Below are 110,090 nucleotides of genomic sequence, written 5' to 3'. Positions count from 1 at the left end.
CTCTGGCATCATACCTTTTGCCTTTTCATACTGTCCATGAGGTTCTCCAGGCAAGAGTAGTGGAGTAGGTTGCCATTTTCTTCTCCAGTGAACCACACTTTGTCAGAACTCTTCACTGTGACCTGTCCATCTTGAGTGACCCTGCACAGCAATAGCTCATAGCTTCACTGAGTTATGTAAGCCCCCTCCCCGTGACAAGGCTGTGCTCCATGAAGGGGATGAGAAGGTGGCACTGAAGCAAAACCATCAGAGAAGTAAGGGAGTGAGCCTATGGCTGTCAGGGACAGGGGTGGCATTCCAGAGCAAGGACCCCGAGGAAGAGGTCTGGCATTTTCCAGCATCTATGGTAGATGGAGAAGCTTAGTGGAAGGGGGAGGGTACCCGGGGACTTAATCATCGGTGCGGGTTTTGCACTGTAGCCCAGCCTCAACATCATGGTGGTGAAAAGTGCCAAAGCACTGATTCCAGTCTCAAATGAGGTTGCACTCGTGTACTGCTTGTATACAGTGTACGAACCCAACCCTGGGCCAGCCTCCTGAAGTTCTGTTCACTGTGGGAAGGTGAGGGTTGTTCAGGAACACTGAAAGCCTGAGTTTAAGCAGCTCTACAAGAACTTCCCCAGGAGGAAACTACATGGTAAAACACAAATAACCAGGGAACAAAATACTGCCAGGAGCCCAAGTCTTTCCTCCGAGCAACATCCCTTTTCCTTTTCTACCTAGCACCTGTGTTCTCTACGTCCACCTCACCCTCAGAAAAAATACATATTTGTAAGCACTTTTCACTTTGAATTAATCAAGCTTACTTTTGCAAAAATAGTACAAATCACTTTTTTCCTAAACAACTTGAAAATAATATGTCAATGGATGCCTCATGACCCTGGCATATATTGGTGTTTATTTTGTACAAACAAGGACATTCTGCTACATAACTTCAATTTGTTCAGTCATGTCCGATTTTTTGTGACCCCATGAACTGCAGGATGCCAGGCTTCCCTGTCCTTCACTATCTCCCAGAGTTTGCTCAAACTCATGTCCGTTGAGTCAGTGATGCCATCCAAGCATCTCATCCTCTGTCATCCCCTTCTCCTCCTGCCTTCAATCTTTCCCAGCATCAGGGTCTTTTCCAAAGAGTCGGCTCTTCTCATCAAGTGGCCAAAGTATTGGAGCTTCAGCTTCACCACTAGTCTTCTCAAGGAATATTCAGGACTGATTTCCTTCAAGATTGACTGATTTGATCTCCTTACAGTCCAAGGGACTCTCAAGAGTCTTCTCCCAACACCACAGTTCAAAAGCATCAATACTTTGGCACTCAACTTCTTTACGGTCCACCTCTCACATCCATATATGACTATTGGAAAAAAAAAAAACATGGCTTTGACCTTGACTTTATTCATCGATGGACTAGATCTGGTAACAACTTCAATATCACCATCAAAATTATGGAAATAACACTGATACTTATCTATATCTAATTCTTAGAACTGATTCAAATTTCATCAGTTATTGAATACTACTTCTGAAAGAACTGGGTGTTCTCTTCCTTCCCAGGTACTGCTCTGACCACCATTCTAGGCAGACACAATGCACAAAACAGATGAAGATCCGTGCACTTGTGGATCTTATATTCCAGTGGATGGAAAGAGAAACACATTAAAAAAAATAATAATAACTAACTTACAGAGTACATTAGATTTATACAGACAACTGCTATGCAGATAAAATTAGAAGAGAATAAAGGGATTTGGGGTACTAGGGAGAGAAGGTTGTGATTTAAGATAGGCTCTCAAGGAGCCCAACTGACACTTTTCTCCTCAGTCTCCAGAAGATGTGAGGGAAGCCAGGCATTTTGCCATGGATAGAGTGTTCTAGGTAAGTGCGAGCGAGGTACAATGAATGAAAGGTGAGCCGCAGGAGATGAGGTCAGAAAAGCAAAAGCCTTAGGTTTTTATGAGGACATTGTCTTTCATTAAGAGTGAAATTGGGTGAAATAAACAAGATGTGATGTGTGTGTGTGTGTATGTATACAAACACAATGGACTACTACTCAGCCATTCAAAAAAACCAAAATAATACTATTTGCAGCAACATGGATGGACCTAGAGATTATCATACTAAGTAAAGTCAGTCAAAGACAAACATCATGTGATATCATTTACATGCAGAATCTAAAATACGATATAAATGAACTCATTTACGAAACAGAAACAGACTCACAGACCCAGAAAACATATTTTTGGTTACCAAAGGGCAAAGGGAGGGTAGGATAAATTAGGAGTTTGGTATTAGCAGACACAAACTATTATATATAAAATAGATAAGTAACCAAGTCCCTATCCTATAGCACCTATAGGGAACTATATTCAATATCTTATAATAAACCATAATGGGAAAGAATATGAAAAATAACATATAAATATGTATAACCGAATCATTCTACACATGGAACTAACATGACATTGTAAGTCAAGTATCAAAGTATCACTTCAATAAAGAATAAATAGAAGAGTGAAATCAGGAGCCATTGCAGAATTTTCAACCGAAGAGTGACAGGAATGGACAGTCAGAATTACTGGCTGCAGTGTTGAGAAACAAACTATAGAGCAAGCTATGCTAAGTGCAAGTGGACTATTTAAAGGCAATTACAGTAATCTAGGTAAGAGATTCTTGCCTGGAAAATCCCATGGATGGAGGAGCCTGGTGGGCTGCAGTCCATGGGGTTGCGAAGAGTCAGACACAACTGAGCGACTTCACATTCACTTTTCGCTTTCATGCTTTGGAGAAGGAAATGGCAACCCACTCCAGTGTTCTTGCCTGGAGAATCCCAGGGACGGGGGAGCCTGGGGGGCTGCTGTCTATGGGGTTGCACAGAGTCAGACATGACTGAAGTGACTTAGCAGCAACAGCAGGTAAGAGATTACAGTGGCGTGTCAATGGCAGAGCCAGTGGGTAGGGGAAAAATAATTCGACTTTGAGTATTTTCAAGATGTAAGAAAGAAAAGGTGCTTGTCCTCTTCAAGCACCCCTCCAAAGGAGGGATGAGTGGTGAGCGATGGAGAGACCTTTAAGGTGGTAGCAGGCAAAAGGCAATCCAGACGAACCAAGGAGGGTCAGGGCCACCATATGAGTGACCTCGATGGACACAAAGTGTGTGCAGCCTAGTGCAGCAGAACTCCAGGGAGCTGTGGCACAGAAACCAGACCCATGCAGCCTTTGAGAATCTTAGTAAGTGTCTATTTGCTGAAATCAATGGCATAATTTGGCAGGTCCGCTGGGATGCTTTTTGTCCTGAATTCTGTATCAAAACTATTGATTAGCTTCCCCAGTGAGAAAACCTCACCACCTCCTTGTGCTCACTGTGGCATTTCGCCTTTTCCACTTTCAGTCCACAACTGTAAAAGTATAAAGAAAAATGAAAGGCCAAAACAAATCACAGACCAGAAATGGAAAACTTCATAACACACATCAGTCCCATGAAGAGTGCTCTTTGCCGCAGCTCAGCTTCCAGCTTCCATTCTGGAGCTTCTTTCTTTTCCTTTTAAAAGATTCAGAAGCATTATTGACTTAAGGTTGTAATATGTTGGGATCTCCCCTCAGATACACTTGGCAGGTTTGTGTTTGGGGAAATCTTTTGACCTAATACCCACCTTATTAATACGGTGAGACTGTAAGCTCCATGAAGTAATGTGGACATGGGTATTAACACAAAGATCTCCTGAGGCCACGTCCTCCCCATGACACAATTTTCCACTGACTTGTCCTCCACCCAACCAGAGTGGTAGACTCAGGACCTGTGTCTCCAAGGCATGTGCTCATGTACTCAGTCGCATCCCATTCTTTGAGACCCCATGGGCTGTTGCCCTCCAGGCTCCTCTGTCCATGGGATTTTCCAGACAAGAATATTGGAGTGGGGTTGCCATTTCCTCCTCCAGGAGATCTTCCTGACCCAGGGATCGAACACGCATCTCTTTCATCTCATGCATTATCAGGCTAATTCTTTACTACTGAGCAAGCTGAGAAGCCCATGTGTCTACAAACATCTACCATTTAATGAAGGAGGAACAAACAAGGAGCTAGAGAAGAAGGGTAGATACCACATTTGCCGACTCTGATTTTTCCATTCCCCAAGAAATATTCTAAAAAGCCTCTTTGGGTATATGAACATCTTAAGAGTATCCTCAAATTTTTGATAACTTTTGTTAAAATGAGATAAATTACATGTAAAGGGGGGAAAGCGATGGCTAAGCTGATTTATTTCCATTATCAGAATTTTTAGCATTTTTCAACTAGAAACTTGTTCTCCATTTTTTTCCTCCCTCCATATCCATTCAGTCATGCAGTCCTGGGTTAACATTTCTGTTAACAGTATCCCTGGAATTCCTTTTCCGTTACTAGTTTCTATTTCAACTATTTCTATTAGTTTTTATTTCTATTTCTTTTACCTTCCCTTTACTCTCAGATAACAGCAGTGGTCCTAGACCTGAATTTCTACATGTATTCTTTCCCCTTTGCCCTGGCCTCTAAATTAATCTTCCTAACACACTTTTATCAGGTCACTCCCCTGCTCTGAAGTGAAAGTGTTACTCTCTCAGTAGTGTCTGACTCTTTGCAACCCCATGGACTGTAACCCACCAGGTTCCTCTGTCCATGGGATTTCCCAGGCAAGAGTACTCCAGTGGGGTTGCCATTTCCTCCTCCAGGGAATCTTCCCCACCCAGGGATTGAACCTGGGTCTCCTGCATTGCAGGTGGGTTCTTTACCACTGAGCCACCAGGGAAGCTCCCCCTCCTCTGAAACCTTCCATAATACCCCAGTACCTACAAAATGATGCCCAAAAGCGATACAGAGCTGCCCCCTGGTGGCCACCTGGTGATTCATGGCACTAGATTCTAGACTCAACCTAGGCTTCAGAAAATAATAGTTTCTCATGGAAGATGGAACACCTTTTTATGTTCTAAAGGTCAATGGCAGGAAATGAAGAAGGTAGAAAGAATCCTTCTCTTTCACCTCTGTGGAAAAGAGCACCCATGAGGAATAACCTTATGCTCCCAAGGACATTAGTCGTCCCATATGACTCTTTTAGAAGCTTACCATGCTCCCTAGTCCCATTGCATTTGACTAGACTTATTTCTCAACTTAGACTCAGTGACCAGAGGGGCTTGGGTTACTGAAAGTGAGCAAAAAGTCATGAGCCTATTCTACATTTTATTCCAACTATACTAAAAATTAGAGCAGATTGTCTTCAAATTTCATTGTCTATGTTTGTAAATGGTAGATACTGGTCGTGGATGGGGACAGTTTTCATGTAATTCAAGAAAATTTTTCTGTGTCAAGAATTCCTTGTTCTCCTGTTGGAGCAAGAATCAAAGCTATGGTTTTTCCAGTAGTCATGTATGGATATGAGAGTTGAACCATAAAGAAGGCTGAGTGGCAAAGAATTGATGCTTCTGAACTGTGGTGTTGGAGAAGACCCTTGAGAGTCCCTTGGATTGCAAGGAGCTCACACCAGTCAATTTTAAAAGAAATCGACCCTGAATCTTCATTGGAAGGACTGATGCTGAAGCTCCAATACTTTGGCCACCTGATATGAACAGCCAACTCATTGGAAAAGACCCTGATGCTGAAGGAATAGAAGAAGGGGGTAGCAGAGGATGAGATGGTTAGATTGCATCACTGATTCAATGGATATGAATTTGAGAGGGTTCTGGGATCTGGTGGAGGACAAGGGGGCCTGGTGTGCTGCAGTCCCTGGAGTCTCAAAGAGTCAGACACGACTTAGTGACTGAACAACAACATTTCAAGAGCAAATGTTTTATGACTGCTGGATAAGTTATAATTCCAGGTATTTTATAACACAAGGATTCACATATTATAAAGACAAAACATTCTGGTCCATTAAAAGAAAATTATTTTAATATATATCAATTATGACTCACACAGTGAATTTAACATTTGGAACTTTATGAAAAGTTGTGTTCTCTTTGTTTTTGAATAGCAGGGTTGTTTTTTTTTTTCCCCTGCATGTGTCTGAACACACAAGAATGAAATCTGCCTGATTTATCTGTACTCTAAGAACATTCTCCTTTAGTCTAGAAGTGTAAACCTCAGATATTGGATCATTGCCAGCTTAAGCTCACAGATCATTGTAGAACTAAGAGTGAATCTTGTCTTAATACTGTTATTAAAATATGAGTTATGGTAGATTTAACATCTCAACTGTAAGAAACCTCAGTCGCCATTAGGGCTGGAAGGTACCCATGTACTAATGATACTCAGAAAACCACAAGGAGGTCTGTGGCCACTCCCTTTGCCCCTGTGATTGGTCTAATATTTAGCAAGCATCTGCTGAGTGAGGGGATGTATAGGGTAGAGTAAGACAGAGGTGTGGATATTAACAAGAACTGTGTGAGGAAGTTTAGTTTTCACCCAATATCTGTCCTTCACCCTACCATATGAAGATATCAAATTAGTTTCATTCTACCTGTATTTGTTTATTTTCGGTTGTGCTGGGTCTTCATTGTTGCACAATCACAGTGAGCAGAGAGTGACTCTTCATTGTGGTACACGGGCTTCTCATAGCGGTGGCTTCTCTTGTTGTCTCCAGGGCCCGAGGGCTTCAGAACCAGGGATAGAACCCTCGACCCCTGTGTTGGCAGGTGGATTCTTGTCTACTGTACCACCGGCCAAGTCCCTCTACATGTATTTTAAAGGATAAATATGTACTTTCACATGTGAATACTTCTCTGTCTGGCATTTTTGGAGCACTTGTTTATCTACTAGATATTATCTGCAAGGGAAATGGATTGACACTTTTTTGAAACCATCCAAAGATACATGGTATGTTGATTCTGCTAGGCTGAGTATACAAGAAAATAAAAAAATCCAACTAAAATATAATTCAAACCAAAAGAAAAAAAAAAGTAGGAGATAAAGATAGGTAGATAAAATGTGATCTCATTATAAAGGTATTAATTTAGACTCTGGTCACCTAACCCTGCTAGAGTAACAAGGACTGCATTTACCCACCTGCCTTAATTTTCAAAAGAAAAAAAGCAGACAAAAATACATGAGACAACACTTTTTCAGACTACGGACAGCAGGTAGTATAAGACATCAAGCTTTGAGAGAAGATAAACAGGGTGAGTCACATAAGTGGCCCAGCTCACTCTTGCCTCAAGCCTCAAACAGGTTTTTGAACACAACTGTGGTGTTGGAGAAGACTCTTGAGAGTCCCTTGGACTGCAAGGAGATCCAACCAGTCCATTCTAAAGGAGATCAGCCCTGGGTGTTCTTTGGAAGGAATGATGCTAAAGCTGAAAATCCGGTACTTTGGCCACCTCATGCGAAGAGTTGACTCATTGGAAAAGACTCTGATGCTGGGAGGGATTGGGGGCAGGAGGAGAAGGGGACGACAGAGGATGAGATGGCTGGATGGTATCACTGACTCAATGGACATGAGTTTGAGTGAACTCTGGGAGTTGGTGATGGACAGGGAGGCCTAGCATGCTGCAAAGAGTTGGACACGACTGAGCAACTGAACTGAACTGAACTGAGGGACAAGAAAACCCAACAGAGTTTGATAGAATCTGGGGTTCCTCTGGTGGCTCAGCTGGTAAAGAATCCACCTGCAACGCTGGAGACCTGGGTTCGATCCCTGGGTTGGCAAGATCCCCTGGAGAAGGGAACAGCTACCATCTCCAGTATTCTGGCCTGGAGAATTCCATGGACTATTCCTGGGATTGCAAAGAGTTGGACATGACTGAGTGACTTTCAGTTGAGTAGAGGACACAGCTGAAAATGAGACCAGGCCAGCTAGAGTGAGCAGGGCAGAGACCTGTAGAGGAGAGAGGTGCAGAGAGAGGAAGAGCTCAGAAATCCACAGAGGTTTCCTGCTTGAGCCCTGAAGAGCAAGCACATAAGGAAACTACTGAGGCCAAAGAGCCACGTGAAAGAAGCAGGAGGAACAACCCTCAAGTTCCCCCAGGTTTAGGAAGAGCTCCCTTTTCCTGCCAACCAGAATGAAAAGACTTCATCCTACAAGGGGCAAGGAGGAGAGCCTTCAGAAGGGTATTACTTGTCCATGGGATTCTCCAGGCAAGAATACTGGAGTGGGTAGCCATTCCCTTCTCCAGCGGGTCTTCCCAACCCAGGGATCGAACCCAGGTCTCTGACACTGCAGGAGGATCCTTTACCATCTGAGCCTCCAGGGAAGCCCATATTACCTGAGCAGTGCTGCCAAATTAGACACAGACTACAGGCTACTCTGGACCTGCCTAAGGATGCTTAAAAGCAAGCCTCAAAAGGATCAAACTGATGCCAACCAACTAATTGCACCCCAGAGCAAAGCCCAGAAATATTTAAAGTGGTACCAAAAAAATAAATAAATCAGTATTCCACACCATAAAATTCACAATATTTGGCATTTAAGCAAAAGTCACTAGGCATGGAAAGAAGAAAATAGGACCTATGTGCAAAGGGAAAAAAATTAACACAAAGAATCTTAATCATTTGGGGTAGTTTGTATGTTTCCTGAAGGGAAGGGTATAGGGGTCCCAGGGTAAGAAATGTAGGATTTTAATGTAAAAAAAAAAGAAAGAAACTCAGTTGAAAGGCTTGGGTAAAAATGTAGATGTGAGATAATTTTCTTCTCAAGAGCCACTGCTCTTGAATAAGGAAGATAGGAGATCTGTTTTAAATGTGTGAACCATGGGGCTTGCATATGGCAAACCATGAAGGAAAGGGTGTTTAAAAGTGCCATTGTTTTTTTAATTAACGTAACTTGGGAAAGAATGTTATCATAAGCCAACAAAGGAACATTGGAAGATGATAAGATCAACCTTGGATGTGTTGAGTGTGATATCATTGTGGGTCACAACCCATTGAAGACCAGCCATAGGAGACAAAAAAAAAATAAAAGATGGAGAGGGCAGAGTGGATGCCGCCACCCTCTCCTCCTGCTTTCTGGGAGTCAGAAGCCCCAGGGCATTCAGTTTTGTTGCTACCCTATGCCTTGCTGAGTCCTCCAAGTTAAATCCAAAGAGGAAACCCCAGTCAACAGCACAAGGCTATGGAAAAGCTGTTTCTAAATAACCTGTAATTTGGCAGGGAATTCCCCTACAATAGGGCTCCTGGGAAAGCCTGAGAGCTGGTGACTTGCATCCTTTGCCTCAGCTTGTAGACCCAGGCTGGTGCTCACATGTCCTCTCAGGGCCCTGGTCCGAATCTCCAGGTCACTTAGCCCTTCTGGCCCATCTGTGCAGGTTCTCTGTAGACTAGCTCCAGGCACGTTCCATCCTGCTTGGGCCTGGTGGCTCCCGCCCTTTCAACCTGGGCAGAGTGAAATTATTTCCGGTGAGGCAATTTTCCTCCCAGGGTGCATACTTCATGCTCTAATCTAGGGCCCCAGTGCCTGGTCAAGTGAAAACTAAAAAGTGAAAGTGTTAGTCACTCAGTCATATCAGACTCTTTTGTGACCCCATGGACTGCAGCCCACTAGACTCCTCTGTCCATGGAATTCTCCAGGCAAGAATATTGGAGTGGGTTGCCATGCCCTCCTCCAAGGGATCTTCCCAACCCAGGGGTCGAATCCGGGTCTCCTGCATTGCAGGCAGAATCTTTACCATCTGAGCCACCAAGGAACCCACAGCTTGTCTAGGAGTCCACCAGACCAGTGATCTGTCATTTATTCTAGACTTCTGTTTTATTAACTCAGCTTCATCTCGTTGCTCAGTACTGAAGACTCTTTGGCATGCCTTTCCCCTAAACTTTCGCTGTAGTTCACTTTCATCACTTTTCAGTCCATATTGTGGAAATAAAAAGAGCCATGATCTCCAAAGCATAGCTTCTCCTTCACAAGACTTCCTGCAGATAATACGTATATCACCTCTCAGGGATTTATCAGTCTGGGATCAGAGGACTGTAGACCGTACCTATGAGTTTCCACAGGAATCTCAGGTATTTTGTTTTGTGCATATTTAAAACTATTATTCTGAGAAGGTAGCTATAGGTTTCATCCAACTTCCAAAAGCATCTGTGGCACAAGAAAGGAAAAGAAATCCAATAACATCAATTGTCTCATACAGAGCTCTCTCTTCATTCATATATTTGAAATAAGGACTAACTAGTGGACTTCCCTTGTGGCTCAGATGGTAAAGTGTCTGCCTACAATGCAGGAGACCCGGGTTTGATCCCTGGGTAGGGAAGGTCCTCTGGAGAAGGAAATGGCAATCCACTCCAGTACTCTTGCCTGGAAAATCACATGGATGGAGGAACATGGTAGGCTACAGTCCATGGGGTCGCAAAGAGTGGGACACAACTGAGCGACTTCACTTCACTTCAGTAAGGCATAGGGGCTTCCCAGTTGACATGGTGGTAAAGAATCCACCTGCCCATGCTGGAGATACAGAGACTCATATTCGATCCCTGGGCCAGGAAGATGCCTGGAGGAGGAAATGGCAACCCATTCCAGTATTCTTGCCAGGTTAATCTCATGGACAGAGGAACCTGGCAGGCTATAGTCCATGGGGTCACAAAGGGTCAAACACGACTAAATGACTGGGCACAGTAACGTATAAGGTGGGAAGAATGAAGAGTAATAGGATGCATAAGGCAGAGTCCTGGGCAGGTCCCATCACTCTGGAAGAATAAATAAACCATATACATGAAATCTACATGAAAGCTGGACAAAATCACAGTCTGTCATATCCCCCTATTCTCTTTTCTTCATATATCTAATAATAGCTGGTATCATCTCATCTGTTTCTACTTTCCTTGTCTGTTACTTATTGTCTATCTTTCCCACCAGAATATATCTTATTCTCTCAATTTCCAGACCTAGAACAGTGTCTAGCTCATAAAGGAAATTCAGTCAATATGTGATGGCCGTAGACATGAAGAAGTGAACAGAAAGACAAGAGCAACTCTAAGAATAAACTACATCCTGGCAGTACCACGAAAAAACAAAACAAAACAAAAACACTTGTTTTGCTCATTTCTAGGTATCCATTTCTTTCTCCCCCCCGGAAGCTCTCACTGAGAGAAGCCACTTATATTCTGTCCTACTCTCCTGTCCTATTCTCTGTCATCCAGGGGATTCCAGGGGATTCCCTTCACCCCATGCTGTGTTCTCTGTTTTCTTCCTTTGTCCTCTTGAAGCCGGTTCCCACTCTGCTCTCCATGAGTGACCACCCTTACCAGACAGCCCTCACCATGAGTGACTGCCCTCACCAGGCAGCCACTGGAAAGGTCATTCTTCCCTCAAGCAGCTGCAGCCCCCAGAATTTCTAGTGGACAAAAATCTCCTAGCCACACATACTTGAAAGGCTAAATTAATAACATAATGCCAACAAGCGCCTCTGACTTCAAAGGCGGGAAGGACCCGTGGGCCCTGGAGTTGTCAAGAAAAACTTCATGGCAAGAGTGTGACTTGAGCTGGTGCTTGAAGGATTAGGTTTCAAGGAGTTCAGACTGGTGGCCTGTCCCAGGGCAGGGCCTCATGCAGGACAGATCAGCATTTGTCGTGCTCACTGGGTGACGAGCCAGACTGCTGGAGAAGGGAATTGGAGCTACTATTTAAACAGGCCCAGAAGGATACTCAGCACTGTAGGTCCATTCACAGCTTGAGTTCAAATAAAACTGAACTTGAAATTCTCTGAGTAAACTTCATCACCTCTCAAACACTTATCCCTTCAGCACACGATGGCATATTCCTTGATTTATGAAATCTTTAGAAGGTGCTAAAGGGCCTGAAGGAAGATATTCAACTGCAAATTCCTCAGTGCCTCCCTCTCTGGGATTCTACTCTGGCAGGAACGCTAATTGTTGTTGCTCAGTCAGTCACTCGCGTCTGACTCTTGGTGACCCCATGAACTGCAGCACACCAGGCTTCCCTGTCCTTCACTGTCCCCTGGAGTTTGCTTAAACTCATGTCCATTGAGTCGGTGATGCCATCCATCCATCTCATCCTCTGTCGTCCCCTTCTCCTCCCGCCTTCAATCTTTCCCAGCATCAGGGTCTTTTCCAATGAGTCCGCTCTTCACATTAGGTGGCCAAAGTATGGAATGCTAGTAATGAACATTTGCCATGAAAGGTGCCCAGCAACTCTTCACACTTATTTTCTTATAATTCTCCATTAGAATTTTGCCTTTTAAAAATGCTTCGGGAAGGTTTTCTGTCCCTCTTTCATTTGCTCAGGTTCCAGTCCCCAAAATACCCACCTGCAGGACCTCATGATACCTGAGCCCACAACCACTGGAGTCACTCTTGCATTCCCAATGGGCAAAGACATTACCTGCGGCTTCCCAGGTGGTAAAGAACCCCCCTGCCAATGCAGGAGATGTAAGAGACACGGGTTCAATCCCTGGGTTGGGAAGATCCCCTGGAGGAGGGAATGGCATTCCATTCCAGTATTCTTTCCTGGTGAGTCCCATGGACAGAGGAGCCTGGCGGGCTATAGTCTAGAGGGTCTCAGGAGTCGGACATGACTGAAGCAACACAGCACAGACACACGGCATTGTTTGGAATGAGTGACATTGCAATGGCACGACTGACTCAATGGACATGAGTCTGAGCAAACTCAGGGAGATAGTGATGGACAGAGAAGCCTGGCCTGCTGCAGTTCACGGGGTCGCAAAGAGTCAGACATGACTTAGCGACTGAACAGCAACAATATCACAAACTGAGAGAGCCCTTTGTTAGACCCAGCCTGGTCTCCTTAGATGTAGAGAAGTTCCTAAAGAAAGTGAATAAGTGAAGATTGTGGGTAGAGTAGGACAAGAGAGGATGAAAATGTCACACCATGAGAAGGGGTGAATGTGAGATGACTGGGTAATGAGGGAGCTACATGAAGTTAGGGTCAGTGATGGAATAAATGACCAGAGAGAAAGAGCTTGCCCCCAAGCCCAAGCTGAGTTTATTCCAGGCAGCTGTACGTAGAACCAACCTAAGTGCTCCAAGCAACTGTTGGAGAAGTAATGAAACCAGAAGATGCCCTAGAACTCGTGATCTTAGTGATGTTAGAAAATATAAAAAGGGACTTTAGCTATGAACAAGAGAGAGAGAAAAATTAACCCTGCCTGATTTTTCTACCATCTCAACAAAGCTCTTCTACATATAGAGTAGAGAGTACAGCAGATTTCCATTCTTCCATAACCTTAGAAATCATTTCCAGGGATAATTCCCATAAGCATGCTCTCTCCAGTTTCCAAATCCTTCTTCCTTCCTCTTGGAAGCCTGTTGGCATCTCTCCTTTCAGACCTCAGCAGCTCAGACCAGCTTCTACCTTCTTCTGTGGTCTCAGCTTGGTCCCCCTGCCCCCATACCACCTTCAGCCCCAGCATAAATTCCCCAGAACTCCCTCCTCCCCATTCTGTTAAAGAACAACAGCTGGTTCCCAATATGAAGTCACTGGTCCCTTCTATCAACAACTCAGCTGGCGGCATAGAAATTCATCATTCTCCCAAAGATGTGAGTTTTAAAATGAATTTCAATTCCCCAAATCTACCTCTCAGATATAATCTGTACCTCTCTCATATTATCTGTGTCCTTCTCAATTTAGTAAGGTAAACAACACATTCTCTTCAAAGAACTACCTACGACTGATTCACATTGATATTTGGCAGAAAACAACAAAATTCTGTAAAGCAATTATCCTTCAGTTAGAAAATAAATTAAAAAAAAAGAGAAGAACAAAAAAGTTTTTTCTCAAATATGTTGGGTGTAACTCATGTTTTCTGATAAACGTTTTTGATCTTCCCTCTGTTAAAAATATTAAGTTGCTTTATGTATGGATATTTGCTGGTAGTTGGAGGCTTTTACTAGAAATTCTTTTGATCTGAATTTGAATCTCTCTGATAATTTTCAGTTTTAGAGGTCTAAAGTGAAGTGAAGTCGCTCAGTCGTGTCCGACTCTTAGCAACCCCACGGACTGCAGCCTACCAGGCTCCTCCATCCATGGGATTTTCCAGGAAAGAGTACTGGAGTGGGGTGCCATTGCCTTCTCCGTTTAGAGGTCTAAGCAGTTTTGAAATGGAACGTAAAGATTCAGACTCCAGAGTCATGAGGACCTAAGATGGATCCTACCTCAACCACTTCCTAAATCTGTAATTTAGCAAGATGCCTAGCTTCTCTGTTTCGTAGGTTACTCTGTGATTAATGAGAGTAAATAATCAATTTTTGTATATATGCATAGCAACTGGCACAACAAAAGTGACCAATAAATCTGAGCATTCTTATTTAAAAAAAAAAAAAAACTATTTGAAACTGATTATTTCCCTACCAAATTACACTCATTTTTACCTGTTTCTACTCTGAATAAAACAAATACCTTAAGTTCTATCTTTTCCTATCCACAATATGTACCCCAATTCTGAGCATCACCTTTTAAAAATAAAATATTAATCGTGGCTCTTCTCTCCAGACTTCTTTTTGACTGTATGCATTTCAAATTTTCATGAAAACCTAAACAAAAACTACAGCATCTTTACAAAGCTGAGTAGTTTCAGTTGAGTCACTTGCTTCAGACAGGGATCCCAGCATAATGAAACATGTGCTTGGCTCCTTGTCAAAAGAAATACTGCTTTCCTGTTCCTCTCATGGCCAGTCCCTCAGCCAAACATTGATCCCTGGGGATCTGTGAAGTTTCCACACCTCACTTATTTTAGAGCTTAAGAGAAGGAATTTTTCTAAAGTACCCAGGACTAAGTGATCGGTTTGGATAAAGTGCTGTTATTTCTTTATTAGAATCATTCTCTGGGACAGCATCATTGCTTTCTCCCAATCACCTTAATACGTTTTTGACTCTGATGCAAAGATTAATTGAATATAATAAATAGAATTAATAGAATATGATAAACTGTGAAATAAACTGTTTCCTTTCTTGTTCCACCAACAAATCTCCTTGTCCTCCCAAGTTATATTTTGTCACTAAAACTAAAGATTCTTGCCTTAGAAATCCATCAAATCAACTATGGCATGCTGCATAGGGAAGGCGCATTCAATTAAGTCAAAACACCTTGGTTCTGTTCCAGAACCTGCTTCTAATTCTGCAGGTCTAATTCCACTGGGTCCCAATTTCCTCGTTAGTAAAATGAGTAAGGCAAGCTATGATTACCACACTCTTTGCAAACTTCATTATTCATTCATTCAGTATTTAGGGAAAACCTGCAATGCCTTCAATGGAGATATAAAATGCCTCCAGGAGCCCACGAAGCAAATGAGATGGAGAAACAATATCAACAGAGGAAAAGGAACTTGGAAGATACATATGGAAGAAATGTTCCCTAAATGTTCCTGGAGTTGGGAGTGGGGCAGGGGAGTGCAAAAGAGAGGTCCAGTTAGACAGGGACTTGTGGAGTTAGAAGTGGTCTGGGAAACAGAAAGGACAGGATGAGGGGCTGAGGATGGGGACAATGCCAAACACAGAGAACAGACAAGACAATATACTGTTAGTTCTTTAGAATTTGTGAAAACATGACATAGGAGAAGGAATGACACTTGGGGAATGGTGGAGATGTCAGGGTTAGTTGGAACTCAGTGCTTGGTGAGGAAAGTCAATAGATGGTGAACCAGAAAGAGAAGCTGGGGCCACATTGCATAGGAGCCCTACATGTATCAGGGTTTCCACTTAACCCGGGCAATGGGATGCAGTGAAGGTGTTGAAGCCTGAGAGCATGGTGGCAGCTGGGTGGGGATAGACTGGTGATAGCAGGTCTGGCAGTGGCAAGATCAGTTGGGATACTCCTGCAGAACCTAACCAAGAGAAAAGGCAGACCCAAGATAAGGAAGTGGCAGTGAGGATGCAGAAGAGGGGCCATATATGACAGAGATTTCTGATCATTAAATATGGGTGGAGAGAAGAAACTGAGACCATTGGATGTTGGTCCCACTCATTAAGATGACATGTGAAGGTAGAGGAGCTGTTATGAAGGCAAGATGAGATGTTCAACTGGGGCTGTGTGGTGCCTAAAGTGTCTTGAGAGCGTGCAGATGGAGCTATCCATCAGGCAGTTATAGTCAGGTCTGGAGTTCAGGAAATGGGTCAAGACTTGGAGGTTAAAGACTTGTGATTGCCAAGGCGGAGGAGAGATGGGAGTGGGATGGAGTGGGAGTTTGGGGTTACCAGATGCAAACTAGCATATATAGGATGGATCAACACCAAGGTCCTACTATAGAGCACAGAGAGCTATATTCAATATTCTGTGATAAACCATAATGGGACAGAATATTTTGTGTATATATATGTGTATGTGTATATATGTGTGTGTATATATACACACACACACACACACACACACACACACACACACACACACATACAAGAAATCAGCAGAGGATGAGATGGTTGGATAGCATCACCAACTCAATGGTTGCTAACTTGGGCAAACTCCAGAGATGGTGAGGGACAGGGAGGCTTATTGTGCTGCAGTCTGTGGGGTCACAAAGAGTTGGACATGACAGTGACTGAACAACAAATATATGTGTGTGTTTGTGTATAACTGAATCATTTTGCTGTACAGCAGAAATTAACACAACATTGTAAATCAACTATACTTCAATTTAAAAGAAAACTGCCCAAAAAACAAAAAAAAGACTTAGAGGTTAACATGGACATCCATAATAGTATCTAGATGGTAGAGGTGTATTGACTTTGCTTCTTCTCCCTTTAACATTTTTCTTACATCCCCTGCACAGTGATGCTAGGATTAGAACCTCCAGAAATGCTTTTTAGGTTGACTGATTGCATGAGTGGTTGTGGTATTCCTACTTGTCAAAAAATCCATAGGATGGAAGGCAGCTTTCTCTTAAAATCTGAGGAAGGGACCTGGACTTACACACAGAGGGAATTCTTTTGGAAGGGAAGTAATTCCATCTTTTGGAATGAAAGTAAATCCTAAACAAAGTATCCCTGTCTAATATCACATCCCAAGACCATTTCCTAGAATCCTTAGAGCAAAATATCCATGAGTTATTGGAGTTAAGAGTTCAGTGAACTGAGAAAAATGACAGAGAAAAAATACAGGTAGGTAGAAGGTAAAAGGTAGGTAGATCTGAAAGAGTACACCAATGAATGTGTGATCTAAACATGGGGATTCATTCTCTCCATTTAAACATCAAACAGTGCATTTAAAATTGGTGTCATTCACAGATGGAGAGAAGAGACTCGTGGACACAACGGGGGAAGGAGAGGGCAGGTTGAATTGAGAAAGTAGCACTGACATATATACACTACATGTGCAAAACAGATAGCTAGTGGGAATCTGATATATAACACAGGGAGCCCAGCCTGGTGCTCTGTGATGACCTAGAGAGGTGAAATGGGAGGGGGAGGAAGGCTCAAGAGGGATGGGATATATGGCTGATTTGCATTGTTGTACAGCAGAAACCAACACACATTGTAAAGCAATTGTCCTCCAATTAAAAAGTAACTAAATAAAAGGTACTTGATAAATTTAATATAGTAAATAAAATTGGTGTCATTTACTACATGTGTGGGGCTTCCTTCAGCAGGCAAAGAATCTGACTGCAATGCAGGAGATGCAGGAGACACAGATTCTGTCCCTGGGTTGGGAAGATCCCCTGGAGGAGGAAATAGCAACCCACTCCAGTATTCTTGCCTAGAGAATTCCATGGATAGATTCCACGCCTAGAGGAGCCTGGTGGGCTACAGTCTATGGGACTGCAAAGATTCAGACATGACTAAACAACCGAGCATGCGTAAGTACTTACTGTATGTGCATGTGGGAAGTGCTGAGGAAGGTGCGGTGGTTTTCAGCCTCAGTGGGACAGATGTAAATGGTGAAAGGTGATGGATGGAGAGAAAATGGAAAGACAAGTTTCCAGCCATCTGTGCCTTTTTGGGGGGGAGTTTGAGGCTAAAGTTTAAGGTAGAGAGATAAAGGTAAGAAGGGACACAAACTTCATATCCCCTGCTCATGCTTCAGAGAAGGTAATGGCACCCCACTCCAGTACTCTTGCCTGGAAAGTCCCATGGACGGAGGAGCCTGGAAGGCTACGGTCCATGGGGTCGCTGACAGTCGAACACGACTGAGCGACTTCACTTTTGCTTTTCACTTTCATGCACTGGAGAAGGAAATGGCAACCCACTCCAGTGTTCTTGCCTGGAGAATCCCAGGGATGGCGAAGCCTGGTGGGCTGCCGTCTCTGGGGTCACACAGAGTCGGACACGACTGAAGTGACTTGGCGGCAGCAGCAGCTCATGCTTAGAAAAGGATGGCTTCTTTTTCTAAATACATTGAAAACATTCATATGGCCCATGATTTAGGTAATAAAATTTCTATCAGGGTTCTTCCAAGCAACCTACCTGCTGGTAGTTAAAGTTATGAAGCCATGAAAGTGTTTTCCAAAGAAATAGATGAGTGAGATGGAAAGAGGGTAAGGAGAGAACACTAAGATTGGCTCCTAAATCGTTTTAGTTAACAGACCATTTGAGAATCTGTTTATCTACAGATCTTCTCCCCTGGGGAAAAAATGTTAACAAATTTTAGCGTGGAATTTAATGGGGTTCACTGATTCCAGGATTCCAGGATACCAAGTCAAGAAGAGGAAGGAAGAAGACACACACAGAAACAATTTCCACCCTTCCATTTTGCTATTATAAACCAGTCTTTCCAAAAATGCTGATCGTCAGTAAAAGAGACCCTTGGGGGTTTTGTTTTGTTTTTCCTGCCATTGAGAAGCTACTACAGTGTTTCTATGCTGAAGAGAGAGACACTGAGAATTTGACACTGTTTGTACAAAACGTATATGTCAATTATATTCCAACGAAACAATGAGTATGCATTCTTGACATGAGATTCCATGCATACACAAAACATGGAAAACTACAAAGCAATCAAAATAAACTACTGATGCATGCTATACCATACATGTATACCATTATATTAAACATTATATTATGTCAAAGAAGGCACAGACAAAAGACCACACATTGTATGAATCCATTAATATAATGTCCACAAAAGGGAAATTTAAAGAAACATAAAGCAGATCAGTAATCGCCTAGGCTACTGGGAGTAGGAGCAGATCCCTCCTACAAACAGACACAAGGGAATTTAAGTCACTAAACTGAACACTTATGGGTGAAAATTCTTTGTACAATACACCTTGATAAAGCTACTTTTCAAAAGATGTCTCCAGAAACAAACCAGCACCTGAGGATTTTCAAATGGAGCATTGATGTTTGGTAGGCATTATTTCATGCTATTTGGAATTTACTTTATAAAATCCTCCTGTATTAAGTTGTGGACAATCAGATTGTTTCTTTTCAAGGAATCCTATTACATCAAGCCTCTGGACTGAAGTTACAATTGCAAAGGAGATTAGTCTAACAACTCTCTTCCATTAAGTACTCTAGAAATGGCCGCAGTAACGTCCTGTGGTCAGGAGGGAACGTGTGACCATGTGCAGCTCATGTTCCATGGGGATGACTCCTTTGTGCTACTATCCCATGGATAGTTGAAGTGGTTTGGCATAACATAAATAATCTTTTTGTCCTTGGTAAGAATTTGCTTAAGTAGAACCATCATTCTTATGCCATTAGGTTGAATTTTAGGACTTAGTCTTGTTTTGCTGGCTTTCAGTCCATTTATATTTGGCTTTCTTAGGAATTAACCACAAACCATTAGTGAAAACAATACAGAGGCCTGGAGAATCATACAGAAATTCTGGACAAAAGCAGTCAAGGAAGTCCCCAGCAAAATTTCTCAGAAACTTTTTTCCTTGAGTTCTCCAAGGACACAAATACCTCTATTTTAAAAAATCATTAAAAAGAAAAAAAACATCTGAAACTATTTCCACAGGAAATCTCTGACCTCTCCTCAGCTTCTCCCCTCCCCCACTCCCTGCTCCATGACACAACACCCCAACAGATGCATGTGGAAAAAGGCCAAGACTGTATTAATTTTGAAAAGAAAAACAAAATTGAGTCCTGTTGTCTATAAAGAGAGGAGGGCATGGCAACCCACTCCAGTATTCTTGCCTGGAGAATCCCAGGGACAGAGGAGCCTGGGGGGCTACAGTCTGCTGCTGCTGCTGCTGCTAAGTCGCTTCAGTTGTGTCCGACTTTGTGTGACCCCATAGACGGCAGCCCACCAGGCTCCCCCATCCCTGGGATTCTCCAGGCAAGAACACTGGAGTGGGTTGCCATTTCCTCCTCCAATGCATGAAAGTGGAAAGTGAAGCCGCTCAGTCGTGTCTGACTCTTAGCGACCCCATGGACTGCAGCCCACCAGGCTCCTCCGTCCATGGGATTTTCCAGGCAAGAGTACTGGAGTGGGGTGCCATTGCCTTCTCCGGGGCTACAGTCTATGGGGTCATAAAGAGTCAGACAAGACTGAAACGACTTACACACACACACACAGGTCTGTAAAGAAAGAGGAAAGATCTAGAAGTATCTTTTAAGTATGGCTGAAGATTCTACCTCCAAGATTCTGATGAATGCAGCAGGGAGGGATGTTGGAATATTTTGACAAAGGGGAAGACTGTCTTTAGAAGTGTCTGACATAACCCTCAGGTGGGAGAGACAGGATATGAGGATTCCAAGTGAGGGTGAAGGGCAGCACGTGTTCTCTGAAAAATCTACCTACGTTCGTTTGCCCACTGCTGTTTAGTTGCTCAGTCATGTCCAACTCTTTGCAACCTCATGGACTGCAGCCCGCCAGGTTCCTCCATCCATGGGATTCTCCAGGCAAGAATACTGGAGTGGGTTGCCATCTCCTTCTCCAGGGGACCTTCCTGATGTGGGGATCAAACCCACATCTCCTGCATCATGGGCAGATTCTTTACTGCTGAGCCACCTAGGAAGCCCTTGTTTTCTTATAGGAATTGGATATTTCCTCAATACTCCCACCATATCACTCTGAATATAGCTCCAAAGTATAAATGTTTTGGTGTTGGTCATAATGGATTGTTGTCCTTCTTCCTCTAGAGATACAACTGTGATCTAACATAGGGCTCTCTCCACAGTTCCTGGCACACTGCCTTTCAAAATGTGTGTTCTAATGTATCCAATAAAACTGTAGAAAGGCTCTTACAGAAGTTTTTATAAACAAAAGTAACTATGGAGTGAAATTAATTTATTGGAACAATTACATTGATTAACAACCCATTTTACCAGGAGGAAGAATATTATCATTCAGATTTTTCCAGCAGGGCTTCCCTGGTGGCTCAGTGGTAAAGAATCTGCCTTCCGAAGCAGGAGACACGGGTTCAATCCCTGATCTGAGAAGACCCCACGTGCTGCAGAGCAACTAGGCCCGAGCACCACAACTATTGAGCCTGCACTCTAGAGCCCGCAAGCTGCACTACTGAAGCCCTAGAGCCCTAGAGCCCATCCTCAACAGCAGAGAAGCCACTGCAGTGAGAAGCCTGAGCACTACGGTTAGAGTAGCCCCCACTTATCTCAACCAGAGAAAAGCCTATGCAGCAATGAAGACCTAACACACTGAAAAATAAATAAGTAAATAAATAAAATTTTTAAAAGACATTCCAGCAGGTTTTGTGCTCAATAGCCACAAACTTGTTTTTGCAAACCGGTTGCTTATATGAATGTGCACCATATATTTGCCTTTATCACTAGGCGTTTCTCTAATTAATGTCATGTCAAAGAAACGTTCAAGCATGCCTTCATAATGCTCATGTAAAATTTCTTCCTGACCATTACTTTTTGTCAAATCTAAATAAAGGATTTGCTGTATGTAGTGCACTTCATTCTTTGTATTGTGCCTTTTATCTACAGCTATTGCCACCTGTTTTGCAAACCAGCCAATCTGTTGTGGTGGTGTCAATATTTGAAGTTATATGATAGTTTCTCTTTATAGATGAAAGGCACCATACCAATATTAAAATACAGTTTGATCCTACAGAACACTTTATAATTAGATGCAACGTGCTTTTGGAAAAGCCCTATAAAATGTGCCCAATAGTGTGATAAACCATGCCTGTGAGGTCATCTCTCATTCTGCATAACTCTTCTCAACAGCATGATTTTCATAGGAAAATTGAACTCTAATGACAGAAGGTCACTAGTAAGAGAAGGAAGGGGAAAAGATGCAATCAGTTCCCAATACTTTTATAAAGCTGGTTTTCATTACACTCAAAGCATAGCAAGGGGAGGTATTGATTAAATAAGTTACCACTAGTTATTTCATCACATAGTTAAACAACAGGAAAGCTAGACCTAAAAGCAACTGATACAGATCTGCCCATGAACACATAGCAGGGGAAGCAGCCACATTCCAGTCTCTGCCATTTGGTGACACCTCATTGAAAAAGAGATAAGGAACAAGAGAAATGACTGTGAACTTTCTTTATCCCAGCTAGTTAAGAGGATGTTTACTTCCACTCACCTTAATGACTACGTATCATTAGTTTCTCCATATCTGATCTAAAGTAAACAGATCTTTTTATGATTTATTTCACTACAATTTCAGTTTTTTATGAAGACTCCACTGAGTCTGAAGCCTGGAAAGATGTGAATGGTCCTTAAGCAACAGGGGAGCTCAAATGCCCAAGCAGAAAGACAGCATGGTTCATTGTTCAAACACCTTTTTTCTTAAGTGATCCACAGTGATGGCAGGAGAGAAAACGATGTGTCTTAGACCTGGCTAAAGTTAAATGTGCTTTAATAAGGACGCTGGGAGAGGACTTCCCAGGTGGTCCGGTGTTGAGTCTGTCTTCCAATGCAAGGGAAGCAGCTTTGATCATTGGTAGGGAAACTAAGATCCACATGCCCGAAGGCAACTACTGAGGCTGTGTGCCACAACTAAGACAGGATGTGGCCATAAACAAATAAATAAACACGTACAGTTTTTTAAAGAGAGACTACAAGAGAGGAACTCAAAAGAATGCTTGAAAAGCTGTCTTGGAGAAACTCAACCAATTCTACTCATTTGTTAGGTATCTCAGAAGAGAAAAGTGGGGAAATCTACAATTGGAAGTCATTAAATCTTCTAAAATAAAATGGTTGACTATAACCCGAAGTGTTTAATTAAATGATTTTGTTTTTATTTTTTTAGTTTATTAAATAACTGCTTTTAAATCCATATTTCAAGGTATATATAATTTATATGCTTCTTTTCCTAAATGTACTTTTGGAGAACTATTTGATGCAAAGGGGATATGAGACACTTTTTACTAAATCTTGTGTTTTAACAGGTAAAGATAAACCTAAATTTATTCTAAACTCAGAATAAATTCAGCCTTCCCAGGTGGCTTTAGTAGTAAAGAACCAACCTGCCAATGCAGGAGACATGGGTTTGATCCCTGGGTTGGGAAGGTCCCCCGAAGGAGGGCATGGCAACCCACTCCAGCATTCTTGCCTGGGAAAATCCTATAGACAGAAGAGCCTGGTGGGCTACAGTCCATGGGATCGCAAAGAGTAAGACACTACTGAAGCAACTTGGCATGCATGCACGCACAGAATAAATTCAATTAAAACTGGATTTTGCTCATGGCCAAGTGATTTCCTCATCCCTTGAGTTGATATTTTAATTCCATAAAAGAGCTGTGAGGTTGTAAATTGCTGCAGCTCCTGCTGCTGCTAAGTCGCTTCAGTCGTGTCCGACTGTGTGTGACCCCATAGATGGCAGCCCACCAGGCTCCCCTGTCCCTGGGATTCTCCAAGCAAGAATACTGGAGTAGGTTGCCATTTCCTTCTCCAATGCGTGAAAGGAAGTCACTCAGTCGTGTCCGATTCTTTGCTACCCCATAGACTGCAGCCCACCAGGCTCCTCCACCCATGGGATTTTCCAGGCAAGAGTACTGGAGTGGGGTGCCATTGCCTTCTCCGTGTAAATTGCTAGGCTTCCATTTATCCAGTGTGCTGCTATTTTAGAATAACCTTTTCTCTCTCTACCCTAAAAATCAGCACTGTTGTATGAGGAGCAAGCTTGGAGTCTATTAAGCAGACCAGTATCGCTGGATCATATGGTAACTCTAGTTTTCTGAAGAACATCCATAATGTTTTCCATAGTGGCTGTGCCAATTTACATTCCCACCAATAATATATCTATTTCTTTTTCATATGTAAATGTTTATAATATCAATTCTACCATATTAATGTGTATTCAGTCACTTCAGTCATGTCCAACTTTTTGTGACCCCATGGACTGTAGCCCACCAGGCTCCTCTGCCCATGGGATTTTCCAGGCAAGAATACTGGAGCTTGTTGCCGTTTCCTTCTCCATGGGATCTTCCCGACCCAGGGATTGAACCTGGGTCTCCTGCATTGCAGGCAGATTCTTTACCATCTGAGCCACCAGGGAAGCCCCATATTAATAGTTTCTAGTAATTGATATTCTCTCTTTCTCCCATTTCCTAAGCTACCAAAGTCTAGCCCTTAAAATATGTACTTGGTCAAGCTTCTCCAAAAATCACTTCTTACAAAATGAAGTTTACTAGATATTCCAAAATAAGACTCAGTTGAAGGGATATGTGCTTAACTTCCTACCTTGCAGGGAGATGGTGGCAGTTGAGCTTGGACGGGTATCATTTTTTTAATAACAGCTTGAGATAGAATTCATATACAATAAACTTCACCCCTTCAGTGTATACAGTTCAATGATTTTTAGTATATTCAGAATTGAACCAGGTGCAACCATCACCATTATCTAATTTTCATATATTTCATCACCCCCAAAAGAATCCCTAAACCCATTAGCAAGGACTCCCCACCCCTCACCACCTCCAGCCGCTAGCAGCCACCAATCTACTTTTGGTCTTGGCACTCTTATCAAAGCACCATGTTCTTTAAACAACAAATCTGTACCAAGTAAGCTTCATTTTTATTCTCTTCTTTTTCACATATTTTAAATTTTCTTAACCATTTAAAATTTCTATGTTGCCCTGAATTTCTCCTTGCCTGTCCATCTTAGCGATACTCTTGTGCCAGGATTCTTCAATTCATCTATACACTCAATGTCTTTTTATTATTATTATTATTATTCTAACTCCAAAGCTCAGAGGCAACAGCCCTTTTATTACCAAAACAGGCTAAGTGAGGAAACTAGTTGGTGTTTAAGAGTCTGGGATTGGAAGAGAAAGGACAGGTACAATGAGAGTGTGCCTCGACTTCAATTTCACAAGCCACCCCCACCTGCAGCTCCGTCTGGTACCTTTCCAGTTCTCAGCATCTGAAACAATGCCTGGTGTCTGGCACCTCTGGCATAAATCATCGCTGAGTAAAGGAAGGAATACACATATTTCTTTATGACAGGTTTATAGATTTATCCCTCCCTTAGAGCTCCCCAGCTCCCCAGTCAGTATCCTTATTTTCCTTCAAAAATTACCTATTACATAGCATCCTGGTGCTATATGTAATGTACAGAGATATGTCAACTTGGAGTGTGTTTCCTAGATTGCAGCATTCAATGAATTCTCAGAATCCTTCTCTTTGGTGAACACCAAATTATGAGGAAGGCTTTCAATTAAATCCCCCCAAATAATGGCTTGCACACTTTTCCCCACTGCAGATGAAAATATAAATAGCTTCATTTACAAGCATCAGTTCTCTCATTCATGTTTCTTGGCATCTCTTTCCTAGCTCACGCTGAGATTGTCTCCTTCAGTGTGTGCAGAGGATTCCAACCTCTGTGATGTTCTTCCATGCAGACAGGTGAGGGGAAGGAATAGAGGTGTGGGGAAGGAGCCTGCAAGTCTCCACACAAACCTTCCTTTCAGTTCAAGCATGAAAATGGAGATAAAAAGCCAAACCTGCAGACACAGTGAACTCGGCAGGAGCCAAGAGTTACCTTTGAGATTGGCAGTTCCAAAAGGCATCAACAGGAATCCTTCTGGTAATTACCAGTTGGGAAATGTCATGCCATTGATTGTGACAGAGACAAAGCAGCTGCGCTTTGTTGAGGGTGAACAGGGGCCAGGCCTGAGCGGTAACAACAGCGGGCCAGCTGCAGCCTGTGCCCCACTTCCTCCCCACAAACCTCTCTCCCTCGGCGCTTGCCAAGCACGGCAGCGATTAATCACCCTGGAGAAGTGGATCTAACACGGCTGCAATTGCCTGTTGAAGATTAACTGAGTCTATCATATTTCCAGCCAGATTCAGGGGCTGGGGGTGGGGTGGAGGTGAAGAGTCTTTTTATCAGGGAAAGATTCTCAGTCAAATGAATTGCAAAGATCTCATTCCCATTCCGACTGAAATTTAAAGACTCTTCTAGCCAGAAATCCTGATTGTTGAGTGAGAGACACAGAAAGGACACACATATTTGCCTTGGTGAATTCCTGGTGTGGAATCAAAGGTGAACAGTGCAAGCTAATACAGGTGGCCCTGTAGCCTAAGTTGTTGTGCAAAGATCCATTTGTACATATTCTGCCTATTGTTTGTATAAACAGTTCTTCTGCACCAATGCCCTCGTTTCCTGGGTGAATTGCAGTCTAGGTCAGGGATCCTGGGCCACCAGCCTCACCCTCAGGGGAAAGCGGACCTCCCATTGAAGGGCTACCCTCCTCCCTCTGAGAAAGCCGCTGCCTCTGAAAGTCACAGGGTCTGGGCAGGGGAGCTGCTCAGGCCACACACTGCAAAACCAGCGGCTGCCAGGGAGATGCGTGGAACTCACTCACCCCATATGCCTGAGGCGGAAATTTTGCATGACCCCAGTTCTGGCTTCTGGGTGACAAGCAACAGGCATCGCCCTGGGTAGCTCTGGAATTCCCTTGCTTTTTTGTCTATGATCCAACAGATGTTGGCAATTTGATCTCTGGTTCCTCTGCCTTTTCTAAATCCAGCTTGTACATCTGGAAGTTGTCGGTTCACCTATTATTGAAGCCTAACTTAAAGGATTTTGAGCATTATCTTGCTAACGAAGGTTGAGCACCCAAGAATTGATGTTTTCGAACTGTAGTGCTGGAGAAGACTCTAAGAGAATCCCATGAACAGCAAGATCAAACCAATCAATCCTAATGGAAATCGACACAGAATATTCATTGAAAGGACTGATGCTAAAGCTCCAATACTTTGGCCACCTGATGCAAAGAGCTGACTCATAGGAAAAGACTCTGATGCTGGGAAAGACTGAGGGCAGGAGGAGAAGGGGACAACGGAGGATGAGATGGTTGGATGGCATCACTGCCTTGATGCACATGATTTTGAGCACGCTCCAGGGGATGGTGAAGGACAGGGAAGCCTGTCCATGGGGTTGCAAAGAGTTAGACACGACTGAGTGACTGAACAACAACAGGGTAGCTATGATATCAGGACCCTGAGTGGTGGGTACTGGGTAAACCCCAGGGTATCTTTATATCCATATGTAATCACTGTCCTTAAATACCCCAGCTTCAGGCCTCCAGGAAAATTTCCAGAGACTGTCATTTCACCGAGGGAAATAATCATGTCTCCTTACTAACTTCAGAATATCTCATTTGACTGTCTGCTCATTCCTTTAAAAGTGTCATCACGGCATCATCTGCAGGCAAGCTAACTTCTATTTTAATCTGTTCATTTATGTAACATTGACTCCTGCCAAACATACTGCTGTTTTTATTTTAAAAGCTATGTTTACATAAATACTTCTTAATAACATAAATATTTCTAAATAACATCTAAAGCATATATGACCACCCTTAAAATAGAAGGAATCTATAGGTTTTTACATGGGGAAAGAAACCCCCAATACTTTGGAACGCAAGAAAAGCAAAGACAGAATGTTTTGAATGAGCTCATTTCCTGAAAGATAGTCATACATAGAATATAATTTGAAAGAATATGCAAGTTGTTGACAGCAGCTGTTTCTAGGAGGAAAGATTATTGAGAACTTGTACTTCCTACATTTTTAATTCCTGTATATCTGAAATGTTTTTTAATAGATCCTAGTAGTTGGAAAAATAATTAAGATAAAAGTAAGTGCCAGGCAAAGCCAATCATTACTTGTAATTTGAGAACAGAAAATGCTTAAGGCTCTAGGTCCTTGTGGCCCCCAGGACACCAACAGCAGGTCACCTTGGTGCTTCTTAGAAATCCTGAATCTTAGGCCCTTTTCCATGTCTATATTCACAGTCACATTTAAGTGGAGAAAGCATGGTCTGCCCATATAACTATTACCTCCTTCACCTCATGCATTTGATTATTTGATTCCTTTTCATAATAATGAAAATAATTTTCAGAAGTTAGAAAAATATCCATAGCTATTTTATTTTATAACTTGTACTAAGGGACAAACATATTAGGAACAGATTTTTAACTATTCAATTGCAATGGTCCTGGCTCCCACTGAAAGGGAGGCACTCCTCTCTTTACTGAGACAGAAAGTCAAGACTGAATTCATGTTCTCCAGTGCACATAGTCAAGTAAAAGAGAGAGGAATAAGGAGACGGATGAACAATGTGTAAATATGGTACGTGGAAGTTTAGTTGTTCAGTCTGTGTCTGACTCATGCAACCCCATGGACTATACCTCACCAGGCTCCTCTGTCCATGGGATTTCCCAGGCAAGAACACTGGAGTGGGTTGCCATGTCCTTCTCCAGGGGAATCTTCCCAACCTAGGGCTCGAACCCAGGTCTCCTGCACTCAGGCGGGTCTCCTGCATTGCAGCCGGATTCTTTAGCAACTGAGCCACCAGGGAAGGCTAAAAATGGTATAAACACAAGAGGAAAAGTGATACAGAGCCACAACTAACCAAAAAGTCTATGTGCTGTTTTGCTGAATAAAGAATATTCAATAATGCCTTTGCTGATCTTGCTGACTTTTCACCACTCACAAGTGGAGGGAGGATACTGATTGGACTTAATTGTGACCATTGAGGAAGGATAAGCTGGTGATGTAAAAATAAAAAGAAATTTGGGGTGGAAAAGTAACAATGTCATCTTGAGTTTATCGTATTCAGTAAGTCCCCTCCATAGGAACTTTCAAGTTGTGAACTTTCAAAGATGCAAATGTGAGTTCCAGCGCCCATATGCCAGCTATTGTACTGTGCTACTATATTTTTCAAGGAACTCTTTTCAAGGAATTTTTTCAAAGTAAGAATAAAACTGTTTTCTTTATTTTTGTGTTAGTTTTTTATGTATCATTTGTGTGAAAAGTATTATAAACCTATAACAGTACAGTACTATATAACTGATTTTGCTAGTTGTTTATCTGGGCTAACTTCATTGGACTTACGAACTAATTGGATTTATGAACGTGCTCTCAGAAGAGAACTCATTTGTATATAGGAGACTTATGCTTACAACAAAAAAACAATGGGTATAGCTAGATTTTAGACACGTCACACTGATCTGAGCATCTAAGATGAATATAGTTCAATTAGAGGAAAATGTCCTAAAAATGAATCATTTGATCTATTCATCTGCCCATCGTCAAGGTTGGAGGAGGAATATTTATAAAGAGACCGGTTCTAACAAGAAGTGTCTGGAAATTTGTTAAGAAAATTTCAGAAGGTCACTTACAAACAATAAATCAGTGTGAAGATGACTGAGGTTTTTATGACACTCTCCTTTAACATATTTATACAGTATTTGATCCTAAGTCCAATTAATAGGAGCTTAGATGGGTGAGGTGAAGGTGTGAACTCTTAGGGAGAGATTGATCTGTGTACTCTCTTGGGAACTGGAGACTTGGAGACTGCCAATAAGAGAAAATGACACACTATGCTGGTCATTTTCTGAAGAAAGAATATAAAAGGCTGGATAAAAATAAGGTGCTTTGAAGTACCATTACATGCATGACTTTCGCGGACAGCCCTGGAGGCTGGGACAAGAGACGGTGCAGTGATCATTTAAGAGTCAGGGGCCGGCCGCGCCTATAAGGCTAGAGTCTACCACACATCTGGAACATTTCAATAGAGGCCGGGGAGATAAGATTGACAGCTTCATGTCATACACAATTAGAGGAACCAGGGTTTCAATCCCTGATACGTGAGATGAAAGTGAAGTGGGACAAAAGCAGAAATAATAGCAACTCTTTAGATAAAAGTGAATAGGTCAGAGATGTTTGTGAAATAAATAAGAGAGATCCACCCAAGTCATGCGCCTTTGAACCCAGCAATGTCTTGACAACCCTCACTGACATTCCAACACTTGAGCCAGAAGAAGTAGCTCAGCAGAATCGTCCATCCAGGATTCTAGTCCTTATTATTACATATCATTTCTAAAGAGCATTTTCAGAACTTGTTAGTTGATCTTTTTAATAGTTAAATGAAAATGTATGGAGATTGTATTTAAAATATGGTTCTCATACATAGCTCCTTTTCCCTCCACAAAAAGATAGAAAGAGCCTCTGTTTTAATGGATAAATGGGGCTGTTCATTAAATTATTTAATATATGGTTTATTCCTTTGGATATAACCCTCAACTTAAAAGTCCTCACATTTTTTGAAACTGGTGCTATCAGACTAAAACAGTGGAATTAAAGACATTGGTTTATATTGTTTCCTTGTTCAAGTAAAGATTTGAGGTGCCTTACAGAAAAAAAAAAAAAATGTATGATAAAATGAACAGAATAGAAATTTAAAGAAAAATTAGAACCCGAGAGAGAAAAGAAAAAACACAATGACTGTGTGCTTTATAGTTTCCAAGATTGTTGTGAATAAGTTGCAAACTCTGCCCTGGTCTTCCTGATAAAGAATAATTATTCTCATAGTCATGAAAAAATTATTAAACCTCTGCATAGGAGATGATGCAGAGAAAGCACATGTTGTTGGTTTTCTTTCTTTTGTTAATAAATGGACAAGGCAGGGTCAACATTAATCTCTGGCCTTTTTGAAATCCTATAGCATCGACTGTGCTATTCGAAGTGTGTTCTCAGGACCAATAGCAGCAACAGCATCACTGGGAGCTTGTTAGACACGCAGACTCTGTCCTCCCCCAGACCTGCCAGATCAGGAACTGCATCTTTTTTTAATATTTATAAAATGCATTTTATTTTGTTTTTATTTTTTATTGAAATGTAGTTGATTTACCATGTTGTGTTCATTTCACGTATACAGCAAAGTGATTCAGGTTATATACATTTTTTTCCTTCTTTAGATTCTTTTCCATTTTATTACAAGATATCCCCAAGTGATCCACATGCACATTAAAGCTTCAGAAACACAAATCAATGACATTAATGATCACATATTGTCTTGTTTTTACATAAAGGTTTAATATGTGTCCACCTAATGTTCTAGCAAACTATCAGCCATTAGGGCAGAAACTAGTTTATTTCTTTTTCTTCCATGACATCAAGCACATCAAGAACATTGTAGCATGAATAAAATAATTTTTAAATAAATAAATAATCCTAAGAGGAAAGAAATTAGACCAAGAAAACCAAATCAAGGTATACAAGGTAAAATTATGGTAAGGGTTATATGCTTTAATAGCTTGACAGTGTTTAAAATAACATTAATAACAGCTAAGTAGTAAACTAAGTAATAACAACTAACTAAATAATAAAAAATTATTACTTATTTGTGGCAGTGGAATAATAAAAATAAGCATTTTATTATCATCTTCACAGCACTATAAAGTAGTACTATTACTCTTATTTTATAAATGGGAAAATTGAGATAAAACAAATTGCTCTAATCAACCACTCGACAGTAGTAGAAATATAGTTTAAGCATAGGCTGTCTTATTACACAAGCCACAGTTTTAGCCACAATTATCTAAAGAGAACTGATGCCTGGGTTTCTGACTGATATGAAACAGCAAGACCGAGTATTGAGATCAGAAAGTAGGAAATCTCACATGGATCAAGTGATTAGCTCTGACGGAGGTTCATAAGTGACTAGCTCACATTTTTAAACAACTGTGGCATGCTTATATTTCTGTGACTCTGTAAACTCACAGGCCTGCTTGTACTAGTTTGAAAAGTATATTCTATCAGTGGAGATAGACGCAGGGAAAGGAACTGGGTAATAGGACATGGTGAGAAAGCTTATACATTACATCACTCCAAACTACAAAATAGTTAATAACTATTCAACCCTAGGGATGCTTCTAAGTATAAACCATTTCCCTAGACAACATTGCCAAAGATAACTTATCCTTTCTTGAGAAACTAAGGCTCCAACAGGTCAGCATGAATTAGAGGTTTCTTTGGTGACATGTGTGTTAAGTTACCCATATTTTTCATGATCCACTACATTTTCTCTCTCCTGTTGATGGCTATTGTAAAGAAAGAAGATAGCAGGTATGTGTGTCTATGTATATGGTAGGAAATATGCATGTAAGGAGTGCCATCACAGGTGAAGGTGAATGTGTAGACGGAAAGATCCGTGAAAGGTGAGAGTAGTGACCTGAAAGGAAGAAGATGATAACATTCCTTCAAAAGGCTGAGATTTTTCTTTATTTCTCATAACATCCCCAGTACCTAGCACTATATTTGGTATTTAGAAGGTATTTGATAAGTTTTATTGGATGAGTACCTACTATGTGCTTACTGAAGTACTCAAGAATTATCTGTTGAAATTTACAATAACATATCTAGTTTGGAGTACCAGTCTGACTAGTAATGTGATTGCAAGTTGTTTCACCCATCTACGCCTCAATTTCCTCATCTGTACAATGGGCACATAATGCTAACCTCATTAAATTATGATGATCGAGTGAAATAACATAGATATATTGCTTAGCATGGCCTATATCACATTATGTCAATAAATGTAGCTAGAAATACAAACCTTCCAGCCTCAGTTCTTACCCATGACATCTTAGTCCAGCTTATGATTTTTTGCAGATATGTAGACCAGACAGGGGAGAAGGCGATGGCACCCCACTCCAGTACACTTTACTACACTGCCTCTCATCAACATCATCAAAATGGTCACAGTCAGCATGACTGCAGAAACTCTGTCATCCTCAGGGCTTAATTCTTCCTTTATGACACACTGGATTCATTTCCTCTTGTTTTCATCATTCCTGAAACTATCCAGAACAAGGCTTCAGTTTCCAGATACTTTGTCTACCAGATATGTCCTCTTGGGGCCCAGATAAAGGAATATAAAACACCCAATGGGATAGGGTCGGAGAAGGCAATGGCACCCCACTCTAGTACTCTTGCCTGGAAAATCCCATGGATGGAGGAGCCTGGTAGGCTGCAGTCCATGGGGTCACTAAGAGTCAGACACGACTAAGCGACTTCACTTTCACTTTTCACTTTCATGCATTGGAGAAGGAAATGGCAACCCACTCCAGTGTTCTTGCCTGGAGAATCCCAGGGATGGGGGAGCCTGGTGGGCTGCCGTCTATGGGGTCGCACAGAGTCGGACATGACTGAAGCGACTTAGCAGCAGCAGCAGCAGCAGACCAGACAGGACCATGAACTGGCTGCCTTTGAGTGGTGGCAGAGCCAGGACCATGATAGACCTTTGATCAGGTCTAGTCCTCCTTGGCTATAGTCTATGGTGTCACAAAGAGTTGGACATGACTTAGCGACTGAGCACGAGTCCTCCTTAGTGACCATTCACAGGAGAAGGTCTTTCCTTAAGATACTGAATTGTGCGGGCATCTTTCTCCATAAGTCTGTACCCCAGGCTCTTACACAGCCCCAGTGAACAAATGGGTTTCCCATTTAAATGACAAGGAAGATCGTACAGTGAAGTTGCAGCCACAAAGGTCAAATTCGTCATCTTTGTTTACCAAGAGGAACCATATACACCACTTCCACTGCTGACGTAGGCTGCCCATGATTTTGTACCCCAGGAGGTCACTTAATCAGCTATCCCAAATCCATATTTCCTTGAAACCCTGTCCCATTTGCTAAGTCGCTTCAGTCGTGTCCGACTCTGTGTGACCCCATAGACGGCAGCCCACCAGGCTCCCCCGTCCCTGGGATTCTCCAGGCAAGAACACTGGAGTGGGTTGCCATTTCCTTCTCCAATGCATGAAAGTGAAAAGTGAAAGTGAAGTCACTCAGTCGTGTCCGACTCCCAGCAACCCCATGGACTGGAGCCTACCAGGCTCCTCCGTTCATGGGATTTTCCAGGCAAGAGTACTAGAGTGGGGTGCCATTGCCTTCTCCGACCCTATCCCATTGGGTGTTTTATATTCCTTTATCTGGGCCCCAAGAGGACATATCTGGTAGACAAAGTATCTGGAAACTGAAGCCTTGTTCTGGATAGTTTCAGGAATGATGAAAACAAGAGGAAATGAATCCAGTGTGTCATAAAGGAAGAATTAAGCCCTGAGGATGGCAGAGTTTCTGCGGTCATGCTGACTGTGACCATTATGATGATGTTGACGAGAGGCAGTATAGTAAAGCGGTTAGAACACTTTTAGTTATCATATGGTATCCTGAATGGAATCCTGGTATAGTAAAAGGACATTAGGTAAAAACTAAGAAAATCTAAATTATGGACTTCGCTTAACAATAACAATATTGTTTTATTATTTACAGCAAATGTATCATACTAATATAAGATATAGGGCTTCCCAGGTGGCGCTCATGGTAAACAACCCGCCAGCCAATGCTGGAGACATAAGAGACTCAGGTTTGATCCCTGGGTCAGGTAGATCCCAAGGAGGAGGGCATGGCAACCCACTCCAGTAGTCTTGCCTGGAAAATCCCATGGACAGAGGAGACTGGCAGGCTACAGTCCACAGGGTTGCAAAGAGTGGGACCCAACTGAAGCAACTTAGCACACACACAATATAATATGTTAATACTAGGAGAGGACTTCCCTGGTCATCCAGTGGTTGAGAATCTGCCTGCCAATACAGGTGACATGGGTTTGATCCCTGATCTGGGAAGATCCCACATGCTATGGAGCAACTAAGCCCGTGCACTGTAACTATTCAGTCCGTGCTCTAGAGCCCAGGAGCCACATGATTGAAGTCTATACACCCTAGAGCCTGTGCTCGGCAACAAAAGAAGCCACAGCAATGAGAAGCCTACACAGTGCAACTAGAGAGTGTCCCCCACTTGCTGCAACTAGAGGAAAACCTGTGCAGCAACAAAGACCCAGCACAGCCAAAAATAACCAAATAAATATAATTATTTTAAAAAATAAGAATGGGGGCAATTGGATGTGAGGTATATGGGAAATCCCCCACTCGCTCCAACTAGAGGAAAACCTCTGCAGCAGCAAAGACCCAGCACAGCCAAAAATAACCAAATAAATATAATTATTTTAAAAAATAAGAATAGGGGCAACTGGATGTGTGGTATATGGGAACCCTATAATATCATCTCAATTTTTCTGTAAATCTAGAATCGTTCTAAAAAGTAAACTTTTAAAACATGGGAAGAGGAAATTGATGAGGAAATAGATGAAACAGGATTTGACCCAGAAATAATAACTGTTGAAGCTGAGTCATGGGTACAGGGAGGTTCATTACACTCTTCCGTCTACTTACTATGCTTGAACTTCTCCACTGAAAAAGTTTTAACAACTTTCAATAAGAAAATGAGATTAAAAAATACTATTCTAGATGACATTTCCTCCACAGTTCTATTTAAACATCAGTAAACTTAGCATCTAGTAAAAAAAAATTTAGTAATATGGAGCTTGATTTTGACAACCCAACTCAATCTAAAGCACCATTTGCTTACTAAATAAAGTCCTCTCACAGGGTATTCATAGCTACCACAGACAGCAGACAGCTGTGCTCTCTATGGAACTAGAGCTCTATGTATCTATAAATTTCAGATGCTATACACCTATTTCTGGTTAAACTGACTCATATGAATATTTCCGAGTAGATTTACTCTCCAGCTTTAAGACAGTTGCTTCTTATTGCTTTGCTCTCTCCATCCACCAGGCTTGCACTTCCCTGGTGGCTCAGACAGTACGAATCTGCCTGCAATGTAGGAGAACTGGGTTCGACCCCTGGGTCAGGAAGATCCCCTGGAGAACGGAATGACAACCTACTCCAGTATTGTTGCCTGGAGAATTCCATGGACAGAAGAGCCTGGAGGGCTACAGTCGATGGGGTGCAAAGAGTCGGACACAACTGAGCAACTAACCACCCCCCCCCACAAACACACACCCACTAGGCTTGGGATGAAGACTGTGTAATAAACTGGGGAGTGTTTATAATTCAATAACCACCACAAGCAATCCCAGCTCCTATGTTTTACATGACTTATTACACAATTGATAATATGTAGCTTTTTTGTTAAAGTTGAGTAAATAGCAGAATAACAGTACTTGCTATGTTAAAAAAATCTTTCAAAATGACTGTGAAACAAGGAAAAATATACCCTCATATATTTTCTAAGATAGTTTACTTTTCAAAAAACTAGTCAAACAGCATAGTTAAAGGTGATAAAATAATAATTAGTGTAAGGGTACCATACAATAATGGTACAAGTAAGTATTTTATAAACAGGGACACTGCAGCAATGACAGATTAAAGCTGAACTCACAGAACCGGTGAGTGACAAAGCCAGCTATATAAACACAAGTCTGAACGAAGTTAAAGCCCATGATTTCTGAATTAGATCAGACACCTTTCTTCCAAAATATTCCATACAAAGACTCAAACTGAAAAAGCTAAATGCACCCTTAGCCTCCAGTCAGTGTCTTTCCTCTCCAGATAGAGACCAATGGGTCAACGCTAGCATTCTAGTAATCTTGCCATTAGGTTAAGAAGACACACATATAGCCTAGGTGTTGTCCTTCTCTCTCAATTCCCCTGTGCAACTCATTTTTCTTAATATTTATCAAGGTAACGCAATCATTCCTGTTGCTGTATCATTCAATCCCCAAACAACTGTTTTCACTGTTTTTGCCATTGCCAAGGTTATGGACATGTATAGGGTTATTGAGTTTCCACCTACAAAACAGGGAGTTTTGCTATTATTTATTAAATGTGCTGGACTGCTGGTGTGCAAAACGTTTGCTTGTGAAAACAACATTGACCCAATTTAAGAAACCGCCTGCAAGAAGAATTATGTGGGAGTTGCACAATCTAGACTTTGATATTAACAAAAGCAGTCTTGGGAACAGGACAACAGCCTCTAAACTTCAGTCATTTCAAGCCTCACCTCTTTAATTCATACGTCCAGCCATTTATTTATTCACAAGTATTTATGAGACATATTGCAGGCCGGATACCACACTGAGAGTGGCCAAGGGAGTAACTTACAAGCTACTTACAATGTCTCCCCTCCACTTTCCATGGTTCACTGGAGTACACAAGACGGAGCCCCAGAAAAGTAAGAAAGCACACAATCCCTTCTGCAAACTACTGTGTGTCCACGACTTTTCTGAAGGGATGTTAATATTTCACACCAGCTCCATAAAGAGCTTGATGAAAGAATGAATGAGATAATGCCTGTAAACCCTGGTCACTTTCTAAACTAAGGTTACCAAATACAGATTTAACCAGGTAACACTTTCACAAACTGCTTTATTCCTGTGTGCCACCAATGGGACTCCACTCTTTCACCCTGCCATTGTTAGTGGAGCTTCCAAGGGGCAAGGCCAGTTTCTTGCCAGGGGCCTCAGGAGCGTGTAGAATCCTCAGGCACACTGGATTCTAATACCCCTGTTAATCCTCAGCCATTTTTTTTAAACTCTGCATGCTTTGGCTTCACCTACAAAAGACCTAACAAAGATTTTCTACAGAACAAACATCAGCAGAGAGAATAATTGTAAGACTCCTTACAAAAACAACTGTGAGGAGTATTTAGAGAGAGCCAGCAACGAACAAACTTGTCCCCACTTGCTGAGGAACCCAGGGGCTGTTCTGTTGAACTAGCCTCACTCACACAGGAGACAAGCCTCCCAGCCTAGCTCATGATGGGTCTTGTCATAATTCAGCTGGAGCCGGTGGTATATATCCACCTGTCTATTACTCATTAATACAGAGAGACAGGATGTCAGCTGTTTCCGTGACTTGGAGAATCATAGGCTTTTACCACCTTCTGGCTTACTCTCAAAGTAATATTAGAGACAATAAGGAAGACAAAGAAAAAAAAAGACAGGAAGATGCAATGTCAAAAATAAAAATAAATCACCATTGTCTGATGGGTACAAAGATTACAGCCTTTATTTAACTTGCTTTACAGCTTTTCACAATTTTACTTTGACAGTTTGGTCATCTTCTTAGATGATGGAGAAAAATAAAAGTCTCCAGACTGGTTTACATATGGGAAATCTTATTCTGCTAAGGCTTATAGTCACTTTGATCTTTGGTAGTTATTAACCCAAATAACTGATGATTGTTTTATATATATAAAATATATATATATATAAAATATATATAATAAAATATATAAATATATATATTTATATATATAAATATATATAATAAATAAAATATATAATAAAAAGATATATATAAAATATATATAATGAAACATTTGCTGATGTTTCATTATATATATAACTGGTGCTGACGTCTACTTGGGCAGTAAATAATTTATGTTATATGTTACATAAAATGTTTAATGAAGATAGATTAGAGATCCTCTAATCCCTGGGTAGCTCAGTTGGTAAAGAATCTGTCTGCAATGCAGGAGACCTGGGTTCAACCCCTGAATCAGGAAGATCCCCTGGAGAAGGAAATGGCATCCCACTACAATATTCTTGCCTGGAAAAATCCCACGGACAGAGGAGACTGGTGGACTACAGTCCATGGGGTCAAAAAGAGTCAGAGGCGAGTTAACAACTAAACCACCACCATTTTGAATATTAAGCAGAATTACTTCCTGACTTCAATCTAAATATCAGGATATACTTCCTGTGCCAGTTACAACACCAGTGGTTGTAACAAATAAGTGTGAAAATAAGGGTTCAACCCAACACGAGTTGATTCCTCACTCATCAAGCAGTCTGGAGTAGGCATTTCAGGAAAGTAGCGAACTTTCCATCACATGAGGAGTCAAGGATCCAGGCTCTGCCCATGCAATGGGGTCCCCTCCACCCATTCCTTAGAACCCTGTGATCATCTGCATTCAGCGATGGGAGGGGACAGGGAGCATGAAGAAGACACAGCCCCGATCAGATACCTCGGCCTCAAAGTGACACACACCACACATGGCCAAGGAAACCAGGGGCAAGGGGACTGTTACATGCAGTCCTTACTGGGCAGCCACTTCCAAGGAGTCCACACCTTGGAAGGAAGGACACAAATTCTAAGGGACAGTGAGCCCCATCTGCTATGAGCACACACCTATAGGGATGAGATGCACAAAGCAAATGATTCCCAAGTGCCTTCCCAACTCACTGGGCAGTGCCCGAAGTTTTACAGTGTTTTGTTTAGGTTAGGACTGTGACTACCTGTTCTAAGGCAAATGTGCTTCCAACTGTTCAGTTACTTATATCGTGAACAGCTTTCCACTCCTTACTTTATAGAAGAAATTGGTAGAGTGAAAAGAGGCATGAGAAGATGAGAGCTTCAGGGTATGGAGGGGAGAAGAAGAACCAGGAGGAGGACTGTGGAACCCCTTCCTCTGAAACCTGTAGCCAGAGCCCTGGGACCCCCAGAGATGCTTTCATCGTCAGTGAAACGGCAGGCAAATTCTGACCTTGGCTATGAAAAATGAAGCCCCTGAACTCAGTGGCTCTGGAAACTCCCAGTCAGTCATACCCATAGCCCATCAGGCTCTGGTCCTATAACCAGGACGAGTGTTTGACCCTTGGCCAGCTGCTGTGACAGAGTCCTTGCCTTAAACAACTCCTGTAACTGTCTCTTTGCTTCCACGACTTAAGTTTGCATGGTAATACCTGCCGCCTCAGTCTTGTTCCCCTCCTCTTGCCACCTCACTGTTAATCAGTGGTGAAAGAACGGTCTCAGAACTATTTGTCTCAATCGGTCTTTAAAGTTTAATAACAAAAGACTGGTTAGTTGTAACAATGCAACATAAAACCTTCAGAAGTAAAGGAGAATGTTTTGTGGATCACTTGTTTTGTGCATGACTGTTTTAAGTTATTAGTGTTTTAAATCAGTATTTTTGGTTTGGTTTTGCTTCGTGTTTTTATTTGGGTGTTTGTTTTTTTTTTTTTTATTGGCATGTACTTGCTTTACAATATTGTGTTAGTTTCTGCTGTATAGCAAAGTGAATCAGCTATAGGTACACATGTATCCCCTCCCACTTGGCCCTCCCACCCTCCCCAGCTCCCCTCCACGTCCTCCCATCTAGGTCATAGCGGAGCCCGAGCTTAGCTTCCTGGGCTTTACAGCAGATTCCCACTGGCTGTGTCACACATGGTGTAGTATATATGTCCATCCCAATCTCCCAGTTGGCCCCACCCTCACATTCTCTTCCTGTCCACATCTACATCTCTGTTCTTGCCCTGAAAATAAGTTCATCTGTACCATTTTTCTAGATTCCACATATCATCTTTGCAGTAATTCAAGAGTAGCATGAGTATTATGATCCCATTTATAAAAATAAAGTAGAATCATAGGTAGGGTGAGCACTCATTCAATGAATGCAGCTATTACATGGAAGAGCCAAAACCTGAAATCAGACCTCTCATTCTCCATCCAGTATTCCTTCTACTAGGAAATACTATTCCACTGAATACACTTCTTCCTCCAGGCCTGCATTTGGGGCCATTTGCTGGCACAGTCCCCAGCCCTCTCTGGGTCTAGAGTTCTGTTCCTTTGATGCTTTTAACCTATAGATAGTTAATTATGGATCACAACTATCTACAAAGCCATGGTTTTTCCAGTAGTCAGGTATGAATGTGAAAGTTGGACCATAAAGAAGGCCGAGAGTCAAAGAATTTATGCTTTTGAACTGTGGTGCTGGAGAAGACTCTTGAGAGTCCCTTGGACTGCAAGGAGATCAAACTAGTCAATCCTAAAGGAAATCAACCCTGAATATTCATTGGGAGGACTGATGCTGAAGCTAAAGCTCCAATACTTTGGCCACCTGATAAGAAGGGCTGACACTTTGGAAAAGACTCTGGTGCTGGGAAAGATTGAAGGCAGGAGGAGAAGGGGACAACAGAGGATGAAGTGGTTGGATGGCATCACCTACTCAATGGACATGAGTTTGAGCAAGCTCCAGGAGATGGTGAAGGACAGGGAAGCCTGGCATGCTGCAGTCCACGGGGTCACAAAGAGTTGGACATGACTGAGCGACTGAACAACAACTACCTACCAAGCACTTGGTGACCAAACAAATAGGCTGTTTCCCCTTACAGAGATGAGTCTATTCACCAACAAATAAGGGTATACTTTCATGTACTATTAAGTACTGCAAAGGAAAAAAAAATGGTGAAATATAAGAAATGCAGGCGGCAGATGTAGAGACACAGGGAGAGGACACCTACTTGGACAGGGCTGTCAGGAAAGCCTCTCTAAGGGGTTATTTAAGCCAAGACCTGAGAAATGCTGGGTCCGCAGTGAGAAGTGGTGGTGTTGGTGAGTGGGAATCTCTGGACCAAGGACAGGATGCACAGGAATAAGGAAGGGGAAGGGAGCCCACAGGGCTACAGAAGGGTGGGGGAGAGGAACAAAGATGTGTTTGGAGAAGTAGCAAGTCCAATCATGGAAGATTTTAGATTCTATTTGATTTACAGTTGGGATCCACTGAAGGGTTTTTAAACAGGAAAGTGATGTGACCACATGTATTAAAAGATCTGTCTTCTCGTACTAAAGAGGGCTTCACTGGAGGTTCATCTGGTAAAGAACCTGCCTGCCAGTGCAGGAGATGCAAGAGATGCGGGTTCGATCCTTGGGTCAGGAAGATCCCCTAGAGGAGGAAATAGCAACCCACTCCAGTATTCTTGCCTGGGAAACCCCATGGACAGAGGAGCCTGGTGGGCTACGTCCACGGGGTCACAAAGAGTCACACACAACTAAGTGTGTGTTCAAAGAGAACAGAGAGGGAACAGATGAAGGCAGAGGCACTAAGGATGGGATGGTGGGGTCTTGGAATATGGTCACTGCAGACAGAGAGAGCTCAAAGCAGAGTAGAGTGTATTCTTCAAGGTTTGGGTTGGCCAAAAAGTTTGTTCAGGTTTTCCCATAAGATGGTGTAGAAAATCTGAATGAACTTCTGGGCCAAGCACCAGATTGACAGGACTTGCTGATGGACCGGCTTTGAGCACCAAAAGAAAGGGAGGAATTAATTTTCTCTTTTCAGGTCTTTGGCTTTTGCAACAAGTGTCTAAATGGGGACCTGTCTTCAAGTGCTCACTCATCATGATGGTCAAACCTGGCTGAGCTTTGGATTTGGGGCGAGAGCGGACTTGGTTCATTTTACAGTGACCAAAGATGCATTTTTTCCATATTTTAATGTTGCTGAAGTCAGGATGTGCCTTAACATCACTATCAAGGGAAAGCTCCAGAGCAGTAAACTGTGACAACATTGTTATCCCTTGTAAATTAGAAAACTTAGCCTAGGGTAGAAGTTACCTGCTCAGATTGTCAAGTCACCTAGGTTATTCACACTGATTGTGCAACAAACGATAGATTTTAACATGTCTTACTTAGCAAGTTTGCATAAAGATTACACCATAAATCAGCCTTGAAACAATAAAGCAGTGTAAAGAAGAATAAGAAATAAAATTTATTTTTGTGTCTTAGCTAAAAGACACAAATGTATCACAAATGAACCACATATTTGACTCTGGAAAACTAATCATATAAACATCAAACAATGAGCTAGTTTTTCTAGGCTCTAAAACCTGAAAAGAGATACAAGAAAGTAAACTTGGGCTGAGGTGGGTAGAGAGTGGCTAGAAGAGCTGTCATTGAGAAATGTATAAATGTATTGTCAGTCATGTAGCAGGTAATGTATTAAAGACAGTGTAAAATTGCTCAATCCATCCATTCTGTGATTTCATCATAGAATTTTCAGTGCTAGGAAAATTCGAGTTGTTCAAGTACTGAACATCTATCTGGCTAAAACATTCAGCTGACTTTCAAAGAAGCTACTTGAATTCCAGTGAGATGAAATTCGATTAACTGTAGGAAGATGATATGCCAGACATCTTACTTATACTTTGATTTTCTCTGCTTTAGCAAGTAAGAAAGGATCTTGAGTACATTGTTGTAGGGACATCTCCACCCAAGAAAGCTAAAGAGACATGAGGGGTCCAATGTCTGAACCCTGCCTAATATAAGCATGACAATGAGAGAAAGAACCAACTATTTGTGTTCAGCCTGATCTCTCTGTGGGTGATGAGAGAAGGTAAGGGGTAGCCAACCTGCATATACAGTTGTTCTGGGCTAGGGGAGAGTGGAGTCACCTGGCATTGAGAAGTGGCATCTTTGGTCAGAGATGGCATGGATGCAAGGACCAACTTTGACAAACCATGCTGACCCCTGCCAGGAGCTGTCTGTGGAAATACAGGAGTAGCAGGGATGGCCCCACATGCAATGTTCTTGGACACACCCATTCTCCTTAATTAAGGTAGCAAGGAATTAGATACATGCTTCACTGTAAGAAAAACAATGACGAAAATCCAAATTCAGAAATGGCATCAATGCTGTGACATTGATGAAAAGTACCAGCAGGCATCTACGGTGCAAATAATGCCTATGGGATCAAGGATTTCCTTGAGATAGGATCTATTCCTCTTTAACACTGTGTTTTGGTTGAGGACAACATCAATGAAAAATAATTTTGTTAATCTATTTCTTCTAATTCTTTGGTGATGCCCAGTAATTTGTCTGGGTTGGCCTCAAAGGTACCAATACTGCATTCATTGTTTGCCTAATCTGAGCAAGATGCAGTCATTATTACTCACTCTTCCTTAAATATTACAATTCTGTTACAACCACTGTGTTATCTCACAAAATATTTTCTGATAAATGCTAGAACCATCCCCACACAAGATATTATTCCCATTTCCTGGTACAGAAACTGAGGCTTAGAGAGGTTTTGAGACACAATCAAGATCACCCAGCTAATAAGCATGAGAGCCAGCTTCAAACAGTGTTGTCTCCTTCAGACTCTTCCTGTCCTCCGTTTCCATATGGCAATCTTTCTGAGAGGTGGAGATATTTTCATGGGACTCTTATCAGATATACCAGAACATATGGTTATTGGGCCTAAAGGTATACTCCAGAGGACTAGTTAGCCTCTAACTATCAATTTCAACTTAGAACTCTTTCCTGGAAACTGCTTTCAGACCCTGTTTACAAGCTGCAGATGATAATACGTCTCAAGCTTATAATCCTCTCTCATAAAGAGAAATAAGAAGCTGCCTCCTCCATGTGAGTTTAGGAACATGAAAAATGTCTTCATATCTTCCCCAGATAACTCTCACCTACTGGGTGAAGCCTGAAATCCCGCCCCCCCCCCACCCCCACCCCCATAAGCGCTTAATCCCTTTAATTTAAAAGTTTGATCCTGTGTTAAAATGGAAAGCCCTGCTAGAAGAGTAACAAAGGATCCAAACGTGAAGTGCCAAGCTGTATCATTCTCATTGTAATTATTCTAATTCTCTCTTATCCTATTGTGAATGCTCACTTATTCGTGTTTGTTTGTTTGTTTGTTTGTTTTTCTTCTCACTTTCACTCCTGCGTTTGAGAAACAAACTCATGCTGGAATGTTAATATCTGTGCTTTTAACTGATGTCTTATTTGCCCAAAGAAATTTGTATGTTAACAGCAACTGTCTGGAAATACATTCTTACTGGTAAAATTTTCAAGCCAATGTGCTATGCTTAGTCACTCAGTCATGTCTGACTCTGTAACCCCACGGACTGTAGGCCACCGGGGCTCCTCTGTCCACGGAATTCTCCAGGCCAGAATACTAGAGTGAGTTGCCATTCCCTTCTCCAGGGGATCTTCCCGACCCAGGGATCGAACCCAGGTCTTCCACATTGCAAGCAGATTCTTAACCGTCTGAGCCACCGGGGAAGTTTATTTTTTGCAGATGTATCATCCTATACTGATAATCAGTTTTCAATCTCTTAAATTCTGTTTCTTCTAATTAGAATATGGTTTTGGAGACTCAATCAGATTTCATATGGAAACTTGTTTTCCAGTTAAAACTACCTTGGAAAGTTCCATCTATCCCAAGTGTTTTCTACAAGAGGAAAAGTAGAGATACTTTGACTTTATTTAGCTTGAGAAGAAGTCTTTCAGAAAAATTACTGATGCTATTCATTTGCTATTCCTTTTAGCAACCATGCAGAATTATTTATTTTACTACCTATAACTGAAAAACCAAAAAAATCTTATTTCCAAACCACTGGATGGGGTTTTAGAATTTAGAATATGGATGTTTTTATCCCCTTACATGATCAAACAGAAAGTAATAAGCCTGACCTTTCAATTTAGTAGTGGGTAATAATGCTGTATACTAGTCAAATATCCCTACACTCTGTGAGGCCCAGAAATGCATACAGGTATGAACAGAAGAAACACAGCCATGTCTGTGTTTGTGAAACCAGGACCTCATACATCAAAACAGACCATATTACTTTCCCATGTTCTTGTTTCCTCAAGTTCCATTTAACATTGACTTCACATTTGCAAAAAATTATCGACAGAAAGACTTTTCATCAAAGAGCCACAATTTAAGTCACATATTTTGCTTACTCTTTTTCTAAGTCTTGACCAAGCGGCAGTGAAAACAAGTTATTCTCACACCCAGCCTGTGGTGATCCATGTTTGAACCAAAAGGAAAAAACAAATCCATAATCTTACCCCACTTAATATTTAACCTTGACTTTGTTCCTATCCAATTCTCCTAAGTAAGAATCTTCAGAGGAATTTTTTTCTCATTGGAAGGAATAAAGGAAAGATGGAGAAAGGGGGAAGAAAATAAAATCAGTATTCTAGACAGAGAGACACCTCCTTACACTAAAGCAAAACAATTAAAGGCAGACCCTCTTTGCTTTCCCACCCTGGAGCACACGGTTAAATAATTTGCAAAACGGTGGAGCAGAGAATTTTTGCTTTCTTCCTGCATTCTCTGCTCTTAATGGCTCAATACCTTCAGCAAGTTTTTTGGTTCATCAAACCCCCTCCTCATATTCTATGTAAATGACATTAACATTTGCCCACTGGGAATAGGACTGATATTATCAAGTTACTGAACAAAGGCTATGAAATTAGAAACAGACTGTGGGAAAATGTTGGCTCAATGGACAGCACTATATTTCTGTTTCTCTTTTCTGGGCCAGAATGTCAAAGAGATAAGTCTCTGAATTCACACAAGTCCCTTCCCTGCCCTGGCTGAACATTGCATGGCAGATGGCCGAGTGCGGACTAACGTTCTTCAGTAACTTAAGTGTGGGATGGAACCAAAGCCAAGTTATTATCTTCACCTTTTTTTCTCTTGATCAGAGAAACAGCTTCAAAACTCATGACCCCGTTCTTAAACAGTGAAATGTCTCCTTTAAAAAAAAACCTGGGTCATTTTAAGTAACAAACCAGGGAAAGACTATACTACATGCATTTATCTTGAAGTTAAAAGAACAAGAAGCTTTTAATAAACAGCTATTTTCCAGGCAATATCTTTCTGTCCTTGAAAAATGTTTTTATGAATATATCTCCCAAATAATATTAAAAAATTTTTTTTTATTTTACATAGAATATACATAGAGAAATTTGTTTGTTGTTGCTTAGTCATTAAGTCATATCTGGCTCTTTGTGACCCCATGGACTGTAGCCTGCCAAGCTCCTCTGTGCATGAGATTTCCCAGGCAAGAATACTGGAGTGAGTTGTCTCTTCCTTCTCCAGGGGATCTTCCAGACCCAGGGGTCGAACACGAGTCTCTTGCATTGGCAGGGGGTTTCTTTACTGCTGAGCCACCAGGGAAGCCCAATTTATAAAGAAATAGATGTTACCAATTTATTAGATCACTCCTGGGTACCCTCACCCCCAAACATCTCTCCCTTCCCTCCAAGGACAATAACCATCCTGAATGTATTGATCATTCCTTTCTTTTTATTGTTTTACTTTTTATATGTGGATCACTAAACAATTTGTTTAGTTTTGTTAGCTTTGGGCTTTAGTTAAATAAAATCATAAAGTATGCATGCTTACACAATTTGCTTCTCCCATATAATATTTTCTAAGATTATCTATGTTGACACTGTAGCTTTCATTCATTTATATACACTGTTATATATAGTATAAATACACCAGAATTTATTTATATATTCTGTAGTTAATGAACATTTAGGTGTTTTTTTTTTCTTTTCTGGTTCTTGACTCCTCAGAATCATGCTATTATGAACATTCTTGTACATATCTGATAATGTTCCCATGCAGGAATTCCTCCAGGAGATTTTTGTTTGGTTGATCGGTTTTGTTTGGGAGTGGGGGTTGTTTGTTTAGTTTAGTTTTGGGGTTTTTTTTTTAACTTATTTGGCTGTATCAGGTTTGTTTGATGCTGGGAAAGACTGAGGGCAGGAGGAGAGGATGAGATGGTTGGATGGCATCATCAACTCAATGCACATGAGTCTGAGCAAACATCGGGAGATGGTGAAGGACAGGGAAAGCTGGGCTGCTGCAGCCCACGGCGTCACAAAGAGCTGCACACGACTTAGCGACTGAACAGCAACTGGGTCTTAGTTGTGGCACTCAGGCTCTTTGTCATGGTGCATGGGCTCTGTAGTGCTTGCGCTTAGTAGCTGTGGCATTCAGGCTTAGTTGCCCAGAGGCATGTGGGATCTTAGCTCCCGAACCAGGGATCAAACCTGTGTCCCCTGCATTGGAAGGTAGATTCTTGACCACTGGACCACCAGGCAAGTCCCCCTTCCAGGAGTTTTATCTTTATTGTTGTTGGGTCACTAAATCGTGTCTCACTCTCTTTCCCAGCAGCAGGATCTTTTCCAATGAGTCAGCTCTTCACACCAGGTAGCCAAAGTATAGGAACTTCAGCTTGAGCAACACTCCTTCCAAAGAATATTCAAAGTTGAGTCCCTTTAGGATTGACTGGCTTGATCTCCTTATAGTCCAAGAGACTCTCAAGAGTCTTCTCTAGCCCCACAGTTCAAAAGGATCAATTCTTTGGCACTCAGCCTTCTTTATGGACCAACTCTCACATCTGTACATGACCACTGGAAAAAACATAGCTTTGACTCTACGGACCTTTGTCACCAAAGTGATGCCTCTGCTTTGTAATAGGCTGGAATTTTATCAAAGGTCCTCAAGGCAAATTCTACCTTTACTGGATAGAGCTAAACTCTTTTGCAAGAGCCTATACACGTTCACACTCCCACCAGCAGAGGGTGAGGTTTCCATTGATCCATATCCCTTTCAACACTTAGCACTGTCTAACTTTGAATTTTTGCCAGTTTGATAACTGGTGAGCGGTATTTCATTTGAGCTTTATGTTTCATTTTAATGATTACTAATAAAAGATAACATTTTCATACGTTTATCAGTCAGTCAAGTATCTTTTTCTATAGAAAGAAAGTGAAAGTGAAAGAAAGTACAGTCGCTCAGTCCTGACCCACTCTTTGAGACCCCACGGACTGTAGCCTACCAGCCTCCTCCGTCCATGGGATTTTCCAGGCAAGAGTACTGGAGTGGGTTGCCATTGCCTTCTCCAGGGGATCTTCCTGACCCAGGAATCGAACTTGAGTCTCCTGCATTTCAAGCAGACACTTTACCATCTGAGCTATCAGGGAAGCCCTTTTTCTATAGAAGACATGCCTATTCATGTCCTATCTACTTTACTATTGAGTAAATTTGTGTATTTCTCTCTTCTTCATTAGCAGGAACTCTTTGAATATTCACAATACCAATCCTTTGTAGTTTCGCAGTTTCATAATATCTTTGCCTAGCTTTTTGTTCATCTTTTCATTTTCTTTGTTGTTATCAAAAGTTGTTCATTTTGATGTGATCATTCATCAATTATTCTATTTATGGTTTGAATTTTTAGTGTCATAAGAAATCCTTTCTTGCACAAAGACTATAAAGTCATATGAAAGCAGTAATATTATCCATGTTTCCTTTCCAGGCCCCTTTCTCCCTCCCTCTTCTGTCTGCCACCTTGCTCCTAGCATAGGCTAGGGCCACTTTCTTGATTATAGCCCAGTTCAGACCTACTCCCTGCGAATCATTTTCTCTAACTCCTGGCTCTGGGCTCTTGGCTCTGCCCTCTGAGTCATCCTTCCTTTTCCATAAAAATAGCCCAAGGTTGCAGCGGAGTAGGATTCTAAGCTTGCTCCTGTTGGCAGAAAGTGGGAAATCCGAAGTCTTCTCTTCACTTTGCTGCCTCTGCCCTCTTCAGTCCAAGCTAGTATAAACAGATATTTAACTCACCAATATAAAATGCCAAGATAGAGAGCAACAAATTTAAAAAGTATACTCAATACTTCTATAAAGCGGCAATTAAGAAAATAAGCAGTTGCGGGCTGTGATGCCAGGCAGACTTTAGTCAAACACACAATCCACCACTTTCTAGCTCTGTAAACACGGGCTCATGTAAGTTCTCTTTATTTCAATCCTATTATCCTAAAATGTGGATAAGGAATGTAAATAAGTCAACGTTTAAAATACTTTCAGGACCTGCTACACGGTGAAAACTAAATACATTTTGGTTATTGTGAAATGGTTCTTATTCCTTGTCACACAGCATTTACTTTCAGATGAACAAGAAAAAATTGACAGTAACAATTGAGCCAAGAATAATCAAAAGTTATTTTAACCAACATTTTAAAAACATAATAAGTAGTGGTAGAATTATTTTTGCAGCTTTATATCATTTCTTTTTTTTTTTTTTTTTTTAGGTTAAAGCATCACCATTTAATGGAAAAAAGCACTGAACAGACGTTAGAAGTCTTGACTTTTCAGACTGGCTCCTCCTCTGACCAATAGCTACTTGACATGAGTAACTCGTAACCCTCTTAAGGCTTTAGTTTTTATATCTTCAGAAGAGGAATTCGATCCCCTGCTCTGTTCTGTCTCTGTGGTTATTGTCACCATCAAATGAGACAATGAAGCTGCCCAAAGGAGTCAGAACTATCACTGGGTACCCACTGTGGCCAGGTGCGGGGTGTACAGCATCCCATTCAGATCTCACAAATACCCTGGGAGGGATAAGGAATTTTGACAGCAACTTACATTAAGGAAACAGACTCAGAAAGTTTAAGTAACTTGTTTTGGGTTGCTTGCTAAATAGTAGAGCTGAGTTTGAATCGAGACGTGTCTCCAGCCCACACACTCCCTCATGACATTGCACTTAGAAAATGGTCATCCTTCTGTCATTGCATCCTGGATCATTTTAACCAGGATGAATGAGGTGGACTTGGGAAGACAGACCTGGAAGCAGATGTGATCACTGAGGTGGGGATGTGGAGTGAGGGGGGCAATGCCAGGGCTGGGAGATGAGTCAGGGAGCCAGAACCTAGGTGGGTGGCCACAGTGCCATCAGATAAATACAGGAAATCTAAATGGTGGGAATGAAACATCTGGATGGAATAGCATCCTTAAGACCAGAGGTGAGGAAGTTTGCAGCCAAGGCAGATAAATTAGCTTCAGCGTGAGGAAGCCAACAGCAGACAGGGGGACCTCTGAGTTAGAGATCATAGGATGGGAGAGATTTTTATCTGTTTTGCTCACTGCTGCACTCCCTATGGCTAGTATATAGTAAGTGTCAGTAAGTAATTATTGGATGAATTTGGGGGGGGGTCTAAGGAGAAGACAGAGTTCTAGAAAGTCACTGAGATAGTGAAGTTCAGCTAAAGATCATTTCCACCTCATCCGAAGGAATGACTTACTGCCGAGTCAAGAAAACCTGACCCACAAGGGCCTCCAATTGAAGTCAGAAATAAACCTTGAAGTTCATGTAAGGTTAGACTGCAGGTAGGAGTCAAATGACTTGACTACAGGGCAGGAGAAAGCACTAGGGCGAAGAAATCAAGCTCATCTCCTTCTCAGTCTCCCTTCACGTGGCTTCACAAAAATGCTACCTGTCCTAACTCCATGCCAGCTTCCACTTCCTCTCTGGATCAGTGAGTACTGGGCACCCTGGTGCATTTGTAACTGGGCTCTGAAAACATATTCTCCAGGTATTCTCATTCGAAGCTATCTTTAGAGGAAGAACTAGCTCTCAACTCCAGCTGGTCCCCCAGAATTCAGTCTGTGTTTCTGTGGGTTTCTGCGTTTCTGGTGACCCTTTCATTGATATGAAACCCAAGTTTATAACATAATTCTTTTTTATTTTTGGCTCAGAAGGTAAAGAATCTGCCTGCAATGCAGGAGACTCAAGTTTGATCCCTGGGTTGGGAAGATCCCCTGCGGAAGGGGATGGCAACCCACTCCAGTATTCTTCCCTGGAGAATCCCACGGACAGAGAAGCCTGGCAGGCTATAGCCTGTGGGGTATCAAAGAGTCAGACATCACTGAGCCAAGTAACACTTTTCTCTCTTTTTTAAAACTTTGTATTTTGCATTGGGCTATAGCCAGTTAATAATATTGTGGTAGGAGAAGGCAATGGCACCCCACTCCAATACTCTTGCCTGGAAAATCCCAAGGACGGAGGAGCCTGGTCGGCTGCAGTCCATGGGGTCGTGAAGAGTCGGACATGACTGAGAGACTTCACTTTCACTTTTCACTTTCCTGCACTGGAGAAGGAAATGGCAACCCACTCCAGTGTTCTTGCCTGGAGAATCCCAAGGATGGCGGAGCCTGGTGGGCTGCCGTCTATGGGGTCACACAGAGTTGGACACGACTGAAGCGACTTAGCAGCAGCAGCAGCAGGGGAACTTATGGATTCTCTTTTGATACAGAGAATTGCCAACCCTGAACAGGAACTATCAAAATGTCCATTCACTCTCTGAGGCAGATAAGAACTCTTATACTGACTCCTCCCAAGAACTGGACCCAAGTCTGTTCCTTGATGTGTGAACTTTATAAAAGACTGTGCCTCACTCATCCTCATGTTTCACTTTCTCCTCTCCACCCCCTCCCTGTCTGATCTCTCTTTCCTCACTCCACCCCCAGAGCTTAGCAGGAATTGCTATCTTCTTTCATGACTGAACTGACTTTCTGATATAGAAGTGGGATCTTTATCTTGCTGCTGCTGCTACTGCTGCTAAGTCACTTCAGTCGTGTCCAACTCTGTGCGACCCCAGAGACGGCAGCCCACCAGGCTCCCCCGTCCCTGGGATTCTCCAGGCAAGAACACTGGAGTGGGTTGCCATTTCCTTCTCCAATGTGTGAAAGTGAAAAGTGAAAGTGAAGTCGCTCAGTCTGTCTGACTCCTAGCGACCCCATGGACTGCAGCCGACCAGGCTCCTCCGTCCATGGGATTTTCCAGGCAAGAGTACTGGAGTTGGGTGCCATTGCCTTCTCCGCTTTATCTTGCTAACTGTCCCCAAATAAGAGGTCTGGAAAGCTGCTTTACTTTCAGAACTTCTTAACTCAGGATAAAGTATGGGTCCTATAAACCATTAGAAAGCTTTGGACTTTGGTTTAAGGAACTACTCATCATGGGTGCTAGTTATTGATAATAGAAGAACAAAGATCCCTGTGGTTTTTTAGAATACCTGTCTCCAAATATCAAGAAAATATTGTATCAGCCGAGTTGGACAAATGAGTTGGTTAACAGAGTTCTGAAAGGAGATAACACTTAACTGTCAGTCATCCTCTGTGCAGTAGAAAAAGTCATAATTAGTCCAGAGGATTTACATTTATTTTTCTGTTATGATCTGAGCTTAATCAAAATATCCAATGGCCATATTTATGTCTGTTGTTTCGTGGTCGCTAAGTTATGTCTGACTTTTTAGAGACCCCCATGGACTATAGCCTGCCAGGCTCCTCTGTCCATGTGATTTCCCAGGCAAGAATACTGGAATGGGTTGCCATTTCCTTCTCCAGGGAATATTCCCAACCTGGGGATTGAACCCACATCTCCGCATTGGCAGGCAGATTCTTTACCACTGAGCCACTAAAGAAGCCATATTTGTGTCTATCCAACACAAAATAATTGAGTAAAAGCAGGTATTATCTTTATTTTAACACCTGATACAGAAGGCAAATACTCCTAAAATGTTTACTGAAGCTTAAAAATCAAATTAATCAAAGCAATTTCCCATAGTAGCTCAGAACATAACAGAGCAAAGAACAGCAGAACATTTAATTATGTTGATAAAGGAAAACTCTAAAAAGGTTGATTTGGAAACAGCATAAAGGCAGATGTCATCAGTACAAATTATACTCTGAATTTTGCTTCACGTAGGGCAAAAAGAAAAAAAAATTTTTTTTCTTCCAACTATGTTTTTTCATAGAGGACACTGACATTATTTTTGTCCCTCAGAAAATTACTGAATTCAGGAATACAAATGCTAATGAAAAAACTCTTGGCTTCCTTTCAGTTCCTAACCCATACTCTAGAGTTCACGCTATGGTTATCAGGAGAAATCTATAGAAAATAAAGCTGCACAGAACTGTAGATGATCAACTGGCTTAACCTTGTCAAGCAGGAATGAGACCGAAGTGCAAGGTGACACTGACTGACAGAAATGAAAACCAATGGAAAAAACACACTGAGGAAAGGAAAGGCTTGTGAAAAAAGTTAAAGTCCTTACTCTACCATGGCCAAGATCAGAGAAAAGCAACGTACACATTATGTGTTCCAGCAAACAGGTAAGTACCAGCAGTCCCTTTAAACCTGTCCATGAAACCTTACTTATATCTTGATGATGGGCAATGAGGGTCATTTGGAGAGATAACATTTCTGGTTGTACAGATTATATTCCTATGTCCTATGTCCTAATACCAAGGTTGTGCTGTGCTGTGCTTAGTTGCTCTGTCGGATCTGACTCTTTGCAACCCCATGGATGGCGGCCCATGCCTTCCTAAAGGGAATCTTCTCAACCCAGGGATTGAACCCAGGTCTCCCACATTGCAGGCAGATTCTTTACTGTCTGAGCCACCAGGGAAGCCCAATACCAAAGCTATTACATCTCAAGAATCATGCAATGAACCACATAAGGTCATAAATTAGAGGGAAAAAAGATTTAGAGACCACAGTAATTTTTAATTTCCTAGGATTTATCATAGTTTTTTTGAAAATGGTGGTAAAATATAATATAACCTGTACCATTTTAGGCATTTTTAAATGTGCAGCTCAGTATTAAGCACACTCACACTGATGGACAACCAATCTCCAGAACTCTTAATCTTCAAAAAAAAAAAAAACTGAAACTCTACTTCTGTACCCACTAAACAACCCCCTCCACCCCCAGTCCCTGACAATCACCATCCTACTTTCAATCTATTAACCTGGCTTCTCTAGGTACTTCATATAAGTAGTATGATACAGTATTTGTCTTTTTGTGTCTGGTTTATTTCACCTAGCATAGGGTCCTCAGTGCTCATACATGCTGCATATGCACCAGAATTTCTTTTCTTTTTAAAGCTGAATAATATTAAGTTGTATATATGTATCACATTTATACATTCATCCATCACTGGGCACTTGGGCTACTTCCACCTTTTGGCTGTTTTAAACAATGCTGCTACAAACTAGTCTTTCAATTTTAATCCTATAAGTGTTCCTCAGACCTACATTCATGAAAAGCTACCATATCAAGTCACTCACATTCCTGCTGAGTACGAAGACTGACCACAAAAATGTGATGGCTCCTAGGGCTTCCCTGGTGGCTCAGCAATAAAGAGTCCACCTGTCAATGCAGGAAACAGGGTTTGATCCCTGGGTCGGGAAGATCCCCTGGAGAAGGAAATGGCAAGTCACTCCAGTAGTCTTATCTGGGAAATCACGTGGACAGAGGAGCCTGGAGGGCTACAGTTCATGGGGTCCCAAAGAGTCAGACATGACTTAATGACTGAACAAGAACTTCTGCTAAGATATTAAATTATATTAAAGAGAGGCAGTGTTCCCTGACATTCCATGCTCACAAACATCTTGTTCTATGCTGTTGAGCGGGTGAAATATCAAAATGGGTTCATAGTTGAATGTCCTCCGAGATTATTTGAACCTGTACAGTCATGTGTCATCCTTCTGCCCTTGTGATGTTTCTTTATAGACGTCTTTTTGTTTTATCGGCTGTAGACAGTATCTCTCTCTCTCTCTCTATTTATCACTGCACTGGGTCTTCCTTGCTGTGCTTGGGTTTTCTCTAGTTGTAGTGAGCAGGGGCTACTCTCTAGGTGTGGTGTGTGGTCTTCTCACTGTAGCGGTTTCTCTAGTTGCAGAGCATAAGCTCTAGGGCGTGCAGGCTTCAGCAGCTGCAACATGTGGGCTTAGCTGTCCCCACGACTTGTGGAATTTTCCCTGACCAGTGATTGAACCCATGTCGCCTGCACTGGCAGGCAGATTCTTAACCACTGAACCACAAGGGAAGTCCACCCTCCTGATGTTTTATCATGTACTTATAAGACACAAAATTTTAGGAAAGAGGGATAACATATAAACTTTGAAAAACTATATTCCACTCAGGGAGAAGAGGATACATCAGAATCTGGGGCAAGAGGCCAATATGTATGACTGAAAGTTTCTGAATATTATCCTAACACACATAACTTCTTGAGACCTACACCTTCTGACTTTAAGATTCTGACACCTGACTTTAAGATTCCACTGCCCAGTTAAATGTAAAAAACAAAAAATACATACATACATATATATATTCATTAAGGAAAAGCATTCAAAATTAAGTAGTTTTGAATTTAAGAAAATTCCTTAAATGTAAAAGATTTAACTCAATGAAAAAGTCACTTCTTTGCAAAAAGAAATAAAAACTATCTCAAGCACATCACACAGGAACCATTTCACCCATGTGGTCTATAAGATGCAATTAGCACCTCTCTAGTTACAAACCAAGTTTCCTCCCTTCCTGCCCCAAGACCTTCACCATGCCCAGAGTGAAAGGACAGGAGCCATTAGATCCATTTCAGGAGTTAGAAAACTCATGCCCTGGGTGGGTCAATGAGCTGCCACAGGCAACATGATTAGGAAATGACAGAATTGAATGTAGAACTCCAGACGGTTCTGTGAAACACAGGACTGCGAGTGTTTAGAAACTCTGTAACAATTTACAAAATTCATTCAATTTACAAAAAAAAAATCAATTAGGGTTTGTATTTTAGATCTTGAGAGTTTCAATTTCATTTCTCACAATTAATTTTACTGTATTCTAAAAAGCATCCATCCACAAAAATTTGAAAATGAAAAAACAAAACAAAACTACTCTTCTACTGCAAAAAGTTTGAGATATACTGTTGGACTCAAATTCCTCTCAAAAACAAATCAATCCTTATCTGTGTATGGGTGAAAATAAGCATGTATCAGGAATTCTATACACCATCTCAAAATGTAAGTAATGGTTGCTGCTGTTGCTGCTGCTGCTGCTAAGTCGCTTCAGTCGTGTCCGACTCTGTGCGACCCCACAGATGGCAGCCCACCAGGCTCCTCCGTCCCTGGGATTCTCCAGGCAAGAACACTGGAGTGGGTTGCCATTTCCTTCTCCAATGCATTAAAGTGGAAAGTGAAAGTGAAGTCGCTCAGTCTTGTCTGACTCTTAGCGACCCCATGGACTACAGCCTACCAGGCTTCTCTGTCCATGGATTTTCCAGGCAAAAGTACTGGAGTGGGGTGTCATTGCCTTCTCCAAAGTAATAGTTAAGAGATGCCAATATTCACAACATATGAGAATTTTGTAACCAATTTATAAAAAACAGCATACAATGCACAAAGAGGTAAAGACTGCACTTTAAAATAGCAGATGTCAAGGACCAAATCTGAAGGTGTAGGTTAAAGGTTACCTTCAAGGATACAGCATGGTTTGATAAGGCATAGTTCCTTCTTCATAGTTGCTTATTCATGGCACTTAGAAGAAACCACAGCTCTGCCCACCGAGGGCTAAGGAGTCAACCACTCCTTAGGTCACTGAACCTCCCTGCTGGAGAGGACATCCTGTGCTTTCCTGTCACCTAGGGTCACTTCACGGATCAGGAATAAATGGCAAAAAGGGTGTCTTTGGCAACCACCTGAATAACCATGTCATCTGCTTAATGCAACCCTGTAGAATTTTTTGTTTCTTTTATATAATAGTTACATTCAGGTACAACGCAATTTGGGGCTGCCCTGGCGGTTCAGCGGTTAGAAGAATCCGCCTGCCAGTGCAGACACAGGTTCGATCCCTGGGCTGGGAAGATCTCTTGGGGGAGGAAATGGCAACCCACTCCAGTACTCTTGTCTGGGAAATCCCGTGGACAGAGGAGCCTGGTGGGCTACAGTCCACAAGGTCTCAAGAGAGTCAGACATGACTGAGAGACTAAACAACAATACAATTTATAGCATTAAAACCAGATTCTCTTTTGAGTTAATAAACTATGTTCTACAGGTTCTATCTTTGGTAAAATTGGTTCTTGAAAGCCACAGAGTCCATAATAGAACTGTCATGAACTTTGTTGTAAATAGGAATTGTTTCATATTCAGGTTACTTTTCATTACCTTAATTATCAGGTAATTATACTTTTCCTTGTTCTATCCCAAGTAGCACTTTAGCTTCCCTGGTATTTATATATCCAAATAATTGCAGATAGTTATCAAGGCCTATCTTTGTTGTCTCTAAGCCAAGGTGAACCTATTTCATTTCCTTACCTGCCCTCCTGAGTCAGTGCCTCCAACCCCCTCAATCATTTTCCTGACTCTTTGTCTGAACATTTTCCAAGAAAACGTCTCTGTCTTTCCTGGTCTCAGACTCCCAGAACAAATGTGGTTTTCAGTGCCATTTCAGCAGGATCGCTTCCCTACCCCCGGGGTAAATCTCTTGAATTCTTCACATCCCTTTGGTCTTTTCCCGCCCTGCCTACATGCAGCCTGGGTCCAAAGTATTTCATTGCCCAAGGCAAAATGAGGCTTCTTTTCTTTTACAGCATGTAATTGGATTCATTTCAAAAAGGCTCACACTCTCTCCTCTCCCCTTCCCACTCCCCTTTGGCTCCTGAATTACAGATACACTGCTAAATTATCTGGCTGTAAGAATACTGGAGTAGCCATTCCCTTCTCCAGGAGATCTTCTCGACCCAGGGATTAAACCCAGGTCTCCTACATTGCAAGCAGATCCTTTACCATCTGAGCCACCAGGGAAGGCCATATGGCTGCAAGTGAAAGTGAAGTCGCTCAGTCGTGTCCGACTCTTAGCTACCCCCATGGACTACAGCCCACCAGGCCCTCCATCCACGGGATTTTCCAGGCAAGAGTACTGGAGTGGGGTGCCATTGCCTTCTCCGTTAACAGCGGTTTAGGCATATTATATTTACTTGGAGCTGGTATACTTGGTGACAGCCTTACTGCCCTTGGACACGGCGTGCTTGGCCAGCTCCCCAGGTAGCAGCAAGCGCACGGAGGTCTGGATCTCCCTGGACGTGATAGTCGAGTGCTTGTTGTAATGCGCCAGGCGCGATGCCTCACCAGCGATGTGCTCGAAAATGGCGTTGACGAAGGAGTTCATGATTCCCATGGCCTTGGACGAGATGCCGGTGTCCGGATGGACTTGCTTCAGCACCTTGTACATGTACACGTGGTAGCTCTCCTTGCAGCTGCACTTGCGCTTCTTGCTGTCCTTCTTCTGGGCCTTGATCACAGCTTTTTTAGAGCCCTTTTTAGGGGCAGGAGCAGACTTAGCTGGTTCAGGCATGTCTATAAGGACACACCCAACAACACAGAAAGATATGGCTGCAAGAGATCATAAATAAGTCCAAGGTCTTGTAGGATTTGGAAAGGTCAGAGCCTTTAGGAAGCACAAGTGTGGACTTGTGGAATAATTCACTTCATTTCTAAAAGCCTCTGTGCCCACATCTTTAAAACTGAACAATGACAAAAAATAAGGAAATGTATGTAAAAATAAGGAAGAGTACACAAAATTATTTGTAACAGCTAAGGAATGATATAAAGTAAGTCTTTGTTCTTTTTTTATAATAATTCAGGCTTTGTTAGAAATAATAAAGTCACAAAATGACTACATGTGGAAGAAGTGCTATCGGTAATTCAGACTTTATGATTTCTCTGCTAGAAGTCTTCAGAATCGTGAAGGGTCTCTCACTTAAATAAAATATGTAAGGACCATAAATATAATCCTACCTGGGAAGGGATCTTTTTTTTTTTTTTCAAACTTTATTTCCCAGGCAAGAATACTGGAGTGGGTTGCCATTTCCTCCTCCAGGGTGTCATCCCAACCCAGAGATTGAACTCGGAGTTTCCTGAATCTCCTGCACTGGCAGGTGGATTCTTGAGCACTGAGCCACTTGGGAAGCCCCTTTTATACTGCTGTGTGCTGTGCTTAGTGGCTCAGTCGTGTTCAACTCTTGGCAACCTCATGGACTGTAACCCACCAGGCTCCATGTGGGTTCTCCAGGCAAGAATACTGGAGTGGGTTGCCATGCCCTCCTCCAGGAGATCTTCCCAACCCAGGGATCGAACCCAGGTGTTCCACTCAGCCATACATACACATGTATCTATTCTCCCCTCTTCTCCGCCCACCCCCGCCATCCAGGCTGCCATATAACTGAGCAGAATTACCTGTGTTCTACGGTAGGTCCATTTTCAACACAGCAGTGTGTACATGTCCATCCCAAACTCTCTTGGGAGGGATTTCATATAGATGAACAGCTGACCTGCTGGCCATAAGGACCACCTCACTGGGGGAAGCACAGAAGCTGGCACAGGCAGCAGAGCAGCTGTCAGAACTCTCACCTATGCAGCGCTGGCCTGTGTACATGCAGGGAAGTAGGGCTGATGCAGCATAGCAGACATCTGGATGCATGATGGGACCAATAGATATTCGGGGGAAAGACAATAAACTCCTGAGAGTGATTGTGATTGATCACCAATTAAAGTGTAATTGTGCAAGTCGGGGGCCTCCTTAAGCTATATACAGACTCTCATCTTTCACAAGCAGAAGGCAAGAAAAATTTAGGATCCAATCCCGAACTTAATTTAAGAGCAGCAAAGCCCCAGGAGAGGCTGTATTCTCAACAGGTAGCCATTCAGTACTCCGAAGTCAGGGCTCTGATTCTGATTCTGATGGAATGGGAACGTAAGACAGGGGGTGGCGATATCTAAGTTAAAACATTAAAAATCTTAAATTCTAAGATTTTCCTGAGACATCTGGGCCTGACTAAGTGGTTCACTCCTCCCTGTTAAACGCTAGTGTCAAAGCAAATAGTCACTAAACAATCTATGATAAGGAATAGAAGAAAGTTTTATTTGAGCCAAGGACTCTAGCCCAGGAGACAGAGATTCAAGAAGCACTTAAATTGTGTTCCACTGGACTACAAAATGGAGGAGACTTACACAGGCAAAAACTGCAAAATTTCATAAACTGTTTGTCAAGAGCTGGCTAGAGTAAGGATGCTTGTTAAACAAGCACTGGTCACACAGTAATGAGGGGAGACCTCAAGACAGACCATAAGGTTGCAGCTGGCAGCAGATAATTGTTTTGAGAATGGCTGCTGGTGTCCTTGAATTTGAAACAGTTCAGAAAATTCAAGTTCTTACTGATGCAGAAACAAGTCTGAAACCATATCCATAATGGCCATATCTATCCATGGCTTTATTTTGGATGCCTGAGCTACAGTTTATCCGTTTGATTTTTAAATGACTTTAAATACATCATCAGTAGTGACAGACCTCCCTTTCTTAAAAATTATAAAGGAACTTCTGCCTTACAAGATCACATGCGCGCGCGCACACACACACACACACACACACAGCATTCTTGATCTATTCCAACCTCCTGCCCACCAGACAAGGACTAAGGACTAACTAGGACCAAGTCAAAACAAAATCCTAATGAAGTATAGGATCTTCTAACAAGCAAAGAGATAAAACCTTAATATTGCCGCAAGACCCCATGATGTACCAGCAGAAACTGGAGGAGTACAGTGGAATTCTGTGTACTGCATCAGCAGGAGCAGGACATACACCTGGACTAGAAAGAGTTTCTATGATGGCAGGAGCCTTCTGTGACAGAGCACTTCACCCCTGCCAAGACCTGCGGAGATAATACTAATCCATAGCTAGGCTGGCTCTGGGAAGAAAGTGACAGCCCTCACTGAATGAACGGAAACATCACAGCTCTCATGGTTAATAGTAAAGAACTGTCAAAAGACTCAGAGACATGAGCAAGCTAGAGTGGAATAAAAAAATGGTAAAAGTGAATGAATAAATGAATAAATATCTTCCCTTTCCTTGAAAAGATACATTTACATATGGATGCCAGAATTTTCTTTCTAAAATTCAAATCTGATCACATGACTCTTCCTTCTCACATACCAAATAAAATTCAATCTCATTGTTTTAAATGTATTATTTTTTTAATTACATGTGCCTGGCAGGTATTTGCCATATCAAAAAACATTTGTTACATAAATGAATGGACATAGTAGTCTCACAAGACTCAGTTCCTCCTACTACCCTCCCTTCTAAATACCTCTCATTTGAAAGGACAGACACAATGACTTTCTCACCATTCCCCAAATATGACAGCCATTCACAGTCTGTACCTTTGAATAAACTGATCACTCTGCCTCAAATGCTATCTCAACCTTCTTTCATCCATTCACTCAACAAATATTTATTGAGTGCTACACACAACGCTTCCTGCCAACTCCAATTCACTCTTTATGGCATCTTCTCTAAGAAGGGGTTCCAGTCTTCCCCAAGATAAATGGGGCCCTTTGAGCATGGCACCTTGAACCCTTCCCTCTAGACACCTCCTCTTCAAACTGCTATTTGTTGGTTTACATGTCTTTCCAGTTGACTGAGTGCAATCAGAGCAGGAAGACCACCCTGTAGATCAGACCCCAGTAAACAGGAAGCTGTGTTGCAGATACCATTTCTTTTGTTTGCCTAGCCTCATCTTCAACATTCTTGCAGCAACACTCCTGCTTCTTCAGGGAACGACTGCACAGGCTGTGAATGGCTGTCATATTTGGGGGATGGTGAGAAAGCCATCGTGTCTGTCCCTTCAACTAAGAGGTATTTAGAAGGGAATGTAGTGGGAGGAACTGAGTCTTGTGAGCTTAATAGGTCCATTCATTTATGTAACAAATATTTTTTGATATGGCAAATACCTGCCAGGCATATATAGTAAAAATAAATAAATAAATAAATCTATAAAAACATAAATAAATTCTCTCCCTGCTCCCCACTCTGTGTGGCTCCAGCTGCTAATCACAGTTCATTAGTCACATATATCACATACACCTTTAAGTCAAAGAAGTGGGCATGTAACCCAGCTCTGGCCAGCGATGAGTCTCCTTGGACACCATGCTTTGTCCAAGAATGGACATGTGACCCAACCCAGGCCAATAAGAGTTCTTCTCTGGGATACTGTATATGGCCGCTGGCATAGGGAGGTGCTCCCTCTTCCCATGGGGGTCACGAACCGAAGGCAGCCTGTGGCCTTGACCTCCTGCTGTCACCAAACAAAGGAAGCACATCTATAAGAGGGAGAATGTGGCCAACGAACAGAGACGAGCAGAGCGACAAGAGCAGACCCAACATTATTTTAGTCTCTGAAGTCCTTGAGGCCAGACGCACCCCTAGTCATTCAGGTTGTTTGTTGTTCAGTCATTCAGGTAAATCATCCCCCCAAAACTGTTGAATGAACACAAATGGAATTTTAAAAACTCCTTTCAAAACAGTATTCATTGTCAAAACTTCATTCAAACATACTAAGTCATTCCATAAATTATTATTCAGCCTCTCCTATGGGCTGGACATTCTTTTAGATGTTAGGTTGTCACAGCAAACACCTTGAAAGTGAAAGTTGCTCAGTCATGTCCGACTCTTTGTGACTCCATGGACTGAATTTTCCTGGCCAGCATACTGGAGTGGGTAGCCTTTTTCCCTTCTCCAGGGGCTCTTCCCAACCCAAGGATTGAACCCAGGTCTTCTGCTTGCAAGTGGATTCTTTACCAGCTGAGTCACCATTATACTGCTATTTGAAATTAGTGCTTATCTCAAAAAAATAAATAAATAAACAAGCCCTTAGAATTGTATTAAATGTTTGTATTTTAGAGTGATAAGCCCAACCTTCTTTTATTGTATTTATCATCATGGTTATCGGGATAATTTATACTCTAATGTGAAAACAGATAATATCCCTTCAAAATGGTATAGATAATGGATCAGTCATGCAAAAGTCAGCTAAAGATAATATATCAAATAAGGTCAGGAATAAAAATGTATACTATATATGTGCACTCAGTTGTGTCTGACTCTTTGCAATCCCATGGACTATAGCCCACCAAGCTCATCTGTTCAGGAGATTCTCCAGACAAGTATACTGGGGTGGGTAGCCATTCCCTCCGCCAGGGCATCTTACCAACCCACGGACTGAATCCGAGTCTCCTGCATTTCCTAAATTGCAAGGCAGGTTCTTTACTACTGAGCCATGCTCCCCACATTGGCAGGCAGACTCTTAACCACTGAACAATCAGGGAAGTCCCAGAATCATAGCTTTTTAAAACTACAGCTCTCTGGGTACTTACCTACCTGTCAGATTCTGAATCAACAGATCTAAGATAAAGTTTGAGACTCAGTATCTTTTTATTCTCAGTTCCCAAGATCAAAGCCATGCAAAGCCAGATTTGAGATCTAGAAAAGAGTCCAGCACTCCTATCTGAATCAATCTTTTTCTCTACCAGTCATCACACACACTCAACGTTTGTTATGTTTATTAGATGAAATATAAAATTTCAGCTAATATTGATGTGATGGTATCATAAAGCTACACTTAGGAAACATGATGTATTTCCATATTCAAGAACTGGGGAATTCATGAAGATCTTAGAACAACACCCTCCTGGGGACATGTGTATACCTGTGACTGATTCATGTTGATGTACAGCAGAAACCAGCACACCTATTGTAAAGCAATTATCCTCCAATTAAAAATATAAGAAAGTCTACTGCATCACTGGTTCACTTGTTTTACAGCAAAACCTAACACACCATTGTAAAGCAATTATACACCAAAATTTTTAAAAGAGCACCATATCTTATAAATTTTAAGATTGCAATGGGAGCCACATTATATTTAAAATCTTGAAGTTTAGAACTCACATGGACTTGGGAATGGATTCAGTTTAACTCCTTCACTTTGTAGAAGAGAAATCAGAGCTAATGATTTCATTCAGATGGCAAATGAACTCTGAAATGTAATGTTTTAGTGTAAAATTTTCAAATCCTGCTTTGGCCAGCACAAACAGCAATCTCCCAAATCACAAAAGCTCTTCCAAAATACTGAAACCAGTCCCTGGAGTTCATTGTATCCTTGGTTCAGTAAACTGGGGGAGCTGATTCCATCTGTAAAAGCCTCTCAGTTGGCAACTGTGACTTCCTTCCACCTGTTAAAATTGTCAGTTGAGCTGATCATTCATAAAGTCCCTAATTTGAAAAACAAGGAAGATTCCAGAGCTCAAACTGAAAAAAATTGTTGCCAGATTATGGTGCTGTGTTCTCAGATGGAGCAAGAGGGTGGATCATAACATAGGTTTGTGGTTCAGATTTACTTTCAGGAAACACTCAAGGTCTTTGAGTGTGTTTAGTGCATCTAAGCAGAACATGTAACTTTCTAATTGTTACATTCAAACATAACATTCAAAAAGAATACTACTTGCTGGTTTTCAAGAGAATTCTACCTCAAGTGAAACTGCTATAACATTCTTTGTAGACATGCACAAATTGGTTCATGTTCATACACAGTGCCAATTTTTATAACATTGAAAATAAATACACTGCAAAGTTCTTAAAAGTTATCCTTAAATGTTTAATGCCTAACTGAAGACACTGTGGCTTTAGGTGACTTACAGTATGTCTCCATTTTACATAGTAACATTCTAAAGGGATCTGTTTAGACTAAATTTGTACAAGGCAAGACTCAGTATAAAACCTATCTCAGATCACTTCAGACATTTTTAGCATACATATGAAGCTGATCAGAGACAGAATGCCCACACCAGATCTACCACAAGTCTATAGGGCTGTAGTTTGATTATAAAACCTGAAAGTCACATTCAGATAGCTTAAGTCATCGGTCACCTATGCTTCAGACTATAAGGGAAATATTCCTGAGGATATTATAATCAGGTGAAATTATAATTTGTAATGAACAAAAATGTAAGACTAAGCCTGGAGACTTCCCTAGAAGTCCAGTGATTGAGGCTCCCTGCTTCCATTGCAGGAGGCATGGGTCCAATCCCTGGTCATGGAAATAAGAGGCCACATACCACACAGCACAGCCAAAAAAAAAAAAAAAAAATGATATCTACATTTTTTATTTTTAAACTTTACATAATTGTATTAGTTTTGCCAAATATCAAAATGAATCTGCCACAGGTATACATGTGTTCCCCATCCTGAACCCTCCTCCCTCCCCATACCATCCCTCTGGGTCGTCCCAGTGCACCAGCCCCAAGCATCCAGTATCGTGCATCAAACCTGGACTGGCAACTCATTTCATACATGATATTTTACATGTTTCAATGCCATTCTCCCAAATCTTCCCACCCTCTCCCTCCCCCACAGAGTCCATAAGACTGTTCTATACATCAGTGTCTCTTTTGCTGTCTCGTACACAGGGTTACTGTTACCATCTTTCTAAATTCCATATATATGTGTTAGTATACTGTATTGGTGTTTTTCTTTCTGACTTACTTCACTCTGTATAATAGGCTCCAGTTTCATGATATCTACATTTTTTTTAAAAGAAGAACCAGGCCTGAAAGTGTCAGAGTTTTTAAGATTTAAGATTATTTCTTTTGCTCATTAATTCCTTTAGGCAATAATCCCGAATTAAGCACATTCATTACAAATATAAACTAGCAACTTAAATCTGGAGTTTTCCATCAATAAATTAATTGGTTATATAGTATAACCTTGTCTTTTTGAGATTTACTGAGCTGGAGAAATAAAATTTACTAGCTCAGTCTGAAAACTTGGAGAAAGAAAAATATATATTCTCAGCTAGTTATTCATACTGTAGAAATTATTCAAACTATTATTTAGAAACTATAGCAAGACTGTGCCCTTAGAGTTTCTAAATAAGGAAAATAAATTCTCACTTGAGTTTAAAACCAGTAAGTTTAAGTGCAAAGTCAACAAGTAAGGTCATCCCATCTATGAAGATGTCTTTAAATGTGACATAATACAATGTGCATACCCTCCTAGTACTTATTTAGTAATTTCATCTTAACACATCTGAAATTGTAAGAAATAGTAATCTTTTCCTATGCCCTCAAGTTTACTGGTTATTAATTCATGAATAATATGAGAGGTAATAAATACTACATTTAGGAAAAACAATATCACATGCTATACCAGGAGTTTTTAAAAGAAAAGAATGGTTTGGAAAAAATAGAATTCAATGTTACATTAAAGAAATTTTTATTCTAAATATATGAGAGGAAATATTTGGAGCAAATGTGCTAATTTCTAGTTCAGAACTTCCTATCAACTCTTTTTACTCAGTTAACAACTTTCTCATACTGAAGTATGAACACCTCTAACCTCTCCAAGGCTGTATAGTTTTTCTAAAAGCACTCAGTTATCAAAATGCCCTAGTTGAGAAAAAAGGGCCAGAGACAAAGCAAAATTAATCTTTATTTGAATTTCTCTTTTTTCCTAAGAATGAGAAATATTTCAAAGTAAAAGGTTAGTGATGTGTAGAAAAATCCGTGTGCTGTATTGCATAATATGGAAAATACTTAGGACATTTGCAATACCATATTGTGTTACCTTAAAATGTTTTAAAGTCCTTCATCTCTCTCAAAATTAAAAAAAAAAAAGATTGAAAGAACAGAAAAAGACATCTTCACAATGATTAAGAAATGAAATTATGAAATAAAAACTAATTATTGAGGAAGATGCAAATATTCCAAAAATATAACTGAGAGTGAAATTCATCTGTGAGCATCCTGAGAGGAGGGCTAAAACAGGGAACACAGTCACCTACGTCAATCCTTTGAACACAGAAGTGGGCGCACATCAGTGGCTTGACTAAAATAATAAACATTAATAATATCACCTAGTATTGTTATATACATATTTGTATATAAAGCTCTTGACAAACAATTTTTCAAAAATACAGAAGTCCTCTTTAATGACTCTTGCTTATATCATCTTTGTTTTCCAGAGAACACATCCTGGAGATAAAAATAGGATCATGAGAATTCTCCAATTCTATGCCACTTGAGAAAGTGTAACACATTTTATTTTTTTATTTTGGGGGGCTGGGCTGAGTCTTCATTGCAGCTCGTGGGCTTCTCTACAGTTACGACGTACAGACTTGGTTGATTCCTGACACGTGGAAACTTAGTCCCCCCAGTCAGGGTTTGGTTCTGTGTCCCCTGAACTGAAAGGTGGACTCTTAACCACTGGACCACCAGGGAAGTCTCAGCGCAACCCATTTTAAATTCCTCAGCAAAAGAAACGTCCCCAAGAATGGCTACAATTTGGCATCCACCGTTTTCTTTCCCTCCTGTTCTGCAGTGACACAGCTCCTGTCACTGCTGAGGCCAAAACGGCAGCTCTGCACCCGAGCTCACACAAGTGGCCATCAGCAGTGGGTTGGTAGGGACGCTGCTGCTGCTGAGCGCCCATGTCTGTCCTGAGACCGCCATCTTCCACTGAAGGCACCAAACTCAACTTTACCTTAGCACCTGGCCTGAGCTATTCCTCTGCCTAGGAAGGCTTTTCCTCGAGTCTTTACGTGGCCATCTCCCTCAGAAATCCAAGTCTCTCCTCAGATAGCCTACATTTCCCTGAACACACGAGCTATCCTCATCCTCTAGTCTCTCTCCATCCCATAAACCTGCTTTATTTTGGACTTGGACCAAGTCACCAAAACCAATCACTCCTTTCTGATTCTTCCTAAAAGGACCAAAACATAAAACCAATCAAGTCAAAATAAACAAATAACAAAAGCGCTTAGGCAGGTTAATGGGTAGATAGCAGTGCTCTCCTCCTATCTGGTCATGAAATTCATGTTTACTTCTGGTAGATTCTGACTGGACCTGTTGCAGCAATAAAGCAAAATATTAAAATGTGGCAAATACATTTCAGGATATGTTCCCCAAATTAAATATCTGCACAAATTAATGAGGTTAAGTTACTACTAACCTCAAACTTTCCATTTGTGCCCAAAGTACAATCAATTAAACATATTTTTTAAAAAAGAGAAAAAATGCTGATCCCTAAAATAGAGACGTTGGCATATATGATGCAAAAAGGAATAATTTCAACTGAAACAAGTACATCTCTAAGAAACAGCACTCTAAAGCTTACAGCAGTCAGAAATCAAGAAAATTCGGTTAGCTATGGAGGGAAGTTCTTTACTTCATGGCAAGTCAGAGCATGCAAAGATGGCAGAACTCTTTCACAAGATTGCACAGTGGCTCCTTACAAACTGAAAGGACTATTTAGCCATAATCTAAGTACTTTCCAAAACAATGACACTGTGATTACAGCATATGCTTCACGTTGATAAGAATATTTTTATTACTCACCAAGTTGACTTTGAAAACATTCAGGCTTCATTTGCAGAATTTAACACAGGATTTATACAAGCAAATAAATATTTATTTAGGTTGTCCTTTTGGCATGTTGGCACGGAGTGAGGCTGGTTACAAAATGTTAATATGCCAACTGCAATGGCGTTTCCAGATGGCACTAGTGGTAAAGAACCCACCTGCCCGTGCAAGAGACCTAAGAGACACAGGTTCAATTCCTGGGTCAGGAAGATCCACTGGAGAAGGAATGGCAACCCACTCCAATATTCTTGCCTGGAGAATGCCATGGACAGATAAACCTGGCAGGCTACAATCCATAGGGTCGCAAAGAGCAGAACATGACTGAAGTGACTTAGCACAGCACAGCACAATGGTGTTAGCTGAACTGGATGACCTGGCATTGCTATTGAAGTCTCAAGGCAGAAACAAGATATATTAAACTTTGGGAATTACAGCCACAGGACTCACTAGCAGAACTTGCAAAATACCACTGTGAGATTGCAAGGACTGTTTAGTTAGAATTCAGAATTTATGTTTCCCAGCCAAGTGTCTTAAGATGAAAAACAAACTTGGCATTGCTAAAACTCTTCTACCTGTTCAGACTTTCAGGACCAAGTACTCACAAGACTTTGCTGCTAAGTTGCTTCAGTCGTGTCTGACTCTGTGCAACCCCATAGATGGCAGCCCATCAGGCTTCCCAGTCCCTGGGATTCTCCAGGCAAGAACACTGGAGTGGGTTGCCATTTCCTTCTCCAATGCATGAAAGTGAAAAGTCAAAGTGAAGTCGTTCAGTCGTGTCCGACTCTTAGCGACCCCATGGACTGTAGCCTACCAGGCTCCTCTGTCCATGGGATTTTCCAGGCAAGAGTACTGGAGGGGGTTGCCATTGCCTTCTCCGACACAAGACTTTATGAGAATAAATTTATTTTTTTCACTTCATGCCTGTTAGAATGGATATTATCAAAAAAGACAATAAATAAGGTGTTGGTGAAGATGTGGAGAAAAAGGAACACTTTTACACTGTTCATGCAAAAGTAAGTTGATGCAATCACTGTGGAAAAGAGTATGAAGTTTCCTTAAAAATTTTAAAATAGATCTACTGTATGATTCAGCAATTCTACTTCTGGGTATTTTTCTGAAGAAAGTGAAAACACTAAAACATATTAAAAAGATATATGCATCCTTATGTTTATTGCAGTATTATTTACAATAGCCAAGATAAAGAGCCTAAGTGTGTATCCATGCTGCTGCTGCTGCTAAGTCACTTGAGTCGTGTCCAACTCTGTGTGACCCCAGAGACGGCAGCCCACCAGGCTCCCCCATCCCTGGGATTCTCCAGGCAAGAACACTGGAGTGGGTTGCCATTTCCTTCTCCAATGCATGAAAGTGAAAAGTGAAAGGGAAGTCGCTCAGTCACGTCCAAGTCTTCGCGACCCCATGGACTGCAGCCTACCAGGCTCCTCCATCCATGGAATTTTCCAAGCAAGAGTACTGGAGTGGGGTACCATCGCCTTCTCCAGTCTATCCATGGATAACTGTATAAATAAAATCTGAGATATAGATATACATCACATACACACACAGTAGAATATTATTCGGTCAAAAAAAATGAGGAAATCTTGCCATTCATAACAACATAGATAAACCTGAAGGGCATTATAGTAAGTGAAATAAGTCCATCAGAAAATAGAAATACCAGATGTCTTATCTGTATAATCTAAAAAACAAAACAAATAAAAAATACAGAAAAAAAAACAAACACATAGATGTGAAGAATAGATTGATGGTGGCCAGAGCAGAAACAGGGGTTGGGGAATGGGAGAAATGAGTGAAGGAAGGAGTCATTAAGTAAAAGAAAAAAAAAAAAAAAAGTAGCAATAAGCTGCATACTCACAAGAAGTAGAGAGATAAAAACATTAGGTAAACTTATTTATTGTGTGATGTGATGTAAAATGGTTTGTGGAAAATGTTTTTGAGACATCATACCTATGGTGGTAAGGAACTAATTTTGGATCTGGGCTCGTGCTGTGTGCTTAGTCTCTCAGTCACGTCCGACTCTCTGTGATCCCGTGGACTGTAGCTAGCCAGGCTCCTCTGTCTATGGGGATCTCCAGGCAAGAATACTGGAATGAGTTGCCATGCCCTCCTCCAGGGGATGTTCCCAATCCAGGGACTGAACCCAGGTCTCCCACATGGCAGGTGGATTCTTTACTATCTGAGCAACCAGGGAATAGTGACTATAGTGAAGTCGCTCAGTCGTGTCTGACTCTTTGCGACCCCATGGACTGTAGCCTACCAGGCTCCTCTGTCCATGGGATTATCCAGACAATAGTCCTGGAGTGGATTGCAACTTTCCTTCTGCAGGGGATCTTCCCAACCCAGGGATCGAATCCAGGTCTCCCGCATTGTAGACAGACGCTTTACCATCTGAGCTACCAGGGAAATCCAAGTTGGAGTTATAATAAATAACTTTAAATCAAAAAAAATTTTAAACAGAGTATGAAACTTCATCTTACAGAAAGATAACTAAAGATTTTATGGACGTGGATGGTTAAACATATGTGTGGGCCACTCACTGAATATTTAGTTGATATAAAAAAAAACTTGCAGAAAGTATTTCCTTATATGTATTTGTCCATAGTAGAGTTAAAGCTTTTAACCTGCAATCTGTCTAGTAATCAGAGAGATAATATTTAAGGAGAAAAATAAGAAAATAAGTAAGATGCCCAAAACAAACTGAAAATAAAATTTGTAATTCATGTGAAAAAAAGTATATAATTTCTCTAATACCAGGAGCTTCTAAATATCAGTAAGTAAAGACCAACAAAATGTAAGCAAAGTTTAGAAATAGTAAGTCACTGAAGAGTAAATATAAATATCTCCTAAAAATATGAAAAAATCTTCAATAAAGAATAATTTAAAAATGCTAGTTAAGCTATACTTAAATTCCATTTTTCACCTACCAGATTAGCAAAGTTTAAAAAGTTTTATGATGAATAGTGATTCAAGTGTACAGTGAATCAAGAATTAAGTTGTTCCTGGTGGCGTGAAAATGAATCCAAATTTCACGGAAAGCAATGGCAATATCTATCAAAATGTACGTGCGCATACTTATGGAAACTCCACCTCCAGGAATTCATCCAATGGAAAGAACTATGTGTGTGCAAAAAGATACCTACATAAAGATCATCAGGGCAACAACAAATTAGCAAAAGTTTGGAAATTGCAATCAGTTAAGACATCGCTTACATAAGTGACAAGTCATCTCAACCATGACAGCATTCTTGTTTATCTATCCAGTGATTATTGCCCAACATCTATTCTGGTTTGTGCGTGTGCACGTGCTCATCTGTGTCCGACTCTTTCACGACCTCATGTACTGTAACCCACCAGGCTCCTCTGTCCATGGGATTTTCCAGGCAAGAATAGTGGAGTGGGTTGCCATTTCCTACTCCAGGGGATCTTCCCAACACAGGGGTGGAACCCATGTCTCTTGCATCTCCTGCATTGGCAGGTAGATTCTTTATCACTGGCACCACTTACTGTGCTAACAGTCCATATTTCACTAATTCTCTCCCCAGCACTAGGATATATTAGTCATGAAGAGTGTAACTCAATCACGGTCATTCCATTCTCCCTGTTGGAATATAATAACATCTCCAGACCACTATTTCTGGAGGAAACCAGTGGCTGGGGGATGGGGACCGAAAAGAGATTTACCTTTCTCTAAAAGCATCTTTGAACTCTAAATTTTTCAATAAGAACACGCATGTGTAGAAAAAACTACAAAAAATTTGTAAATAACATCATCCTCCATTTTTTAATTAAGAAACTGAAACTTAAAAATTAAAATTTTAAAGGTTTTGAAAGCAGTAGCAGAAATGAAACTTCAATCTATGTTCTCTAGCTGTAACGTGAGTCCCAGCCATGGCCCAGCCTACCTGGATACAAGGTTTGCTGTTATTTGCTTTAATATCATCTCTTCTCTCCCCTGATGAATATGCAGCATGGTTTAAAAACTAATAACCATAAAGTCAGGCAGAAAGTTCACATTCTGTCTCTGCTACTCCTTGAGAGCTATATGAATTTAAGCAGGTAATGTATTTTCAAACCTCAGCTTATTCATTATCAAACAAAATAATAATGAAACCTCAGGGTTGTGAGAATTCAATTTCAATTGACCCTTGAACAACACAGGTTTGAACTGCAGGAGTCCATTCATATTCAGATTTTTTTCAACAAATATCACTCTCCCCTCCATTGGATGAATCTGCGGATGCAGAATCCTGGATGCAGAGAGCCCACCTTGGAACTTGAGTATGGAGTACCGATGGCTTTTGATATCCACCTCGGGTCCTGGAATCAATACCCCACGGTAACAAGGGAGGACAGTAGTTTAAATGAGATAAATTAGAAAAAGCCGTTAGTCTTGTGCTGGGCTTTAATGAGTGCTCTAATAGATGCTGGCTTCCCTGGTGGCTCAGACAGTAAAGAATGTGCCTGCAGTGCAGGAGACCCGGGTTCGATCCTTAAATTGGGAAGATCCTCTGGAAAAGGAAATGGCAACCCACTCGAATGTTTTGGCCTGGAGAATCCCGTGGACAGATGATCCTGGTGGGCTACGGTCCATGGGGTCAAAAAGAGTCAGACACGACTGAGCTACTAACACACGCTAGTGGATGTTGGTTGTAACATGCTCACTTAAAGTAGATTTAAACAAACTTTTGGTTCAAGAGCTTCGAAATTTCTCAGCACTTCTTAAAATAATCTGAAATACCACATGTGTTTGTGGGTGTGTTAGTCGTTTAGTCATGTCCTCAGCCACCAGGAAAGCCAAAATACTGCATAAAGGATCATAAAACTAAGACCAGAATGCGTGCTTGTGTACCTGCTAAGTAGCTTCAGTGTGTCCAACTCTTTGTGACCCCGTGGACTGTAGCCGGCCAGGCTTCTCTGTCCATGGGATTCTCCAGGCAAGAATACTGGAGTGGGTGGCCATTCCCTTCTTCAGGGGATCTTTCTGATCCATGCCTTGAACCTGAGCCTCGGTTAGAATAACTCCTTCTAAATTAGCAGAGAAGAGGACCCTGGGCAGTTTCTCACACTTCAGCTTTGCCTGAATACTGGAATTACTTGGAGTAACCAGGAGTTTTTTACACTCTTGATGCCTGAGTCCCACCTTCATTTAATTGGTTTGGGGTGCAGTCTGGACAACTGAATTTTAAAGTTCTAATGTGCAGCCAAGGTTGAGAACCGATGCCATAGACTCTTCATAAATCATCTGTTCTTAATTAACTTAGACCTATTCTCATCATGTTGGTAGAGGTTTTGAAAGCTTATATATTTCCTTCAAAGATTAGCAGCTTCCTCAGAAACAGAATTCTCTCTTTATTTTCTAATTGTTTTTTTAACCTCTGCCTTCTAGCTTTCATCTCATTAAGGGCCTAGTTGAATCTCTATCTTCTGTTGACTGATTGGCTATTAAAGATTGAAAACTCTGACAGCAGCTGGAAACCTCCCTCTTTTAGAGTTTTCTTCCTCAGATGATAACCTGCTTGGTGAGAACCAGATCCATGAGGTGGGGCACACAGCCATACTGCCATGGCTCCTTCTACAGGCAAATGTTGCAGAAATGGATTCCATTCCCAGCCAAAGCAGTATTTTACCTCTTGTTTTTCCTTTCCTCCCATTTGTTTCAACTTTTACTGAATTAAATAATGATATGGGCTTCCTTGATGGCTCAGTGGTAAAGATTCACCCTGCCAATTCAGGGGACACAGGTTTGATTCCTGGTCCAGAAAAGCCCATATCCCACTGAGGAACCAAGCCCATCCACTGTTGCTCACTAAGCCCAGCGTACTGAGCTGTGCTCTAGAGCCCAGAAACTACAACTGCAGAGCCCACATGCCACAACTACTGAAGCCCACTTGCCCTAGAGCCCATGCTCCACAAGAGAAGCCACTGCAAGGAAAAGCCCATGCACCACAACTAGAGAATAGCCCTGCTCGTCGCAACTAGAGAAAAGACCTCCCAGCAATGAAGACCCAGCACAGTCAAAAGTAAATACATAAATAAAATTATTTTAAAAATACAATAATGATGCATGTGAAACCATTCTCAGAAGTAACCAACTACTTTGATTTTCATTTCAGATGTTTAGGGAAGATGAACAGATAGCAGAAGAGCTCTGGATCTGAAGGCAGGATGTGGGTTTAAGCCCTGTCTACTGCCTATGCTGGACAGTCACTTTGCTTCATTGCCTGCAAAGTCCTTTCAGTCATGTCTGACTCTGCAACTCTGTGGACTGTAGCCTGCCAGGATCCTCTGTCCATGGGGTTCTCCATCCAAGAGTACTGGAGTGGGTTGCCATGTCCTTCTCTAGGAAATCTTCCCAACCCAGGGATTGAACCCATCTCTCTTTGTGAGGCCTCAATTTCCTAATGCAGGAGCTGAGTAATAATGATATAGGGTTGTTAGGATAATGGGATTAGGGGTCTGAAAAGCACTTTATAAAATATAAAGCATGTTTGAAATATTAATTATTATGATTGTGAAAGGAATAAGTGAAAACCTTAAGCAAATGATTAAATCAATTTTATATAACAATCATTTAGCATCCCTCTTTTAGATTAGAAATAATTTCCCTTAAGCCTTTCCTTGTTTGCCAGAATCGATCAGGTCTCACATCTCTGTCTAAAATTTAACTTGGTTACCATTATTCTGTATAGTCAAAGCTATGATTTTTCCAGTAGTTATGTATGGATCTGAGAGTTGGACCATAAAGAAAGCTGAGTGCTAAAAAACTGATGCATTCAAATTGTGGTGCTGGAGAAGACTCTTGAGAGTTCCTTGGACTGCAAGAGGTTAAAATCAGTCAATCCTAAAGGAAATCAACCCTGAATATTCATTTGAAGGACTGATGCTGAAGCTCCAATATTTGGCCACCAGATGTGCAAAGCCAACTCATTGGAAAAGATCCTCATGCTGGGAAAGATTGAGGGATGGAGAAGGGAGCAATAGAGAATGAGATGGTTGGACAGCATCATTGAGTCAACGGACCTGAGTTGAGCAAATTCCAGGATATAGTGAAGGACAGGGAAGCCTGGCATGCTGCAGTCCATGGGGTCACAAACAGTCAGACACGACTGAAAAACTGAACAACAAACCATTATTCCAAACATGGTAACATTTGTCATCTAAACACAAAGCAGGTGTGCCATTGCGGAGACATTCCTTTCCCCAGTGAACTCTTGAAGGAAGATATGATGAAAAAGCAAAAGGAAGGAAGCTATTAGGTATTAGCTCATTCATTCATTCTCCAGGTATGTACTAAGAATCTGCCAGCTTCTTGAGAGCCTGCTGGGTGGCAAGGGCCATATGAGGAACTGTGGTTGGAGTACCGACCAGGACCAGCGGGGAAACGTGATAAATGTTACAACTGAGAAAGATGGCAATCAGTGGCAGGAGATCTCACAGAGTCAAAATTTATAGAAGCAAAGCTTGAATTGGCCGCCCGAGGTGGGCTGGGCAGGATCGGTGCCTGGGCATGGAGAGCAGGAAGGTCTGGGTGAGAGAGCACGGTTCGTTAGAATAACTGAAAGAAGTTCAGTGTACCTGGAGCATGTGAGAGGGAAGGTGGTGAGAGAAGAGGCTGGAAAGGCAAACAGGAACCCTAAACCTTGGAACACCTGTCAGAGGATTTGGATTATATCCTGGGGGCATTGGGAAATCATTAAAAGATTTGAAACGAGAGTGATAGCATCAGATTTCTAGGGCTTGTGCTTGTCGGTTTTTCTCTGTTTGTTTGGTTACAGTGTGTAGCAAGCCTTTGAGAGGAGAAAGGAGGAGACTAGATGTAATACTCCATGGGAGAAATGCTTGGGATCTAGTCTTGTGTTGTGACAGATGGAATCAGAGAAAGGAAGGGAGCATTCTTTGTAAAACTCCAATCTGATGATGTCACTCTCACACTTGAGACTCTTCAAACATTTCCCATTGTTCTCAGGATAAAATTTCAAAAACTCTTAACATGGCTTATTAAAGGACCCTTCATGTTCTGGATGCCTCTTTCTGCCCTCTTACGCACTGACCCTCTCTGTTCCTTGTACCATTTGAAATATTTGAAAGAGTTTACCCATCTACTGCTCTAAATTCTTTGGACGTTGAGGTCGAACACACATAACCTGCCTAGAAACTTCATAGAAGTCATAACTGTTTCACTGAGGAATAAATGAATGACGTGAATGATTTGTATGTATCAATAAGACTCGTAGTTGATCAAACTTGGAGGGGAGAAGAATCCTAAGGATGAAACAAATGTTTCTGGCTTGAGTCACTGGTTGGTTTAGAGAAACTTTGGAGAGGAGGCAGAGAAGATGGTTCAATCTGACTTACACGAGTTTGAAGTAGTTGCAGTTTATCTAAAAGGAGATGCTAAATAAGCAATTGGATCTAAGTATAAACATATGCCAGATTCTGTGCCAGGCACTTTCACACATATTATCTCACGTAATTAACTAAAGCCAAATGTAGATTAAAAAAATTAACTATATGATTTAATTTTAAAGTAGGCACTACACTAATTGTGTTAATCCAGGCTATGAGTAGCCCACATCTATTCATCTAGGGAAATGAGCAATTTATCCCTGGAGGAGTTAAGAACTGTCTAACGATTTCAAATAGTTTCATTTCCAAAGTATTTGCATGGCACAATTATGGGAAGACTTAAAAACAAAAACACGTATATATGGGTGAATGAATAATTTTATTCCCATGGAGGAGTTTTAGCCTGTCCCAGTCTTTGGCATGAGTAATCATGGGGCCCAGCTCATATTAAATAAGCCCAACAGAGAGAAAAAGGAAAATGCCCTACCACATTCAGCTCAACCAATACTTGGCAACCTGTATTATCCTTGACACCTATCCCTGTAAGGGTTCTCCCTCCCTACTTTTGGCAAAGTATTAAAGGCCAGACCTGTGAAATATTTCCCCTAATTTACATATTTTATGCATCTTTGTTGCATCTCTAGGTACAATATTAGCATTCCAGAAAACATTTCCATTACATCCTTCAAACCTTCAGACTGTAAGTTTCCCAGCAATAGAAGTAAGCTATTTTACATATGGTAGTGAATATATCGGAGAAGGTAATGGCACCCCACTCCAGTACTTTTGCCTAGAAAATCCCATGGACGGAGGAGCCTGGTAGGGTGCAGTCCATGGGGTCGCAAAGAGTCGGACACGACTGAACGACTTCACTTTCACTTTTCACTTTCATGCACTGGAGAAGGAAATGGCAACCCACTCCAGTGTTCTTGCCTGAAGAATCCCAGGGACGGGGAAGCCTGGTGGGCTGCCGTCTATGGGGTCGCACAGAGTCGGACACGACTGAACCAACTTAGCAGCAGCAGTGAATATATATATCAATCCAATCTCCCCAATTCATCCCACCCTTCTCTTCCCCTCCCCTATGTCCACATGTTCATTCTCTACATCTGTGTCTGTATTTCTGCCCTGAAAATAGGTTCATCTGTACCATCTTTCTAGATTGCACATATATGCACTAATATATGATTTTCTCTTTTACCATATGTCTTTTGTGATATTTGTTTTTCTCTTTCTGAATTATTTTACTCTATGGGAACCTGCTATAAAGCCCAGAGAGCTCAGCTCAGTGCTGTGATGACCTAGATGGGTGGATGAGGGAGAGTGCGGGAAAGAAGTCCAAAAGGGAGAGGGTATACGTGTACATATGGCTGATTCACTTCATTGTACAACAGAAACTAATACAACATTGTATGGCAATTCTACATCAGTAAAATTAAAACAATTAAAAAAAGAAGAACTAAGCTCTTCGTTCCGTAAGGTTTTAAAATAAGGTTTTTCAAAGTATGATCTGAGGCCAGCAAACTGGAATCAACAGGGCTGCTTGCTTATAAGACGGATTTGGGTCCTTATCTCCAGGTTTACTAAGTCAGCATTTCTCAAGATGGGATCCAGGAATCTACATTTGGAAAAGGTTGCCCAGGTGCTATCTGTCACACTAAAGTTGGAGAATTTGGATATTTGAAGTAAGGTAGACAAATCTCACTATACATCTTGCTGTCAGAAATAGCTATGCTATACCTTCTCATGGAGAAGTAACATACTAGAACAATAGATACATTCAATAAATTTTTGAATTCAATAAAAATTTGAATTCACAAATGAAAATAAGAGGCTGACTCTTATTTGGACTCCAATAATAGTCCAATAATAATTGGACTCCTTGAAAGAAGATTTGAAAAGATTTTACCCACCTACTGTTGCCACTGGAGTAATTTCTGGAGAACAAATATTTTACACAGAACTACTAAATACCAGGTAAGTGTTCACTGATTACAAAAAAGTAAGCTAATTAAAGGGAGTGCTTTATAATTCAGGTATCTTATTGACAGTAGGGAAGATCCATGTTACAGAGTAACTCCTAGGTTATGGGAATTTTGTTTTTAGATTTTGCTTTCTGTTTTGTGCATATTTTTTGGTTTTTGATTAGGACTTTTCAAAGAAGTTTTCTGAAAGGAATGGCGGAATTGACTCACTGCATTAAACTCTTAGTTATTGCCCACAAACCTTCATTCAACATCTGTATAATTCTCAGAGAAAGACTGTATGTGTGTGTTTATATATATATATATATATATTTAATACTCAACCTAAATATGGATATTTAAGTGTGTTTAAAATTCTTTTGTTTTCCAAAACAAATAGACTGTTATTTGAGAGATGCTGGACAAATAAAGATATGTGAGACCTGATCTCTGCTTTTCTCTGCATTTTTTAAATTTGAAAAAGAGAAGGAAAAATCAGTTTTTGAAAACATTTTCATTCACAAAGCTTAGTCTTTTTTTTTTATTATTCAGACACTGAAAGGTTAATTTTTAAGTACTTTTCTTTGGCAAAGTAAATAGAAAATTCTATTACCCATCAATTAAACATAGGTAAGAAGTAACAGAGTTTGAACAGAGGAGGGGTATATATTATGCATGCAAGGAAAATTAAAACTTGAGATCTTGTAGCAGGATGCGTGTGCTTTGATGTACAAAAGAACCATTGTTTGTGTGGGACAAAACCTCCCCGGTATAGAAAGAGATAAAAAGGAGGGAGTTTCTAGCTGATTAAGGTCAACTGAGATCTATGAATAACATAAATGCTATTAATCTAGCACCAAATGAATCACAGGAGTACAGCGGGGCATGGTTATGTGGCAGAGTTCACGGCAGGAGTGTTTTATGTCACTTTGTATTAGATAATGAGCATATCCATCCAGATTCCTAAATACAATCCAAACTGGTGCAGAAGAAGCCTTAAGGAGCTGGAGAGAATAAATCGAAGAGCTAGATATGAAGTTCAGAAAGGTAATAGCGATGTTTAAAGAGTGCAGCAAGTTGAGATGTTTGCAGGCAACCGTACAATCTCACCCCTCAGAAACGGCATGAGAAAGGATTTGATAGTTGGATGGCGAGCAGCTTATCATGTATAATGTCACCTCCCTCTTTATGTCCTAGTTTAATAGAAGAGATGGAGACAGTAATGCCTTAAAAGACTGGATGCCGGAAAACATGGAATTCTTTTCCTCTGATGACTAATTTAAAATACAAAATGAGCTACTTCTTTCTTCAGGGAAACATTATAAACTCGGTAAGTAAGTATCATTCTTTTTTCAAAGTTGAATCTATCTAAATGTTTGAGAGTCCTTTTATCTAAGTCTTATTGAAATATATATTTATTTTAAATGTGTTTGTTTACGTATTGATTTACATTCCAGATCCATTTTTTCTTATTTTTTGCTCTTTATTGGAGTAGGTTGATTTACAATATTGTGTTAGTTTCAGTTGTACAGGAAAGTGAATCAGCCATATATATACCTACATTCACTCTTTTCTAGATTCTCTCCCTATATAAGTCATCGCGGGCTTCCCAGGTGGCACTAGTGGTAAAGAATCTGCCTGCAATACAGGAGACATGGGTTCGATCCCTAGGTCAGGAAGATCCCCTGGAGTAGAGCATGGCAACCCACTCCAGTATTCTTGCTGCAGAATCCCCACAGACAGAGGAGCCTGGCAGGCTACAGTTCATAGGGTTGCACAGAGTTGGACGTGACTAAGTGACTTAGCACTCACACACACACATGCATCTATAAGGCAGAGAAAGTCAACAGTTGCCAGCAGCCCCAAGAACCTGAGAAAGCAGCACAGGACTTCTCCCTCAGCCTCTGGAGGAAACCAACCCTGCTGACAGCTTGATTTCAGATTTCCTGGCCTCCAGATCGGTGAGAGAATGAATTTCTTAAAACATTGGTGTTTTAAGCCACACAGTTTGTGGTCCTTTGTGATGGTAACCCTAAGAAACTTAGTGATGCACAGAATTCATGCAAATGTCAAAACCCAGACTACAGTACCAATGAGCAGCTGGAGGAAACAAAAATGTGCTGTTTTTAACAAAATCCTCGATAAAGGGACCAAAGAATAAAGATGGGCTCACCATCAGAAGGGATTTTTGAGATCATCTAGTGTCATCCTGGAGCTTCCCTTGTGGCTCAACTGGTAAAGAATCTGCCTGCAATGTGGGAGACCGGGGTTCGATCCCTGGGTTGGGAAGATCCCCTGAAGAAGGGAAAGGCTACAGACTCCAGAAGCCTCATCTGGAAAATTTCATGGACAGAGGAGCCTGATCGGCTACCATCCATGGGGTCGCAAAGAGCCGGACATGACTGAATGACTAACACACACACAGTGTCCTCCTATTCATTTCACAGCTGAAGAAACCGAAGGAATCTATCCTTGGCTTCCTTTCTCCTTTGTCTCAAGTGAGATATAGATGGTCTGTTCTCATCCGGGCCGGAAATCTCTGTCTGGCTGAAACCCCAGATGATTCATCTGGATTCCCAGAGAGTGAGAAGTTCTCACCAGTAAGATGTTAGCTATAAAATGCATTTACTCTAGAGTACCACCCTGTAGGTGTTCTGTGCTTAGTCGCTGAATCATGTCCAATTCTTGCAACCCCGTGGACTGTAGCCCACGGAGATTTCTCTAGGCAAGAATACTGGACTGGGTTGCAAGCCTTCCTCCAGGGGATCTTTCCAACCCAGGGATCGAACTCAGGTCTCCCGGATTGCAGGCAGATTCTTTACCACCTAGTCACCAGGGAAGCCCAGGTCACAATGGGAGAAGCTGGAAATATGAATCCCTGTCTTTTAAAACACATCCGCAGTCCCAAATATGAGACCTGATACGTTGAAGCTGTAAGTAAAATCAAACAAGTATATTTTTGTTTCCTCAGGTTAAAACCAATGGCTCAGAACAAGGCAGAATAAAGGGAAACTGTACACTATTTCTATCTGTGGCATTTAAAACAAGGGCAGGATGTTGCTACCTGGCTGATAGCTGACCAATTGTATAAAACCAGAAAAGAAGGACAACACACACACATTATTTAATGATGCTGAAGGACTATAAAGGCAGTGAAAAGCTTGAGAAGGTCAAGATCCTTGGCAGAAGGAAAGTTAATTGAGGGGCTGGAGAGAAAGTGGCTGCTGAGATGCAGAGAAATTGAGCTCAACCAGTGAGACCAGCAGCTTCCCTGTTAGCTCAGTTGGTGAAGAATCTGCCTGCACTGCAGGAGACCCCGGTTCGATTCCTGGGTCAGGAAGATCCACTGGCGAAGGGATAGGCTACGCACTCCAGTATTCTTGGGCTTCCCTTGTGGTTCAACTGGTAAAGAATCTGCCTGCAATGCAGGAGACCTGGGTCCGATCCCTGGGTTGAGAAGATCCCCTGGAGGAGGAAACGGTTTCTCACTCTAGTATTCTGGCCTGGAGAATTTCATTGACTGTATAGTCCATGGGGTCACAAAGAGTCAGACATGACTGAGCGACTTTCACATACATACAGTGAGACCAGCGAGCAGTCTCTTGCATCAGGCGAGTCAAGACCATCAGGAGACCCAAGATGCAAGAAGCTAAGATCCTAGATGGCTTCCCTGGTGTCTCAGTGGTAAAGAATCTGCCTGCACTGCAGGAGACCCCGGTTCGATTCCTGGGTCAGGAAGATCCACTGGCGAAGGGATAGGCTACGCACTCCAGTATTCTTGGGCTTCCCTTGTGGTTCAACTGGTAAAGAATCTGCCTGCAATGCAGGAGACCTGGGTCCGATCCCTGGGTTGAGAAGATCCCCTGGAGGAGGAAACGGTTTCTCACTCTAGTATTCTGGCCTGGAGAATTTCATTGACTGTATAGTCCATGGGGTCACAAAGAGTCAGACATGACTGAGCGACTTTCACATACATACAGTGAGACCAGCGAGCAGTCTCTTGCATCAGGCGAGTCAAGACCATCAGGAGACCCAAGATGCAAGAAGCTAAGATCCTAGATGGCTTCCCTGGTGTCTCAGTGGTAAAGAATCTGCCTGCAATGCAGGAGACCTGAGTTCAATCCCTGGGTTGGGAAGATGCCCTGGAGGAGGGCACGGCAACCCACTCCAGTATTCTTGCCTGGAAAATCCCATGGACAGAGGAGCCTTGTGGGCTACGTTCATAGGGTTGCATGGAGTCGGACACCACTGAATCGACTTAGCATGTGCACACACACAAGATCCTAGAGAGAAGGGAAGTGCAGGAAAATAAGCCACTTTTGCTCTCGAGTTATTCGTCCATTTGTCTGTGGTGCAGGCCAAGAAATGGGGAAGCAAATCCAAAAAGTGCTTTCTCTGCTAAGCAGCTGAAACACTAAGGAGGGCTACTGGCAGTCTCACTGTGCTGGGAGATTAAAAAAAAAAAAAGTATAGCAGCTGCCAATGTGGAGATGCTCAGGCAGTCATTTCAGGGTTTCATGTGAGATGTCCTATACTTTTGAAATAAATGCAAACCTCAAGTAAAGAAGCCATAAAGATTGGAATTTGGGCTCAAATCAGCTTGTCCCCTAATTGGACTAAGGGGATCTGCTCCTCTAACTGCCTTCCAGAAGTTAAAGAAACTCTCTGGAGAAAGAGAATATCTTCGAGACCTTCTGCAGTTTTTCATACATGAGCTCCAGGCTTCCCTGGAAGATGGTCAGATACACTTGAGAGAGAGGACTGCTGCTGCTGCGTCGCTTCAGTCGTGTCCGACTCTGTGAGACCCATAGACGGCAGCCCACCAGGCTCCCCCGTCCCTGGGATTCTCCAGGCAAGAACACTGGAGTGGGTTGCCATTTCCTTCTCCGATGCATGAAAGTGAAAAGTGAAAGTGAAGTCGCTCAGTCGTGTCCGACTCTTCACAACCCCATGGACTGCAGCCCACCAGGCTCCTCCATCCATGGGATTTTCCAGGCAAGAGTACCGGAGTGGGGTGCCATTGCCTTCTCCGAGAGAGAGGACTAGGAGGTAAAAAATCCATCATGGAACCAGACCCAGTTGCGATTCAGATATCAAAGTAATCAGGCTCAAACTTTAAGACCTGAGCAGATGTCCACCTTCCTTCACCACAGACAGTTCCTAAAGGATCACAGACTAACTTTTAGTGAGTGAAACTAGAATGAGACCTGGCTAAGCATCTTGGTGACTCAGAAACGGGCTTTTCCTCTGAAGACAGTAGTTCTGTATGGAGTGGCCTTGAGGGAAGAGGATGGAATGCTGACCATTGCCCCAGAGACTCAGTCCTTTACCCCTGAGGGGTTACTCACATGAAGCCAGTATTTCCCAAAACACCTAGAGCCCTGAATTAGGACACAGCACTAGAATTTTTAAATAGTAAAGCTGAACTGATTGAAAGGATAGGAGAGGATGGACTGCGTTCATGGGCAAGTGAAGAACAGGAGCTCAGAATAGCAAGGATGAGTTTGCTGTGAGTGGCAGTGAGGCTCAAACCTTGACACAGGCTGTGAGAAGAAAGAAAATGAAGTTCCCCTGGACTTCGCTGGCAGTCCAGTGGTTAAGAATCTGCGCTTCCAATGCAGGGGGCACAGGTTCAATTCCTGGTCAGGAAACCAAGATTCCACATCCCATGCCCTATGGCCAAAAACTAAATAAATAATAAAATCAAAAATGAAAATGAGTTCCTGCGTAGAATTAATTATTATTCCTTTATTTTTATTCATCAGAAGCTGGGAGAAAGTGGGAGAAGGGGCTTTGAGAATTTTAGTTCCCCTTTCTGTCTCATACTGCCCCCACACTCGTGAAGTTGCAAATTAAAGAATTAATAAAATTAGGACAAATCTCTCCACTACCTGTGTGTGTGCTAAGGCGCTTCAGTCATATCCAACTCTTTGGGACCCTGTGAACTATAGCCTGCCAGGCTCCTCTGTCCATGGGATTTTCCAGGCAAGAATACTGGAGTGGGTTGCCATGCCCTCCTCCAGGGGATCTTCCTGACTCAGGGATCAAACCTGTGTCTCTTACATCTCCTGCGTTGGCAGGCAGGTTCTTTACCACTAGTACCACCTGGGAAGCCTCCATTACCTAACTCAGTGTAATTGTTTTGTTCTTTTCTGTCTTGTTTCTTCTTCTTGAGTTCCTTCCTTGCATATTGCATTTTATCCTCTCTCCTTAAGGTGCCCAAAAAGCTATGCGGCTACCCCAAACTTACCCCACAGTCCTGGCACAGGGTTAGCCCTGAGGAACACTTCTGGGACCACAACAAGAAGGTGGAAAAGTAAGTGAGGGGCACTGACTTTCCCCACATGCAGCATCAGGCAAGCTCAGAATGGAGGCGAGGCTCTGATGCTGACCAGTGCCCACCTGGTACCATGGTACCAGGACACTTAACAGGCTCTGCTCTGGTCCCATCTGTGCTCTGCTGTCTGCAGGCTTTAAACCAAGGACAGGGGTTTTGCCTTCTCTTTCCCTTCTGGCTCAGCTGGTAAAGAATCCACCACCAATGCTGGAGATGCAAGAGACAAGGGTTCAATGCCTGGGTGAGGAAGATCCCCTGGAGCAGGAAATGGCAACCCACTCCAGTATTCTTGCCTGGAAAATTCCATGAGCAGAGGAGCCTGCTGGGCTATAGTCCATGGGGTCGCAAAGAGTTGGCCACGACTGAGGGCATGCACACTCTCACAATCCCTTCCCGTAATGACTGTTAGTGGTGAAGCAGTTAAGGCAGGATTCCTCCTCTTGGCTGGAACTTCGCATTTTTTGTTGGCACTGTCTCATCCCCAGAGACAATAGCAGATTGTGTGCGGTGTTCTCAGAGGGATCTTGTCCTGGCAGGCAGGCTTCCAGTCAACACGCTTAACATCCTCTGCAGAGACCGTGCCTTGTTCCAACCTGACTTTCAAGTGTCTTTTATAAAGACAATCATTCCAATCACAACGGGCAACTGCGTGAGGAACTTGCACAAAACTGAAAGCAAAAATCTTCCTAAGAGAGTCTCAGGGAGGAGCAGAGAAAAGGAGGATGCTCAAAAGAGGAGTGGAGGCAGCCTCCACTGAAATCCTGGGATCCAGATGCTCCTGACACCCTGTCTGTTCCTGGATTAGAAAAAGCCCTTTCCTTTCTCATACCTCTGACCCGGTTCGCAGTCCTAAAACGGCTTGCTCTTGGGTAATCTTAACCACAGCCATCACCCAGGTGAGGGGCTTTCCTGGCAGGAAGGTGAAGAATTTCAAGCCATGCAGAACTTCCGACCAGGGCCCGAGGGTCTGGGTCCCCAACCAGCAGCCACACCCTGAAACCACAGACCCTCCTCCACTGTCAGGTGGCCCACTGTCCCCTCACCCCTCCCAGAGTCAGAGGTGGTGGGGAGCACCATGCAGATAACCTCCAGGAAAGACTGCCTCAGGGGACAAGAAATCTGAACTAAGAGAAACAACCGTAGAGTCACAGTTCATAAAGCACAAAGTATTCTGGACTTCCATGTCTCAAAAATTGATGTGGAAGACAGATTTTAAAGATAAGATGGGGAGGGAGGTGGGAGGGAGGTTCAGGATGGGGGACACATTTACACCCATGGCTGATTCATGTCAGTGTACGGCAAAAACCACTACAATATTGTAAAGTAATTAGCTTCCAATTAAAATAAATAAATTAATTTAAAAAAATAATAAAGATAAGGAGACAAATTCATCAAGGTTAAGAAGCTCACTAGAGGTCACATGGCTTGCAAATGACCCAACTGGTTATAAACATGAACTTTCTGGGGGAGAAAAGACAAATCAATCATGCAGAAAAATTCCAGATAATTTATGGAGATGCTCAAGGGAGGTGGAAGAGAACTGCCCACTCCATATGTGTGGGCAGTACATGGTGAGAACCTTCCAGGAGGATGGCATGGGCGCATGGGGGTAACTGCACTGTGGAGAAACTGACAAAGCCTCAGCCACTAGCTGGTCAAGGTCAATGTCAACTGAGATAGATCATGTAGACAGTATGTACCTTTTTTTGGTGGGGGAAGGGGAGGAGAGAAGCAGGGTCCTTCATAAGGGTCTAGTAGATATAGTGGAGGTGGAGGTGAAGTCCTAGGCCTAGGCCTAGGAAAAGGCAGAGGTGAGGCAGAGGCCAGGCCTCCCTGACTCCCCCCAGCAAGCCATCTCCTATCTCAGATTCCTCACTCCAGCCTCCCCCTGCCTCTGGGAACACAGAGCAGCAAGAACTGCCATGCAGGACCCTCCAGGGTCCCCACTTAGAGCACAGCACAGGATCCAGGAGGCTCCCTCCCCATTGTGGGAGATCAGGGGGAACTTGGTGTCCCGCTCTCTACCAGGATGAAGTGGGGAAGCTCTCTGTCCTCCAGAAGAGAATAAACTCTTGTTCTCTGTGAAGGGGGAAGAGAGAGTGGGGCTTTGCCTCTAAGCAGAACCTAGAAAGAGGCCAGAGGTGGTGCCCCCAGAGGAGATTCTCAGATGCCACTTTCACACTTGCAGTGTCTCCACTTTCCCTTCCCATCGACTCTAGGGAGCAGCTCAGAGTCTGGGCCAGAGTGACTGATGGGAAGAGGGGATCTGCTCCAAAGACATCTGTGGATTTCAGAGTGGAAGTTTCCCCGACACCAAATTCACCTCTATATACACAGGGCAGTAGTCCTGTATGGATGTGAGAACTGGATCATAAAGAAGGCTGAGCACTGAAGAATTGATGTTTTGAATTGTGGCGTTGGAGAAGACTCTTGAGAGTCCCTTGGACTGCAAGGATACCACACTAGTCAATCCTAAAGGAAATCAACCCTGAACGTTCATTGGAAGGGCTGATGCTAAAGCTCCAATACTTTGGCCACCTGATGCTAAGAGCCAACTCATTAGAATAAGACCTTGATGCTGGGAAAGATTGAAGGCAGGAGGAAAAGGGGACAGAGGATGAGATGGTTGGATAGCATCACTGACTCAATTGATATGAGTTTGAGCAAGCTCCGGGAGATGGTGAAGGACAGGGAAGTGTGGTGTGCTGCCGTTCATGGGGTCACAACGAGTCAGACATGACTAAGCGACTGAACAACAACATACCTACCCAGGGCAGCACCCTGGTGGGAGGGGAGCAGCTTCAAAGGGACTAGAAAGAGTAGCCACCCTTGGGGCTAAAGAACTGGATGGGGCCAGCCAGTTCTGGGAGGCTGGGCAGTATGTACCCTTGATTGGATGTGACGAGAGTGGCACTTTACCTCTGTGGTCTGCCTCCCAAAAACCCATCACCCCAGTCTAATCATGAGAAAAACAGACAAATTCCAACTGAGGGACATTCTACAAACACTTGACCAGCACTCTACAAAACTGTCGAGGTCAGCAAAGACAAGGAAAGTCTAAGAAACCATCTCAGCCTAGAGGAGCCTAAGGAGACACGATGATTAGAGTTACTGTGATGTTCTAAATGGAATCTAGATGGAAAAGGTCATGAGGTGAAAGCTACGGAAATCTGAAGAAACTGTGGACTTTGACGTTGTGGTACACATGTACAATGGAATAAAAAAGAATACGTTTGGGTCAGTTCTAATGAGGTAGATGAACCCAGAGCCTATCATAGACTTAAGTAAGTCAGAAAGAGAAAAACATATATTAACACACATGTATGGAATCTAGAAAGATGGTACTGATGAACCTATTTGCAGGGCAGCAACGGAGATACAGATATAGAGAACAGACTTATGGACATGGGCAGGTGGACGAAGGAGAAGGTGGAACAAATGGAGAGGAGCATGGAAGCATATACACTACCATATGTAAAATAAATAGCCAATGGGAATTTGCCGTATGACTCAGGGAACTCAAACTGGGGCTCTGTAACAACTTAGAGGGGTGGGAAGGGGTGGGAGGTGGGAGAAAGGTTCAAAAGGGAGGGGACATATGTATACCTGTGACTGATTCATGTTGATGTATGGCAGAAACTTATACAATATTGTAAAACAATTACCCTTCAATTAAAAATAAATACATTAAAATAAATAAATAAATATAAATGATGGACTTCAACTGATAATGTATCAACAGTGGTGCAAGAACTGTAACAAATATACCATACAAATATAAGATGTTAGTAACAGGAGAAACTGTGTGCCCAGGATACAAGAATGAATGCTTGGTAGTGTCTTCTCAATTTTTCTGTAAATCTAAAACTGTCCAAAAATTAAAATTTCATTTGACTAAAATGCCCAACATCTCTGCATAACCTCTTTCTATAATAACACACAATTCTGTGTCTTATTAAGCAAGCATTTTCTTGGTATGTAACTCAGTTGATTAAGTCTAGCTCTCTGACCAGACGTTAGATTCTGAGAAGGCAGGGATCATGCCTGTTTGCTGCTGCTGCTGCTAAGTTGCCTCAGTCGTGTCTGACTCTGTGCGACCCCATAGACAGCAGCCCACCAGGCTCCCCCATCCCTGGGATTCTCCAGGCAAGAACACTGGAGTGGGTTGTCATTTCCTTCTCCAATGCATGAAAGTGAAAAGTGAAAGTGAAGTCGCTCAGTCGTGTCCGACTCTTAGCAACCCCATGGACTGCAGCCTACCAGGCTCCTCCATCCATGGGATTTTCCAGGCAAGAGTACTGGAGTGGGGTGCCATTGCCTTCTCCACATGCCTGTTTACTGGGCATCAGATCTCTGCAACTTGGCACAGTGCCTAGCACATAATAGGAGTTCAATAATGCTAAATGAATTATACTAGTTCCAAGGGTATTTAGAGCAGCTTTCTCTAAACACATTAAATTCAAACATTCAAGCCCAGGTCAGGAAGAATGTTAAAATATTTAAAATATCAAAATAAGAAAATAGGATCCCAGTAATTTCATTTAAGATGTTAATTTTGATGATAAAAGATTAACATGGACATATAAGGACAAAGTACAAACTGTATGATCCAGCAATGTGACTCCTGGGCATACATACTGAAAAGATGAAAACTCTAATTCGAAAAGACACACGTACCCCAGTGTTAATAGCAGCACTGTTCACCACAGCCAACACATGAAAGCAACTCAAGTGCCATTGACAGATGATTGGTTTAGGATGTGGTGGACATATTTATACAATGGAATATTAGTCATAAAAATGAATGAAATATTGCCATTTGCAGCAACATGGATGGACCTAGAGAATATCGTACTAAGTAAACCAGAAAGACAAATATATTACTTACATGTGGAATCTAAATAATACAAATGAAATTATATATAAAACAGAAATAGACTCACAGAAATAGAAAACAAATCTGTTGATTACCAAAGGAAAAAGGATTGGCAGGGGGAAGGGATAAACCAGGAGGATGTGATTAAAAAACACAAATTACTGTACACAAAGTAGATACACAACAAGGATTTACTGTAGAGCATAAGGAACTATATTCAATACCTTGTAATAACCTATAATGGAAAATAATCTGGAAAAATATATATATATAACTGAATCACTTTGCTATATTCATGAAACTAATACAATATTGTGAATCAACTCTGTTTCAATAAAAACAAAAACCTTCTTTAAAAGAACAAAGCACAAACTAGAGCAAGGTTACAAACATGAGTTGGGAGCTACATTACAAAGAAGAGGAATCAGAGTCAACAAATTCAATATAAGTACAAACAATGCAGTGTCACATTAAAAGCCAGAATTATCAGTGTGTACTCACAGAAATACAGCATTGGTAGGCCTGAAAGTTATCCTCTCACTTTCTTAGCTTCTTGACTTTATCCAAAATTCTGTGTACACTTTGAATTTCCCTACAGGAAGAAGACAAAACATTTAAATGTTTAAAAATAGATAATTACCCCTTAAGGAAAAGTTAAAAGTTGAGAAAAATTAGCCAGGAAAGTAAAGAGCTAACAAGTGATCAATAATAACTACTTAATGTGTAACGAATGTTTGTAAAGAGAGACCTGAATACTTTTGTGGCTTCACAGAAAACTAGACAAAAGATAAATGAGCTTAAATTGCTATAAACCTTTATCATCAGGAACTTTCTCTCAGCCCCTGGATAGTTTTAAAATTAGAATGGTCAGCCACTACTTGGTTGCCATGGCCCTACCAAGAAAGGAGGGTGGCCTTCGTGAAAGTCATATCAATCTATGACTCTATTATTTGACTCTGTGGGGAATCTACACATAAATAAAATAATGGTCACAAGGCTTTCTCCCACCACCAACCAGTCCACCTGGGTAGAAACCAATTCTGTTCTGTTCACCTCTCTCCTTAGCACCTAACTTAGCATCTAGTTGTTGGTGCTCAAATCAAGATTTGTTGAACAAGCACATTAGTAAGTAAATCAACCTTGAATCATGAACAAGACAGCCAGTTATGTTCTGCTTTTTTAGATTTATGGGAACTCAAAGTAGAAGAACAGAGCAAAAAATGTTGTCATCGTTGATTTATGAACTAAAGAAACTGAAGTAGATATGCTAAAGGGAAAAGACATTAACACGGTATCTGACCCATTATAGACACTTCTGCTGTGTGCTGGGCTTAGTCCCTCAGTCACGTCCCACCCTCTGCAACCCTATGGACTGTAGCCTGCCAGGCTTCTCTATCTATGGCGATTCTCTAGGAAAGAATACTGGAGTGGGTTGCCATGCCCTCCTCCAGAGGATCTTCCCAACCCAAGGATCAAACCCAGGTCTCCCACATCGTGGGAAGATTCTTTACCGTCTGAGCCACTGTGGCATATGTAACTCACAAACCCATCTCCCATGCTCTTCTTACAAAGTGACATTGACATGCCTCTGACATTCCCTTTCCTTGAACACAGACATACCTTATAACTATCCTAAATGTTACAAAAATGATGTAGTGTGATTTCTGAGGGTAAGTTATAGAAGGCTTTCTCTCTCTCTCTCTTAGAATACTTCCCCTCGAAACCCAGCCACCATGTTGGGAAGAAGCCCAGGCCACATGGAAAGGCCACGTGTGGTGACCGACTGTCAAGCACTAGACATGTGAACAAATGAACCTTCGGATAATTCCAGCCCCCAGCCTCTGAGCCTTCCCGTGGGGCCCCCAGTCATTAAGAAGCCATTTCTCCTATGCTATGCCTAAAATTTGGACTCATCAAAATTGTAAAAGATAATACATGATTATTTTTACTTTAAGCCATTGAGTTTCAGGTAATTTTCAACATAGCAATAGATAACTAATAGAGCTGTAACTAAATGTTAAAATGGTTTAATTGGATTGAATATCTCCAGCTGAAAAAATTTGCTGAATATCTACTCCTATATGTCTGGCACAGTGTTAGGGGCTAGGAATGTGTGTGTGTTAGTTGCTCAGTCGTGTCTGACTCTTTGCAACTACATGGACCCCCCCAGGCTCCTCTGTCCATGGAGTTCTCCAGGCAAGAATACGGGAGTGGGTTGCCATGCCATCCTCCAGGGGATCATCCCATCCCAGGGATCGAAGCCGGGTCTCCCATGTTTCGGGCAGATTCTTTACGATCTGAGCCACCAGAGAAGCCCAGAGGCTAGTAATATACACACTTGAATCAATGCCCTCCCTTCTACTAGCTTCCTTTAAGGGGAATAAACACTAAACAGTTAATTTCAGAATAATACAATCTAACTTTTTTATTACACTGGTGAGTCCTTCTGTAACTCAGCAGGACCCAATGAGGCCTTCCCGGAATAGACCCTCCCACCCATAATCTCCGGCTGCCTTTTGTCTGTAGAAAAACTTTACTGATATAACAAACTTAATCAGAGAAGTTAGAAAATGCAGAACAAAAGGAAAATAGACAAGCAAGACAAAATGATAATAATTTAGCCATTAAACAAACTCAAGGACCTTTAGTTCCTCCTCAAGGGCTTCCCTAGTGACTCAGTTGGTAAAGAATCTGCCTGCAATGCAGGAGACCCGGGTCTGACCCCTGAGTCAGGAAGATCCCCTGAAGAAGGGAATGGCAACCGTCTCCAGTATTCTTGCCTGGGGAAATCCCATGGGCAGAGGAGCCTGGCGGGCTACAGTCCATGGGGTCACAAAGAGTCGGACACAACTGTGCAACTTTCACTTTCAAGGTCTCTAGATAATATTCTGAGCCATGTCCTTTAAGCTGTTTTGCATATACTGAAGCCCCCACCAGGTGGAAGAAATTAACTGTATGTTGTCCACAAGCACATAGACCCCAGACCAGCTGGAACCAGTAGGTTGATGATGGTGACTCCCAATTACCTCACCGCCAACCAGTCCGAAGAATGCCCATGAGCTGATAACACAACCCCAAATTCCCTTCCTCACCCTATCTTTAAAAAACCTTTCCCTGAAAGCCTTTGGGAGAGTTCAAGTCTTTTAAGCACTAGCTACTCTGGACTCCATGCTTGGCAGTAAAGCTATTTTGGGAACTTCTGTAGCAGTCTAGTGGTTAAGATTCTGTGTGCCCAATGCAGGGTGCACTGGTTCAATCCCTGGCTGGAGAAGATCCCACATGCCACTTGGCGTGGCCAAAAAAAAGTTTTTTAATAACAGTATTTTTTTCTATTTCACCCAAAGCTCTGTCTCCAAGATTTGAACCCACACCGGTATACAGAGGTCAAATTTCAGCAACAATTGCTGGCTCAGGCTTGGATCCTGAAATGGGGAGCTGGCAACCCCTGTGAGCACCTCTTAAAACTCATTGACATGTGGTCTCCTGGCTTTTCTTGCCATGGTGGGACAGAAAAGTACCTAAAGAGGAGGCAGAGGTTTTATTTTCAGTGGACGGATGCTCCTGAGCAGAGAAAGTGATACAGAATGAAGGTTGGCATTTGTAACACACCCCGGGCTTGATTTTGAGTCCCTCTGAGAGAGGAGTCAATTGAAAAATGGACTTAAGTTCCTGAAGGAGCTTGCGAAATCCTCAGAGGGTTCAGGGCTGTTTCAGGGCAGCCAGATGTTAAAAACATCAAGCCCTGTGTTACCGTATCAGTTATTTCTCATTGAACAAATGTATTCATGGCCTCGAGTATTTATTATGATAAAATATATGTAACATAAAATTTGCCATTTTAACCATTTTTAAGTGTGCAGTTCAATGGCATTACGTCTGTTTACAATATCATATAACCATCACCACCATTTACCTCCAGAACTTTTTCATCATCCCAAACTGCAACTCCATCCCATCTGCACCCCCTGGCCATGGTAACTTCTATTCTACTTTCTGTCTCTGCAAACTTTACTATTCTAGATGTTGTTTCACAAACTCGGCATCCCAGAGATATCCAAAATGGGCACTGTACATGAAGGTACAGGAAGAGACCCAAGAAGCAGGCAGCCCACCCCAGGTGGGTAGGTAGCAGTTTTCTCAAGCAAGGGAACTTACGAGGCTTGTCTTCAGCAGCCACAAGATGGGTATCTGTCCACACTAGCCAAGCATCTTAACAGTTTATACAGAAGCCTTAAGGGGGCTCAGTTATGTGTGCATCCAGACGGTCTCAGCAACACACTGCTCTCTCTCGGGCCTGTGTCCTTGAAAATGGCTCCCAGAGTGGGAACAGCAGGTGAAATGTACATTCACGGGACTCGGGCGGAAGGAGGGGAAGAGCCTCCCCCGTTCGGATTCAGCTCAAGGGTGAACCAGCGATCACACCAACCCCATGACCGGCTCCTACAATTTTACACGTCCTCTTTCCCCGCCCCCACTATTTTTACCTGAGCGGTCATCAAGAGGTTTCACTAATTTGGTGACTCTCTGGCTGCACTGGAATCAGTAACAGTATAGGCAGGTGCAGGAGAAAACACAGGTTAAGATAATGATTCCCAAAATAAGTAACATGCTTTCCTATTAAAAGTCTCATCAGGACTTCTCTGGCAGTCCAGTGATTCAGACTTCGCCTTTCAATGCAGGAGGTGGGGCTGGTTCGATCCCTGGTCAGAGAGCTAAGATCTCACATGCCTCGAGGCCAAAAAAAAAAAGAAAAAAAAACATAAAACAGAAGCAATATTGTAACAAATTCAATGAAGACTTTTTTTAAAAGAAGGCTCATCATCCAAACTACTGGTTTTTTAAGTCCCCTAGGCCAGGTTTCCGCTCATTTGGAACATTCACTTGTGCTCTCCTGTGACTTAATAAAGATGACACGTTAGCAGACTCATCAGGTGTGAACACACAACAGTCTGTTTGGATCCTGACACAGGTGCCTCCTCCAGGGCTGTATAATGTCCAAGTCCATCCTGTTTGGGAGGACAGCTTTTCTCATTAGAGATTTCAGTATTCGGTAATGACAGGCTTTGCCAGCTCTCATTCAAGTCTTGCTCCGGGCCAGCAAAAAGGACAAAGACTGTGGCCAAATGATCGTACTCGTGGTAAACAAAACATGCTCATCTGGCCTCGAGGAGAGGGAGGCTGGCAGTGTTTGTTACTATGGGGTAGGTTCTATCCTGTACCCAGGGAAAACCCAGGGAGTGTCAGCCCAACATCCCAGGTGGAAGCCACAGCCAAAGATTTGTGCCAAGTAACCACTGAGTCCCTTTGGGAGTGACCCAATATATACCCAGGTGTGGGTGGCACAGACAGTCAGTGCCGCACCTGTCACTATCCTCTGATGTGACAGAATGATTGCAAGGTTCCAGTGATATTCATCCCCTATTCCTCATACAATTAGGCTGGTTATTTTTATAGCATGATTGTTCTATCCCCAAAATAGGGGTACCCAGGGGCTCAAATGCCTTTTACCTGGATGACTGACATGAACGCCCCAAATCTGTGTAGCTACCCATGGCGCTGGTGGTGGTATTTTTAGGACTCTGTTGGCCAGCCATCTGATGGGCTGCCTGTGTAGTTTGACTGACGGAAAGTGAATACTCACAGTGATTAGCATGTGTCACAGGCCGGGTGTCCAGATCAGCATGGCTAATATCAGACAAATTAAGCATGCTGGTTCCAGCCTGCTCTTCCCTTACGTGCTTTAGTGCTTTCCCATCCCCTTCCTGGAAGGGTGATACCCACCATCCTGACCAGCGAGAAGGGGCAGCTGCCCACATACCCAAGAGATGGATCAATTCCTTTGCCAGGCATACAAGTGGGCCCCCTGTAGAAAGGTATTTCCATCCTTGACCCATTCCATGACCAAACACCATAAGAGGAGCAGAAGTCTAATGCTGAAAAGACAGATCAGTAACTTGTACGGGAAGGTCTTCCATTTCTATAAGAATTACATTTGTGTGGGCTTCCCTGGTGGCTCAGGGGTAAAAAAATCTGCCTGCCAATGCAGGAGTCACAGGTTCAATCCCTGGTCTGGGAGGATCCCAACTAATCCCATGGGCCACAACTACTGAGCCTGTGCTATAGAGCCCAGGATCCACAACTACTGAGCCCTTTGGCCACAAATACTGAAATCCATGTGCCCTAGAGCCTGTACTCTGAAACAAGAGAGAAGCCACTGCGGTGAGAAATCTGCACACTGCCACAAAGAGTAGCTCCCACTCACCCCAGCTAGAGCAAAGCCTGCGCAGCAACGAAGACACAGCACAGCCAAAAATAAAATCAAGTCTATATATATAAATTAATTATATATAATAAAATTAATTATATATATATATATATATATAAAATGCTTGTGGCCTGATCCTTAGATGTTAATGGGACTGCAGATTTAGAAATCTACCCGGTTGTACAGACCTTCCATGTTGGCTGGAAAGGCAGCACTGTGAGGGGATGCACCGGGGGTGGGGAGGCCAGAGGAGGTCCCCACCTTCTCTCAGTGGTGCAACATGCCATTCCAGCATCTCAGCAGGTCCTGTTTGCAGCAAGACAACAGGATCCCAGTAAAGACTGAGTGCTTCCCCCTCACCCAAGGGTGCAAAGTAACCCATCCATCCCAGTGGGACACCCCATCGAACATTCTAGTGGGTTAACGCCTTTCCCAGCACAATGGGACATGATGTTCTCAGCATATAGACAGTGATCCACGGTAAGAATCAGAAGAGTCGTTTTTTTTCTTTTCTTTGAAGGAGGTGGAACCACTTCAACGTCATGTTCTTTTACCCAGTCTTTCCTATCATGACTTTTGAAATGTGACCCTTGATCACCATCAATTTGATAAGGGGATTCGTCCATGGTGGGTTTTCCAGGTGGCTCAGTGGTAAAGCATCTGCCTGCCAATGAAAGAGCCTCAGAAGTTTCAATCCCTGGGTTGGGAAGAACCCCTGGAGAAGGGCATGGCAACCCACTCCAGTATTCTTGTCTGGAGAATCCCATGGACAGAGACTGGTGGGCTACAGTCCATGGGGTTGCAAAGAGTTGGACACGACTGAGCAGCTAAGCACACAGCACAGCACAGCGTCTTATGACCCAGGGCAAGGAAGAGCGTGAGGGTGTCTTTCCACACATTCTGACCCCCAAGGATTTATTCACGATCATCTGTCCCTTGGCTTCCCACTGTCCTAGCCACAGGGTTAATCCCTTCAAAACAGCCCAGCTATCAGTGCCAAGGGCTAGGGCCAGGACTCCCGAGTGAGCACCACCCAGACCACTCAGTTCAGCCCATGGGCTGCTGTAGTTCGTTCCTGTTTCCATCCAGATGGTGTCACTGTTGGGCTAATAGAGTGCAGTCCATGGAAGATGGATTGCCCCACTAGATCATCACACACCAGACATCAGCAGGAGTTTCCCCAACCCCCATGGGCTGCAGGGGAATCGGGGGTGAGCATCTGGAGAATCCCCATCCAACACAGGGCCTAGGAGCACCCCCCATTTCTACAGACAATGGGCTGGCCGACAGGGCACTCTTGTACTATAAAGTGTTAGTTGCTCAGTCGTGTCCGACTCTGCAACCCCAGACTGTAGCCTGCCAGGCTCCTCTGTCCATGGGATTCTCCAGGCAACAATATTGGAGTGGGTTGCCATGGCCTTCTCTTGGGGATCTTCCCAACCCACGGATCGAACCCAGGTCTCCCGCATTGCAGGCAGATTCTTTACTGTCCTAGCCACTAGGGAAGCATGCTACAAAGGGGCATGTCATACAGTCAGTGTGGGAGCTTGAGCCATGAGAGAGAAGGGGCAACAGAACATATTTTAACCCACACCTTGAGAGCCGCAGTGTCAGCCAGAGCAGTCACCTTTAGTTTATTTCTAGGGGGTCAGGGAATAGTGACCTCAACATGAGGCCTTCTGTGGCTCCAGTGGCCCTCAGATGGAGGTGAGCTTGGCCTCCATCCTAAACCCCGGGTGCAGGGGATACCCACCCTGACTAGGACTGTATCCCTGAGGCCTCTGATGGAGTGGGTGGGGCATTGGAGATGGGCCTGGCAGGTGGGTAGGTCTGTACTGTCCAGGTTTTCACAGGAGACCAACGCTGCATTTCAGGTGGGTCCTGGCAGCCATGAGGTCAAATGACATTTGCTTTCAGGTTATTAATACTTTTACCAGATCCTCAACAGCTGTTTGGGATAGCTTTTAACGCTCCCTTTCTGTCTTCGGTTTTTCCAAAGCCCCTACCTGTTCCCAGGATATGTCAGTTTCCCCCAGATCAGCAGTGGGTCACCCCCATGTCGTAAATGTCTGGCCCACCATGGGGTTCGACATGGGTATCAGTGTCCTATGCCAGGGCTGGCTGTATTTCAGTCTCTGTTCCTGCAGAGAATGTGGTCCAATGGGGGCCTTCTAAGACAGGGGATGGTTGGTCTATCTCACCACCAGCTCCCTAAGAAGCAGTGGCACCTGCTCTGTAAGATTCCCAGGGTCAGGCATGCCCAGCAAGGCCTCCCTTCATTAGGCCAAGCCTCCCCACAGGCTAGACTAATCCAACCTGTAAGGGAGTGAGAACAGAGGGCGAATCCCACCCCCAGGGCACTCCAGGGGCACAGGGCGTAGGGTGATGTCACTCATTTTCTCTGCCTCCTGGTGGGTCATAAAAATGCCACTACTCCCTGGTTGTTGTTCAGTCACTACTGAACTCTTTCCAACTCCTTGTGACCCCATGGATGCCAGTCTTTCCTGTCCTTCACTATTTCCTGGAGTTTGTTCAAACTCACGTCCATTGAGTCAGTGATGCCATCCAACCATCTCATGCTCTGTCATCCCCTTCTCCTTCTGCCTTCAATCTTTCCCAGCATCAGGGTCTTTTCAAATGAGTCGGCTTTTCACAACAGGTGGCCAAAGTATTGGAGCTTTAGCTTCAGTCCTTCCAAAGAACATTCAGGGTTGATTTCCTGTAGGATTGACTGGTTTGATCTCCTTGCTGTCCAAGGGACTCTCAAGAGTCTACTCCAGCACCACAGTTCAAAAGCAGCTCAGCCTTCTTTATGGTCCAACTCTCACATCCATACATGACTAATGGAAAAACCATAGCTTTGACTATACAGATCTTTGTTAGCAAAGTAAATGTCTCTGCTTTTTAATATGCTGTCTAGGTTTGTCATAGCTTTTCTTCCAAGGAGCAAATGTCTCTTAATTTCATGGCTTTCATCACCGTGATTTTGGAGCCCAAGAAAATAAAGTTTGTCACTGTTTCCCCATCTATTTGCCATGAAGTGATGGGATTGGATATCAAGAACCTCAGATATGCAGATGACACCACCCTTATGGCAGAAAGTGAAGAGGAATTGAAAAGCCTCTTGATAAAAGTGAAGAAGAGAGTGAAAAAGTTGGCTTAAAGCTCAACATTCAGAAAACTAAGATCATGGCATCTGGTCCTATCATTTCATAGAAAATAGATGGGGAAACAGTGGAAACAGTGTCAGACTTTATTTTGGAGGGCTCCAAAATCACTGCAGATGGTGATTGCAGCCATGAAATTAAAAGACGCTTACTCCTTGGAAGGAAAGTTATGACTAACCTAGATGCATTGGAGAAGGAAATGGCAACCCACTCCAGTGTTCTTGCCTGGAGAATCCCAGGGACGGGGGAGCCTGCTGGGCTGCTATCTATGGGGTTGCACAGAGTCGGACACGAATGAAGCAACTTAGCAGCAGCAGCAGATAGCATATTTAAAAGCAGAGACATTACTTTGTCAACAAAGGTCCGTCTAGTCAAGGCTATGGTTTTTCCAGTAGTCATGTATGGATGTAAGAGTTGGACTATAAAGAAAGCTTAGTGCTGAAGAATTGATGCTTTTGAAATGTGGTGTTGGAGAAGACTCTTGAGAGTCCCTTGGACTGCAAGAAGATCCAATCTGTCCATCCTAAAGGAGATCAGTCCTGGGTGTTCACTGGAAGGACTGATGCTGAAGCTGAAACTCCAGTACTTTGGCCACCTCATGCGAAGAGTTGACTCATTGGAAAAGACATTAATGCTGAGAAGGATTGGGGGCAGGAGGAGAAGGGGATGGAAGAGGATGAGATGACTGGATGGCATCACCGACTTGATGGACATGGCTTTGGGTAGACTCTGGGAGTTGGTGATGGACAGGGAGGCCTGGCATGCTGCAATTCATGGGGTCGCAAAGAGTCAGACATGACTGAGCGACTGAACTGAACTGAACTGAACCGATGGGATCAGATGCCATGATTTTCATTTTGAATGTTGAGTTTTAAGTCAGTTTTTTCACTCTCCTTTTTCACCCTCATCAAGAGGGTGTATACTCAGAAATGGAATAGTACCACATGGACGACTACAGAGATGCCTTTATCAGAGTCTGTCTCAACTCTCCTGCATTTCCAATCCATGCTCAAAGCCTCCCAAGCAAAACCCCAGCCTGGGATCCATGCCGCCTTCACTGTCCTTGCTGCAGGTGGCTGGGAGGCTGCTGTACAGCCATGTAGATAGGCTGGAGTACAAAAGTCACATGCCTCCAGCCTCAGCTGGGCCCACCCCACCCATAATATTTCCATTGTTCTAGAACTCCATACACCATGCATGCAGTGGCTATTCCAAACCTTCACAACAACCCTCCAGCCCTTCAACCTTCCTGGGTTCTCTCTGTTCAACACCTCACTTCACCTCTTAAATCAAGGTTTCCCCAACCTCCTTCATTCACATTGCATCTTCATGATTTTTGCTCTAATCATTTACCCTCAGTCTATCACTTAATATATCCCTTTAAATCACTTAATTTCCAATTGTTTACTTATTGGTAATAACATCCAGAAGTGTTCCATCTGTGCTATACAAGATATTTTTTCTGTAACACAACTATTCAAAATGTTCATCCACATACCATTTAGAATTATTGCCATCAGTAAGTATACTAGAATTTGGAAAAGTCTTCAGTGAATGAGATGAATGGTATTGAGCACATACCTGTTCAACCTCCACAAAGTCTCTTACATCCACACCCAGGACACCCCACCACCTGGAATCTTAACTCTTACTACCTGTTGTCTTATTAGGAAATTTGATCCATCAGAAATCTCCTCTCTCCTCCCATATTTTGACCTCTTGCAGCTCATCTGGCTCCCACCTCACCTGTCGCAACTTAAGTCTCCATGTTCTTCTTCCATCACATGCTCTGACTTTTTGCTCAGAAACACTGAACTGTTTTTACTCTTACCATCTTACCAGTGCCCTTACTTTTCTCTGTCTGTAATTCCTTTCTCTACCTCTCCTCTTCAGATGAAAAAGAAAAACTAAGAATCTATGAACAGACGGACTTCCCTGATGCTTCATTTGTTAAGACCCCACACTTCCACTGCAGGAGGCATGGGTTCCATCCCTGGTGGAGGAGCTAAGAAACTAAGATCCCACATGCTAAACAGTGAGCCAGAAAAAAAAAAGAATCTCTGAACTGAAAGACGATAAGAAATTTGATTTCTTTCTTTTTATGTTCTCTAAATTCTAAATGGACACAGCATATGGGCCAGTTGCTCACTTTGCTCAGTTTTATCACCATCCTTGATTCCCAGCCACCACCATTCTTTTATAAAACTCTATCATAAAAATTTTAATGTTTTTTCCATTCTATACTCTAGCATCAAAAGACTTTGTGGATGCATAATACTGACAACAACACTATCAAGTCCAAAAGTTCTGCTCTGAGTACAAAGTAAAAGAAATGTGTCCAAAATGTCTTTTGTCACAATATAAAATTGCTCTCAGTAGAAACATATTTTTCTATGTTACATAAATTAAATCTTTATACCCTATTAAGATAAAAGTGCTCTCTAATTTTATGTAGATATCAGACAATATAAATATTTAGAAAGTCTATTACACTTAATATGACCATCTTTCTATTACCAATTAATAATTATAGAATTACTATATATAGTATAATGCTTATGATTTGCTCAAATTATTTGACCAAGGTAATCTTTTCTAGAACATATCAAATGGATGAATTTTGTCATCAATATTTTTGGTCATGTTAATATTTGCAGGAAAAGGAAAAGCTAAAATTTAAATTCAAATTTTAAAAATAATTTGACAGTATTTAAAGAGAAAAGTCTCCATTTCAGAGACATAAGTCTCTTGAGGATCTTATGAAATTTCTTCCTAAGTTTAATTTTTCCAAGGTCACAAAGAAGAACAGAAATTTTAGTCTGCTGTTTCAGTTTCCATGTCTAATATAGGACATGAAACTTTCTATTACAACAGTAAAGCAGCAGAAATTGCAAGAGCTTTCTTTCTTGCTACAGCCCCCCATAAATCCCACATTCCACTGGATTCTGGACAGCGGTTATTAGATGAGGGACATTTCAAATGTCAGCTTTTCATAGAACATCTCTGCTGCTGCTGCTAAGTCACTTCAGTCATGTCTGACTCTGTGCAACCCCATAGACGGCAGCCCACCAGGCTCCCCCATCCCTGGGATTCTCCAGGCAAGAACACTGGAGTGGGTCACCTTTTCCTTCTCTAATGCATGCATGCATGCTAAGTCACTTCAGTCGTGTCCAACTCTACAAAAAGAGTAATCCTTTCAATGTTGTTCACAGTTATCCTTGAAACTTGAGAAGCTAGTAGTTAGAAATGTCCCATATTTTATTCTTCAACGTGCTCAACCTATAATATCTTACATTTTTTTGTTCTTTCACGTCTCTCACATCATCTCAACCGTAATACTGCTTGTGTGCCAAGTGCCCTCTTTCCTTATTCCACTTCCTTCTGGGAGACACTTACCTTAACCTGCATTTTGGGAAGCATGTGCTGCAGGGGAAGGTGGATAATTCTGCCGTCTTGTTAGCTCAGCTATGATGATGAGCTTGCCTTTGCCGGTGACTGGTTTGGGAATAACAAAGAAATGTGAGGAGACATCTCTGAGACACCGCCAGAGTGGTTAAAAGCCACCAAGAAATCTAGAAAAATGGTACAGATGAACCTATTTGCAAGGCAGGAATAAAGATACAGAGAATGGACACGGTGGAGGAAGGAGAGGGTGGGACGAATCGATAGAGCAGCATTGCCGTATATACGCGACCATGTGTGAAATAGTGAGTGGGAAACTGCTGGATAACCCAGGGAACTCAGCTCTGTGCTCTGTGAAGACCTCGATCGATGGGGTGGGGTGGGGAGGCTCAAGAGAGAGGGGATATATGTATATTTACAGCTGGTTCACTTGGTCGTAAAGCAGAAAGGAACACAATGATGTAAAGCAATTCTACTCCAATAGTAACATTTTACAAATGAATGAAGCACGCCAGGGGAAACTCTCCCTTTTCCTGCCCCTGAATATTGTAGCCACAGAGGAAGAAATGAGCCCATGAGAGATGGTGGGTCCAAAACCCAGGCATTAAAGGGAGTAGAAGGGAGAGAGGAAACAAAAGGACTAAATACTTACAAATAATAGACAATATGCTGCTAAGCTGCTAAGTAGCTTCAGTCATGTCTGACTCTGTGCAACCCCAGAGACGGCAGCCCACCAGGCTCCCCCGTCCCTGGGATTCTCCAGGCAAGAACACTGGAGTGGGTTGCCATTTCCTTCTCCAATGCATGAAAGGGAAAAGTGAAAGGGAAGTTGCTCAGTTGTGTCCGACTCCTAGCAACCCCATGGACTGCAGCCCACCAGGCTCCTCCGCCCATGGGATTTGCCAGGCAAGAGTACTGGATTGCGTAGCACATAGTAAATGCTCTGTTCCTGGGCAAAACATTGTAATTAAAGGGCTTATTTCCTATAGGATTATCATTCTCTGTCTGAGGAATGGAAATGGTGACTTAGGAAGGAAGTTGACTTCTTCTGACAGTTCCACAAGCTTGCCCTGCTAGAATATAAGCAGCTTTATAACTTCTGGTGGTTCTGGAAAAAAAAAGTTTCTATCTTCTAGATAACAGCTAATAGACAAAATATATAAATGTAAAATAAATATATATGCAGCATATAAAAAAATGTACAATAACATGCTGACCTAGATCCTTAAGGCTGCAACCAAAACTACAAAGCAACAGCACATCTCAACAGAAGAGAAGCTGAAGCAAAAAACACCAAGGAATAAATGACAACTTTGTGCATCCCTTCACCACAGCTGTCTTATCTACTCTTTATTCCCACAACTGTATCGAGTCTCAAGGGTGAGGAGTTGCCTGGATCTGTCCAGTATTCTTCTGTGCCTCTTATTTGTGGCACGTGTGTGCGTGTGCTCCGTTGAGTCCAACTCTGCGACCACACAAGCAGTAGCCCGCCAGGTTCCTCTGTCCATGGGATTCTCCAGGCAAGAATACTGGAGTGGATTCCATTTCCTCCAACAGGGAATCTTCCCAACCCAGTGATTGAATCTGTGTCTCTTCCATCTCCTGTATTGGCAGGTGGATTCTTGACCACTGTGCCACCTGGGAAGCTCATATTGTAATTATAGTTGGGCTCTTCAGAATTCTGATTTTTGGCACTAATTTTCTTTCAATGAAAACTCTTATCTTCAACTACTGCCCCTGCCATGAATGTCATATGTGCATTTGAGAACATGAAACTAAAAATTGCCTGTTTGTTTGTTATAAGTCAAGGCCCTAACTTGATAGTCCTGGCATTGCTGTTCTAATAACCAGACACTGAGACCCTTAGTGGGCTTCCCTTGTGGCTCAGCTGGTAAAGAATCCACCTGCAATGAAGGAGACCTGGGTTCGATCCCTGGGTTGGGGAGATCTCCTGGAGAAGGGAATGGCTACCCACTCCAGTATTCTGGCCTGGAGAATTCCATGGACTACAGCCCAGAGTGTGACATGACTGAGCAACTTTCACTTTCACTTTTTGGGGCTTCCCTGTGGTTCAGATGGTAAAAAATCTGCCAGCGAGACCCGTAGTATTACCTTCCCTGTTGCCTGAGTGGAGAACATGTAGTATGACTCATGAGGCAGCCAAGGAAAGTATAGGTTCATATTTTAGGTTATTGCCTCATTACACCAAAGAAAATTCTGCAGCTGCTTTTTTTAAAGAATTTTTTAATTGATAAAGTTTTTGTTTTTATGGTTTGTTTTTGTTTTGTTTTTGTTTTCATTGTGTGATCTTATTTCCTTAACCAGGGATCATCTAGTGCCCCTTGCATTGGAATTGCAGAATCTTAACAACTAGACCACCTGGGGGAATCCCTGAAATTATTTTTTGCTATTTCATTTCACAATAAGTATGGTAAAATACATATGGTAAAATGTATGAGATTTTCTTTTAACTTATCCTAAATAAGTGAAATGGAACATTTATTAATGTGTATTGATAAGCAGCAAATCTATTCATGAAAACCCTGATTTATTTTCATTTTCAGTTTAATTTTGACATAATGTGCGGGTTCTTTGTTAAAGACGGGGCTGTGAACATTTCTTAGGTATATTTCCAATAGGACAACCATATCCAACAAAGACCCAAAGTCCCAGTTTGTCCAGCCAATCCGATGGATGTAGGTCAGAACTGCAAGGGTTCCATGAGCGTCAGTCACAAGCCTGGCTCTTTCTATCAAAGAACATTTACAGTTTGCACTGGGAGCTGGAAATGTGGCCTCTATGGGACCAGACTCTCCAGGCTGCCTGCATCCAGGGTTTCAGTGCAGTTTGGCCCAGTCAGTCTGCACTCTTTTCCTATCAGGTTACTTTCTCCTAGTTTGGATTCCAGAGCCGGGTGACTGGGGTCAGCTCCACACAATCGTGCTTCCTTAAGGGAGAGCTTGATGGGAAAGAACAATGTCTACAACTTGTCCGCTCCTCTCTGCCTGTGGCACTGCCAAATTTGGGGGAGTGTTTCACTTCTGTTTTGCTCTCAATGCCAATGAATAGTTGGGCCATCCCTGGGGCTCCCTTATTCATGAGTCTTCTCCTCCCATTCTGTCAGTCAAGTGAATTTTTTGTTCAAGACATAACACAGAAAGCACTGCTGTAAGACTATTCAGGCTGCCGTGACAGTCAGCTTGACCATTAGGGTCCCCGGAGCTGACCAAAGAGCCACAATCAGAACCTTGATCCTTTTGGCTACTGTTGAAGAAAGCTCTGAGGTCATACTCTGTAGGTTTATAGGCCATGCTTTATCACTGCCGGACAGTGATCACAGTCATCATTTTATTATCACCTATAAGGCTCCCTTTTTTTCTTCACTTGAATGTTTTCCACATGATCAATTCCTATAAATGAAATTATTAAAACTATCACAAATAATAATTATCACAACTGTATAGAATTCAAATTTAGGGTAAACTATCGTTAAGAAAAAAAAGAAAACACAACTTGCCTGAAAACTTGTAGGCACTCTATATGACGTCGAGACCTGGGTGGAAAGTGTCAAAATGGAAAGTGTATCAAGATAATGAGATTCTGATTTTTTTTCCAAAAATATGTAATTTTAAATTTTGCTGGAATTTTTAAAAAGAGCATTGAAGGTTTCTAATATAGGAGCACATTAGTTTCTTCTTTGAAAATGTATTTATTCTTATTCTCTAAAGAGTATATGGGGAAATAGTTGCTTTTCTCAGAACATTATAGCTTTTTAATGACATAGTCAAGTATACTTGTATTGTTTGCTGGGGTTTCAATATTTGAAAAGCATCTAAAGAACAACAAAAAGAATTGCCAAGTACTTTGTTTTTATTGTACTGCTCTTTCCCATAAATATGCACATTTAGGGATTGTCATAATGCCTGCTCTATTAATTCAACAAAATTGAATAATCATTTTTTCATATTTTGGTCTTCATTCATCCAGATTTGAATTTAGTTTACATCTTGTACATAAATTCCTGAGGAAAGGCAAACAATGAGAAGGAAATAACATGCAGAGTTAAGTGGCCTTGCTTTGTATGGACAAGTAATAAACATTTCCTCCATTTGTAAAATTGCCTTTTAAAAATGGATAATAGCATTAACGGTTCTAGTTGCTTACTTTAAATCAATATTTAGGTCTTTATTCCTTTTGCTTCTAAGTATCATCATGTATTACTTTGTCCTTCCTTCAACAATTAGGTAAGCTCTAGTAGTGAATAGAAAGTTTTTGTTTTATCTAAAATGCCTATTTAGGTTAAAGCAGATAATGTATTTTAAAGCCAATGTGCCTAATTAATTTCATTCAGAAAAATCACAGTACAAAAATGCTGTAGATGGCTGCTGTGAATGCTGGGGAGTTATTTTTGGAGGGAGGGGTTGTGTGTTTGGTTTGGGTTTGGGTTTGGTTTTTGCTTAAGAGTTTAACACCAAAAAAAAAAAAAAAGTTTAATGCCATTGTACGGGGGTGGGGGGGTATGTGAGACAAAGATTCCTACCTTGGTAAAGTTCAGATGGGAGAAATACAGGAGAAAAGTTACAAGGTAAAGTTTCTATCAGCTTGTATTTGCTAATCCGGAAGAGAGTTTTGCAAATAGGTCACTCATTAAAAGTTTATGTGGTTAAAAAAAAAGTTTATGTGGTAAATTCAGGAAGGCTCCTCACTAGAACAAGAGTGAAGGTTTTATAGAGCATTCTGGGTGGGCAGGAGCATCTGCAGAACTGAAAGCTTACATAAACTGGTGCTCTTCTTTTAAATTCAGATCTCAGCTTTTACTATTTTAATTTTTATTGGAGTCTAGTTGCTTTACAATGTTGTGTCAGTTTCTGCTGTACAGCAAAGTGAATCTGCTCTATGCGTACATATATCCACCCTTTTTTGGATTTCCTCCCTTTTAGGTCACCACAGAGCACTGAGTAGAGTTTCCTGTGAGATACAGTAGGTTCTCATTAGTTATCTATTTCATACATTAATGCATGCTAAGTTGCTGTGATCGTGTCTGACTCTGCAACCTTATGTGCTGTAGCCCGCCAGGCTCCTCTGTTCATGGGATTCTCCAGGCAAGAATACTGAAGTGGGTTGAGCCCTTCTCCAGGGGATCTTCCCAACCCAGGGATCGAACCCCAGTCTCCTGCGTTGCAGGTAGATTTTTTACTGTCTGAGCCACTAGGGAAGCCCTATTTTGTACATAGGAGTGTATGTACGTCAACCCACTGCTCTTTCAAATACTCTTCCAGCCCTTCAATGAGCATTCAGTTACTCCTTCCCCTTAAGTAAACACATCTAATTGCCGTTTTCCTTCTCAGGAAATCAAAGGGAGACAAACTCAGTTATACAACTAAACATGTTATCCATTTCTCATGCACCTTTTTACTGATGCATGAATGCTAAAGAGTGCTGGACCTGGGGGAGAGGAGTGATGTACCATGAATTATTTAAGGAATTAGTGGTATTTTTTTCTTTACTGAAGAATGTCATTGTTTCCATCTTTAAAGATTTTCAAAAGTCACCCCCAAATCTGTGGCATCATTAGCAACAATATATACTAGAGACAGAAATGTTTAAGGTTTTTTAAAGCATTTAAAATTTTTACGGACATGAGCAACTATTACTATATAATCTGCTTCCTTCTCCAATAAAAGCTAAAAACTATTCCTACCTCCAAGAATCTTGCTAGCTTTATTTTCCAGATATTTCTGGAAAAATTTCAGCATTTGCAGGCCCCATTGTATACCTGGACTCTTTAGTCTCACGATTTAAGGTCACTACTTTATGGCTCTCTGGGTAACACGTCCCTTTCATTCGCTTTCCAAGCTCCCATCACCAGGGCTCTATATTTCACACAGCATCAAGTTCAAGGCTTAATAATCATAAAGCTTTACCTGCTTCTATTAGCATTCTTGAAACACACTGAAATAAATAACCAATGACTATAACTGGTAGGGTTTTCCTCCTATCTAAATGACTTATAGGATTTAAGTACTTATTTGAACAGTCACATGAACATTTCTTGACATTTTTTTTCCTGGTTTAGATTTTAGTAACTCCACAGCTGAAATCCTTGTTATATGACAAGAGATTTTTGAATGAAACCTGCACCTTTCACGCTAAACTAAGAGACTCTGGATCTTGATGAATACCTTCTATTTTCGCTGGCTTTCTCTAGCCAGGAAAAGGAGTTGTGGCCTTGGTATTGAAGACAGAATAGAAACCCAGATCCCCCACTTGGACTGCTCTGATGCTCAAGAAGGGGACCTCCTCATTACTGCTGAGGAGGGAAGAGCATTCCAGCTCCTCACATGGTGTCCACTCACCCTGAGGAAGGGTGGCCTTGTTATCACTGTTGGTGAAAGTCCTAACTCCCACTAGACAGCTTCTGCTTTTCATTTTTATTTATTTATTTATGAGTTATTTGGCTGCCCCAGGTCTCAGTTGCAGTATGTGGGATCTAGTTCCCTGACCAGCCATTGAATCTCGAACCCCTGCCTTCGGAGCATGGAGTCTTAACCACTGGACCACCAGGGAAGTCCCAGTCATAGACATTAAAAATATAAATAAATCCAAGACGAAGAACCTATCATTTGTAAGAGGAAGCTGGTGAAATAACCTATCCTAGAGTCAGAATCAAGCTGCCCACCAACCTACTTTCTGATCACTTCCCAACCATGACTGCCGCGCACTGGCTCCCTGAGCGAAAGCCGTGTCATCAACGATCAAGGAACAGCATCTCGTCGTGAAATTCTGAGGGCCTGGCCTGCAGGCCTCCAAGCTTCACTCAGAGAGACACGTGCGTGCTTCCTCTGCCACTACCAGCTGGAGCACCTCACTTCTTGGCACACAGGTACCTCCCTTCCACTCTGTGTGTGATTATGCCCCTTAAAATCGATGATCATCTAAGCAACGTTTGCTTGAATTCCCACTTGCTTCAGAGAAGACAGAAGGAGCCAGTACTGGGTCCACATGATCCTGCTGTAATCACTCTTGTCAGAGGGTCTGGCAGATCAAATGCCCACACCAGGTAGGGCCCTGCTTCAAGTCCTGGAGACATCAGCTAACACTAATTGGCAGCCTGGTCAGCAAACACACAATATAATGTCTACCTCTTTTGCATAAACCTCACATAATCCTCAGGTACATACACACTGTGCTTCCCAACAAACAGGTGAGGAAACTGAGGCATTGGTTAAAGAAACTGCCTGAGCTGGCATGAGGGCTGATAGTTGAGTCCAGGTTTAGCCTGGCTCCAAAACCCTGTCTTTCTGTTACACAAAGCCACCTCCCTTAATCAGCCACAGGCTCTTTGAGGATAGAGAAGGGAAGATACAAGTGAGAAAAAATTTT

General features: G+C 42.1%; 1 long non-coding RNA gene across 1 annotated transcript; it reads right to left on the bottom strand.

The window, feature by feature from the left end:
- Positions 1-1,257: 1,257 nt before the first annotated feature.
- On the bottom strand, positions 1,258-103,380 carry LOC129624151 (uncharacterized). The gene is made up of 4 exons (XR_008700783.1): positions 103,360-103,380; positions 102,702-102,800; positions 90,375-90,465; positions 1,258-1,350 (listed from the first exon to the last, which is right to left on the bottom strand). It is a non-coding gene; the product is annotated as an uncharacterized LOC129624151 (long non-coding RNA).
- Between the last annotated feature and the right edge of the window lie 6,710 nt (positions 103,381-110,090).

The sequence above is a fragment of the Bubalus kerabau genome, chromosome 12, assembly GCF_029407905.1.
Source record: "Bubalus kerabau isolate K-KA32 ecotype Philippines breed swamp buffalo chromosome 12, PCC_UOA_SB_1v2, whole genome shotgun sequence".
NCBI lineage: Eukaryota > Metazoa > Chordata > Mammalia > Artiodactyla > Bovidae > Bubalus > Bubalus kerabau.
The sequence above is the reverse complement of the archived record's forward strand: the minus strand, read 5'-3'. Positions and strand labels throughout refer to the sequence as shown.